The sequence below is a fragment of the Camellia sinensis genome, chromosome 12 (genome assembly GCF_055761805.1).
Source record: "Camellia sinensis isolate YWXY chromosome 12, ASM5576180v1, whole genome shotgun sequence".
Classification (NCBI taxonomy): Eukaryota; Viridiplantae; Streptophyta; class Magnoliopsida; order Ericales; family Theaceae; genus Camellia; species Camellia sinensis.
This window is the reverse complement of record NC_138972.1, coordinates 23155055-23299233: the sequence shown is the minus strand read 5'-3', so window position 1 is coordinate 23299233 and position 144179 is coordinate 23155055. Positions and strand designations below refer to the sequence as shown.

At 37.2% G+C, this 144179-nt stretch overlaps 1 protein-coding gene across 1 annotated transcript; it reads left to right on the top strand.

Moving 5' to 3' along the window:
- The first annotated feature begins 49583 nt into the window (after positions 1-49583).
- Positions 49584-121343, top strand: LOC145803435 (uncharacterized). The gene is made up of 8 exons (XM_082896707.1): positions 49584-49886; positions 55844-55955; positions 57008-57106; positions 112856-114249; positions 114523-114815; positions 114993-115683; positions 121160-121211; positions 121294-121343. Exons 1-8 carry the CDS (start codon positions 49584-49586, stop codon positions 121341-121343), a joined length of 2994 nt encoding a protein of 997 aa, XP_082752833.1.
- Positions 121344-144179: the final 22836 nt, after the last annotated feature.

The following is a 144179-nucleotide window of genomic DNA, read 5'->3' as shown; positions in this document are numbered from 1 at the left end:
GGCCAGCAATATATGCAAGAGAGGGAGAGAAGACCCTAGGCCAAAGTGGAGTGAATTGAGGCCTTGGCTCCCCCACAAAATATCCCCACAAAATATCCCCCGGATATAGATATTTTCTGGGGGAAACAGCTGTACAGCTGTAAAGTACACACAGTGAGGAAGCAGGCCGGCCAGGTATTTTTGTTGCAGGTGGCCGGCCGGCCACCTCCCCTAGCCGGCCGGCCAAGGGTCAAAAAGGCCAAGTGGCTTTAGTGGCCGGCCACCACATGTTGGTGGCCTCCCAGGTCTCCTCTTCACAACCCTGTGGTTCGAATTTGGAAACTCTAAAACAGGAGAAAGAACAAGCCACTTCTAGGGGGGGTCAAAAGGGTCAGGTGACATTAGTGGCCGGCCACCAACTTTTAGGATCCTCCCAAGTGTGTACATCACAAATATGTGGTCCAAAGTTCAAGAAAGTGGCCCCAAGGTGTTCAACATTGGCTCGGAAGGAGGGGTTCAAAAGGGTCAAGAGACATTAGTGGCCGGCCATGAACTTTTAGGGTCCTCCCATGTGTGTACATCACAAATATGTGGTTTGGGTTTGAAGAAAATGGCTCTAAGGTGTTCAACATTGGCCCGGAAGTGCGAAAAACGGGTGTCGAAGGGCGAAAATGGAACATAACTGGTTGCCAAGATAATTGCTGGCCTCCCACCCTCCAGTGACCTTCCTGGTGATAAAACAGAGGTACCTGCCAAAAATGAACAAAAACCGATACAAAACGGATGCTCGGGGGCCAAAACACGCAGTTCGGGGTCCCGAAAATGGGCTGTTAAGCACCGAAAGTGGCATTCGGCCACGAAGTGGGTTTCTGAGACCCCAGTGTCCCTCAAAAGGGAGAAAACAAGATGTATGCCAAAAACTGGAGCAAACGGAGACGGTTAGGCGGTCCCGAACTGAGGCATACGGCCAACGGTCCCAAAAAAACGGAACCGGGCTCCGAAATGGGCAAAATGGCCTACGACCACGAAATGTAGCCCACGGCCTCTGAGAGATGGTCTACGGGACCTCTCCCTCCCCTCAGGAAAAGAAACAGAGAAAATCGAGTCTGGTTCGCGAACCGAGGCAAGGTACAAAAGAATCCGGAAGTCCGGAGGCAAGGCTCGCAGCCGAGACTCTGAAACTTCTGAACGAGCACAATATGCAACATCACCGAGCGCTTAATCGGTGACGTCTGAGTCTTAAGGTCGGTCAAAAATGGGGTGTCTACAGTTGCCCCTCTTTGACAGAACTCGAAAGTCACACGTGACGGGAGTGAATGTCAAAGCCCAGAGACGACCCATTTTTGACAAGGCCGAAGACTTAGACAAACAGGTAAGATAAATGGAGATGCGCCCGCAGGCATGCCCGCAGGCAGGGGGGGCAAAATACAACTGGTAATGCAAGACGCCGAAGGTGACTCAATGATCATGCAAATGCAGCAAGCTGTAATGAAGCACATATTCACAATAGATGCAACAGTTTTAAGCAAAAATGCAAAGCAACAACTACATTTCATGCAGTTAAGAATGTAAGAAAATTATGCAATTCTCACTGCGTCTCACGCGGAGAAGGCTAAAAGCGACTACTGAGAATACCCGGAGTCTTACACACAACATCTCTCTGCGTATCACACATAGGAGAGGAAGAAGGTAAACCTCTCAGCGTATCACACGCAAGAGAGGAAAGGTAAACTTCTCAGCGTATCACACGCGAGAGAAGAAAGGCAAATTCCTCAGCGTATCACACGCAAGAGAAAACCTCTCAGCATATCACACGCAAGAGAGGAAAGATAAATTTCTCAGCGTATCACACGCAAGAGAAAACCTCTCAGCATATCACATGCAAGAGAGGAAAGGCAAATTTCTCAGCGTATCACACACAAGATAAAACCTCTCAGCATATCACATGCAAGGAAGGAAAGATAAATTCCTCAACGTATCACACGCAAGAGAAAAACCTCTCAGCATATCACATGCAAGGGAGGAAAGATAAATTTCTCAGCGTATCACACGCAAGAGAAAACCTCTCAGCATGTCACATGCAAGAGAGAAAAGGAAAATTTCTCAGCGTATCACACGCAAGAGAAAACCTCTCAGCATATCACATGCAAGAGAGAAAAGGAAAATTTCTCAGCGTATCACACGCAAGAGAAAACCTCTCAGCATATCACATGCAAGAGAGAAAAGGAAAATTTCTCAGCGTATCACACGCAAGAGAAAACCTCTCAGCATATCACATGCAAGAGAGAAAAGGAAAATTTCTCAGCGTATCACACGTAAGAGAAAAACCTCTCAGCATATCACATGCGAGAGAGAAAAGGAATGAATGAACACCGGAACTCATCCGAATGTTCGAAACCAAAGATGCCCTAACGCATCGCATGCGAGAGGAGAAAAGACGACAATTGCAAGTGAAAAGGTGCATAACGATGTAGGTGAAGTGTACGTAACAATGCAAATAATGAGCATAACAATGCTAGATAGATGTGCATAACAATGCAAGGAATGAGCATAACAATGCTAGATAGATGTGCACAACAATGCAACGAATGAGCATAACAATGCTAGATAGATGTGCATGACAATGCAACGAATGAGCATAACAATGCCAGATAGGTGTGCATAACAATGCAACGAATGAGCATAACAATACCAGTGGAACGCGCGTGACAAAACAACAAAAAAAAACTGAATAAGGGAATACAAGCCTTAAGTAGACCAAGTCCCAAACGCAACCTCCGATTTACCTCTCGGAGGGGTCACGATACATTCCAAAAAGGATACACCTCGTGCATGCCGACTGACGATGAGCTACACATCGAAGACATGAGTTGAAAATTCCGCAGAAACATTTTGAGCTGAGAAGAGTGGGTTCTCCTTGCACTTTCTTGATTGGTACTTCCAAACCGCAGTTACTACCTTTCCTTCCTTGCTATGTTCACAACTTTCCCTATTCTCCAACGGGGTGACAGACTAGGTTGATTCAGTATCCAGAATCGAGGCGCATTCACATGCTATCTCAATCTATGGGGCTGCCATACAGATTTCAAGCCGAGGATAGACCCCTGGGTATTTAAACCAGACTTTAGTCTCGGAAATTCCGAACCTTTGCGTTCTAGGCAATAGTCGTCCGAACTCTAGTTTCCACCGTCGCAGTTGGTCTCCTAGGAACTCATTGCAAACACAGCCAAGATGCATCTGGCAGGGGCTGGTTTTCTGAGGGAGCACTTCGATTGCCATTTTGGCTTGAAGCAGACTTGATCTTGAGCTTGAGGTAGAGGCACACTCATACTTCGGAGCTTTGGCAAGACTTGAAGAGGTACACACAGAATGTAGTCTCGGAACTTACTGAAGTTGAAACAAACTCAGATACCCGACATTTTCCTCTTTTGCTTTTGCTTTGTAGTCTTGAACCCATATAGCTTCAAATAGGTCCTAGTTCTATTGTTCTGATGTGACCTGGGTTGAATCCTGAGATTTTATGAAAGAACGAACCTTGTTTTGCACAGATGTGGAGAACGGCATGGCACTCGGAGCGCAAAACGATTTTATTTTGAAATTGATAAATGAGTTCTCGACCAGGTATTGAGCCTACGACTGAACACAGCAAGACAACTCAACAAGGAAATAAAAGGCACGCAACCTAGACACATCGAGTAACACTCGAAACGACTCAAAACAAGAATCGAGATAAAACAAAAAGACACGACACTCAGACGTGCACAGGGAGCCTGTTTCACCGGGTAGTGTTTCCCACCCTTTCTCATTTGTGATTCTCACATCACTCTGGCACTCAATCTCTTGTTTTCTGAAAAAGCCCTTTTCTCACTTTTTCTCTCATCGTACATCTCTCTATTCTTCAATCTCTCGTTTTTCATCCCTCCCCTGGGTGGTTGATGGACGAATAGCAAATTGTGGGCTCGCGCCCCTAGCGTTCTGCTAGCTTCTCTTTCTTCTGCCCATAGCAGTGAGTTCCTCTCTCAGAGGGGTTGCGCTGCAACAGGATGTGTAGCAAATCGGCAGCTAACATCGGTTGATGATGCTCTGCTGGGGAGTTCGGACGTGATCAGATCTGTCCAGATAAGGGAGTGGAATATCTTGTCCCATTCCGGTTCGTGCTTCGCACTTGGCTTGATACCTCGTTGCTTGGAGGATGAGAGAGCTTTCAGCCCTTTGTTGTTAACTTCAGTTGTGCCCTATTCTGGCAGGTAGAGTGCCCTTCTTGGCAAGTATGTTGACAATGGGAAAGACAGGAAGCCTGACTCAACTGTGCCCCTAGTTCATCATTTTGACCATTTTTAGTTTTCGCCTAAAAATTTTGACCAAAATGAGAGTTAGATGAACATGCTTGTTCAATTTTCTGATTTAAAATCATGCGAGTTAGGCTGTGAGCACTGAAAATTTTCTTCTTTTGGGTCCAAGAAATGGTCCAGTTTTGAAAATGGGATACTTTTCGAGAAGATTTAGTCAACCCTAGTAAAAATTTTCAAAAACTATTTTTGCGAACGACCACTGCTCAACGATCACGGAACCTACTCTTGAGATGCACAATCTCAGATCCATAGCAATGGAAAATTGCCCCTTGTCTGAAGGACACTGCATGGCAACGGAAAGTTGCCCCTTGTTTGAAATGACACTGCGGCGTTCTGAATGGCAACGGAAAGTTGCCCCTTGTCTGGATAGCACCGCAGCGCATTGAATGGCAACGGAAAGTTGCCCCTTGTTTGAATGACACCGCGGTGCATTGAATGGCAACGGAAAGTTGCCCCTTGTTTGAATGGCACCGCAGCGCATTGTAGGCAGTCCTCAGAGCGACGAACACAACCAAACTCTCGGATACAGAGAAAGCGAAGATGATCAGAACCATCGCATGGACACAATCGAATTGTTTTACGGCTGGACTTCAGAATGAAGTTGCCTACGTATCCCAAAGATGGGAATCAAGCCTCACGTAGTTCGGGGTTAAGGTGCACTCGGGGATTAACCTCTCCTTTTTAGGCTCTAACTTTTGCCAAGGCGCCTGTTGCGGGTTTTCGACCTTGCGAGCTTTGTTCTTCTTTCTTTTCAATTCTTTTCATTTCTTTTCCCTCTTTTTTTGATTTTCTTTTTTGTTCTTTTCTTTGCATATTTCTTTCTGCTTTTTTTTTGTATTTTTCTCTTGCTCTAACTTTTGCCTGGGTCACCCTTCTGGGTTTTCAGCCCAGCGAGCCTCTCAAGGGTAAAAGTGTAGCTTTGTCCATGTCAAATGGTTTTGAGATCCTGAAGTCATCTGAATCCAGGGGAATGGCTGCTGTTTTGCTTTGTAAGCTTCTTCTGATGAGATCTGATCTTCTTAACCTGACTTTCCTGGCCTCTTGTTCGAGGGCTGCTTCAAATCCAGCCGCACAGGCCTCACATCATAGTTGACCGTTGAACCTTCTGAATTCAAGTTTCAAGGTTTGGAAGCAAAGGGGTTGAGTCTCGAGGCTGAGAGCGATCCTAGGCTGCACAATCTCAGGAGTGATTCCACACAGGTCTTCGCAAGGCCGCGCAAAACATTTTGTTTTTGAAAATTTTTAAGAAAGCGACAAATCGCTCGCGCTGAAGATAGTGTAGAACCAATCTGGATCAAGCCAGGGTCCTTCTCAGTACTCACGCTAACAAGCATGATTCCATTCGTTAAAGGCTTAGCACGCCTCTCTTTCTCTCAAATGATCAAATTTTTGCAAAACCTGAGGAATTACTTCCTCTTCGTTTTCACCGCAGTGTTCAAAAAGTTTTAAAAAACTTAGGTCAATGCAATGATTTTGGGGTGCAGAAGAGTAGGCGAAAAGTACCGCCGTTTCATTCAAACTTTCTGGCACAATTGGCACACGGCCGAGGCAAACACAAGAGCGTGAAAAACCACTGCTGTTTCATTCAGAATCTGTTGGCACAACTGGCTCCCTGACAGAAACAGACTCAAAACAAAACGAAAAGACAAACACAAAACAAAATGGTGATGCCCGAGGCAACACCCCCTGGAATCACCTGACTCCTATACAACAGGACTGACTCGATACAACAAGACAGACCCAAAACAAAAGAGACTGACTCAAAACAAAACGACAAGACTGACTCAATACCCAAGTCAGAATGTAGCATTCGCCAACTACTCAAAACGGTGCGTGCCATACGCCATATTTGGAGTAAACTGAGCGCCGCCCGCAGGTGGTTCATCCCTCGATCACATCACGTTATCTCCCAAGTTCACTGATCAAGTGCCGATAGACTTCGCAGGACCTGGTGCGGGGATGACCCCGTTGTCGATCAGATCTTGTATTTCGTGGCGGAGACGAAAGCACATGTCAATGTCATGGCCAGCTCGCTGATGGAAGGCACAGTAGTCGGCTGGGTTGTGCGTGAGAGGGAGGTTCTTTGGTAATGGCTGCGGCTCCAGGGGCTTCAGATGCCCTTTCTTGATCAAAGCCCCTAGAGCCTTTGACAAAGGCATATAAAGTGGGGTGAAAACCTTCTTGGCTTGGGGTGGATATTTGGTTCCTTGTGGGCTACTTCCGGATGCACCGGTGAATGGGGTGGTTGTTTTTGGTGCGGTGGCGGTGACCATGCCCACTTCGGAAGATCTTGCAGCTGCGTCACCGCTGGTGGTCGCATTCGAACTGCGGGTAAACGCCCTCCTGGGCTGCTCCTTCTCCTGGTCAAAAAGGCCCTGCTTCATAGCGTCCTCGATCTGTACTCCCATCTCATGCAAATCTGAAAAGGTAGGGAAGGGGATCACAATCATTTTCTGCATTAGCTTGGGCTGGAGATTGCGCACAATCATCCGAATTTGGTCCTTATCCGTGGGCCTTAGAGTCATCATTGAGGCTTTGGCTCTCCAGCGGGTCACGAATTCTGAGAAACTCTCCTTCGGCTCCTGCCTCATCGTCTCAAGATCACGGGTCGTAATCTCGATTTGGGTATTGTATGACTATTGTGCGACGAAGGCCTCGGCCATCTCCTCCCAGCTTTGTTTCACTGAATCCTCCAATTTGGCATACCAGGTGACTGCAATACCCGACAGGGTCCTACCAAAAAGGGAGAGCTTCTGTAATCTTGTCAAGCTCATCGGGCGCAAAACATCTGAAAACAAGCTCAAGTGGACCATGGGATCTCCTGACCCATCAAAACGGTCGATGTGAGGCATCTTGAACCTGTCCGGCAGAGTTACAGCTACGTCGGTGTACCCGTTCTCAATGTCCGGGATAGACTTTACCCCCTGGGATTTCTTGAACAGCTTTTCGAGCTTGCTCAACTTCAACGCTGTGGGGTCGACCTCGAACTCAGAGGGAGAGTCCGGTAGATTGGTAGGTGTTTTGGATAGTTGAGGTAAAATTGGGGGCGGAGCCGGCCCGCCTGGAATGTCCGTATCATCCTGGACGTTTGGCGTCTCCCCAGGTGCTAGAGCTCCTGCTGGGGGAGGAACTTGTTGTGAAGCGGACGCACCGCTTTGCTGTTGTAGCTTGGTGATGAGCTCGACCTGCTGGGCCATGACCGCAGCCTGCTGTTTGGCGAATTCAGCTTGGCGGACAGCATCTTGCTGCATGAGTTTCATACTTTCTTGCATCTGGCGCATCATTGCCTTCATCTCTGATGTGTTCTGCTGATCCATCTAACTGACTGGTATCTATCCCTGCAGTAGAAATTGAGACCTCAGCCTGACTGTTCACTGGTGGGGTGGATAAGGGCCGCTGACCTGGTAACTGCTAAACCGGTGATTTGTGCCCGACTAGCCCTTTTTACCCTGTCTCTAGCGGAGGAACACTGATTTGCCTTTGAACTGAATCTCTGACCTGACAAAGTCTATCAGCACAAGTCCGATGAACCTCGGGGAATATCGGAGCCTTCTGAAGCTATGGTTCCCAGACTACCCCTGCAAAAGAGAAAACAGACAGCATCTCAGCCTGATTCCATCTGAACAGATACGAGCATAGTTGAATGAGTGTGCCCTCTACTGAATTCTGTCCCAAAATTCTGCCCCAAATCTGAGTCTGATACCCACAGGTAAAGCTGACTCCCAAATACTGATAGTAATGCCCGCAGGCCTGATGCCCAAACTCATATACTGATACATGCATTCCTGTAGAGACGCACTCTAAAGCACATAGCAGATAAGTGAGAGCCAAAACACCCCTATGTTGGGGTAGGGTTTCCCTGTCCTATTTTGTCAGGAGCTAGGGTTTCACTACGCACACAGCGGTTTCAAACAACCTATAAACGGGTAAGCAACCTGTCCTAGTTTGGAATGGTCACTATGGATCCAAATATGCACTAGGTCGAATGGTCAAAAAGGGTGCCCCGGTAAAACCGGGGTTTGTGTTCCCATACTGGCAGAGCCCACAACCGGTCAGCCTTATGGTCATGCCTTGACAAGACAAACCTCCGGCAAACTGTTCAGGAATAGCAGATGGCAAACACGGTGTCCTAGGCGCACCAATGCAAATGCAATGCAAAGAAACACGTAAGTGTAGTCAAAAACAGATATCATGAGTTCGAGTCAAGTTCTCTAAATCCCTAGCGGAGTCGCCAGAAACTGTAACAAGCCCGCGGGGGACCTCGCTACAGCTCGGACTCGATTTGTAGTCACGGTTCTAAGTCTGAACCAAAGAGTCCAAATCCGGCAAATCGTTTTGAGAAAACAGATTTTTTGAAAGAAGTGCCAAACATGGACTGCTTTGCCCGATACAGAGTCGCCACCTAAATGTTTTTTTTTAATGGGAAATTTAGGAAACCCTGACTCGGTGCCAAAGGCCACGTGTCCGTCATCACCAAAGTTGCCTCGGCTCGGGAACTTGGGTACGATTGGGGAAGGTTACTTCGTGAGCACCCCCGCTCGCCCGGTCAGAGACCGGCCTCTACTAACCATGATATCTATTTTTGAAAACTTTGTGTGTCCTTATTCCGGTTATTAGCCTAGGTTACTATGTGATGCACACAGCATATAAGTATAGACTGGGTCGCCCGAATTGGAACAAAACATTTCATGTTTGTTTTTTTGAAAGATGGTTTGCTACTCGCAAGTAGGCTTAAAATGCAAATTTTGCCACCCTCGGGTGGGCTTAGTAAAGATAGTTTTGCCACTATCTAGTGGGCTTAAAACACACATTTGATGATTTATTCCAATCCAGATAACCCAACCTTCACCCACAGGCATACGGTCCTTGTTAAATCGGGCTATGGGCCTAAGTAACACAAGTCCCTTGTGCTGGAGGACTCTAAACTTTCGCAGTACTAAGTGTAATAGGATACGGTCCTTTCTTGAAAGATTACTATGTTAAATCGGGCTACGGGCCTAAGTAACACCAGTCCCTTGTGCTGGAGGACTATAAACTTTCGCAGTACCTTTGACTAAACGATTACGGATCGTACAGCCCTTGATACTTGAGATTCTTGATTGATGAATACGGTTCATCCCTTGCTTCGCCAATGTTGTAATACTTGATTGATGAATACGGTTCATCCCTTACTTCGCCGATGTTGTAATACTCGATTGATGAATACGGTTCATCCCTTGCTTCGCCGATGTTGTAATACTTGATTGATGAATACGGTTCATCCCTTGTTTCGCCAATGTTGTAATACTTGACTGATGAATACGGTTCATCCCCTGTTTTGCCGATGTCAGTAAGCATCCCCTGAGACTTGTAAGATTTAACAGATGAATACGGTTCATCCCTTGTTCGATAAAGTTTTGACGAGTTTTGTTTTGAAAGACTTCGGCTATATTCATGCAAAACCTTTATTTCTAGTACCATTCACTGAGTATCCAAGCTCACCCTCTCTATATATATGTAGGTGATGAGCAGGACGTCGGCGACGCCTAGACTGTTTTGAAAGCTTGTTTTGGATCCGTGCTTATGTCGGCTTTATTTTGTATTCATGTCGGCGAGTCTTGAAAATCATGCTTCTTGGCTTGTAATTGTTGTATTTTGTATATGTCGGCTCAAGAAGCCTTTTGATCAAGATGTAATACGTATTTTGTTTGGTTGTATTCAAGTTGTAAAGTGAATGACATTTCATTTGATCTATGCACAGCTCTTATGGACCACTTGTATTTGATTTATTGCTTCCGCATTTGTGAGCCCCCTATATCCATACTCTGATTGTGTTTAGTTTTTGTAGTTGGCCTTCGGTAATTACGGATTACTGGCCATCATGGCACCAAACTACTAGGGGCGGTTTGGGGTCGTGACATTCATGCTCCTGTTCTTCATGTTTATCAAGAGGGAAACCCAGATTTTCCCGACTTCGCTTTTGATAGTGGCCATCAAGGCTGCACCTCGGCGAGGAGGTGTGGGACCTTGGCCTAGACCTGGTAGTTGCCCAGTGTGTTTTTCCAAAGATAAGGAACTATGCTTTGATTCGATTTAACTTAGTTTTTGAAGAATGTCGAGGTCATTTGCATGTGTACTGGACTTGTTTTGAGTAGTTTATTCAATAGACTTTGCCATGTGTTGTAGGACTTGGGATTGCCTTGACCCCGACGTTTGAAGAACTAAGTGAGTGGTATTTCTGATAAAGTTATGTTATCAATGTTTTGAAGAACTTTGCTTTGCTTGTCCTGAAAGATATTTGTTAAGCATGAATGATTGTCCTTAGTTTCGTATCTCGTACCATGTTTGTTTGAATGACCTTCTCGGAAAGTCCCTCGTGCTGGAGGACTCTAAACTTTCGTAGCACATCTTGTTTTGAAAGTCCCTTGTGCTGGAGGACTCTAAACTTTCGCAGTACCCTTGATTTGTACTCTAGTGTTAGAAGGCTACGGGCCTTTGTAACATAGGTCCCTCGTGCTGGAGGACTCTAAACTTTCGTAGCACATCTTGTCTTGAAAGTCCCTTGTGCCAGAGGACTCTAAACTTTTGTAGCACCCTCGTTTGAAATGCCTATCTTGCTTTGTCTTGCTTTGCCACGGACGGTTTACCGCATGGATATGTTTGCCAGAATGTTATTGGTTGTAATATGTGATGCTAGTAAGTATCCCTTGAAACTTTGAAGATTTGTTAGATGGACGAGGTCCATTCCTTGTATGTATGTATAGAGTTTGTCTTGTATTATTTCGAAAGGATTTCGGCCATTATTCATGTAAACCCCTTTATTATTTATACCATTCACTGAGTATCCAAGCTTACCCTCTCTATATATATGTAGGTGATGAACAAGAAGGCGGTGACGCCTAGATGTGATTCTGGAGCTTGTTTTGGGTTTTAATTATGTCGGCTTAACCTGCATTCATATCGGCAATCTTGAAATCATGCTTCTCAACTTGTAATATTTTTGCTTCGAACACGTCGGCTGAGAAGCCTTTTGATCAAGATGTATGTTTTTGTATGATTGTTATGTCGGCAAGGAAGATGTCAGCAACCTGACAGATTGTATTCTTAGATCTGTAATTTGTACAGTTTGTTTATGTCGGCTTGTAGAGCCCTTTGCTAATACGAAAAAATGTAACTTGCACTTTGCTTTGTTTGTAATTAAATTATAACCCTTATGCAAATGGTTGCTATCTCATTTGACTTAAGCACAGCTCTTATGGACCACTTGTGTTTTAAATTTTGCTTCCGCACTTGTGAGCCCCATATATTTATACTCTGAATGCGTGTGTGCATCTTGTAAGTTGGCCTTCGGTAATCTCGGATTACTAGCCATCACGGCACCAAACTACTAGGGGCTGTTTGGGGTCGTGACATAATTTATATAGAATTTATTAGGAATTCACTGAGTAATTTATTGGGAATTTACTAAGTAATTTTCTGAGAATTTACTGGAAATTTATTGAGTAATTCACTAAGAATTTACAGGTAATTTACAGAGTAATTTACTGGGAATTTTCTGAGTAATGTATTGAGACTTTACTGGGAATTTACTGAAGAATTTACTAAGAATTTAGTGATAATTTACTGGAAATTTGTTGAGTAATTTACAGAGAATTTAGAGGGAATTTACTGAGTAATTTAATGAGAATTTACTTGGAATTTATTGTGTAATTTATAGAGAATTAACAACGAATTTACTGAGTAATTTACTGAAAATTAACTAGGAATTTACTGAGTAATTTACTAAGAATTTACAGGGAATTTACTATGTAATTTATTGGTAATTTATTAGGAATTTACTGAGTAATTTTCTAAAAATTTACAAGAAATTTATTGAGAATTTACTAAGTAATTTACTGAGAATGTATTTGGAATTTACTGAGTAATTTACTAAAAATTTGCTAAAAATTTACTGGAGTATACTGAGCAATTTACGGAATTTAGTAAGTAGTTTACTGAGAATTTAAACAAAATTTACTAAGTAATTTATTTTAAAATTAGTGGAAATTTACTGGAATTTCTTAGTAATTTATTTAGATTCTATCGGGAATTTATTGAGTAATTTGCTTGGAATTTAGTGAGTAATTTAATAGGAATTTATTGGGAATTTACTTAGTAATTTACTGAGAATTTAAAGGGAATTTACTGAGAACATATTGAGTAATTTACTGAGAATTTATTGAATAATTTACTGGGAATTTGCTGAGTAATTTACTGAGAATTTATTAAGTAATTTACTAAGAATTTACTGTGAATTTACTGAGTAATTTATTGAGAATTTGCTTAGTTATTTGTTTAGAATTTACTGGTAATTTACTGAGAATTTACCTAGATTTTACTGAGTAATTTACTGGAAATTTAATTGTAATTTGCTGAGTAATTTACTAAAAATTTACTGAGTGATTTACTGCAAATTTACTAAGTACTTTACACAGAATTTACGGGGAATTTACTAAGAAATTTATTGGAAATTTACTGAGAATTTATAGAGAATTTACTGTGTAATTTATTGAGAATTTACAGGGAATTTACTAAGTAAATTAATGAGAATTTACTTGGAATTTACTGAGTAATTTCCAGGGAATTAACAAGGAATTTGCTGAGTAAATTTCTGAAAATTAACTAAGAATTTACAAAGTAATTTACTGAGAATTTACAGGTAATTTACTAAGTAATTTACAGGGAATTTAATAAGAATTTACTCAGTAATTTTATGAGAATTTATTGGGAATTTACTGACAAATTTACTGGGAATTTTTTAAGTAATTTATTGGGAATTTACTCAGAATTTAATGAGATTCTACAGGGAATTTACTGTGCAATTTACTGGAAATTTACTGACTAATTTGCGGAGATTTTACTGGGAATTTACTGAGTAATTTAACAGGAATTTACTGAGAATTTAATGAGTTATATACTGGGAATATACTGAGTAATTTACTGAGAATTTATTAGGAATTTTCTGAGAATTTACAGGGAATTTACTGCGAATTTACTGAGTAATTTACTGAAAATTCACAAGGAATTTACTAGGTAATGTACTGAGAATTTACTAGAATTGATTGAGTAAATCATGGTGAATTTACTGAAAATTTACTGAGTATTTTACCGAGAATTTTCAAGGAATTTACTAAGCAATTTACTTTGAATTTATAGGGAATTTACTGAGAATTTACGAGGAATTTACAGAGTAATTTACTGAGTAATTTACTAGGAATTTGCTGAGAATTTACTAAGATTTTATTGAAAATTTACTAGGAATTTTCTGAGTAATTTTCTGAGAATTTACTTAGAATTTACTCGGAATTTACTGAGTAATTTACTGCGAATTTACTGAGTAATTTACGGAGAATTTACTGGCTAGTTACTGAGTAATTTTTTGAGAATTTTCTGGGAATTTACTGAGTAATTTATCGAGAATTTACTGGGATTTTACTGAGAACTTACTAGGAATTTACTGATTAATTTGCTGAGAATTTATAGGGACTTTACTGAGTATCTTCAAGAGAATTTACTGAGTAATTTTCTGAGAATTTTATAAGTAATTTACTGGGAATTTACAGAGTAATTTACGGAGAATTTAATGGGAATTTACTGAGTAATGTACTGGGAATTTGCTGAGTAATTTACGAAGAATTTACTAGGAATTTACTTAGTAGTTTACTGAGAATTTACAAAGAATTTACTAACTTTGAATTTGATTGGAATTTATAAAGAATTTACTGGAAATTAATGAGTAATTTATTGAGAATTTACAGAGTAATTTAATGAGAATTTACTAGTAATTTACTGAGCAATTTACTAAGTAATTTACTTAGAATTTAATGGTAATTTATTGAGTAATTTGCTGAGAATTTACAGGGAATTTATTGAGTAATTTATTGGGAATTTATTGAGTAATTTACTGAGTATTTACTAAGTAATTTACGGAGAATTTATTGGCAATTTACTATGTAATTTATTGGGAATTTACTGAGTTATTTACTAATAATTTACTGGAATTTACTGAGTGATTTACTGTGAATTTACTGGAAATTTACATTGTAATTTATTGGGAATTTATAGAGTAATTTACTGAGATTTTACTGAGAAATTTGCTGAGAATTTACGGGAATTTACTGAGTAGTTTACTAACAATTTAATGGCAATTTACTAAGTAATTTTTTGAGAATTTACTGGAAATTTACTGAGTAATTTACTAGAAATATCCTGAGTAATTTACTGAAAATTTAATGAGTAATTTACTGAGAATTTACCTGGAACTTACTGAGTAATTTATTGAAAATTTACTGGGAATTTAGTGAGTAATTTACTGAGAATTTACTAAATAATTTACTGGGAATTTACTAATTAATTTGCCGAGAATTTACAGGGAATTTACTGAGTAATTTACTGATTAACTTACTGAGTAATTTACTGGGAATTTACGGAGAATTTACTGCAAATTTATTGAGTAATTTATGGAGTATTTAACGGGAATTTACTGAGTAATGTATTAGGAATTTACTGAGAATTTACTGAGTGATTTATTGAGAATTTACAAAGAATTTATTGAGAATTTACTTGGAATTACTAAGTAATTTACTGGGAATTTACTGAGTAATTTACTCGAAATTTACTAAGTAATTTACTGAGAATTTAACAAGTAATTTATTGAGATTTTACCTGAAATTTACTGCGTAATTTACTGAGAATTTAGAGGGAATTTACTGAGTAATTTATAGAGAATTTACTTAGAATTTCTGGATTAATTTACTGAGAAATTTCTGGGAATTTACTAATTAATTTGCTGAGAATTTAAAAAGAATTTACTGAGTAATTTACTGAGAATTTACTGGCAATTTACTGAGTAATTTATTAAGAATTTACTGGAAATTTATTGAGTAATTTACAGAGAATTTACTGGGAATTTTCGAAGTAATTTACTCGGTATTTACTGAGTAATTTACTGAGAATTTACTGCAAATTTACTGAGTAATTCACTTAGTTTTTACAGGTAATTTACTGAGTCATTTACTTTGAATTTACAGGGAATTTTTCGAGTAATATATTCAGAATCTATTTGGAATTTACTGAGTAATTTACTGGGAATTTGCTGGGTAATTTAATTAGAATTTACAGGGAATTTACTAAGTAATTTACTGACAATTTACTTTGAATTTACTAGGTAATTTACTGAGAATTTATGGGAAATTCACTAGGAATTTACTGATTAATTTACTGAGAATTTACTGAGTAATTTACTCGAAATTTACTGAGAATTTACTAAGAATTTTCTGAGATTTTATTGAAAATTTACTAGGAATTTTCTTAGTAATTTTCTGAGAATTTACTTTGAATTTACTCGAAATTTACTGAGTAATTTGCTGTGAATTTACTGAGTAATTTACGGAGAATTTACTGGCTAGTTACTGAGTAATTTATTGATAATTTACTAGGAATTTACTGAGTAATTTACTAAGAATTTACTAGGAATTTATTGAGTAATTTACTGACAATTTACAGAGAATTTACTGAGTAATTTACAGAGAATTTACTGAAAATTTACGGAGTAATTTATTGAGAATTGACTGGGAATTTACTAATAAATTACTGAGAATTTACAGAGTAATATATTGAGAATTTACTGAGTAATTTACTTGGAATTTACTGAATAATTTTCTGAGAATTTATAGGGAATTGACGGAGTAGTTTAATTACAATTTACTGGGAATTTACTAAAGCCTCGTTTGGGAACAGGCTAATTTAGTAACTTTTTGGCTATTTGGCTAAAAAAGTAGGTAAAAAAAACTTGTATGTTTGGGATGACTTTTTGGCTAATTACGAAAAGATGTGCAAAAAGTAGAGAGAAAAGAGAATCTTTGACTTTTTGGTATGGGTTGTTGATTTTTTGGCTAATTTAGTAACTTTTTGGCTAATTGGCTAAAATAGCCTCTTGCCAAACGAGGCCTAAGTAATTTACAGAGAATTAACTAAGAATTTACTTAGCATTTTACTGAAAGTTAACTGGAAATAAACTAAGAATTTACATGAAATTTACTAAGTAATTTACTAAGAATTTATTTGGAATTTATCGGGAATTTACTGAGTAATTTATTGAAAATGCACAACTAATTTACTAAGAATTACTAGGAATTTACGAAGTAATTTTCTGAGAATTTGATGGGAATTTACTAAGTAATTTACTAAGATTTAACTGAAATTTACTGAGTAATTTGCGGAGAATTTACTGGCAATTTATAGGAAATTTACTGATTAATTTTCTTTGAATTTTTTGGGAATTTACTTTGAATTTATTAGGAACTTACTAAAAATTTACTGAGTAATTTACTGTGAATTTAGTGAGTAATTTTCTATGATTTTACTGAGTAATTTACTCAAAATTTAATAAGTAATTTGCTAAAAATTACTAGGAATTTATTAAGTAATTCACTGGGAATTTACTGAGTATTTTACTAAGAATTTACTTAGTGAGTAATTTACTGAGAATTTACTAAGCAATTTACTAAGAATTTACTGCGAAATTTACTGAGAATTTACAGGCAATTTACCGAGTAATTTATTGAGAATTTAATGGGAATTTACTGAATAATTTACTGAGAATTTACTAGAAATTTACTTAGTAATTTACTGAGAATTTACTGGGAATTTACCGAGTAATTTACTAAGAATTTAATTGGTAATTTATTGAGAATTTACTGAGTAATTTACTGGGATTTTATTTATTGGGTAATTTCCTGAGAGTTTGCTGGGAATTTACTGATTAATTTACTGAGTAATTTGCTTAGAGTTTACAGGAAATTTATTGAGTAATTTACTGAGAATTTAATGGCAATTTACTGAGTAATTTATTGAAAATTTAATGGGAATTTAGTGAGTAATTTAATGAGAATTTACTGGGAATTTACTAACTAATTCACTGGGAAATTAGTCGGAAATTACGGAGTAATTTACTTACAATATACTGAGAATTTACTCTAAATTTATTGAGTAATTTACATAGAATTTACTTAGGATTTACGGTGAATTTACTAAGTAATTTGCTGAGAATTTACTGGCAATTTACTGAATAATTTATTGAGAATTTACTGAGAATTTTGCTAGGAATTTAATAGTTAATTTACAGTTAATTTACTAAAAATTTACTGATTTACGGAGAATTTTCAAGAAATTTACTAACTAATTTACTTAGAATTTACTGTGTAATTTACTGAGAATTTACCGAGTAATATGCTGAGAATTACTAGGAATTTACTAAGTATTTTACTAAGAATATACTGAATAATTTTTTGAGAATTTACAGGGAATTTACTAAGTAATTTAATGAGAATTTACTGGGAATTTACTAAGTAATTTACAGAGAATTAACTGGGAATTTACTGAGTATTTTAATGAAAATTAATTGAAAATTTACTGAGAATTTACCACAAATTTACTATATAATTTACTGAGAATTTACTTAAAATTCACAGGGGATTTACTGAGAATTTACTGGAAATTTAAGTAGTAATTTTATGAGAATTTACTGAATAATTTACGGGGAATTTACAGAGTAGTTTACTGAGAATTTACAGAGAATTTACTGAGTAATTTTCTTTGAATTTACTGGGAATTTACTGATTAATTTTCTAAGAATTTACTGAGTAATTTACTGAGGATTAATTGGGAATTTGCTGAGTAGTTTAATGGAAATTTACTGAGTAATTTACTGAGGATTAACTGGGAATTTACTAAGTAGTTTAATGAAAATTTACTGAGTATTTACTGAGAATTTACGGAGTAATTTACTGAGAATTTACTGAATATTTTATTGGGAATTTACTGAATAATTTACTAGTTATTTAATGAGTAATTAACTGAGAATTTACTGAGTAATTTACTGTGAATTTACTAAGTAATTTAGTGGGAATTTACTGCGAATTTACTGAGTAATTTACAGGAAATTTACTGAGTAATTTAATAAGAAGTTACTGGAAATTTATTGAGTAATATACTGAGTAATTTACAGAGAATTTCCAGATAATTTACTGGGAATTTACTGAGTAATTTACAGAGAATTTACTTGGAATTTGCTGAGTAATTTATAGAGAATTTACTGGGAATTTACTGAGTAACTTATTGAGAATTTGCTGGGAATTTGCTGAGAATTTACTGAAAATTTATTGGGAGTTTACCGAGTAATTTTCTGACAATTTATTGGAAATTTAATAGTAATTTACTGAGTAATTTACTGAGAATTTTCTGGAAATTTACTGAGTAATTCACTGAGAATTTACTTTGAATTCACTAAGTAATTTTCTGAGATTTTACAGCGAATTTATTGAGTAATTTAATTAGAATCTATTGAGTAATTTACAGAGAATTGACAAGGAATTTACTAAAAATTAACTAAGAATTTACTGAGTAATTTATTGAGAATTTACAGGGAATTTACTAAGTAAGTTACTTTGCATTTGTTGTGAATTTACCATGAATTTTCTGAGTAATTTACAGAAAATTTATAGGGAATTTATTGAGAATTTACTGAGTAATTTACTAGGAATTTACTGAGAATTTATTGGAGTTTACTAAGTAATTTACTGAGAATTTACTAAGAATTTACTGTTTAGTTTACTGAGAATTTAAATGAAATTTACTGAGTAATTTACTTTGCAATTACTGGGAATTTATTAGAAATTTACTGAGTAATTTACTGGGAATTTAATGAGTAATTTAATTAGAATTTACTGGGAATTTGCTGAGTAATTTACTAGGAATTTACTTGGAATTTAGTCATTAATTTATTGAGAATTTAATAGGAATTTACTGGGAATTCACTTAGAATTTACTAAGTAATTTACTAAGAATTTACTAAGTAATTTGCTAGGAATTTATTGAGTAATTTATTGAGAACTTACTAAGTAATTTGCTGAAAATTTACTAGAAATTTACTAGGAATTTACAGAGAATTGAGTATATAATTTACTTGTAATTTACACACAATTTACAGGGAATTTAATTGGTAATTTGCAGGAAATTTACTGAGTGATTTACAGAGAATTTACTGAGAAATTTACTTTGAATTTATTGGAAATTTACTGAGAATTTACTTGGAATTTATAGAATAATTTTCTGAGAATTTAATGGGAATTTACTAAGTAATTTATTGAGAATTTACTTGCAATTTACCGACTAATTTACTAGGAATTTACTGAGTAATCTACTAAGAATTTATTGAAAATTTAATGAGTAATTTACGAAGATTTTACTGGGAATTTAATAAGAATTTACTGATAATTTAATTTGTAATTTACTGAGAATTTACTAGGAACTTACTGAGAAATTTATTGAGAATTTACACGGAATTTACTAAGTAATTTATTGAAAATTCACAGGGAATTTACAGAGAATTTCATGGGAATTAGCTGAGTAATTTAAAGGAATTTACTGTGTAATTTACGGACAATTTACTAGGAATTAACTAAGTAGTTTACTGAGAATTTATAGGGAATTTACTGAGTAATTTATTTTGAATTTAATGAGAATTTTTTGGGAATTACTGAGCAATTTACTGGGAATTTACGGAGTAATTTACTAAGAATTTACTGAGTAATTTACTGAGAATTTACTAGGAATTTACTAAGTAATTTTCTGGGAATTTATTGAATAATTTACCGAGAATTTACTGGAATTTTACTGAGAACTTACTAGGAATTTACTGATTAATTTGCTGAGAATTTATAGGGACTTTACTAAGTATCTTCAAGAGAATTTACTGAGTAATTTTTTGAGAATTTTATGAGTAATTTACTGGGAATTTACCGAGTAATTTACGGAGAATTTAATGGGAATTTACTGAGTAATGTACTGGGAATTTGCTGAGTAATTTACGAAGAATTTACTGAGAAGTTTACTGAGAATTTACAAGGAATTTACTGACTTTGAATTTGATTGGAATTTATAAAGAATTTACTGGAAATTAGTGAGTAATTTATTGAGAATTTACAGAGTAATTTAATGAGAATTTACTGGTAATTTACTGAGCAATTTACTGAGAATTTAATGGTAATTTATTGAGTAATTTGCTGAGAATTTACAGGGAATTTACTGAGTAATTTATTGAGAATTTACTGGAAATTTTTTTGAGTAATTTACTGAGAATTTTTTGAGTAATTTACTGAAACTTTTTTGAGTAATTTACTGAGTATTTACTAAGTAATTTACGGAGAATTTATTGGCAATTTACTATGTAATTTATTGAGAATTTACTGAGTTATTTACTAATAATTTACTGGAATTTACTGAGTGATTTACTGGGAATTTACTGAGTAATTTATTGGGAATTTATAGAGTAATTTACTAAGATTTTACTGAGAAATTTGCTGAGAATTTACGGGAATTTACTGAGTAGTTTACTAACAATTTAATGGCAATTTACTAAATAATTTTTTGAGAATTTACTGGAAATTTACTGAATAATTTACTGAAAATTTAATGAGTAATTTACTGAGAATTTACCTGGAACTTACTGAGTAATTTATTGAAAATTTACTGGGAATTTAGTGAGTAATACTGAGAATTTACTAGGAATTTACTAAATAATTTACTAAGAATTTACTGGGAATTTACTAATTAATTTTCCGAGAATTTACAGGGAATTTACTAAGTAATTTACTGATTAACTTACTGAGTAATTTACTGGGAATTTACGGAGAATTTACTGCGAATTTATTGAGTAATTTACGGAGTATTTAACGGGAATTTACTGAGTGGTTTATTGAGAATTGACAAAAAATTTACTGAGAATTTACTTGGAATTACTAAGTAATTTACTGGGAATTTACTGAGTAATTTACTAAGTAATTTACTGAGAATTTAATGAGTAATTTATTGAGATTTTACCTGGAATTTACTGCGTAATTTACTGAGAATTTAGAGGGAATTTACTGAGTAATTTGTAAAAAATTTACTTAGAATTTCTGAATTAATTTACAGAGAATTTTCTGCTAATTTACTAATTAATTGGCTGAGAATTTAAAAAGAATTTACTGAGTAATTTACTAAGAATTTACAGGGAATTTACTGAGTAATTTATTGAGAATTTACTGGCAATTTACTGAGTAATTTATTAAGAATTTACTGGGAATTTATTGAGTAATTTACAGAGAATTTACTGGGAATTTTCAAAATAATTTACTCGGTATTTACTGAGTAATTTACTAAGAATTTACTGCAAATTTACTGAGTAATTCACTTAGTTTTTACAGGTAATTTACTAAGTCATTTACTTTGAATTTACAGGGAATTTTTCGAGTAATATATTGAGAATCTATTTGGAATTTACTGAGTAATTTATTGGGAATTTGCTGGTGTAACAACCCTCATCTTACTCTTGTCATACTTGCATACATTCATGCATGATCTTGCCTTGATATGTTGATTGGAAGGATTTGTTTGCCTTATTTTGTTTGTGTTACTTGCGTAGTTTTGTTCCTTGTTTGGTGTGTGTGTGGCCGAGGTCACCTTGAGCTTAGTTCGCCTTTGAACCTTTGTGCTTAGAACTGTTTTGAGATCTTGGTCAACCCCCACCTTCACCTCGGACATTCATTGCCGAGATGTCTTGCACTTAGTGAACCTTGTCCGCAGGCAGGTATGGCCTAGGCCGAGATGTGGCACACCCCGGCCAAGGTGTGGCACAGCTTAGTCAAGCGTCGTCCTCCCTAGCCGATGTCTTTGTTATCTTGTTGTCGGATCCTTGATTTGAGCCGATGTCATTTCTTGCCGACGTGTCTTACCCGAGCTTGCTGCATACGTTCTGTCAGAGACTTGTCTTATCAATCAATCACCTTTTTGAGCTGAACCAACCCGATAGCGCCACGTGTCCGGGCTGATTGTTAAAACAGCCGGCAAACCTTGAAACAAATCATTTTCTTGTCTCAAATCTTTGTTTTAGAGAGAGAAGCTCTAGAGAGGAGAAAGAGAAGTTCTTGAGTGAGAATAGATTTTTCCAAGCTTGATCTTCGTGGTTTGAGCCGTTAGATTCGAGCTTTGGGGTAAGAATCTTGACCTACTTTGGTTGTTGACATTGATTATCTGGCTGCATTGCTTTAAAGTTGGTTTTGGGAAGAGAAAATGGTTTTTCATATGTTCTTGAAGAAAGTCTCGTTTTGATCCGAAAGTTTGGAACGAAAACCATGTTTTTATGTTTGTTCTTGCATGACCTTCTTGTATGGGTACCCAGGTCCATGTTTTGAACTCATGGTATGTAATCTCTGATTTTGTAACAAGTTAAGATCTTTGCATTCGTCTTCTTCTTAATCATGTTTTTCATGTTCTTCAAAGGGAAACCCAGGTTTTCCCGACTTTGCTTTTGAATGAGGCCAGCGGGACCACACCTCGGCAAGGATGTGTGGGACCTCGGCAAAGACCTGGCTGGTACCCAGTGTGTTTTCGTGGGACGAGAGCAATGCTTAAACTCCCAGCATGTTTTGCTTTGATATTTACTTGGATCTGGTGAGAATGCCGAGATCATTTGCATGCACATAAAGCTTGTTTTAAGAATGTGATTTGCCATGTGATTGTAGGTCCTTGATATTTGCTTTGAGCCTACACCCGTGGAAAACTATGTGAGTGGTATTATTGATAAAGCTATGTTATACTTGTTTTGATAAATCTTGCTTTGCTTTGTTTTGACGAAAGTATTTGTTAAGCATGAATGAATAGCTCTATTTTGATGTATCCAGTATAAGCTTCGTTTGACGTTAACCTTGGAAAGTCCCTTGTACTGGAGGACTATAAACTTTCGCAGTACCTTTGACTAAACGATTACGGATCGTACAGCCCTCGTTTTGATGAGCTTGATGTGTTTTGCCGATGTCAGTAAGCATCCCTTGTGACTGATACTTGATTGATGAATACGGTTCATCCCTTGCTTCGCCGATGTTGTGATATTTGATTGATGAACACGGTTCATCCCTCGTCTTGATAAAGTTTGATGCGTTTGTTTTGAAAGACTTCGGCTACATTCATGCAAAACCTTTATTTCTAGTACCATTCACTGAGTATCCAAGCTCACCCTCTCTATATATATGTAGGTGATGAGCAGGACGTCGGCGACGCCTAGACTGTTTTGAGAGCTTATTTGGACTCTTGCTTGTGTCGGCTTTGTTTTGTATTTACGTCGGCAATGTCGTTTATCTTTATGTCGGCAATTCTTGAAAATCATGCTTCTTGGCTTGTATTAACTGTATTTTGTATATGTCGGCTCAAGAAGCCTTTTGATCAAGATGTAATCCGTCTTTTACTTTGCTGTATTCAAGTTGTTAAGTTAATTGGAAATGTATGGCATTGCACTTGATCTATGCACAGCTCTTATGGACCACTCGCATTTGATTTATTTCTTCCGCATTGTGAGCCCCTATATCCATACTCTGATTGTGTTAAGTTTTTGAAAGTTGGCCTTCGGTAATTACGGATTACTGGCCATCACGGCACCAAACTACTAGGGGCAGTTTGGGGTCGTGACAGCTGGGTAATTTACTTAGAATTTACAGGGAATTTACTGAGTAATTTACTGACAATTTACTTTGAATTTACTATGTAATTTACTGAGAATTTATGGGAAATTTACTAGGAATTTACTGATTAATTTACTAAAAATTTACAGGCAATTTACTGAGAATTTACTTAGTAGTTTACTATGAATTTACTGAGTAGTTTACTGAGAAATTAAAGGGAATTTATTGGGAATTTAATGAGTAATGTACTTAGAATTTATAGGGAATTTACTGTGTAATTTACTGGGAATTTAGTGAGTAGTTTAGTAGGAATTTATTGTGAATTTAACGAGTAATTTACTTGGAATTTACTAAGTAATTTATTGAGAATTTACTGAGAATTAATTGAGTAATTTACTGAGAATTTACTTGGAATTTACTGAGTAATTTGCACATAATTTACAGGGAATTTACTGAGTAATTTACTGAGAATTTAATTTGAATTTACTGAGTAATTTATATAGAATTTATCGGAAATTTACTGGTAATTTACTGAATAATTTACTGGGAATATAATGAGTAATTTACTGAGAATTTAATGAGATTTTACAGTACTGAGTAATTTACTGTTAATTTACGGAGAATTTATTGAGAATTTATTGGGAATTTACTGAGTAATTTACTGAGAATTTATTGGGAATTTACTGAGAATTTAATGAGTAATATACTGGGAATTTACTAAGTAATTTTCTGAGAATTTACTAGGAATTTACTGAGAAATTTACGGAGAATTTAAAGGGAATTTACTAAGTAATTTATTGAGAATTTACCGAGAATTTACTAAGTAATTTACTAAAAATTCACAGGGAATTTACCGAGAATTTAATGAGAATTTACAGAGTAATGTATAGGGAATTTACTTAGTAATTTAATGGAATTTATTGCGTAATTTATGGAGAATTTGCTTGAAATTTACTGAGTAGTTTATTGAGAATTTACAAGGAATTTCCTGAGTAATTTATTTTGAATTTAAAGGGAATTTGCTGAGAATTTACTGAGTAATTTACTGAGAATTTACTAAGTAATTTACTGAGTAATTTACTGAGAATTTAATGAGTAATTTACTAAGAATTTACTTATAATTTACTTAGTAATTTAATGAAAAATTACTTAGAATTTTTTGAGTAATTTATAGGGAATTTTTTGAGTAATTTACTTAGAATTTTATGGGACTTTACTGAGTAATTTAATGAAAAATTACTTAGAATTTTCTGAGTAATTTATTGGGAATTTACTAGGTATTTACTAATTAATTTGCTGAGAATTTATGGAGAATTTTCTGAGTAATTTACTTAGAATTTTATGGGACTTTACTAAGTAATTTACTTAGAATTTTTTGAAAATTTACTAAGAATTTACTACGAATTTGTTGAGTAATTTATGGAGAATTTATTAAGTAATTTACTTAGAATTTACTAAAAATTTACTAAGAAATTTATTGACAATTTACTGAGAATTTTTTGAATAATTTAATGAGAATTTACTAGAAATTTACTGCTAATTTACTGAGAATTTACAAGTTATTTACTAAGTAATTTACTGAGAATTTAGTGGGAATTTACTGAGAAATTTACTGAGAATCTACTGCGAATTTACTGAGTAGTTTATAGGGAATTTATTTAGTAATTTACTTAGAATTTACTTGGAATTTACTAAGTAATTTACTTAGGATTTGCTATGTAATTTATTGAGAATTTACAGGGAATTTACTGCGTAATTTAATGAGAATTTACTTAGAATTTACTAAGTAATTTACAGAGAATTAACAAGGAATATACTGACTAAATTACTAAAAATTAACTAGGAATTTATTGAGAATTTACAGGGAATTTACTAAGTAATTTACTAAGATTTTACTGAGAATTTACTGAGTAATTTATTTAAAATTTGCAGGGAATTTACTGATAATTTACTAAGTAATTTACTGAGAATTTATTGGGAATTCACTAAGTAATTTACTGGGAACTTACTAAGTAATTTACTGAGAATTTACTGAAAATTTACTGGGAACTGTCTGAGTAGTTCACTGAGAATTTAAAGGGAATTTACTGAGTAATTTATTTTGAATTTACAGGAAATTTTTCGAGTACTATATTGAGAATCTATTTGGAATTTACTGAGTAATTTATTGGGAATTTGCTGAGTAATTTACTGAGAATTTACAGGGAATTTACTGAGTAATTTAATTAGAATTTACTTGGAATTTACTGAGTAATTTATTGAAAATTAACTTGGAATTTACTGAGTAATTTACTGACAATTTACAGAGAATTTACTACGTAATTTACTGAGAATTTATGGGGAATTTACTAATTAATTTACTGAGAATTTACAGGTAATTTATTGAGAATTTACTTAGTAGTTTACTGTGAATTTACTGAGTAATTTACTGGGAATTTACTAAGTAGTTTACTAAGAAATTAAAGGGAATTTACTTTGTAATTTATTTTCAAAATTACTGGGAATTTACTGCGAATTTAATGAGTAATTTACTTAGAATTTATAGGGAATTTACTGTGTAATTTACTGGGAATTTACTGAGTAGTTTAGTAGGAATTTATTGTGAATTTAATGAGTAATTTACTAGGAATTTACTGAGTAATTTACTGAGTAATTTACTTGGAATTTACTGAGTAATTTGCACAGAATTTGCAGGGAATTTACCAAGTAATTTACTGAGTAATTTACTGACTAATTTACTGGGAATATAATGAGTAATTTACTGAGAATTTAATGAGATTTTACAGGGAATTTACTTAGTAATTTACTGTTAATTTATAGAGAATTTACTGAGAATTTAATGAGTAATATACTAGGAATTTACTAAGTAATTTTCTGAGAATTTACTAGGAATTTACTGAGAATTTAAAGGGAATTTACTAAGTAATTTATTTAGAATTTACCGAGAATTTACTAAATAATTTACCGAAAATTCACAGGGAATTTATCGAGAATTTAATGGGAATTTACAGAGTAATGTACAGGGAATTTACTGAGTAATTTAATGGAATTTATTGCATAATTTATGGAGAATTTACTTGAAATTTACTGAGAATTTATAAAGAATTTACTGAGTAATTTATTTTGAATTTAAAGGGAATTTACTGAGAATGTACTGAGTAATTTACTAAGAATTTACTAAGTAATTTATTGAGTAATTTACTGAGAATTTGATGAGTAATTTACTAAGAATTTACTTGTAATTTACTTAGTAATTTAATGAAAAATTACTTAGAATTTTCTGAGTAATTTATTGGGAATTTACTGGGTATTTACTAATTAATTTGCTGAGAATTTATAGGGAATTTTCTGAGTAATTTACTTAGAATTTTATGGGACTTTACTGAGTAATTTACTTAGAATTTACTGAAAATTTACGGAGTAATTTACTGAGAATTTACTACGAATTTGCTGAGTAATTTATGGAGAATTTACTAACAATTTACTGAGTAATTTATTGAGAATTTGCTGGGAATTTACTGAATAATTTACTTAGAATTTACTGAGAATTTTTTGAATAATTTAATGAGAATTACAATGAATTTACTGAGAATTTACTAGAAATTTACCAGTAATTTACTGAGAATTTACAGGTTATTTACTGGGTAATTTACTAAGAATTTAGTGGGAATTTACTGAGTATTTACTGAGAATTTACTGAGTACTTTATAGGGAATTTATTGAGTAATTTACTTAGAATTTACTTGGAATTTACTAAGTAATTTACTTAGGATTTGCTATGTAATTTACTGAGAATTTACAGGGAATTTACTGCGTAATTTAATGAGAATTTACTTGGAATTTACTGAGTAATTTACAGAGAATTAACAAGGAATATGCTGACTAAATTACTGAAAATTAACTAGGATTTTACTGAATAATTTACTGAGAATTTACAGGGAATTTATTAAGTAATTTACTGAGAATTTACTGATAATTTACTAAGTAATTTACTGAGAATTTATTGGGAATTCACTAAGTAAGTTACTGGAAACTTACTAAGTAATTTACTGAGAATTTACTGGGAACTGACTGAGTAGTTCACTGAGAATTTAAAGGGAATTTACTAAGTAATTTACTTTGAATTTACAGGGAATTTTTCGAGTAATATATTGAGAATCTATTTGGAATTTACTGAGTAATTTATTTAGAATTTACTTGGAATTTACTGAGCAATTTCTTGAAAATTAACTTGGAATTTACTGAGTAATTTACTGACAATTTACAGAGAATTTACTATGTAATTTATTGAGAATTTATGGGAAATTTACTAGGAATTTACTGATTAATTTACTGAAAATTTACAAGCAATTTACTGAGAATTTACTTAGTAGTTTACTGTGAATTTATTGAGTAATTTACTGGGAATTTATCGAGTAGTTTACTAAGAAATTAAAGGGAATTTACTTTATAATTTATTTTCAAAATTACTGGGAATTTACTGCGAATTTAATGAGTAATTTACTTGGAATTTACAGGAAATTTACTGTGTAATTTACTGGGAATTTACTTGGAATTTAGTGAGTAGTTTAGTAGGAATTTATTGTGAATTTAATGAGTAATTCACTGAGAATTTACTGATTGATTTACTTGGAATTTACTGAGTAATTTGCACAGAATTTACAGGGAATTTACCAAGTAATTTACTGAGAATTTAATTTGAATTTACTGAGTAATTTACATAGAATTTATAGGGAATTTACTGGTAATTTACTGACTAATTTACTGGGAATATAATGAGTAATTTACTAAGAATTTAATGAGATTTTACAGGGAATTTACTGAGTAATTTACTGTTAATTTATAGAGAATTTACTGGGAATTTACTGAGAATTTAATGAGTAATATAATGGGAATTTACTAAGTAATTTTCTGAGAATTTAGTAGGAATTTACTGAGAATTTACTAAGTAATTTATTTAGAATTTACCGAGAATTTACTAAGTAATTTACTGAAAATTCACAGGGAATTTACCGAGAATTTAATGGGAATTTACAGAGTAATGTACAAGAAATTTACTATGTAATTTAATGAAATTTATTGCGTAATTTATGGAGAATTTACTTGAAATTTACTGAGTAGTTTACTGAGAATTTACAAGGAATTTACGGAGTAATTTATTTTGAATTTAAAGGGAATTTGCTAAGAATTTACTGAGTAATTTACTGAGAATTTAATGAGTAATTTACTAAGAATTTACTTGTAATTTACTTAGTAATTTAATGAAAAATTACTTAGAATTTTCTGAGTAATTTATTGGGAATTTACTGGGTATTTACTAAATAATTTGCTGAGAATTTATAGGGAATTCTCTGAGTAATTTACTTAGAATTTTATGGGACTTTACTGAGTAATTTACTTAGAATTTACTGAAAATTTACGGAGTAATTTACTGAGAATTTACTACGAATTTCCTAAGTAATTTGTGGAGAATTTACTAATAATTTACTGAGTAATTTATTGAGAATTTGCTGGGAATTTACTGCGTAATTTACTTAGAATTTATTGAGAATTTTTTGAATAATTTAATGAGAATTACAATGAATTTACTGAGAATTTACTAGAAATTTACTGGTAATTTACTCAGAATTTACAGGTTCTTTACTGGGTAATTTACTAAGAATTTAGTGGGAATTTACTGAGTAACTTATTGAGAAATTTACTGAGAATTTACTGAGTATTTTATAGGGAATTTATTGAGTAATTTACTTAGAATTTACTTGAAATTTACTAAGTAATATACTTAGGATTTGCTGTGTAATTTACTGAGAATTTATAGGGAATTTATTCCGTAATTTAATGAGAATTTACTTGGAATTTACTGAGTAATTTATAGAGAATTAACAAGGAATATACTGACTAAATTACTAAAAATTAACTAGGAATTTACTGAATAATTTACTAAGAATTTACAGGGAATTTACTAAGTAATTTACTGAGATTTTACTGAGTAATTTATTTAAAATTTACAGGGAATTTACTGATAATTTACTGAGTAATTTACTGAGAATTTATTGGGAATTCACTAAGTAATTTACTGGAAACTTACTAAGTAATTTACTGAGAATTTACTGAGTAGTTCACTGAGAATTTAAAGGGAATTTGCTGAGTAATTTACTTTGAATTTACCGGGAATTTTTTGAGTAATATATTGAGAATCTATTTGGAATTTACTGAGTAATTTACTGGAAATTTGCTGAGTAATTTACTTAGAATTTACAGGGAATTTACTGAGTAATTTAATTAGAATTTACTTGGAATTTACTGAGTAATTTCTTGAAAATTAACTTGGAATTTACTAAGTAATTTACTGACAATTTACAGAGAATTTTCTATGTAATTTACTGAGAATTTATGGGGAATTTACTTAGTAGTTTACTGTGAATTTACTGAGTAATTTACTGGGAATTTACTGAGTAGTTTACTAAGAAATTAAAGGGAATTTACTTTGTAATTTATTTTCAAAATTACTGGGAGTTTACTGCGAATTTAATGAGTAATTTACTTAGAATTTATAGGGAATTTACTGTGTAATTTACTGGGAATTTAGTAGGAATTTATTGTGAATTGAATGAGTAATTTATTGTGAATTTACTGAGAATTTACTGAGTAATTTACTGAGAATTTACTGGGAATTTACTGAGTGATTTACTTGGAATTTACTGAGTAATTTGCACAGAATTTACAGGGAATTTACCAAGTAATTTACTAAAAATTTACTGAGAATTTAATTTGAATTTACTGAGTAATTTACATAGAATTTATAAGGAATTTACTGGTAATTTACTGACTAATTTACTGGGAATATAATGAGTAATTTACTGAGTAATTTACTGTTAATTTATAGAGAATTTACTGAGAATTTATTGGGAATTTACTGAGAATTTAATAAGTAATATACTGGAAATTTACTAAGTAATTTTCTGAGAATTTACTAGGAATTTACTGAGAAATTTACTGAGCATTTAAAGGGAATTTACTAAGTAATTTATTTAGAATTTATCGAGAATTTACTAAGTAATTTACTGAAAATTCACAGGGAATTTACTGAAAATTTAATGGGAATTTACAGAGTAATGTACAGGGAATTTACTGAGTAATTTAATGGAATTTATTGCATAATTTATGGAGAATTACTTGAAATTTACTGAGTAGTTTACTGAGAATTTATAAGAAATTTACTGAGCAATTTATTTTGAATTTAAAGGGAATTTGCTGAGAATTTACTGAGTAATTTACTGAGAATTTACTAAGTAATTTACTGAGAATTTAATGAGTAATTTACTAAGAATTTACTTGTAATTTACTTAGTAATTTAATGAAAAATTACTTAGAATTTTCTAAGTAATTTATTGGGAATTTACTGGGTATTTACTAATTAATTTGCTGAGAATTTATAGGGAATTTTCTGAGTAATTTACTTAGAATTTTATGGGACTTTACTGAGTAATTTAATGAAAAATTACTTAAAATTTTCTGAGTATTTACTAATTAATTTGCTGAGAATTTATATGGAATTTTCTGAGTAATTTACTTAGAATTTTATGGGACTTTACTGAGTAATTTACTTAGAATTTACTGAAAATTTACGGAGTAATTTATTGAGAATTTACTGCGAATTTGCTGAGTAATTTATGGAGAATTTACTAACAATTTACTGAGTAATTTATTGAGAATTTGCTGGGAATTTACTAAGTAATTTACTTAGAATTTACTGAGAATTTTTTGAATAATTTAATGAGAATTACAATGAATTTACTGAGAATTTACTAGAAATTTACCGGTAATTTACTGAGAATTTACAGGTTATTTACTGGGTAATTTACTAAGAATTTAGTGGGAATTTACTGAGTAACTTACTGAGAAATTTACTGCGAATTTACTAAGTGATTTATAGGGAATTTATTGAGTAATTTACTTAGAATTTACTTGAAATTTACTAAGTAATATACTTAGGATTTGCTATGTAATTTACTGAGAATTTATAGGGAATTTATTGCGTAATTTAATGAGAATTTACTTGGAATTTACTGAGTAATTTATAGAGAATTAACAAGGAATATACTAACTAAATTACGGAAAATTAACTAGGAATTTACTGAATAATTTACAGGGAATTTACTAAGTAATTTACTGAGATTTTACTGAGAATTTACTAAGTAATTTATTTAATATTTACAGGGAATTTACTGATAATTTACTAAGTAATTTACTGAGAATTTATTGGGAATTCACTAAGTAATTTACTGGGAACTTACTAAGTAATTTACTGAGTAATTTTCTTACGACCCCATCCCGCCCCTAGTGGAATGGTGCCGTGATGGCCAGTAATCCGAGATTACCAAAGGCCAACTTGCAAAGATTCACACACAATCAGAGTATACATATAGGGCCTACATGTGCGGAAGCAAATTTAAATCTAAGTAGTCCATAAGAGCTGTGCATAGATCAAATGAAATGACATATATTTGAACATAGCTTTACAACTTGGGTACAAATAAAATAAAGTACAAATATTACATCTTGATCAAAAGGCTTCTTAAGCCGACATATACAACAGAATGAGCTACAAAACCAAGAAGCATAATCTTCAAGATGCCACAAAAATATAAATCCAAAACAAGTTGCAATAATCATCTAGGCATCACTGCCTTCTTACTCGTCACCTACATATATATAAAGAGAGGGTGAGCTTGGATACTCAGTGAATGATATTAGAAATAAAGGTTTGCATGACTGATATTCAAGATCTTTATCAAAACAATACATAACATATCTTATACAAAATCAAAGGATGAACCAAGTTCATCTATCAAATCTTTCAAAGCTTCTTGGATGTTAATAACATCTACATAATACCAAACGATGACATTCCGGACAAACAAACCCATGCGAAAAACCGTCTGTGGCAAAACAAGGGTACTAGTTGCATTATAATCCCCTAGCACTAAGGACTTTCAAAACAAGGGTACTGGTTGCATTATAGTCCCCTAACACTAAGGACTTTCAAAACAAGAGTACTAGTTGCATTATAGTCCCCTAGCACTAAGGACTTCCCAAGAATGTCATCAAAATAAATATAATACTTGTACAGACTAGGAATAATTGTTCATGGTTGATCAAATACTTTTCCAAAACGAAGCAAAGCTTTATCAAAACTTTATAACATAACTTTATTAAAAATACCACTCATATAGCTCTTCGGGTGTGGGGATTAAAAGCAAGGATCCAAGGCCTACAAGCACATAATAAATCTCATTGAATGCTACTCAAGAAGACAAAGAGTGATGCTCAAAGATGGATATGAAATGCATTCTCAAATCAAACTTTACATGAGTGCAAATGGTCTCGGCATCTCTTTCAAAACTAAGCCAAGACAAAGTAAAACATGCTGGGAGTTAAAACACTGTCTTTTCATCTCGAGAAAACATGCTGGGTACCAACCAGGTCTAAGCCGAGGTCCCACGCCTCTGGGTCGAGGTGTGGTCCCGACAACCACATTTAGGGAAATGAAGTCGGGAAAATCTGGGTTCCCCTTCCAAGAACATGAAGAATATGAATATGAAGAACATGAATGCTAAAATCATAACTTCTTTATTCAAAATCTGAAATTTCATGGCATGAGTTCAAAAACATGGACCTGGGTACCCATACTTGAAGATCTCATGAAAACAAACAGAAAAACGTGGATCTTGATACAAACTTTCGGATCAAAACATGGTTTTATCTAGGGCTGGGCATAGGGTCATCCGACCCGCCCAAACCGCCCTACCCAAACCGAACTGCACGCATGTGGGCGATTTCACAAACACATTAGGGTAGGGTGCGGTTTGGATTTTATATAAATTTCGAGTTGCGGGTTTGAACCGCACCCGCCCAACCCGCCTGCATTAAATAATTTTTTTTTTCCAATCAAATCTAACCGTCCATCTCTTCTCTCACTCACCAACTCACTCATAACAAACAAAACAAAAGAAAAAAAAAACCCTAATAATCTAATCGGCTCCTCACTCACTCTTTCTCAGTCTCATCTCACTATCTCTCTTTCTCACTCTTTTCTTGTTTCTGCACACACTGATCACTCTCTTTCTCATCTCATCGCACCGATCATCATCGCACAGCCGATCTACTTCATTCACAGGTGAACTCTCTCTCTCAATCTCTGTCTCTCTCTCTCTCTCCCGATCGTTGATTTGTTGTGGATGAACAACATAACTGATTTTTTTCATCTCTGATTTTTTTCATCTCCGATCTACTTCACAGGTGATCTCGCAGGTGATCTCTGATTTTTTTCATCATCGCACAGCCAATTTTTTTCATCTCACAGCCAATCACTCTCTTTCTCATCTCATCACACCGATCATCATCGCACAGCCGATCTGCTTCACAGGTGAACTCTCTCTCTCAATCTCTGTCTCTCTCTCTCTCTCTCCCGATCGTTGATTTTTTGTGGATGAACAACATAACTGATTTTTTTCATCTCTGATTTTTTTCATCTCCGATCTACTTCACAGGTGATCTCGCAGGTGATCTCTGATTTTTTTCATCATCGCACAGCCGATTTTTTTCATCGCACAGCCAATCACTCTCTTTCTCATCTCATCACACCGATCATCATCGCACAGCCGATCTGCTTCACAGGTGAACTCTCTCTCTCAATCTCTGTCTCTCTCTCTCTCTCCCGATCGTTGATTTTTTGTGGATGAACAACATAACTGATTTTTTTCATCTCCGATCTACTTCACAGGCTACTTCGCAGGTGATCTCTGATTTTTTTCATCATCGCGCAGTCGATTTTTTTCATCGCACAGCCGATCTACTTCACAGGTGATCTCTCATCTTTGATTTTTTGTGGACCAAAACAGATCTGATTTTTGTTGTGGACCAACAGATTTGATTTTAGTTGTGCCTTAGTTGAATCTGTTTTGATCTTAGTTTATTAATCTGTTGAATCTGTTTGAATCTGTTTGTTTTATTTAATTTTTGGAATTCAGATTATTTAATTGAATCTGTTTGTTTGAATCTGTCTGTTTGAATCTGTTTGTTTATTTAATTTTTGGAATTCAGATTATTTAATTGAATCTATTTGTTTTATTTAATCTGTCTGTGTCTTAGTTGAATCTGTTTGTTTTATTTAATCAATCAGTAGAATCTGTTTATTTAATGGAGGATAGTATTTTTGTAATCCTCTCTTAGTCTGTCTGTCTGTAAAATTGATTATAGAATCTGTTTGTTCTATCTGTTTATTTAATCTGTCTGTAAAATTGATTCTGTGATTGTATTTTTGTAATCCAGTTTAAATGGAGGATAGTATTCATTCTCCCGTAATCAATCTTATACCTTCGGAATCCTCTAATTCTCAAATGAATCCTCTCTTAGTCGAACCCGAACCTGAACTTGAACCTAAGCCTCCCAGAGCCCCAAAGAGAATGTGTCACGACCCCAAACAGCCCCTAGTAGTTTGGTGCCGTGATGGCCAGTAATCCGAGATTACTGAAGGCCAACTTACAAGATTCACACACACATTCAGAGTATAAATATATGGGGCTCACAAGTGCGGAAGCAAAATTTAAAATACAAGTGGTCCATAAAAGCTGTGCTTAAGTCAAATGAGATAGCAACCATTTACATATGGGTTATAACTTAATTACAACAAAGCAAAATGCAAGTTACATTTTTCGTATTAGCAAAGGGCTCCACAAGTCGACATAAACAAATTGTACGAATTACAGGTCTAAGAACACAGTTTGCCAGGTTGACGACATCTTCTTTGCCGACATAACAATCATACAAAAACATACATCTTGATCAAAAGGCTTCTCAGCCGACTTGTTCGAAGTACAAATATTACAAGTCGAGAAGCATAATTTTCAAGACTGCCGACATAAATACAGGTTAAGCCGACATAATCAAAACCCAAAACAAGCTCCAGAAATCATATCTAGGCGTCACCGCCTTCTTGTTCATCACCTACATATATATAGAGAGGGTGAGCTTGGATACTCAGTGAATGGTATAAATAATAAAGGGGTTTGCATGAATAATAACCGAAATCCTTTCAAATTAATACAAGACCAACTCTATATATAACAAGGAATGGACCTCGTCCATCTAACAAATCTTCAAAGTTTCAAGGGATACTTACTAGCATCACATATTACAAACAATAACTTTCCGGCAAACATATCCACGCGGTAAACCGTCCGTGGCAAAGCAAGACAAAGCAAGATAGGCATCTCAAACGAGGGTGCTACAAAAGTTTAGAGTCCTCTAGTACAAGGGACTTTCAAGACAAGATGTGCTGCGAAAGTTTAGAGTCCTCCAGCACGAGGGACCTATGTTACAAAGGCCCGTAGCCCTCTAACACTAAAGTACAAATCAAAGGTACTGCGAAAGTTTAGAGTCCTCCAGCACGAGGGACTTTCAAAACAAGATGTGCTGCGAAAGTTTAGAGTCCTCCAGCACAAGGGACTTTCCGAGAAGATCATTCAAACAAATATGATACGAGATACGAAACTAAGGACAATCATTCATGCTTAACAAATATCTTTCAAGACAAGCAAAGCAAAGTTCTTCAAAACATTGATAACATAACTTTATCAGAAATACCACTCACCTAGTTCTTCAAACGTCGGGGTCAAGGCCAGTCCAAGTCCTACAACACATGGCAAAGTCTATTGAATGCACTACCCAAAACAAGTCTAGCTTACATGCAAATGACCTCGGCATTCTTCAAAACTAAGTCAATCAAATTGAAACACAGTTTCTTATCTCTGGAACAACACGCTGGGCAACTACCAGGTCTAGGCCGAGGTCCCACACCTCCTTGCCGAGGTGTAGCCTCGATGGCCACATTCAAAAGTGAAGTTGGGAAAAATCTGGGTTTCCCTCTTGATAACATGAGGAACAGGAGCATGAAAAACTTGAAGAACATGAACATGGGGGAGGTGAATGCAAAGATCGAAACTTGCTATCACAACAGCTGAGACTTCATGCTATGAATTCGAAAACATGGACCTGGGTACCCACACTCAAGGATCTTAGCAAAACAAACACAAAAACACGAGCTTTAATGCAAACTTGCGGATCAAACGAGGCTTTTCCTCAAAGATACATGAAAACCGTTTTTCTCTTTCTAAAACCAACTTTAAATCGATGAATGGTGTGCGGAACAGGTTTGATCGTGCAATGTAGCTAGATGATGAATAAGAACAGCAAGAATAGGTTAAGATTCTAATCTCAAAACTCGAATCTAACGGCTCAAGCTCTAACGATCAAGCTTGGAAGTCACCTTCTCTAGCTCAAACTTCTCCTCCTTCTCACTAGAGCTTCTCTCTCTAAAAAGGTAAGATTGATACAAAATGATCTGCCTCACATGCCAAACACTGACTTAATCCCTCTGTCGAGACACGTGGCAGTGGCTGATTCGCTCAACTCAAAAAGGTGACTGACTTGACAAGACAAGACCAAGACAAAGTGTACTCAACAAGCTAGGCGGCACGAACACACCGGCAAGTAACGACATCGGCTAACAACAAGACTCCGAAAATCAAAGGGCAAGGACATAGGCTTGGAAGGACAACACTTGACTAAACTGTGCCACACCTTGGCCTAGATGTGCCACACCTCGGTCTAGGTCATCCCATTCCAGGAACAAAATCACACACGCAAGGATCAAGGATCTTGAACGCCTAGATATTAACATCTTGGCCCAGATGATGCACATCTCGGCCTAGGCTACGCGCACCTCGGCCCAGATGATGCACATCTCGGCCAATATGCCAAGGTGAAGATAGGGGGTCGACCAAAGGGATTCCAAGATAGTTCTAAGTGATAAAGGTTTCAAAGGTGTCAGGCTTAAGACGACCTCGGCAACACACCAGGCAAGAACAAAGTATGTAAGCAATCATTCAAGCCAAACAAGACAAGATTTGCAAATGTTCATATTAAAACAAGATCATCCACAGATGTATGCAAGTATGACTAAGTCAAAATGAGGGTTGTTACATCCTACTCCCCTTAAAGAAGTTTGGTCCCCAAACTTGAGTTACCTTGTTCCAAAAACAATTCTGGATGTCGGACTTTCATTTCCTCTTCCATTTCCCATGTAGCATCCTCCCCATAATGCTCCTTCCATTCAACTTTCACCATTGGTATCGTCTTGTTTCTCAACTGCCTCACCTGCCTATCGACAATCCGTATCGGCTTCTCTTCGTAGCCCAAATCTTCATTAATCATAATTCCGAAATAGTCAATCGCATGTAGCGGATCTCGAATATATTTCCTCAACATCGAAACATGAAATACATTATGGACTTGGCTCAATCTTGGCGGCAAAGCAAGTCTGTAGGCTGCGAGGTTAATCTTCTCAAGGATTTCAAAAGGTCCGATGTAACGGGGTGCTAACTTACCCTTCTTCCCAAATCTTGTAACTCCTTTCATCGGCGAAATCTTTAGGAACACGTGGTCCCCGACTTCAAATTCTAACTCCCTTCTTCTTTGGTCGGCATAACTCTTCTGTCGACTCTGAGCAGTTTTGATTCTTTGCTGAATGAGCTTAATCTTCTCGGTTGTTACTTGAATTAACTCAGGACCAAGCAGAGCTTTGTCTCCCGTCTTGGTCCAACATATCGGTGACCTGCACTTTCTGCCGTACAGTGCCTCATACGGTGCCATGCCAATGCTAGCTTGGTAGCTGTTGTTGTAGGTAAATTCCACCAAAGGCAAATGTACTCCCCAACTTCCTTGGAGATCCAATACAGATAGTCTAAGCATATCTTCAAGTGTCTGAATCGTCCTCTCCGTTTGCCCATCAGTCTGGGGATGAAAAGCTGTGCTAAACCTCAACTCGGCTCTGAAAGCTCTTTGTAGACTCTGCCAAAATCTGGAAACCAACTTCGGATCTCGGTCTGACACGATTGACATCGGCACTCCATGAAGTCTAACAATCTCATTCACATACAACGAAGCAAGTTTATCGGTGTTGAAGGTGGTCTTAACAGGCAAGAAGTGCGCTGACTTAGTTAGTCTATCCACAATAACCCAAATCGAATCCATACCCTTTTGTGTCTTTGGCAACCCAACCACAAAGTCCATGGAGATGTGCTCCCATTTCCACTCAGGAATCGGTAAAGGTTGAAGAAGTCCTGCTGGCCTTTGATGTTCTGCTTTCACTTGTTGACAATACAGTCACTGTGACACGAACTCGGCTATCTCTCCTTTCATGTTCGGCCACCAAAACATCTGCTTCACATCCTTATACATCTTGGTGTTTCCGGGGTGAACAGCAAACTTAGAACCATGAGCTTCCTGCAAAATTTTTCTTTTCAAATCTGGGATGTCGGCTACACACAATCTTCCTTCAAACTTGAGCACTTGATTTTCTATGGTGTACCTTGATCTCGGCTTTGTGATAATCTCATCGGCTACCTTCTTCAAGAATTCATCCTCCATCTGTCTTGTCTTTATTTCCTCAACAATAGTCGGCTCCACTAAGATTGCGGTTAGACATGCCAAATTTTCAACCATCTTTCTGCTCAAAGCGTCGGCCACGGTGTTAGCTTTACCTGGATGATATTGAATCTGCATATCGTAATCTTTCAACAACTCAAGCCATCTTCTCTGCCTCATATTCAATTCCTTTTGAGTGAACAAGTACTTCAAGCTTTTATGATCTGTGAAAACCTGACAAGAAGCTCCATACAAATAATGGCGCCAAATCTTCAAAGAAAACACTACGGCGTCTAATTCCAAATCATGGGTGGGATAATTCTTTTCATGTGGCTTCAATTGGCGAGAGGCATATGCTATAACCCTATCTTTTTGCATTAATACACAACCCAGACCTTTATGCGAGGCATCACTGTAGACATGGAACTCTTCATTACCTGATGGTAGTACAAGGATTGGTGCTGCGACTAACCTCGTCTTCAACTCCTGGAAGGCTGCTTCTCTATCCTTAGTCCAATCGTAAGCCACTCCCTTCTTAGTCAATTCTGTCAACGGAATTGCAATCCTTGAGAAATCTTTTACGAATTTTCTGTAATAACCAGCCAGTCCCGAAAAACTACGAACCTCGGACACATTAGTCGGCCTCGACCAATTCACCACGGCTTCAATTTTACTAGGATCGACCGAAATACCCTCTTTATCAATTACATGACCCAAATATGAAACAGTGGAAAGCCAAAACTCACACTTGTTAAATTTAGCATACAATTTCCGATCCCTCAAGGTTTGCAAGGTAAGTCTCAAATGCTCCTCGTGTTTGGCTTTACTCTTAGAGTAGATCAATATGTCATCGATGAAGACAACCACAAACTCATCTAGATATGGCTTAAAGACTCTATTCATCAAATCCATAAATGCTGCAGGGGCATTGGTCACTCCAAAAGGCATTACTAAAAACTCGTAGTGGCCATACCTTGTCCGAAAAGCGGTCTTCTCAACATCCTCGGCTCTGACCTTAAGCTGATGATAACCTGACCTAAGGTCAATTTTGGAAAAGACTCGTGCTCCTTGCAACTGGTCTAACAAATCGTCTATCCTCGACAACGGGTACTTATTCTTAATGGTTACCTTATTCAGTTCCCGGTAATCAATACAAAGATGAAGTGTGCCATCCTTCTTCTTAACAAACAAGACGGGTGCTCCCCAGGGTGAAGTGCTCGGCCTAATAAAACCCTTATCTAGCAACTCTTATAGTTGAAGTTTTAATTCCTTAAGCTCGGCGGGGGCCATCCTATAGGGTGTTTTAGAGATGGGCTGGGTTCCCGGCATGATGTCAACCGTAAACTCTACCTCTCTATCAACTAAGTGACCAGGCAAATCATTTGGAAAGACGTCGGGGAATTCACTAACCACTGGAACGTCGGCTAACTCAACGCTTCCATTCAAATCACTTATTATGCTACACAGATAACCTCGACACCCTTTTTAGATCAATTTATAGGCTTTCATGGATGAAATTAAGTAAGGTGGGGTGTAGACACCCCATTTTTGACCGACCTTGAGACTCAGACGTCACCAGTTGAGCGCTTGGTGATATTGCATAATGTGCTCGTTCAGAAGTTTCAGAGTCTTGGCCGTGAGCCCTGCCTCCGGACTTCCGAACCCTCTTCCGTGCCTTGCCTTGGTTTGCGAACCAGACTCGGTTTTCTCTGTTTCTTTTCCTGAGGGGAGGGAGAGGTCCCGTGGACCATCTCTCAGTGGCTGTGGGCTACGTTTTGTTGCTGTAGGCCATTTTGCCCATTTCGGAGCCCGGTTCTCAGTTTTCGGAGCCGTCAGGCCGTGTGCCTGGGTTCGGGACCGCTTAACCATCTCCTATTGCTCCGGTTTTTGGCATGCATCTTATTTACTCCCTTTTGAGGGACACTGAGGTCTGAGAGACCCACTTCATGGTCGAATGCCACTTTCGGTGCTTAACAGGCAGTTTTCGAGACCCCGAACTGCGTGTTTTGGCCCCGAGCATTCGTTTTGCATCGATTTTCGTTCATTTTTGGCAGGTACCTCTGTTTTATCACCAGGAAGGTCACTGGAGGGTGGGAGGCCAGCAATTATCTTGGCAACCAGTTATATTCCATTTTCGCCCTCCGGCACCCGTTTTTCTCGCTTCCGAGCCAATGTTGAACACCTTAGGGCCACTTTCTTCAACCCCAAACCACATATTTGTGTTGTAAACACATGGGAGGATCCTAATATCATATGGCCAGCCAGAAATTCCATTTGACCCTTTTGAACCCCTCTTAAAAATGGCTTGTTCTCTCTCCTGTTTCACTGTTTCCAATTTTGAATCACAGGGTTGTGTTGAGGGCACCTGGAAGGACACCAATGTGAAGCTGCCGGCCACTAATTCAACTTGGCCCTTTTGACCCTTGGCCGGCCGGCTAGGGAAGGTGGCCGGCCGGCCACCTGCAGCTCCAGAAGGTGGCCGGCCATAATCCCTAGGTTGTGCACTTTACAGCTGTATACTTCTTTCCCCAAAAAGATCTGTATCCGGGGGAAACAGCCTTTGGGGGAAAACTTGGCTCCTTTTCCCCCACCCTTTCCCTCCATGCTCCCCCTCTCCTTGGTCCATATAACCAGCTACCAACATTGGTTTTAAGGGTTGGAAAAAATTGCCTTCAAGCTTGCATACAAACCTCCCTCCATCTACCTCTTTCAAGCAAAAACCTCCAAATCCTACCACCTTTTCTTCATCACCACCAAGCACCACCACCACTCCTCCACTCCAGCAGTTTGAGAGTGTTCTCCTAGGCCTAAGGGTGCTTCAAACTCAAGCCAAGAAGCATCCAAGACTTGTCTTCAAAGGTAAGTCCTATTTCCCCTCTTTTGAGCTTAATTTTGCAACATTTCTTAGCCATACATGCTTATTGTTTTGAGCTCCGGCCAAAGCTGAAAGTGGCCTTCTTTTGAGCTCTTTTTCACTTTTGTTTAAGGGACTTTTGTCATTTGAGGACCCTATCTTGCACTTCCTTCATTACCCCTCTTAAATGCCATTATCTTGCATGTTATTTTTGGCCTATATGTGATCTGTTTTGGAGCATGATGTGAACTGTAAATAGGCTTATTTTGAGCCCCTCTTCAACATTGAAGAAGGAATCAACACTGTTTGGGACTTCCATGCTATACTTGCCTTTATATTCTCATTTGAGTCCCATTTTTGCATGCCTTGGCAGCCCTTGATGTTGCTGTTTTTGGACTTTGGTCCGAACTAAAAACAGCCATATTTAGACCCCCTTGTCATGTTTCATTAAGGGTCTCTGGCTGTTTGATGAATGTTTTGTATACTTGCTTCTTTGGCCACCTTTTGGCCTATTTTCTTGCATAAGAGCTTAGCCATATCTATGTTTGTTTTTGGGGTTTTTAAAGTTCTGTAAATATGCATATTTTTGGTCCCTCTTCAATGTTGTAGAAGGGAATTTTTCAGTTTGGGCTTTGCATATACCACTTGCTTCTTTGGCCACCTTTTGGCCCATTTTCTTGCATAAGAGCTTAGCCATATCTACGTTTGTTTTTGGGGTTTTTACAGTTCTGTAAAGTGGCTTATTTTGGGCCCCTCTTCAATGTTGTTGAAGGGCCCTAACCTGTTTGGAGTTAGCAGCTGTGAGTTGCTTCATAATCTCATATTTAGGGCCATTTTTTTTGCATACTAGTTTTGCCCTATTTATGTTTGCTGTTTGGCCATGCTTTGAACTGGAAAAATGCTTATTTTGGGGCTGCCTTGCTACTGTCTATTCATTGCATGTCCATATTGTGCATGTTTGGTATAGCTATAGGCCATTTCGGGTGCCAAAATTCATGTTTCGGGACTATTCCATGCATCAGGTGTACTTTCGCCTCATTTCGGGGCTGTTCTCCCCCACATTTCAGTGCTGAAATTCCATTAGCATGTTTGCATATCATTTTCCATGCCATTGCATTGCATATGCCATTGCCTCGATTTGCGTGCCCGTGTGCACGCATTTCGAGGCGCTTCATTTTCATCCATTGGCCTCCTATGTGAGTGTGGCTGAGGCTCTCTCATGTTGGTGTAAGCCCATTATTGCATTGCGTATGCCATTTCATCCATAGCATTGTGTATGCTCGGTTGTGTATTACCTCGTGCAGCGTGTATGCCATTCCATGACATTGTGCATGTTAGGATTGTATCTTAGTTGCATTTCATGCATATCATGCATATTGCATCGTGTTCAGGATAGGAGTTAGCTCGGGCACGGGAAACGAGGTGCGTTTCGTACTCCAAGTGACGGAACGTATCTCAATTCCCAGTCACCGACACTCCGGATTACCCATGATGGAGTTAGGTTCTTGTTGTGTTTACACGTGCATTCATTCCATATTGAGCTGCATATTTCGACTCCTCTGCCATCATGCATCGATATGCGTGATTGGTGGCACGAGGATCGAGGCGTGCATATATCTGTGAAAATACATTGCCATGCCCCTTTCCTACTCTCTGTTGCAGCAAAATGAAGAATCAGCAACTTTTTGGAGTTTGGCGCGCATTTCAAGAAAAGGTGTAAACAGAGGCTAATTGGGGCATCCTAGTGGATTTCCGCGCAAGGCAGCCCAGACATGCATCATTCATCAGGAGCAAGGCAGTCCCTGGCTTGCACGCCAGTTTTACAGCTTTCTTAGTTAATTTGATTAATTAATTAGGAATTTGTACATTATTTGGACTGTATTATTTGGACTGTAATATTCTTTTATTCGGGACTGTATATTTATTCGGACCCTCTGTGCGAGGGCATAATTGTAATAAGTGTGCGTGTGTGTGTTGTATGTCTTCCAACCCCACGTCTTTCTTCCCTTTTATTTATCCCCTTATGATGGTTAGATTAGGGCATATTTTAATTAGCATACAGTATGATAGCATGTTTGCATTCATTCATCTGTTTTACATGCACCGGGCTCGGCGCATCATACTAACTGCATTGTATTTTCAATTCCAAGATTGAATACATGTTAGCTGTAGCATTCCATATGCTATGTTTAGAATAGCCGAGCCTGCTATAGTTTGCATTTTTGCATGTGTTGCATTAGGCATTTCTGTATACTTAGGATTCATGCATGATTTCTAATGAGTTTTTGTTTTGGCTTGGAGTACCCGGTGAGCTTTATGCTTTAGCATCCTTGCATGCGTGTGAGTGAATGCCATGATAGCATGCTTACCATGAGGCAATATGCTCATGTGATATAACTGCCTGAATGCCTGTGGGTGAAGGTTGGGTTGTTTAAATTGGAACAAATCATTGACTGTGAGTTTTAAGCCCACTAGATAGTGGCAAAACCATCTTTTCCTAAGCCCACCTGAGGGTGGCAAAATCTGCATTTTAAGCCTACTTGCGAGTAGCAAACCATCTTTCAAAAAACGAACATGAAATGTTTTGTTCCAATTCAGGCGATCCAGTCTATACTTGTATGCTGTACGCATCACATAGTAACCTAGGCTAATAACCGGAATAAGAACACACAAAGTTTTCAAAAATAGATATCATGGTTAGTAGAGGCCGATCTTTGATCGGGCGAGCGGGGGTGCTCACGAAGTGACCTTCCCCAATCGTACCCAAGTTCCCGAGCCGAGGCAACTTTGGTGATGACGGACACGTGGCCTTTGGCACCGAGTTAGGGTTTCCTAAATTTCCCATTAAAAAAACATTTAGGTGGCGACTCTGTATCTGGCAAAGCAGTCCATGTTTGGCACTTCTTTCAAAAAATCTGTTTTCTCAAAACGATTTGCCGGATTTGGACTCTTTGGTTCAGACTTAGAACCGTGACAATTTGAGAGTCCTGAGCTGTAGTGACCCCAAAATGAACGGAACGGGAGCTCGTTCCTCCCGGGGCGTTCGGGGACGTCTTCATGGGGATACTACCCCTTTTCCTTGAAACGTGACCTCGGCTAGGTTCGGGGGTTTTAACGTGACACTCTTTGAAACACAATTTATGGACGCGTGATTTGTCACTAACCAATCCATCCCCAATATAACATCAAAATGGGTTATGTCCAATGGCATTAAGTCGGCTAACAGTTCAACATTCCCAATCACAACAACACATGCTCGATAGATGGATGCAACATTCATAGATCTCCCAGATGGAGTAGATACAGATAATACATAATCAAGGGGTTCTAGTTTCCTATTAATCTTCTCGGCCAACTTAGCAGAAATGAATGAATGCATAGAACCCGAATCAATCAATACATATGCACTTTGAGAGCAAATTGAAAGCATACCTGACACCACTGTCTCAGCATTTTGAGTGTCCCCCGGTACCAGTGCAAAAACTCTGCCTTGTCTCATCGGTCCTTTTCCAGCGTTACCCTTCTGCACGGAGCCCGAAGTGTTCTCATCTTTCTTACTTTCCCCAGCCTTCGTTTTTGGACAGTCCGTCACAAAATGACCTACTTCACCACATTCGTAACAAGCCCCAGACGCTCGACGACAGACCCCGAAATGTGGCTTCCCACAACTGGAACATATCGGCTTAGTACCACTCTCTTGCCTTGGGTTGCTTGAACTGCCGACGTTCGCTTTCTTCTTGGTACCAAACTGTGCTCGGCGGTTGTCATAACTCTGCCTCTTCCTCTGGTTCTCTCCCGAACCCTGGTATCTGTTCAAGTTAGCTTCGGCCAGAATAGCTTTGTCCAGCACTTCGGCATAAGTTGGCATGTTGAGCATGTTAACCCGGTCTTGTATCGGTCCACGGAGTCCACTTTCGAACTTCCTAGCCTTCATATATTCATCATTGACAATGTGGGGTGCGTACCTTGCCAATTCGGTAAAGGCACGGTCATATTCAGCTACTGTCCTACTGCCTTGCGTCAACGTCTGAAACTCGGTGGCCTTGCGATTCCGAACACTTAAGGGAAAATGCTTGGTGTAGAACAATTCTAAAAATCGGGTCCAGGTCAAGTCTGGATTGCTTTCTCGAACCATCATCCACCATCTGCGGGCGTCATCATCTAGTGTGAAAGCTGCTAATGTCACCTTCTGGGTGTCGGTGCTGGGAAAGATCTCGAATAGCTTTTCCATTTCCAAGACCCAGGCTTCGGCTTTCATCGGTTATATTCCTCCTTGAAATCTCGGCGGTTTCATTTTCTTAAACTCTCTAATCAAAGCTATCGTGCCATCCCCATACAAAGCTGGCTGTGGGGGCACTTGCGGTAGTGGAGGGGGTGGAGGTGGGACTGCATTTCGGCCGTTTGTCTGCTTGCCCTGAGTCGATGTAGCACTAGCATACTACTGTCTTGTCTACCTTAACTCGCGGACCAAACCTTCAACTAGCCTCTCCAGTCTGTCTATTCTATCCTCCGACTGATCTCGGCCAACTGGAGGTCTACCTCTCCTCATGATGCTAGTCGTATGCAAAAATGCGGCTTTAAAACAAAATGAGCAAATAATCACGTAGGCAAGTAACAGTTAAGCATGCCGAGACAATGTACACCTTGTTCATATAACAAGCAATATGATGCAATTCTAACTTCCTTCTAAGGGGAAATCCTATGCTCTTTAGGACTCAAAGTGTGTGAATAACGTACACCAAGGAACTTGTGCTCTGATACCATTCTGTCACGACCCCAAACAGCCCCTAGTAGTTTGGTGCCGTGATGGCCAGTAATCCGAGATTACCGAAGGCCAACTTACAAGATTCACACACACATTCAGAGTATAAATATATGGGGCTCACAAGTGCGGAAGCAAAATTTAAAATACAAGTGGTCCATAAGAGCTGTGCTTAAGTCAAATGAGATAGCAACCATTTACATATGGGTTATAACTTAATTACAACAAAGCAAAATGCAAGTTACATTTTTCGTATTAGCAAAGGGCTCCACAAGTCGACATAAACAAATTGTACGAATTACAGGTCTAAGAACACAGTCTGCCAGGTTGACGACATCTTCTTTGCCGACATAACAATCATACAAAAACATACATCTTGATCAAAAGGCTTCTTAGCCGACGTGTTCGAAGTACAAATATTACAAGTCGAGAAGCATAATTTTCAAGACTGCCGACATAAATGCAGGTTAAGCCGACATAATCAAAACCCAAAACAAGCTCCAGAAATCACATCTAGGCGTCACCGCCTTCTTGTTCATCACCTACATATATATAGAGAGGGTGAGCTTGGATACTCAGTGAATGGTATAAATAATAAAGGGGTTTGCATGAATAATAGCCGAAATCCTTTCAAATTAATACAAGACCAACTCTATATATAACAAGGAATGGACCTCGTCCATCTAACAAATCTTCAAAGTTTCAAGGGATACTTACTAGCATCACATATTACAAACAATAACTTTCCGGCAAACATATCCACGCGGTAAACCGTCCGTGGCAAAGCAAGACAAAGCAAGATAGGCATCTCAAACGAGGGTGCTACAAAAGTTTAGAGTCCTCTAGCACAAGGGACTTTCAAGACAAGATGTGCTGCGAAAGTTTAGAGTCCTCCAGCACGAGGGACCTATGTTACAAAGGCCCGTAGCCCTCTACCACTAAAGTACAAATCAAGGGTACTGCGAAAGTTTAGAGTCCTCTAGCACGAGGGACTTTCAAAACAAGATGTGCTGCGAAAGTTTAGAGTCTTCCAGCACAAGGGACTTTCAAAACAAGATGTGCTGCGAAAGTTTAGAGTCCTCCAGCACAAGGGACTTTCCGAGAAGATCATTCAAACAAATATGATACGAGATACGAAACTAAGGACAATCATTCATGCTTAACAAATATCTTTCAAGACAAGCAAAGCAAAGTTCTTCAAAACATTGATAACATAACTTTATCAGAAATACCACTCACCTAGTTCTTCAAACGTCGGGGTCAAGGCCAGTCCAAGTCCTACAACACATGGCAAAGTCTATTGAATGCACTACCCAAAACAAGTCTAGCTTACATGCAAATGACCTCGGCATTCTTCAAAACTAAGGCAATCAAATTGAAACACAGTTTCTTATCTCTGGAACAACACGATGGGCAACTACCAGGTCTAGGCCGAGGTCCCACACCTCCTTGCCGAGGTGTAGCCTCGATGGCCACATTCAAAAGTGAAGTCGGGAAAAATCTGGGTTTCCCTCTTGATAACATGAAGAACAGGAGCATGAAAAACTTGAAGAACATGAACATGGGGGAGGTGAATGCAAAGATCGAAACTTGCTATCACAACAGCTGAGACTTCATGCTATGAATTCGAAAACATGGACCTGGGTACCCACACTCAAGGATCTTAGCAAAACAAACACAAAAACATGAGCTTTAATGCAAACTTTCGGATCAAACGAGGCTTTTCCTCAAAGATACATGAAAACCATTTTTCTCTTTCTAAAACCAACTTTAAATCGATGAATGGTGTGCGGAACAGGTTTGATCGTGCAATGCAGCTAGATGATGAATAAGAACAGCAAGAATAGGTTAAGATTCTAACCTCAAAACTCGAATCTAACGGCTCAAGCTCTAACGATCAAGCTTGGAAGTCACCCTCTCTAGCTCAAACTTCTCCTCCTTCTCACTAGAGCTTCTCTCTCTAAAAAGGTAAGATTGATACAAAATGATTTGCCTCACACGCTAAACACTGACTTAATCCCTCTGTCGGGACACGTGGCAGTGGCTGATTCGCTCAACTCAAAAAGGTGACTGACTTGACAAGACAAGACCAAGACAAAGTGTACTCAACAAGCTAGGCAGCACGAACACACCGGCAAGTAACGACATCGGCTAACAACAAGACTCCGGAAATCAAAGGGCAAGGACATCGGCTTGGAAGGACAACACTTGACTAAACTGTGCCACACCTTGGCCTAGATGTGCCACACCTTGGTCTAGGTCATCCCATTCTAGGAACAAAATCACACACACAAGGATCAAGGATCTTGAACGCCTAGATATTAACATCTCGGCCCAGATGATGCACATCTTGGCCTAGGCTACGCGCACCTCGGCCCAGATGATGCACATCTCGGCCAATATGCCAAGGTGAAGATGGGGGGTCGACCAAAGGAATTCCAAGATAGTTCTAAGTGATAAAGGTTTCAAAGGTGTCAGGCTTAAGACGACCTCGGCAACACACCAGGCAAGAACAAAGTATGTAAGCAATCATTCAAGCTAAACAAGACAAGATTTGCAAATGTTCATATTAAAACAAGATCATCCACAGATGTATGCAAGTATGACTAAGTCAAAATGAGGGTTGTTACAGAATGAGTGAGAGTGGAGGGGGGAGAGCACCATCCACAGTTTGGGATCATTTTGACAAGGTTGTAGGGACCGATGGGAATCGTAGAGCCGTATGTAAATATTGTAAGAAAGAGTATATGGCTGACTCTAGAACTCATGGGACTAGTAATTTGAGGAGTCATACACCCAATTGTAAAGAATATCCAAATAGGGATGCAGATGGTCAACAAATACTAAATCTTAAACCGAAGCAAAATGAAGAGGGTGTTGAGGTTGTAGCAACAATTTTTAATTTTGATACTTGTAAAAGGGCTCTTAAGGAGATGGTAATTAACCTACAAGCTAATTAAATATTACAGACCAATTAATTAATTAACAAATTGACTAATCTAATGAAAGCAGTAAACAGCCTCGGGAAGAGGGCCCAATGCAATGCGCGCTCGGCTTCGCTCAGAAAGTCGCTGCCATGCACAAGTTGCCTCTGCTTTGACTGTTCTACTTCTCTAAAAATTGCACAACTCCCAAGGTTGCTTCTCTGAGTGTTGTGGAACACCACCGGTTAAGTGGGATCATCACCGGCCATTTTGAAGTGGTCATCGGCTAAACATTATGCTCTCGGCTAAACATTCTTTGCCGGTCGGCACTCAACACTGCCGGCCGGCCAAATCTTCCTGCTGAATCTATTTTTGACAGCAGCAGAGGGCAAAACATAGCATGGCAATGCATTTCAAGCAATATATGCACCAATCACACACCTTATCATATTCATAACTCAAAGGGATATGATTCTCGATTCTCGGACCACCAATCGCGCATTTCCATGCATGATGACCCAAAGAATCAAGTGTGCATTTTGATTTCAAATGAAATGCAATGCACATAAACAAACCAAGGGGCTTTCAACCTCTATCATGGCTTGATCAAGAGGTGAAGCATGCATGTCAATGCAATGCAATCCTAAGCATGTGAGCCTAAGTGTGCAATATGGGCATGCAAGCAAGCAATGCAAAGATACAACTAACCAAGCATGCAAAGTGTAACAACAACATGCACACATGCAAGGTGCAATATGGACAACATGTTGGATACAAAGCATGCCAAATGCAACAACACAAAAGTGTGCAACAATGTGTCATGAGCCAAGTATCTACATATATAAGCATGCATGCAAACGTGGCTTAAAACTTTAAACATCAAAAAGTAACTCTCAAGCACACTTAAAGGATGCAATCATGGACAAATGGCATGCACCTTAAGCTTTGAAATTGCATAGAAAAGAGGTGCTAAACAACTAATCAAAGCAAGCAAAGCATGTAATTGATCCAAGGACCTAAAGCATGATCATACGACACATGAAGCAAATGACCAAAATAGATCAAAACAGTCCTAAATCATGTTAAGGAAAGTCCTAAAAACCACCTAGATGGCATCTAAATGATCTACACATGGAGGCATGCACAAATGCTTAAACATGGAGCATACAACACAGCCTCTTAAAACATCAAAGGAGCATTAAATGCAAGCATGCAAGCATGCAAGCATGTTATAAGGACTGAAATAACATGGTAAGTGGTTTCAAACCACTAAAACACTACAAGTAATGCAGGCTACACACTCACACGGCCAAGGCTAACAAGCCAAAATGCAAGGTGGCTATACTAAGCATGTGATGGTCGACCAAAACAACCAAAAACAGAGCTTAAGCATGCTAAAACAAACACAAAAGCTTCACAAAGCTTGGCCAAAATCATGCTAGAACAAGGATCAAAACCTAAAGCATGTTAAGACCTAAACATGGCATTACAAGGCATGTATGCTAAGCAAGCATGGTGTACCAAAACCAACTAAAAACAGAGCTATATCATGACATAATAAGCATAAATATCAGTCAAGGCATGGCCAACATGAACCTAAACATGATGCTCACTAAAGAGGCAAAAATGGCCCTTTTCAAGGACAACAAGGAGAGGGGGTGGCCCTCTCCTTCCTAGGACCTCAAGGCACCATCCTCATCACTGAAATCCCTCAAGATTTCAGTGGTGAGGAGGCCCAAACACAATGGTCCCGGAGCTCAACCAAAATGGCACAAAATGGAGCCTTTCAAGACTTGAGAGGGGTCAAACCACCCCAAAGCTTAAAGCAGCCTTAACCAACTATTTAGAGCACTAAAAAATAGAACTTTTATATGTTATACACAAAGCTCAAAAACAGGTGCAAGGTAGGCGAAAATGCAACGAAAAAATGGGGAATAAAGGGACAAGTTTCTTACCCTTGTAGACCCTCTTCACCAATGGTGAACCAGCAAGTTCTTCAAGCTCAAACCAGCTCCACAACTCCAAAAACAACCCTCAAGGGCCTCAGCTCCAACAAAAGGTGTGATGGTGAGTGTTTGTGTGTAAAACTAAGGCTAAATACACACACAAGACACAAAAGGAAGAGAGATATAGATATAGGATAGATACAAATCCTAACCTAAGACCAGAGCTCTCTAACAATGTTGTCTAAGTTGTCTAACCTCTAAAAGAGGGAGAGGAGGCCTCCTCTTATAGAGCTTCAACCTTGTAAGCTTACAAGACAAGCTAGCTAAGAGGGAAATCCCTCCATACACGTGTATGGAGGGGAGCCAAGTGCATGCCAGCTGCATGAAAATATCTGCAAAAGCAGATGCACAGTAGTCGGCCGGCCAAAAATGCAATTGACCAAAAAAAGATAGCCGGCCGGCCAAGAATTTGGCCGGTGGCAACAAAACACAACCGGTGGCCTCAAGCCATGGCCGGTGGAGTGTGGGGATGGCTCACAAGCCATTCCCTACCCCTCCAAGGCAAAACACAAGTGTTTGGTGCAAAACCAAACACAAAACAGTCGAGCCGAGAGATCCTAAGGCAAGGCACGTAGCCGAGACCTCCGGGAACTCAAGACGAACACAAACATGGATGATCACCGAGTGTTCAAGCGGTGACGTCCAAATCTTGAGGACGGTCAAAAATGGGGTGTCTACAGTTGCCCCTCTTTGACAGAACTCGAAAGTCATAACAATGACGGAAGTGAATGTCAAAGTCCAGAGACGACCCATTTTTGACAAGGCCGAAGACTTAGACAAACATGCAAGACAATAAAGATATGCGCCCGAAGGCAGGGGCAAAATGCAAGACAATGCACAAAGCCGAACATAGCTTATGATCATGCAAAGGAAGCTGTAACGAAGCATAATAATGCAACAGTTTTAAGCTAGCATACACCAAACTACACTACAATGCAGAAAGGATGTAAGAGAATTATGCAATTCTCGATACGTCTTACTCGGAGAATACAGTACCTGTCCGGTTCGTCTGGTTGCACCAGCCTCAAATGAACCGTACATACAATATCGTTCCTGAAAAGAAAGCGAACTTAACAGGTACAATATTGTTAGCAACATGCATAACATGCAAAATGGATGTAAAATGATATGTGATATATACAAAACTACGTATAAACAATGCAAATGAAAATGCAATGTAATTGAAACAATGCAAACGATATGCAATGCAATTGAATCATGATCCAATCATGAGCGGTTCAAAACCACACAAATGTCAAATAGATTGATGGAGGTGACAGGTCCGTCTAACATAGAAAAGGTCATACAGAACTATGAGTGTATAGACGGACCACGAGAACAAGTAATTGGGTGGAATGACATAAGTGGGGAAATGATCCACTAACGAAAGAGCATGATCCTAATGCAGGATGCAAAAATTACACTACAATGTAATATGTATGGTGGATATGGCGTGCAGCCAAACCAAATCTTGCCTAGGAAAGGCATGGACACAAACAAACCACGCCTAACATAGAACGGTCATACAGAACTATGAGTGTATAGACGTGAAAAGTATAGGCACACACCAGACCAAGCTCAACAAGGAAAGGCGTAAACCCTAGATGGAGATGACGCAATGAATGCATGCAAGCTATAATGCAATATCTACAATATGCAATGGAATGGACACAGTGGGTTAAGGCCTACGGCCAAACCGTATCTTGCCTGAGAAAGGCATGGACACAAACAAACCACGTCTAACATAGAATGGTCATACAGAACTATGAGTGTATAGTCGTGAAAAGTATGGGCACATACCAGTCCAAGCTCAACAAGGAAAGGCGTAAACCCTAGATGGAGGTGATGCAATGAATGCATGCAAGCTATAATGCAATATCTACGATATGCAATGGAATGGAATAGTGGGATGCATGACATATGCAATATATTACAATGAAATGCATGACATATGCAATATATACAATGTAATGCATGGCATATGCACTATTTACGATGCAATGCATGACATATGCACTATATTACAATGAAATGCATGACATATGCATGTTGTTTTTTGTTGTTTTTATTTTGGTTTTGTTTAAAATGCAAATGATGCATGTTGATGCATGCTGATGTAAACACGTGACAATGCACGTCTTGTGATATGCATGACAATGCAAATGATCTTGAATGTGCGACCACGCGTGTCGCTCGAAATGCTTATGAACTCGAATGCGCGATGACGCGCATCGCTTGAAATGCATGATGATGCATGTGAACTTGAATTTGCGACGACGCGAGTCGCTTGAAATACATGTACAATGCAACTTACCAAAAGTCGTTCGGGCACGACAAACACCAAAGGACTTGCACCTTCAGAAGATTTAAGGTCTCCTAGACCGAGCGTATTTAAGGTCTCGCCAGACCATTGAAAATGCATAACAATGCAAGCATAATGACGTATAACTCAACACATGTTCGCAAAACAATGCGTGTGGGGCAACTTTCGAATCTTAAAAGAGACAAAAGGATACAAAAAGGATACACCTTGCACATATTCGAGTGCCACGCACGGAAGACACGGTCCGAGGTCAAAACGGAGGCCGGTTGAGCTTCGAAAATGCCATTTCTTGCACTATCTTGAGCAATAAATACCTCAAACTATACATCTAACCCAAAAAAGGTTGTTGGAGGCTCACCGGCCATCAGGGGAGGTCACCGGCCATCCACCGGCCATCAAAACATATCACCGGCCAAATATTTGGCCGACCGGCCAAAAATGTAGCCGACCGGACAAATGTTGCTGAGTCGGGACAATTTGGTCTTTTTGCCTCGGGTCTTTTAAAATAGGGCTTCAAATCCTATTTTTCTCATTTCCTCTCAGCCGAAATTTCTCCCTCTCTCTCTCTAGAGTATTTCCCGAGCCTCCATTCTCCGTTTTCCTCGATTTTAGGGCCCATTTCGTTGTTTGATTCGTGAAGTTCATCGTGTTTTGAACACTTTCATCTGATCGAAACTTCGTTTCGGTGTAGTTTTTTCGATTTCCGCCTCTTGGGGTTTGTCTCCCCCAAGTTTTCCTTGATTTCATCACATTTTCCACATTTCGGCTTTTCCAGCCATTTTTCACCCTCCCGGGGTTGACTTTTTAGTTGACCTTTCGCATTCTCATCTGGTTTCCACTTTCCCGGTCATTTTCACACCACCTCTGACATGGCGGATGATATTCCACGGGGCGGGACTCCTCCGGATCACGAGGTGGACCTGGAGGCCGAGCTCCTCCCCTTGAGCATCCACCCGTTCGACCCGGCGACCTACCGGCCAGCGATTCACGTGCTTCCTCCCGACGGACTTCGCCAGTGCCGGGATTTTGCGAGAGGTGTGCCACCAGAGCTTCTTTTGCGTGAGCTTGAGATGCACTTTTCATACGGCGCTTCCGAAGGTATATTCTCCTCCGTTTCATTTTCTGTAATGTAGAACACTTAACTACCATAGTTGATTCTGCTTTTTAATTGCTTAGCCCGGATAAACCAATACACTATATGTTGTAGTTGACTGTGAATACACTTGCACGTGCACACACACTACATTTTCCTTGAACCACTCAAACACACTGGTATATCACATGTTGTAGTTCACTGCGAGCATACCGGCACTCGGTACCTATTTGAATCTGAACACGTGCACACACGCTATATCTGTACTGAACCACTCAAACACACTGGCACATCACTTGTTGTAGTTTACTGTGAGCATATCGGCACTCGGTACCTATTTGAATCTGAACACGTGCACACACGCTATATCTGTACTGAACCACTCAAACACACTGACACATCATATGCTGTAGTTCCCTGCTAGCACACCGGCATCCGATGTTTGTTTGAACCTGAAAACGTGCACACACGCTATATTGCCACCAATTCTGAATACTCTTCAAAACTGTACATTTTATATTCTTCGCAACTATTTGCTTTTGAACAGGGAGATTCCCATACTGTCCACAGGTATGGAAATGTTGCCGCCAGGGATTGGTACGCTGAGCTACCCGACGCAGTTCGCCATATCGTGGATCAGGCCGGCTTCGGCGCATTCTGTAGGGGACTCTCCCGGCTTACTACGAGCAGGCCCCTCCTTGTCGCTCTAGTGGAGAGGTGGTGGGACACCATCGACTCTTTCCACTTTTCTGCTACGGGAGACATGACGATGACTCCCTATGATTTCTCGATGCTCACCGGCATCGGGGTAGGGGGTGATCCGATCCCTTTCGACACAGACATGGACGAGTGGGAGGCCACTCAGATCTACTTGCTTGGCGAGGTGCCGCCTCTCGTGCGTCCTGGCTTCGTCAGGTATTCATGGTTCGAGGTCCAGTTTAGAGTCCAGCCAGCCTTAGTCGAGGAGGCTCCGATGACTCAGGAGGCGGTGGAGCGATACGCACGCGGCTTTCTCATGTTCCTGCTAGGGACGACTATTTTCGCCGATCGGGGGAACACTGTGCCCCTCTGCCTGCTTAGCGCTCTCGTGGACGTCACCCGGATCTTGCGCTATGACTGGGGTGGTGCTGCCTTGGCCACTCTGTACGGGTACATGAGCTCAGCCTCCCGTTGCAGCGGACAGCTGCTCGGGGGCTACTGGCGAGCTTGGGAGGTACGTTTCCTTTTTCTTCGTAACATTTCATTTCTGCTTTCTATTATCTGTACTCTGTACACTGCACACACTGTGGTCTGCTTTACACTGACTGTATACTGTACACGGCACACACATACTCTGCTTTACACTGATTGTACACTGCTCACACTGTACACTCTGCTCAATACACTGCACACGGCTCTGCTATCTCTGTTTTATTCCGTATTCTGTTTTATCTGATATGCATACTGGTATTTATTCTGCAGTTGTGGGTCTACGCCTACTTTCCGAGACTCGCCCCTATGCCAGACGTGGAGACCCCTCTCGTCGTCCCGTTCTCGCGCCGCTTTGACGTGAGGTGCGTGCGGAGGCCCCGGGAGACGTTTATCTTTTTCCGCCGCTACTTTGACACTATTACCCCCGTAGAGGTATGTTCAACTTTTAGAGTTTTATTTAAGCTTCACTTTACACTGTATTTTCAATATCAATAGATAACAAACTGCATGTCATTTATAGATCGCTTGGCAGCCTTGGGCACCATTGTCTGCGACGATTCGAGATCGATTTGCTGGTGTAGAGGAGACTGCACGTTTCAGGATTTTGCTGGAGGGCCCGGTCTGTCGGGCTTGGTACCTGGGTGAGCATTTCCTACGCCAGACCCTAGGCTTGCCAGAGCAGATAGTTTCGGGTCCGCCTCCTACCCACATGAGGGACACCGAGAGATGCACTACCGAGGAGATGGCCGATTACACGATCGGCTGGGACGCGGAGGGCTTTAGGGGCGAGGGCGACTACTCAGAGTATGTTCGGACGTACATTATGCGGCCTTTGAGTAGTGGCCACCGAGCTGAGAGAGGGGGACCTGCGGCGCCAGTAGCTGGAGCAGGAGCGGGGACTGGGGCAGGAGCATCGAGGAGAGCTCGGGTCCGCGGCAGGGGTGGAGTTCAGAGAGGGTGGGGGGGTGGCTGGCCTGCACTGCCCACTTCACTAACATACAGAGGGCAGGGTGGGGCGACCTACCAGATCCCCTTTGCTCCTCCTCCGGCTGACCACGTGTTGGTCGGTTTCCATGACTTGCCTCCGGTATGTATTACTACATTTTATGCATCTTGTATTGGCATTTCATTTCAGTTTATTTGATATTCCGCAGAATACTGATGCATTTGACACTTTTGCAGGCTTCTTCCGAGTATACCCGGCAGTCCTTGGAGCTGAATGCCTCCATGATGGGGATGTTGTAGCGGACTTTCGACCTCCTGGCCCTCTATAGTATCCCGGTATGTTCTTCTGATCACGGTCTCAAACCATACACATAAGCTGCTTCACATAATCTGGTGCACAACACAACACTTGATAAACTGCTCACGGTATTCGCACACTGTACTCATACACTGCATTCTGCACTGATAAACTGCTCACGGCATTCGCACATTGTACTCATACACTGCATTCTGCACTGATAAACTGCTCACGGCGTACTGATACGCTTGCCTCTTATACTTTTCAGCCTCCTTTCTAGATTCCCACTGTGGGAGGTGTTCCAGCCAGGCCTTCTGTTCCTGCCGGAGGAGATGGAGAGGGCAGAGTATTCCCCCGCACCAAGGCGGGGCGCACTCACGTCGGGAGTAGCTCACGGGCTCCAATCCCTGATAACGATGACGAGGAGTTGAAGGCGGAGGCGGAGGTAGAGTCGTCGTCGTCGGAGACTAGAGACGGCTCGGACTCGGGCTCAGATGACAGCACTGATGATGCTCCTGGACCTTCATCCAGGAAGAGGACTAGGATGGACTCCCAGGCCTGAGATCCTTTGTCATTGATCCAGATTTTTGCTGTTTTTCTTTTTCTTTTTCTTTTGTACCTTTTGCTGGTAGCTAGAGTACCTTGTACTGCCGCAGGCAGATTTTTATTTCTGAAACCATGTACTTGAAAAAGATGATGAAATGAAACAAACTTTTTGTCTGAAAAAGTGTTGCATTTGTACATTTCATATATTGCATCGCATTGCATCATGTTGTACCTCAATGTAAATGAAATTGATTTGTTGTTTGAAAATTGAACACTTGCATTGTAATAATCAGATAACGAACCAGCCAACAGCAAAACAAACCATACCAACCTCTGCACATTCTGAACACTCGGCTCATACTCTACTGGGGATTAATTTGCATACAGCTCATAACACAGCGCTTGGTTCATTTTGCACACAGCGGATCCTGAACAAACAGCCCAAATCTGACAAGACGGACCATGAAGGTTGAATCTACTGAAGTTGAAGCACACTCAGATGCGATCTGAAACCTAGAAGCTTCAAAGAGGCCCAGGTTTTCCTGTTCACACTTATCGGGGGTGGACCCTGCAGTTGTATGAAAGAACCAAATCATGTTTTTGCACAAATGTGGAGAATGGCACAGCATTCTGAGCACAAAACGATTAATTTTTGAAATTGAAGAAAGGTTTTTTTTTTTAAAACCGGGGTAGTGAGCCTACAACTGGACATAGCGAGAATGACTCAACAGTGAAGACAAGAAAAAGGTAAACAACCTAAACACAACGAGACACACTCGGAAAAGACTCAAAACAAAGGTTGAAGTAAACAAGACAAAAGACACGACACACGGACGCGTTAAAAAAAAAATGAGAGACCTCAAATCACGAGGAGCCAGTTCCTCTGGGTATGTTTCCCACCCTTTCTGATTTGTGTGATTCTCACATCACTCGGCCCTCAGGCTCAGTTTTTCTCTCAAGACCCTTTGGCTCGACTTTTCTATCAACTTACACCTCTCTATTCTTTATTCTCTCATTTTTATCCCTCCCTAGGGTGTTCAATGGATAAATACGGAGTTGTGGGTTCACGCCCGACATGGTTAGCTCACGGTTGTGCCTTCCGGCGGCGCTTGGTCGATGCCCCAGGTAAGGGAACGGAGTACCTTGATCCCTTCAGATTCGTGCTTCACACTTGGTTCGATACCTCGTTGCTCGGAGGTTGAGAGAGCTTTCAGCCCTTTAATGACAGCTTGAGTTGTGCCCTTCTTGGCAAGTATGTTGGCGATGGGGAAAAGATAGGAAGCCCAACTCAACTGTGCCCCTAGTTCATTATTTTGACCATTTTTGTTTTGGGTTTTCTACTAAAACAGTCTTGACCAAGATGAGAGTTAGATCAACATACTTGTTCAATTTCTGATTTGAAAATTATGCAAGTCAGGCCATGAGCACTGAAAATTTTCCTTTTTTGGGTCCAAAAGTGGTCCCGTTTTGAAAAATGAAATAATTTTCGAGAAAATAGTCAACCTCAGTAAAAATTTTCAAAAACTATTTTTGCAAACGGTCAATGCTCAACGAGCACGGAACTTACTCTTGAGATGTGCAACCTCGGATTGGAGGCAATGGAAAATTGCCCCTTGCTTGAAAGAGCCGCACGGCAACGGAAAGTTGCCCCTGGTTTGAATGGCGACTTATGGCAATGCATGGCAACGGAAAGTTGCCCCTTGTTTGGATGATGCCGCGGCATTTTGTAGACAGTGTTCATTAGCGATGATCGCAGCCGAACTTTCGGATACAGGGAAGGCGAAGATGGTCAAAACCAATATATGGACACAGTAACTTTGAAGGTGTTGGGGGCTGGACTTCGGGATGAAGTTGCCTACGTATCCGGTTGTCACAACCGAACTATCGAATTCGGGGAGGGCAAGAATAATCAAAACCATTACATGGACTGAGGCGCTATGAAAGCGTTGGGGGTTGGACTTCAGGATGAAGTTGCCTACGTATCCCAAACATGGGAATCAAGCCTTACGTAGTTCCGGTTAAGGTACACTCGGGTATTTTAACCTTCACCTTTTGGGCTCTAACTTTTGCCAAGGCGCCCAATGCGGGTTTTCGACCTTGCGAGCTTTTCTTTCCTTTTTCTTTCTTCCCTTTCTTTTTTCAATCTTTTGTATATTATTATCTTTTCTTTTTGTATTTTTCTCTTTTTTGCATATTTTTTCTCCTTTTTTTCTCTCTTTTGTATATTTTTTTTTTCTCTTTTTTTTGTATATATTTTCTTTTGCTCTAACTTTTGCCTGGGTCGCCCTTTCGAGTTTTCGGCCCAGCGAGCCGCTCAAAGGGTAAAAGTGTAACAAGTCCATGCCAAATGGTTTTAGGGTTTTGAAGCCATCCGTATCCAGGAGAGTGACTGTTGCATTGACTTACTGAAGGACCCATCTTCGGCTCTTTGAACAAATCGGACATTTTTGCCCCTAGTTTGGAGGGGTGCTTCCGTTCTAGCTTTACAGGCTTCTTCTGATGAGATCTGATCTTCATGATCTGACTTTGGTGCCTCTTGTTTGAGGACTGCTTCCAATCTGGCCACACAGGCCTCTCTTGATGGTCGATCGTTGGACACTCCGAATTGTGGTTCAAGGCTTTAAAACAAGGGCTCGAGTCTTGAGGCTGAGAGCGATCCTAAGCTGCACAATCTCAAGAGTGATCCCACACAGGTCTTCGCAGGACCGCGCAAAACATTTTGTTTTTGAAAGTTTTTAAAGAAGCGACAAATCGCTCGCGCTGAAGATAGTGTGGAACCAGTTTGGATCAAGCCAGGGTCCTTCTCAGTACTCACGCTGACAAGCATGATTTCAATCATTAAGGGCTTAGCACGCCTCTCTTTCTCTCAATTTGATCAAAGTTTGCAAAACCCGAGGAATTCCTTCCTCTTTGTTTTCACCGCAGTGTTCAAAAAGTTTTAAAAAACTTAGGTTAATGCAATGATTTTCAGGGCACAAGAGAGCAGGTGGAATGTATTACTGTTCCATTCAAGTCCCCTGGCACAAATAATTCAGAATAGTAGTAAACATGGAAACATGATAGCTGCAGCTGTTTCATTCAGATTCCCTGGTTGCAACTGGCTCCACGACAGAGACAGACTCAAAAGAAAGCAAAAGGGTAATTACAAAATAAAACGGTGTTCGAGGCAACAGCTCCAGAATCACCTGACATTCTATACAAAGGGGACTGACTCGCTACAACAAGACAGACCCATAAGCAAAAGGACTGACTCAAGACAATGAGACAGACTCAAAACAAAACAAAAGACTGACTCGACACCCAAGCCAGAATTTACAAAACTAGCATTCGCAGATGCTCCAAAAATGCGTGCCAAACGCCACATCCAAAATACGCCGAGCGCCGCCCGCAGGTGGTTCACTTCCTAATTACATACTCGCAGTATCAGTATCCTCAAAATCCAATAACTGGGTAGTAACGAACTTGGCTGAGGTGGGTGGGAGGATAACTTCGTTGTCGATCAAGTCTTGCACCTTATGACGGAGGCGAAAACAATTGTCGGTAGCATGACCGGTTTGCTGGTGGTACACACAGTACAAGGCAGCATCATGTGTAGTAGGGAGATTCTTTGGGAGAGGCCGAGGCTCCAAGGGTTTAAGATGCCCCCTTTCGGCAAGGATTTGAAGTGCCTTTGACAGCGGCATATAGAGGGCGTGAAAGACCCTGCGCCCTCGGGGCAGGTACTTTGAAGGTTGAGTATTCTTGCTAGATGCACTAGCGAAAGGGTCAGCAGGCGCCACCTTGGCTTTCTGATCTTTCCCAGGTGCAGGGTTGGGAGTGGAAGGAACTGTTCTGGCATGACAGGGACTATCCCGATTTTCTAACTGGCTTGTACTGCCATCGGTTGGAGTAGGGAAAACATCATCCACAGCCTTAGCTACGACTGCGAATACCTGTTGTTTACTCATCCCCTCGGCTTTCAAAGCCTTGACTACCCACAGTAGTTGTTCAATGGGATCGGCATCTGCCTTCATTTTGTTCTTGCCTCTGGCCTCGTCCTGATCGATGGTTTTGGTTAATGTTGATACGTCATTGTTATAGTTGGAGGCCACCTCGGGTTGGCTAAGTTCGATCACAATCCGTCCCAACAGTGGGGGCTCCTGTGGTACAAAATTCCCGGCCTACGATGCGGCTGGTGGCGAAGCTGACATTCCGTAAGTGAGATCCGCCACGGACCTCTGGAGGTCACCTATCATTCCCATCAATTCAAATGTGGTGGGCTCACGAGCCTGATACAACTGGGGGGTCCAGACTGGGTGTGCGACAGGCGACCTGGATGGATACGGTACATCGACATTGGTCTCGCTTTGCAGAGTGATTCCTTGATCTAATGCGGCCGTCATAACCACAATCTCCTCTGAATTCTGCGTCATGATAAGTTCGCTGTACTGCACGGTGACTAACGAATCAGATATCTATCTTGCCTCAGCAAGGGGGAACACTAGTTATTCTGTATCAACTCTCTGAACTGAAAGGAAAAACAAGCAGCGTTTCAGCCCAAATGGATCAAACACAGATGTAGCCGAACAACTGTACTCTACTGCTGGCCATTGTTGCCCAAAATCACTGCCCCCAAAATACTGAATCGAATACCCACAGATATAACTGATTCTCATAAACTGATACTGGTGCCCTCAGGCCTGATACTCGAACTTGCAAATTGATATGTACGTTCCCTATAGAGATGCACTCTAAAAGTACATAGCAAGTAAAGAGAGCCAAAACACCCCTATGGAGGGGTAGGGTTTCCCTGTCCTATTTTTGTTAGGAGCTAGGGTTTCACTATGCACGCAGCAGTTTTCAAACAACCTAACATCGGGTAAGCAACCTGTCCTAGTTTGGAATAGTCACTATGGATTTCGATATGTACTAGGTTGAATGGTCGAAAAGGGTGCCCTGGTAAAAACGGGGTTTGTGTTCCCATACTGTCAGAGCCCACAACCGATCAGCCTTATGGCATGCTTTGACAAAGTTAAGCCTCCGGCAAACCGTTCAGGAATGGCAGATGGCAAACACGGTGTCCTAGGCGCACCAATGCACATGCAATGCAAAGAGACACATAAATGAAATCAAAACAGGATATCACGAGTTCGAGTCAAGCTCTCTAAATCCCCAGCAGAGTCTCCAGAAACTGTAGACGTCCCCGAACGCCCCGGGAGGACAAGTCCCGTTCTGTTCATTTTGGGCTCACTACAGTTCGGACTCTCCAATTGTCACGGTTCTTAATCTGAACCAAAGAGTCCAAATCCGGCAAATCGTTTTGAGAAACAGATTTTTGAAAAGAAGTGCCAAGCATGGACTGCTTTGCCAGATATAGAGTCGCCACCTAAATATTTTTTATGGGGAATTTAGGAAACCTTGACTCGGTGCCAAAGGCCACGTGTCCGTCATCACCAAAGTTGCCTCGGCTCGGGAACTTGGGTACGATTAGGGAAGGTCAGCTATGAGCACCCCCTCTCGCCCGATCCGAAGATCGGCCTCTACTAACCGTGATATCCATTTTTGAAAACGTTATGCATTCTTACTCCGGTTATTAGCCTAGAATTACTATGTTATGCGCACAGCAAACAAGTATAGACCAAATCGCCTAAATTGGAACAAAACATTGCATATCCATTTGTTTGGAAAACGCTTTGGAATTTGCTACTCACAAGTAGGCTAAAATACAGATTTCAACGAGTTATCCCAACTCAAACAATCCAACCTTCACCCACAAGCATTCAAGCAGTTCATCAAATAAGCATCTAGCCTCATGGTAATCATGCTATCATGTTAACGTTCACACTCATGTGAGATGCTAAAGCATAAAGAGCTCACCTAGTACTCCGTGCCAAAACAAGAACATGTTAGCAATCATGCATGATCCAAGTCCATGTTTAAATGCCTAATGCAACGCATACGAAATGTCACTAGAGTAGGCTCGGCTAGTCTATAAATGACATGTGAAGATGCACAAGTAGCATGTATTCAAGTTAGATTTGAAATACTTATGCAGTTAGTATGATGCGCAGAGCCTGCTGCATGCAATACTGATGAATGATGCGCGCATGCATAGCATAAGGTATGCTAAAGTAAACATGTCCTAATACTAACCATCAAAAGCAGGTAAGTAAAAGGGAGAAAGAAGTAGGGGTTGGAAGACACGCACACACGCACCCACACTTATTACAGATTTGCCCTCGCTCGGAGGGACCGAAAGAATAATACAAGTTAATTAACCTACAAGCTAATTAAATATTACAGACCAATTAATTAATTAACAAATTGACTAATCTAATGAAAGCAGTAAACAGCCTCGGGAAGAGGGCCCAATGCAATGCGCGCTCGACTCTGCTCGGAAAGTCACTGCCATGCACAAGTTGCCTCTACTTTGACTGTTCTGCTTCTCTGAAAATTGCACAACTCCCAAGGTTGCTTCTCTGAGTGTTGTGGAACACCATCGGCTGAGTGGGATCATCACCGGCCATTTTGAAGTGGTCATCGGCTAAACATTCTTTGCCGGTTGGCACTCAACACTGCCGGCCGGCCAAATCTTCCTGCTGAATCTGTTTTTGACAGCAGCAAAGGGCAAAACATGCTGGCAATGCATTTCAAGCAATGTATACACCAATCACACCCCTTATCATATTCATGACTCAAAGGGATATGATTCTCGATTCTCAGACCACCAATCGCGCATTTCCATGCATGATGGCCCAAAGAATCAAGTGTGCATTTCGATTTCAAATGAAATGCAATGCACATAAACAAACCAAGGGGCTTTCAACCTCTAGGCTTGATCAAGAGGTGAAGCATGCATGCCAATGCAATGCAATCCTAAGCATGTGAGCCTAAGTGTGCAATATGGGCATGCAAGCAAGCAATGCAAAGATGCAACTAACCAAGCATGCAAAGTGTAACAACAACATGCACACATGCAAGGTGCAATATGGACAACATGTTGGATACAAAGCATGCCAAATGCAACAACACAAAAGTGTGCAACAATGTGTCATGAGCCAAGTATCTACATATATAAGCATGCATGCAAACGTGGCTTAAAACTTTAAACATCAAAAAGTAACTCTTAAGCACACTTAAGAGGATGCAATCATGGACAAATGGCATGCACCTTAAGCTTTGAAATTGCATAGAAAAGAGGTGCTAAACAACTAATCAAAGCAAGCAAAGCATGTAATTGATCCAAGGACCTAAAGCATGATCATACGACACATGAAGCAAATGACCAAAATAGATCAAAACAGTCCTAAATCATGTTAAGGCAAGTCCTAAAAACCACCTAGATGGCATCTAAATGATCTACACATGGAGGCATGCACAAATGCTTAAACAAGGAGCATACAACACAACCTCTTAAAGCATCAAAGAAGCATTAAATGCAAGCATGCAAGCATGTTATAAGGATTGAAATAACATGGTAAGTGGTTCCAAACCACTGAAACACTGCAAGTAATGCATGCTACACACTCACACGCCCAAGGCTAACAAGCCAAAATGCAAGGTGGCTATACTAAGCATGTGATGGTCGACCAAAACAACCAAAAATAGAGCTTGAGCATGCTAAAACAAACACAAAAGCTTCACAAAGCTTGGCCAAAATCATGCTAGAACAAGGATCAAAACCTAAAGTATGTTAAGACCTAAACATGGCATTACAAGGCATGTATGCTAAGCAAGCATGATAGAGCTATATCATGACATAATAAGAATAAATATCAGTCAAGGCATGGCCAACATGAACCTAAACATGATGCTCACTAAAGAGGCAAAAAATGGCCCTTTTCAAGGACAACAAAGAGAGGGGGTGGCCCTCTCCTTCCTAGGACCTCAAGGCACCATCCTCATCACTGAAATCCCTCAAGATTTTAGTGGTGAGGAGGCCCAAACACAATGGTCCCAGAGCTCAACCAAAATGGCACAAAATGGAGCCTTTCAAGGGTTGAGAGGGGTCAAACCACCCCAAAGCTTAAAGCAGCCTTAACCAACTATTTAGAGCACTAAAAAATAGAAATTTTATATGTTATACACAAAGCTCAAAAACAGGTGCAAGGTAGGCGAAAATACAATGCAAAAATGGGGAATAAAGGGACAAGTTTCTTACCCTTGTAGACCCTCTTCACCAATGGTGAACCAGCTGGTTCTTCAACCTCAAACTTGCTCCACAACTCCAAAAATAACCCTCAAGGGCCTCAACTCCAAGAAAAGGTGTGATGGTGAGTGTTTGTGTGTAAAACTAAGGCTAAATACACACACAAGACACAAAAGGAAGAGAGATATAGATATAGGTTAGATACAAATCCTAACCTAAAACCAGAGCTCTCTAACAATGTTGTCTAAGTTGTCTAACCTCTAAAAGAGGGAGAGGAGGCCTGCTCTTATAGAGCTTCAATCTTGTAAGCTTACAAGACAAGCTAGCTAAGAGGGAAATCCCTCCATACACGTGTATGGAGGGGAGCCAAGTGCATGCCAGCTGCATGAAAATATCTGCAAAAGCAGATGCATAGTAGTCGGCCGGCCAAAAATGCAATTGACCAAAAAAAGATAGCCGGCCGGCCATCTATAGTGCCGGCCGGCCAAGAATTTGGCCGGTGGCAACAAAACACAACCGGTGGCCTCAAGCCATGGCCGGTGGAGTGTGGGGATGGCTCACAAGCCATTCCCTGCCCCTCCAAGGCAAAACACAAGTGTTTAGTGCAAAACCAGACACAAAACAGTCGAGTCGAGAGATCCTGAGGCAAGGCGCGTTGTCGAGACCTCCGGGAACTCAAGACGAACACAAACATGGATGACCACCGAGTGTTCAAGTGGTGACGTCCAAGTCTTGAGGACGGTCAAAAATGGGGTGTCTACAGGTCCCCGCTCGAGCGTGGACTTCCCCGCTCGAGTGGACCCTTAAGGTCTGCAAAAGTGCTGGATATGTTATTTTTACGCTCGAGCGTGAACTCGGACGCTCAAGCGGAAGTTCATCCTACATAGCTCCCCGCTCGAGCGGACACCATGCCTACAAAATATGCTGGGAGCACGTGTTCCCTGCTCGAGCGTCGGTTTCCCCGCTCGAGCGGACACCATGAATTCTGGGTTTTCCAGCAGTGTTCTTGAGCTCAAATTTGACACTCCATCCAACATTGCTTGCATGCAATAGCTCAAACTTCAAATACACTTGTGCTAACACGATACAAACACCAAATTACATCATCATGAGGCTCAATTTCATGAATCAAACACATGAATGACCCAATTTACACCAAACTTGCTATTATGATAACAATTCCATGTATTTCAAACTCATATCTCATAAATTGTACATGCATGTGGGATATCACTCCCATTTCAAATTACACGGTGCAAATGGTGATTACAAACATGAGCTTTAGCCAACATTCTACATGGATCATGTATTTTGTGTTCAAACATGCAAATTTCAAAGCAATTACACACATGCATGCATACATTGTCCTTCAATCCAACATTATCAACCCAATTTCATGTCAAACTTACTCTTGATTACCCAACTAGCTTAATTACACAATTTACAAACTAAAACCCATGAAATACTCACCTAGGAGCTTTAATCTTCCAAACTTAAGCTTAATTCTTGAGTTGGTCTTCAAATTATCAAGTTTCAAGATCAAACTTCAACTCTCTCCCTCTCTCCCTCTCTCTAGCTGACTCTCACTCTCCTTCCTTAGAGCAAGTTTGGCTCAAATGAACAAGAAAGAGGAATTGAGTGTGTTGTGCCCCTCTTTAAGTCCCACTAGTCACAATTATTTTAATATAAAACATTTGGGCACTTAATTCATTAATTTTATCCAATTTATTTGATCCAAATCAATTTCCAATTAAATTTCACCGTAGGCTCTAAAAATTATGCCAATCACAATGGCGTAATCAATTTCGATTTCTGTGGCCGATAAGGCCTTCAATTTAATTTCCAAAGCAGATAATCAAACAGATATTCTTACGGTGAACAGATAGAAATTCAAAACCACATATTTTCACATAATGGCACACAAAATCATATTAAACACATAATCACATTCATGTTAAGGACCAATTAACATATTACGGAACAGGGATATCACAGGGAATTTACTGGGAATTCACTTGGTAATTTACTGAGAATTTGTTAAGTAATTATTGGGAATTTACTAAGTAATTTTCTGAGAATTTACTGAGAAATTTACTTTGAAGGTACTGAGTAATTTACTTGGAATTTACAGGGAATTTACTGAGTAATTTAATGAGAATTTATTTGGAATTTAGTGAGTAATTTACTGCGATTTTACTGGGTACTTTATTGGCAATTTACTAAATAATTTACTGCGAGTTTACTGTGTAATTTACTTAGAGTTTACTACAAATTTACTGATAATTTACTAAGTAAATTACTGGGAATTTACTAAATAATTTACAGAGAATTTAATGAGTAATTTACTGAGAATTTAATGGAAATTTACTGAGAATTTAATGGAAATTTACTGAGAATTTATTGAGTAATTTACTGAGAATTTAATGCAAATTTATTGAGTAATTTACTGAGAATTTGCAGAGAATTTACTAGGAATTTACACAGTAATTCACTGGGATTTACTGAGTATTTTACTGAGAATTTACAGGAAATTTACTAAGTAATTTACTAAGATTTTTCTTGGAATTTACTAAGTAATTTACTTAGAATTTATTAGGAATTTGCTGAGAATTTACTAAAAATTTACTGAGTAATTTAATTGAAATTTACTGAGTAATTTTCTGAGAATTTACTCGGAATTTATTGAGCATTTACTGGGAATTTACTGAGAATTTACTGCGAATTTATTGTGTAATTTAATGAGAATTTGCTTGGAATTTAGTGGGTAATTTACTGGGAATTTACAGGGAATTTACTGAGAATTTACGGGAAATTTACTAAGTAATTTAATGAGAATTTATTGGGAATTTACTAAGTAATTTTCTGAGAATTTACTGAGTACTTTACTGAGGTTTTACTGTGATTTAACTAATAATTTCTGAGTAATTTTCGAAGAATTTACTGTGTAATTTACTAGGAATTTACTAACTACTTTACTGGGAATTTATTGAGTAATTAACACGAAATTTACTAAGTAATTATAAGAATTTATTGCGTAATTTACTAAGAATTTATTGAGTAATTTACTGAGATTTTATTGGGAACTTACTTAGTAATTTACTGATTAATTTATTTGGAATTTACTGAGAATTTACTCGGAATTTACTGATTAATTTACTGAGAATTTACTAGGAATTTGTTTGTTAATTTAATTGGAATTTACTGAGTTATTTATTAAGAATTTATTGGGAATTTTCTAACTAATTTTCTGAGAATTTACTCAGAATTTACTGAGTAATTTACTGAGAATTTACTGGGAATTTACATAGTAATTTACTAAGAATTTACTTGAAATTTACTGAGTAATTTACATGGAATTTACTAAGTAATTTACTAAGAATTTACAGGAAATTTACTTAGAATTTACTGGGAATTTACATAGTAATTTACTGAGAATTTACTGGGAATTTATTGTATAATTTAGTGAGAATTTACACATAATTTACTGAGACTTTACTGGGATTTTACTTTGAATTTACTAAGTAATTTACTGGAAATTTGCAGAGAATTTACTGGGAATTTACTGAGTAATTTGTAGAGAATTTATTGGGAATTTACTGAGTAATTTACTGAGAAATTACAGGAAATTTACTGATAATTTATTGAGAATTTACGGAGTAATTTGCTGAGAATTTAATGGTAATTTACTAAGAATTTAATTAGTAATTTGCTGAGAATTTATTGAGAATTTAATGGGAATTTACTTTGAATTTTATGATAATTTACTGAGAATTTACTCATTAATTTACAGAGAATTTTCTGTGAATTTACTAAGTAGTTTACTAAGAATTTACTGGGAATTTACTCAGTAATTTATGAGAATTTACTGAGCAATTTACTGAGTGATTTATTAAGAATTTAATGGGAATTTACTTTGAATTTTATGATAATTTATTAAGTAATTTACTGAGAATTTACTCATTAATTTACAGAGAATTTTCTGAGTAGTTTACTTAAAAATTTCTGGGAATTTACTCAGTAATTTATGAGAATTTACTGAGTAATTTACTTATAATTTATTAAGAATTCACTGAAAATTTACTGGGAATATACCGAGTACTTTTCTGAGTGATTTATTGAGAATTTAATGGGAATTTAATGAGTAATTTACTGGGAATTTACTTAGTAATTTATTTAGAATTTATTTTGAATTTACTAAGTAATTTACTGGGATTTTAGTGAATAATTTATTGGGAATTTACTAAGTAGTTTACTGGAAATTTATTGCAAATTACTAATAATTTACTAAGTAATTTACTATGAATTTATTAGGAATTTACTGGGAATTTACTGAGTAATTTACTGAGAATTTAATGAGAATTTATTGGGAATTTACTGAGTAATTTACTTTGAATTTACTGGGAATGTACACGGAATTTTCTGAGTAATTTATTGAGAATTTATAGAGAATTTACTGGGAATTTATACTATAATTTACTGAAAATTTACTGAGAATTTACAACAACTTTACTTAATAATTTACTGGGAATTTACTCATTAATTTATTGAGAATTTTTTGAGAATTTCCTAAGTAATTTACTTAGAATTTACTGAGAATTTGCTAGAAATTTACTGGGAATTTACTGAGTAATTTCCTAAGAACTTACTCGGAATTTACTGGGAATTTATTGTGAATTTTTTGAGTAATTTATTAGGAATTTACAGAAGATTTACTGCGAATTTGCTGATAATTTACTGAGTAATTTCCTAGGAATTTACTGAGTAATTTACTAAGAATTTACTTAGTAATATACTGAGATTTCACTGTGAATTTATTGAATAATTTACTTAGAATTTACAGGGAATTTACTCCGTAATTTACTTTGAATTTACTAGGAATTTAATGTGAATTTTTAAAAAATTTACTTAGAATTTAATGAGAATTTACGGAATACTTCATGGCAATTTATTGCGAATTTACAGGAAATTTACTGAGTAATTTATTGAGAATTTTTTGAGTAATTTAATAAGAATTTACTCATAATTTATTATGAATTTACTAAGTAATTTACTGTGAAATTAATGAGTAGTTTACTGGGAATATACTAAGAAATTTTTTGGGAATTTACTGAGTAATTTACTGAGAATTTATTGGGAATTTAATGAGAATTTACTTGGAAGTTACTAAGTAATTTACTGAGAAATTTACTGAGAATTCACTCAAAATTTCCTGAGTAATTTACTAGAAATTTACAGAGTAATTTACTGAGAATTTATTGAGTATTTTACTGGTAATTTAATGAGTATTTTATTGAAAATTAAGTGAGTAATTTACTGAGAATTTACTGAGTAATTTACTGACAATTTATTGAGAATATACAGGTAATTTACTAAGTCACTTACTGAGATTTTTTTGAGAATTTACTGGAAATTTACTAAGTAATTTAATGAGAATTTACTGAGAATTTACCCGAAATTTGCTAAGTAATTTACTTAGTAATTTGCTGAGAATTTCCTGAATAATTTACTAAGAATTTACAGAGAATTTAGTGTGTAATTTAATGAGAATTTACTTGGAATTTACTGAGTAATTTACAGAGAATTAAAAAGGAATTTACTGAGTAATTTACTGAAAATTAACTGCGAATTTACAGGGAATTTACTAAGTAATTTGTTGAGAATTTGCTGGGAATTTACTGAGTAATTTACTAAAAATTTACTGAAAATTTACTGAGTAATTCTCCGAAAATTTAATTGAAACTCACTGATAATTTACTGAGAATTTATAGAGAATTTACTCTGAATTTACTGGGTGGTTTACTAAGAATTTACAAGGAATTTACTGAGTAATTTACTTTGAATTTATTAAGAATTTTTTGAGAATTTATTGGGAATTTATTGCAAATTGACAGAGTAATTTACTGATTATTTACTAGAAATTTACTGAGAATTTTACTAAAAATTTACTGGGAATTTACAGGGAATTTACTGAATAATTTACTAAAAACTTACAGTGAATTTACTGAGAATTTACTGGAAATTTTTTGAGTAATTTTCAAATTTGCTAGGAATTTACTGATAATTTACTGAGTAATTTACTGGGAATTTGCTCAAATTTACTGAGTAATTTACGAAGAATTTACTCAGAATTTACTGAGGAATTTACTTTGAATTTCCTAGGAATTTACTGAGAATTCACTGAGTAATTTATTGGGAATTTACAAAGTAATTTACTGAGAATTTACAGGGAATTTGCTAAGCAATTTACTTGGAATTTAGTAAGTAATTTACTGAGAATTTACTAGGAATTTATTGAGAATTTACACGGAATTTATTGTTGAATTTACTTTGAATTTGCTGAGAATTTACTGAGAATTACTATGAATTTACTGAGTAATTTACTGGGAATTTACAGAGTAATTTACTAAGAATTTACTGAGAATTTATTGAGAATTTACTAAGCAATTTTCTGGAAATTTACTAAGAATTTACTGAGTAATTTACTGAGAATTTACTGAGTAATTTATAGAGAATTTACTGAGTAATTTACTTAGAATTTAATAAGTAATTTACTGAGAAATTTACTGACAATTTACGGGGATTTTACTGATTAATTTACTGGCAATTTACTGAGTAATTTACTAAGAATTTGCTAGGAATTTACTGGGAATTTTTTGAGAATTTATTTGGAATTTATTGGGAATTTGCTCAGTAATTTACTGAGAATTTACATGAAATTTGCTGAGTAATTTAATGAGAATTTACTTGGAATTTATTGAGAATTTATAGAGTAATTTTTTGAGAATTTACTGAGTAATTTACAGACAATTCACAAGGAAATTTACTGAAAATTAACTTAAAATTTACTTAGTAATTTACTGAGAATTTACAGTAAACTTACTAAGTAATTTACTGGGAATTTACTGACTAATTTGCTGAAAATTCATAGGGAATTTACTGATAATTTAATGGGAATTTACTGAGTAATTTATGGGGAATTTACTGAATAGTTTACTGAGTATTTACAGGAAATTTGTTGAGTAATTTACTTTGAATTTAATGGGAATTTACTGAGAATTTTTTGGGAATTTGCAGAGTAATTTACTGGGAATTTACTAAGTAATTTACTGAGAATTTACTAAGAATTTACCGAGTAATATACTGAGTAATGTACTAGCAATTTACTCAGTAATTTACTGAGAATTTACTGAATAATTTTCTGAGAATTTACTGGGAATTTACTTGTAATTTACTAAAAATTTACAAGGAATTTACTTGCAAATTACTGACTAATTTACTGAGAGTTTACTGAGAAATTACTGAGTAGTTTACTGGGAATTGAATGAGTAATTTACTGAGAATTTACTGGTAATTTACTGTGTAATTGACTGGGACTTTACTGAGAATTTATTGGGAATTAACTAAGTAATTTACTGAGAATTCACTGGAAATTTACTGAGTAATTTTCTGGCAATTTATTGAGAATATGCTCAGAATTTACTGAGAATTTACTTATTAATTTATTGAGAATTTATTACAATTTTACTGAGTAATTTACTGAGAATTTAATGAGTAATTTACTGGGAATTTACTGGTAATTTACTGACATTTAACTGAAATTTACGGAGAATTTACTATGAATTTGCTGAGAATTTGCTATGAAATTACTGAGTAATTTAATGGGAATTTAATGAGTAATTTACTAATAATTTACTGAGCAATTGACTGGGAATTTACTGGGTAATTGACTGAAAATTTACGGGGAATTTACTGAGTAATTTACTGAGAATTTACTAAGAAATTACTAATATACTGAGTAATGTACTTGGAATTTACTAAATAATTTACTGAGAATTTACTGGGAATTTACTGAAAATTTGCAGGGAATTTACTGTGATTTCACTTGGAAATTACTGAGTAATTTATTAAGAATTTATTAGGAAATTACTGAGTAATTTACTAGGAATTTAATGAGTAATTTACTGAGAATTTACAGAGTAATTAACTGAGAATTTACTGAGTAATTTACTGGCAATTTATTGAGAATATACTGGGAATTTACTGAGAATTTATTGGGAATTTACTTATTAATCTACAAAGAATTTATTGCGATTTTACTGAATAATTTAATGAGAATTTACTGAGTAATTTACAGGTAATTTACTGAGTAATTTACTGAGTAATTTATTTAGTATTTACTGTGTAATTTACCGGGAATTTACTGGGAATTTACTGGGAATTTACTGAGTAATTTACTAGAAATATACTGAGTAATTTATTGAGAAGTTACTGGAAATTTACTGAAAATTTTCTGAGAATTTACTGGGATTTTACTTAGAATTTACTGGTAATTTACTGAGTAATTTCTTGGAAATTTGCTTAGTAATTTACTGAAAATTTACTGGGAATTTAATGAGTAATTTACTGAGAATTTACTGGAAATTTACTGAGAATTTAATGTGTATTTTACTGAGAATTTATTGAGAATTTACTAAGTAATTTACTGGGAATCTACTGAGCAATTTACTGGGAATCTACTGATAATTTACTTAGAATTTACTAAGTAATTTATTGAGAATTTACTGGGAATTTACGGAGAATTTACTCGGAATTTACTAAGTAATTTACTGGCAATTTACTGAGTAATTTATTGATAATTTACTGGGAATTTACTGAGTAATTTACTGAGAATATACTGGGAATTTACTAAGAATTTACTTGAAATTTACTGCGTAATTCACTGAAAATTTACTTGGAATTTACTAAGTAATTTACTGGGAATTTATACGAAATTTATTAAATAATTTACTAAGAATTTACTTAAAATTTACAGGCAATTAACTGAGAATTTATTTGGAATTTACTGAGTAATTTACTGGGAATTTACTAAGAATTTACTGGAGTTTACTTAGTAATTTACTGAGAATTTACTAAGTAGTTTACTGAAAATTTAAAGGGGATTTACTGAATAATTTATTTTGAAATTATTGGGAATTTACTTAGAATTTACTGGAAATTTACTGAGTAATTTAATTAGAATTTACTAGGAATTTACTTAGTAATTTACTGGGAATTTAGTGAGTAATTTACAGAGAATTTATTAGGAATTTACTGATAATTTACTGAGTGATTTACTGAGAATTTATTGAGTAATTTACTAGGAATTTATTGAGTAAGTTACTGAGAATTTACAGTGAATTTACTGAGTAATTTATTGAGAATTTCCTGGAAATTTACTGAGAATTTGTTAGGATTTTACTAAGTAATTTACTGAGAATTTACAGGGAATTTACTGAAAATTTGATAGGGCTGAGCAAGGAATCCGTGAAATCCGTAATTCGATCCAGTCCAGTCCAATCCGATAGGTTTGGATTGGTTTTTTGAATCCGCGGTTCCGTTCTGGATTGAAGAATTAAAAATCCATAGTCCACGAATTGGTTTCGGATTGAAACCCACGGTTTCGGATTGGAACCGATTTGGACCGTATACAAATAGTCTGTATTTTATTATACATCCTCCCCCATAGTATCTTCTCTTATTCTATAGAAAATCTAAACTCAAACCTAAAACCGTATATATCTTCTTTTATTACTTTTGTTTGTTAGTTTTTAGTTTTAATTTGTAATTGTCTAAATACTTATGGTGAAACCCGTTTTCTTATGTTTGTTTAAATTCTAGAACAGTATATCACTATGTTTATATTTTTATGAAATTAAAGTGTTATATATACATATATATATTTGTTATTTAATTATGTGAATCTATGGTCCTAAACCGATCCAATCCGTATTTAAATGGATTGGTTTGGATTGGTTCCATGATTTAAACGGATTGGATTGGTTCCAATTTTTCAGGAACCGTAGATAATGGATTGATCCTGATTTTATCCCAATCCGGTCCAATCCGGACCATGCTCACCCCTAGAATTTAATGAGTAATTTACACAGAATTAGAGTGAATTTACTAAGTAATTTGTTGGAAATTTACTGAGTAATTTACTGAGAATTTTCTGAGTAATTTATTGAGAATTTACAAAGAATTTACTGAGTAATTTACTTTCAATTTATTGGGAATTTACTGAATAATTTACTTAGAATTTACTGGGAATTTACTAAGTAATTTACTGACAGTTTATTGAGAATTTAATAAGATTTTACTAGGAATTTACTGAGTAATTACGAAGATTTTAATGGAATGTTTGGAGAAATTTACTCAGAAATTACTAAGAATTTACTGAGAATTTAATGGGAATTTAATGAGTAATTTACTGGGAATTTATAGAGTAATTTATTGAGAATTTAAGGAGTAATATACTGGGAATTTAGTGAGAATTTACTAAGTAATTTAATTAAGTAATTTATTGGGAATTTATTGAGGGGTTGTTTGGGAACTTAGTTTTTTGTTTTGTTTTGTTTTGTTTTTTTTTTCACTACAAGGCAAAAGTTTTACAAAAAAAAAAAAAAAAAAAAAAAAAAAAAATTCAAACAAAATATCACATCAAACCCCATAATCATTTTACTTCTTTTCTCACAAACCGTACATTCAACCAAAAAAAAACCCAACTATCTTCCCAAACACAAAAAAAAATTTCTCCAATAATGTCCGACAACTAAAAAACCTACATAAAAACCTACTTCCCAAACACCCACTCAGTAATTCACTGAAAATTTACTGGGAATTTACTAAGTAATTTTCTGAGAATATGTTGGAAATTTAAGGATAATTTACTGAGTAATTTAATAGGAATTTACTGAGAATTTGCAGGAATTTACTGAGTATTTTACTGGAAATTTATTAGGAATTTAGTAAGTAATTTATTGGGAATTTATTGAGTAATTTATTGAGAATTTTCAGGGAATTTATTAAGAATTTGCTGGAAATTTTCTGAGTAATTTACAGGAAATTTATATCAAATTTACTGATTAATTTACTGGGAATTAACTGGGAATTTACTAGGAATTTAGTGATTATTTACTAGCAATTTACTGTGTAATTGTTAAGAATTTACTAGGAATTTGCAAAGTAATTTGGTGAGAATTTACAGGAAATTTACTGAGAGTTTGCTCGGAATTTACTGAGTACTTTACTGAGTATTTACTGAGAATTTATTGAGTAATTTACTAAGAATTTACTTGGAATTTTCTGGGAATTTACTTACTAATTTGCTGAGAATTTACAGGGAATTTACTAAGTAATTTTTTGAGAATTTACTAGGAATTTACGGAGAATTTACTAGGTAATTTACTGGAAATTTATCGGAATTTACTGAGAATTTACTAAGTAATTTACAGAAAATTTACAGGGAATTTACTAAGTAATTTACTGAGTAATTTACAGGGAATTTACAGAATAATTTACTTGGAATTTACTAGGAATTTACTAAGTAATTTACTCAGAATTTACTGAGTAGTTTACTGAGAATTTGTTGGGAATTTACTGAGAATTTACTGGGAATTACAGGGAATTTAATGAGAATTTAATGAATAATTTACAGAGAATTTACTGGGAATTTACTGAGTAATTTACTGAGAATTTAATGGGAATTTACTGAGAATTTACTGAGTAATTTACTGGGAATTTACTAAGTAATTTACTCAGAATTTACTGAGTAGTTTACTGAGAATTACTGAGGAATTTATAGAGAATTTACTGAGAAGTTATTGGCAATTTAATGAGAATTTACTAGCAATTTACTAAGTAATTTACTGAGAATTTACTGGCAATTTACAAAGTAATTTACTGTGAATTTACTGTGAATTTAATGAAAATTTACGGGGAATTTATTGAGTAATTTACTGAGAAATTACTAGGAATTTACTAAGTAATTTAATGAGAATTTATTGGGAATTTATTCGAAATTTATTGAGAATTTACTGAATAATTTACAAAGAATTTACTAAGAATTTACTGAGAATTTACTGAGAGATTTAATGAGAATTTACAGAGAATTTACTAGTAATTTTACTTATTAATTTACTGAGAATTTATTGAGATTTTACTGAGTAATTTCCTGAGAATGTACATGCAATTTACTGAGTAATTTATTGAGAATTTACTAAGTGATTTACAGAGAATTTACTAAGTAATTTACAGAGAATTTACTGAGTAATTTACTGAGAATTTACTAAGTAATTAACTTTGAATTTGTCGGGAATTTACTGAGAATATGCCGAGAATTTATTGGGAATTTACTAAGTAATTTATTGATAATTTAATGGGAATTTACTGAAAATTTAATGGGAATTTACTGAATAATTTACTGAGTAATTTCCTAAGAATTTACAGAGAATTTACTGGGAATTTACTGAGTAATTTACTGAGAAATTACTAATATTTTACTAGGAATTTTCTGAGTAATTAATTTACTGATTAATTTACTGAGAATTTACCAAGAATTTGTTGAGAATTTACTCGGAATTTACTTAGTAATTTAATCAGAATTTACGGGAATTTATTGTGTAATTTACTGGGAATTTATTTGGAATTTTCTTACTAATTTACTGAGAATTTATTCAAAATTTACTAAGAATTTACTGGGTAATTTACTGAAAATTTACTGGGAATTTAATGAGTAATTTACTGCGAATTTACCAAGTAATTTACTGGGTAATTTACTGAGACTTTTCTGGTAATTTACTGACTAATTTACTGAGAATTTGCAAAGAATTTACAAAGTAATTTACTGGGAATTTACTATGTAATTACCGAGAATTTACTGGGAATTTACTCAGTAATTTATTAGGAATTTATTGGGAATTTACAGGATAATTTAAAGAGAATTTAATGGGAATTTACTGAGTAATTTTTTGGGAATTTACTGAGTAATTTACTAAGAATTTATTGAGAATTTAATGGGAATTTATTTTGAATTTGCTAATAATTTTCTGAGTAATTTACTGGAAATTTGCTTAGTAATTTACAGAGAATTTACTGAGTAATTTACTGGGAATTCACTAGGAATTTACTGGGAATTCACTGAGTAATTTACTGGGAATTTATTGAGTAATTATTGGGAATTTACTAAGTAATTTTCTTGGAATTTACTGAGAAATTTACTGAGAATTTACTGGGAATGTACTGAGTAATTTACTGAGTGATTTAATGAGAATTTATTGGGAATTTAATGAGTAATTTACTTAGAATTTACTTGAAATTTACTGAGTAATTTATTGAGAATTTATTTGAAATTTACTGAGTAATTTACGACGACTTTACTAGGTAATTTATTGGGAATTTATTGAGTAATTTACTTGAAATTTACTGTGTAATTTATTGAGAGTTTACTGCGAATTTATTGATAATTTACTGAGTAATTTACTAAGAATTTAATGGAAATTTACTGAGAATTTAATGGTAATTTACTGAGAATTTGTAGAGAATTTACTGAGTATTTTACACGGAATTTACTGGGAATTTACTAAGTAATTTACTTAGAATTTACAAGTAATTTACTGAGTAATTTTCTGAGAATTTACTCGGAATTTACTAAGCATTTACTGAGAATTTACTGGGAATTTAATGAGAATATGTTTGGAATTTATTGGGTAATTTACTGAGAATTTACTGGGAATTTATTGAGAATTTACTGGGAATTTACTAAGTAATTTACTAAGAATTTATGGGAAATTTACTGAGTAATTTAATGAGATTTTACAGGGAATTTACTGAGGATTTACTATGATTTAACTAATAATTTACTGAGTAATTTACGAAGAATTTATTGAGAATTTACTGGGAATTTACTGACTACTTTACTGGGAATTTACTGAGTAATTAACAAGGAATTTACTGAGTAATTTATTAAAATTTATTGAGTAATTTACTGATTAATTTACTTTGAATTTACTGAGTAATTTACTGAGAATTTACTGGGAATTTATTTAGTAATTTAATCAGAATTTTCTGGGAATTTACTAAGTAATTAACTAAGAGTTTATTGGGAATTTTCTGACTAATTTACTGAGTAATTTACTAAGAATTTACTTGGAATTTACTGAGTAATTTATATGGAATTTACTGAGAATTTACAAGGAATTTACTTAGAATTTGCTGGGAATTTACAAAGTAATTTACTCAGAATTTACTATGTAATTTATTGAGAATTTACACGTAATTTACTGAGACTTTACCGGGACTTTTCTTGGAATTTACTGAGTAATTTATTGGAAATTTACTAGGAATTTACTGAGAATTTGCAGAGAATTTAGTAAGTAATTTACTGGGAATTTACTGTGTAATTTACTAAACATTTAGTGAGTAATTTACTGTGAATTTACTGGGAATTTAATGTGTAATTTACTGAGAATTTATTGGGAATTTACAGAGTACTTTACTGAGAATTTAATTAATAATTTACTGAGAATTTATTCTTTAGTTTACAGAGAATTTTCTGGGAATTTACTGAATAGTTTACTAAGAATTTACTGAGAATTAACTCAGTAATTTATGAGAATTTACTGTGTAATTTACTGATAATTTACTAAGTAATTTACTAAAAATTTACTAAGTAGTTTTCTGAGTGATTTACTGAGAATTTACTGGGAATTTAATGAGTAATTTACTGGGAATTTACTAAGTAATTTATTTAGAATTTATTTGGAATTTACTTAGTAATTTACTGGGATTTTAGTGAGTAGTTTATTGAGAATTTACTGAGTACCTTACTGGGAATTTACTGAGTAGTTTACTGAGAATTTATTGCAAATTTACTGATAATTTACTGAGTAATTTACCATGAATTTAGTAGGAATTTACAAGGAATTTACTAACTAATTTACTGAGAATTTACTAAGTAATTTACTAAAAATTTACTGAGAATTTAATGAGAATTTATTGGAAATTTACTGAGAATTTACAGGGAATTTACTGAGTAATTTACTAAGAATTTATAGAGAATTTACTGGGAATTTACACTGTAATTTATTGGGAATTTACTGAGAATTTACGGCGAATTTACTTAGTAATTTACTCGAAATTTACTGAGTAATTTATTGAGAATTTTTTAGGAATTTCCTAAGTAATTTACTTAGAATTTACTGGGAATTTACTGAGTAATTTCCTGAGAATTTACTCGGAATTTACTGAGGATTTACTAAAAATTTATTGATAATTTACAGAGTAATTTACTAAGTAATTTACTAAGAATTTACTTAGTAATATACTAAGATTTTATTGTGAATTTATTGAATAATTTACTGAGAATTTATAGGGAATTTACTCAGTAATTTATTTTGAATTTACGGGGAATTTACTGGGAATTTTTTTAAAAATTACTTAGAATTTACTGAGAATTTACGGAATACTTAATGGCAATTTACTGATAATTTACTGAGTAATTTACTAGGAATTTACTGAGTAATTTTTAGAGAATATACTGTGCAATTTACTGAAATTTACAGGGAATTTACTGAGTAATTTACTGAGAATTTACTTAGTAATTTATTATGAATTTACTGAATAATTTATTGGGAATTTACTGAGAATTTACTGATTAATTTACTGAGAATGTACTTGGAAGTTACTAAGTAATTTACTGGCAATTTACTGAGTAGTTTATTGAAAATTTACTAGGAATTTACTGAATAATTTACTGAGAATTTACTCGAAATTTACTAAGTAATTTACTTTGAATTTAAAGAGTAATTTGCTGAGAATTTATTGAGTATTTTGCTGGTAATTTAATGAGTAATTTACTGGGAATTAACTAAGTAATTTACTAAGAATTTACTAAGTAAGTTATTGGCAATTTATTGAGAATATACTAATAATTTACTGAGTAACTTACTGAGAATTTACTAGGAAATTTCTGAGAATTTACTAGAAATTTACTAAGTAATTTAATGAGAATTTACAGTGAATTTACTAAGCATTTACTCAGTAATTTACTGAGAATTTACAGGGAATTTACTGAGTAATTTAATGAGAATTTATTTGAAATTTATTGAGTAATTTGTCGAGAATTAAAAAGGAATTTACTGAGTAATTTACTGAAAATTAACTGCAAATTTATTGAGAATTTTAGGGGAATTTACGAAGTAATTTACTGAGAATTTACAGAGTAATTTACTAAAAATTTACAAGGAATTTACTAAGTAATTCTCTGAAAATTTAATGGGAATTTATTGATAATTTACTGAGTAATTTACTGAGAATTTATGGAGAATTTACTCAGAATTTACTGAGTGGTTTACTAAGAATTTACATGGAATTTACTGAGTAATTTACTTTGAATTTACTAGGAATTTTCTGAGAATTTATTAGGAATTTACTGAGTAATTTACTTTGAATTTTCTAGGAATTTTCTAAGAATTTATTAGGAATTTACTGAGTAATTTATTTGGGAATTGACAGAATAATTTACTGAGAATTTACTAGCAATTTGCTAGGAATTTCTAAGTAATTTACTAAAAACTTACAGTGAATTTACTGAGAATTTACTGGGAATTTTTTAAGTAATTTTTTGATAATTTACTGAGTTATTTACTGAGCAATTTACGGAGAATTTACTCAGAATTTACTTAGTGGTTTACTGAGAATTTACTAGGAACTTATTAATTAATTTACTTTGAATTTCCTGGAATTTACAGAGAATTTACTAAGTAATTTATTGGGAATGTACAAAGTAATTTATAGAGAATTTACTAGAAATTTAGTGAGTAATTTACTGCGAATTTACTGAGTAGTTCACTGAGAATTTACAAGGATTTTATTGTGTTATTTTCTTTGAATTTACTGGAAATTTACTGAGTAATTTACTGAAAATTTACAGAGTAATTTACTAAGATTTTACTGAGAATTTACTGAGTAATTTATTAAAAATTTACTGAGAATTTACTAATAAATTTACTGGGAAGTTATTGAGTAATTTACTTCAAATTTACTGGAAATTTACTGAGAATTTACTACCAATTTACTAATTAATTTACTGGCAATTTACTGAGTAATTTACTAAGAATTTGCTGGGAATTTACAGTGTAATTTGCTGAGAATTTAGTGGCAATTCACTGAGTAATTTTCTGAGAATATGCTGGGAATTTACTGATAATTTACTGAGTGATTTTACTGGAAATTTACTGAGTAATTTACTGGGAATTTACTTAGAATTTACTAGGAATTTACAGAATAATTTATTGAGAATTTTTTGAGAATTTATAGAGTAATTTACTGAGAATTTACAGGGAATTTACAGAGTAATTTACTGAGAACTTACTGGGAATTTACTGAGTAATTTTATGGAATTTACTGAGTAATTTACAAGGAATTTATTTCGAATTTACTTATTAATTAAATGGGAATCGATTGACAATTTACTTGGAATTTACGGATTAATTTCTTGAGAATTTACTAAGTAATTTATTGGGAATTTAGTGATTAATTGACTGGGAATTTAGTGATTAATTTACTATGTAATTGTTGAGAATTTAGTAGGAATTTACACAGTAATTTAGTGAGAATTTACGGGAAATTTACTGAGAATTTACTCGGAATTTACTGAGTAATTTGCTAGGAATTTACTGAGTAATATACTAAGAATTTATTGAGTAATTTGCTGAGAATTTACTTGGAATTTACTGAGAATTTATTTAGTAATTTGCTGAGAATTTACAGGGAATTTACTGAGTAATTTTTTGAGAATTTACTGTAAATTTACTGAGAATATACTAAGAATTTACTAGGTAATTTACTAGGAATTTACTAGGAATTCATTGAGAATTTACTAGGAATTTACTGAGTAATTTACAAGGAATTGACTAAGTAATTTACAGGAAATTTACTGAGTAATTTACTTAGTAATTTACTTGGAATTTATTGAGTAATTTACTGAGAATTTACAGAGAATTTACTATGTAATTTACTTTAAATTTATTAGGAATTTACTGGGAATTACAGGGAATTTACTAAGAATTTAATGTGTAATTTACTGAAAATTTACTTGGAATTTACTGAGAATTTAACGAGAATTTACTGAGTATTTTGTTGAGAATTTACTGAGTAATTTACTGAAAATTTACTGAGTAATTTACTTAAAATTTATTGGGGAATTTACACAGAATTTACTGGGAATTTTTTGAAAAATTTACTGAGAAGTTACTAGCAATTTAAGGAGAATTTACTGGCAATTTGCTGAGTAATTTACTGAGAATTTACTGGCAATTTATAAAGTAATTTATTGAGAATTTATTAGGAATTTACTGAATAATTTATTGAGTATTTACTGAGTAATTTAATAAGAATTTACTGGGATTTACTGAGTATTTTACTGAGAATTTACCGAGTACTTTATTGAGAGTTTACTGAGTAATTTACTGAGAATTTGCTACCAATTTACTAAATAATTTATTGAAAATTTACAGGGAATTTAATGAGTAATTTATCGAGAAATTACTGAGAATTTACTGAGAATTTACTAGAAATTTACTAAGTAATTTAATGAGAATTTACTGGGAATTTTCTCGAAATTTACTGAGAAATTTAATGGGAATTTACTAAGTAATTTACTTAGAATTTATAGGGAATTTACTGAGTAATTAGTGAGAATTTACTAAGAATTTGCTGAGTATTTTAATGAGAATTAACTACGAATTTACTGAGTAATTTACTACAAATTTATAAGGAATTTACTAAGTAATTTACAGAGAATTTATTGTGAATTTACTGGGCAATTTACTGAAAATTCACATGGAATTTATTGAGAACTTAGTGAGTAATTTTCTGAGAATTTAATGATAATTTACTGGGAACTTACAAAGCAATTTTCTTCAATTTACTGAGTAATTTACGGAGACTTTAATGGTAATTTACTGAGTAGTTTACTCAGAATTTACAGGAAATTTACTGAGTAATTTACTTTGAGTTTAATGGGAATTTACTAAGAATTTATTAGGAATTTACAGAGTAATTTACCGAGAATTTATTGAGAATTTACTAAGAATTTACTTTGAATTTTTTGAGAATTTACTGAGTAATTTACTGGGAATTTACTGTGTAATTTACTTTGAATTGACTAAATAATTTACTGAGAATTTAATGAGAATTTACGGGGAATTTACTAAGTAATTTTACTGAGAAATTATTGGGAATTTACTGAGAATTTACTAAGCAATTTACTGAATAATTTATAGAGAATTTACAGGGAATTTACTAAGTAATTTACTTAGAATTTACTGAGAATTTATAGGGAATTTCTTAAGTAATTTACTTTGAATTTATTAGGAATTTTCTAAGAATTTACTGGGAATTACAAGGAATTTACTGAGAATTTAATGAGTAATTTATTGAGAATTTATTGAGAATTTACTGGGAATTTGCTGAGTAATTTACTGAGAATTTAATGAAAATTTACTGAGTATTTTACTTGGAATTTACTGAGTAATTTACTGAGGAATTTATAGAGAATTTACTGGGAATTTTTTGAAAAATTCACTGAGAAGTTACTGGTAATTTAATGAGAACTTACTGGCAATTTACGAAGTAATTTATTGAGAATTTATTGGCAATTTATTGAGAATTTACTGAGTAATTTACTGAGAAATTCCTAGGAATTTACTGAATAATTTAATTAGAATTTACTAAGAATTTATTCGAAATTTACTCAGTGATTTGCTGAGAATTTACTGAGTAATTTACAAAGAATTTACTGGAAATTTATTGAGAAATTTAATGGGTATTTACTGAGTAATTTACTAAGAATTTACAGGGAATTTTTCTGAGTAATTTAGTGAGAATTTACTGGAAATTTACTAAGTACTTTACAAAGAATTAACTAGGAATTTACTGAGTAAGTTACTGCGAATTTATAAGGAATTTACTAAGTAATTTACTGTGAATTTTCTAAGCAATTTACTGAAAATTCACATGGAATTTACTGGGAATTTAGTGAGTAATTTTCTGAGTATTTACTAGGAATTTACGGAGTAATTTACTTTAATTTACTGAGTAATTTTCGGAGACTTGAATGGGAATTTACTGAGTAGTTTACTTAGAATTTATAGGGAATTTACTGAGTAATTTACTTTGAATTTACTGGGAATTTACAATGTAATTTAATGGGAATTTATTTAGAATTTACTGAGTAATTTACTGTTTAATTTACTTAGAATTGCCTGAGTAATTTACTAAGAGTTTAATGAGAATTTAAGGGGAATTTACTGAGTAATTTACTGGGAATTTATGGAGTAATTTGGTGGAAATTTATGGGGAATTTACTGCGTAATTTTCTGAGAATATGCTGGGAATTTACTGATAATTTACTAAGTAATTTACTGAAAATTTACTAAGTAATTTACTGGGAATTTACTTAGAATTTACTGAATAATTTGTTGAGTGATTAATTGAGAATTTTCTGAGTAATTTACTGAAATTTACTTGGAATTTATTGAGTAATTTATAGAGAATTTATTTCGAATTTACTTATTAATTTAATAGGAATTGACTGACAATTTACTGGGAATTTACTGAGTAATTTACAGGGAATTTATTTCGAATTTACTAATTAATTTACAGGGAATTGACTGAGAAATTACTGGAAATTTGGTGATTAATTTACTGAGATTTTACTGGCAATTTACTGTGTAATGGTCGAGAATTTAGAAGGAATTTACACAGTAATTTAATGAGAATTTACAGGGAATTTACTGAGAATTTACTCGGAATTTACTAAGTAATTTACTTGGAATTTATTGAGTAATTTACTGAGAATTTAGTGAGAATTTACATATTAATTTGCTGAGAATTTTAGGCTCAATAATTTTTTGAGAATTTACTGGGAATTTACAGAGAATATACTACGAATTTACTGGGAATTTACTGAGATTTTGTTGAGAATTTACTGGAAATTTACTAGGTAATTTACAGAGAATTTACAACGAATTGACTGAGTAATTTTGTCACGACCCCAAACCGCCCCTAGTAGTTTGGTGCCGTGATGGCCAGTAATCCGTAATTACCGAAGGCCAGCTTTCAAAAAACTTAACACAATCAGAGTATAATAATCGGGGCTAACCAATGCGGAAGCAATAATCTAAAATACGAGCGGTCCATAAGAGCTGTGCGTAGATCAAATGCAATGCCAAACATTTCCAATTAACTTTACAACTTGAATACAACAAAGTAAAATACATGTTACATCTTGATCAAAAGGCTTCTCGAGCCGACATATACAAAATACAGCTAATACAAGTCAAGAAGCATGGTTTTCAAGATTTGCCGACATGCAATGAAGGGCATCGCCGACGTAATTACAAAAGCAAAGCCGACATAAGCACGAATCCAAAACAAGCATCCAAAACGATCTAGGCGTCGCCGCCGTCCTGCTCATCACCTACATATATATAGAGGGGTGAGTACAAATACTCAGTGAATGGTACTAATAATAAAGGTTTTACATGAATATAGCCAAGGTCCTTCAAAACGAAACACATCAAACTTTATCAAGACGAGGGATGAACCGTATTCATCGTTCAAATATTACAATATCGGCGAGGCAAGGGATGAACCGTATTCATCGTTCAAATATTACAACATCGGCGAGGCAAGGGATGAACCGTATTCATCAATCAAATATTACAACATCGGCGAGGCAAGGGATGAACCGTATTCATCAATCAAATATTACAACATCGGCGAGGCAAGGGATGAACCGTATTCATCAATCAAGTATTTCAAGTATCAAGGGCTGTACGATCCGTAATCGTTTAGTCAAAGGTACTGCGAAAGTTTATAGTCCTCCAGCACAAGGGACTTGTGTTACTTAGGCCCGTAGCCCGATTTAACAAGGGCCGTATCCTTTTATGCTTAGTACTGCGAAAGTTTAGAGTCCTTCAGTGCAAGGGACTTTCCAAGAGAGGACCGTATCCTTTTATGCTCAGTACTGCGAAAGTTTAGAGTCCTCCAGCACAAGGGACTTGTGTTACTTAGGCCCGTAGCCCGATTTAACAAGGACCGTATCCTTTTATGCTTAGTACTGCGAAAGTTTAGAGTCCTTCAGTGCAAGGGACTTTCCAAGAGAGGACCGTATCCTTTTATGCTTAGTACTGCGAAAGTTTAGAGTCCTCCAGCACAAGGGACTTGTGTTGCTTAGGCCCGTAGCCCGATTTAACAAGGACCGTATCCTTTTATGCTTAGTACTGCGAAAGTTTAGAGTCCTTCAGTACGAGGGACTTTCCAAGAGAGGACCGTATCCTTTTCAAAGATGGCATCAAAACAAGGATTATACTTGTCATATCAAAACAAGAGCTATTCATTCATGCTTAACAAAACACTTTTGTCAAAACAAAGCAAGCAAGATTTATCAAAACGAGTATAACATAGCTTTATCAATAATACCACTCACCTAGTTCTTCAGGTGTAGACTCAAAGCAAATATCAAGGACCTACAATCACATGGCAAGTCACATTCTCAAAGCAAGCTCTATATACATGCAAATGATCTCGGCATTCTTGCCAGATCCAAGTCAAAGACAAAGCAAAACAAGCTGGAAGCTCAAACACTGCTCCCGTCTTATGAAAACACACTGGGTACCATCCAGATCTTTGCCGAGGTCCCACACATCCTTGCCGAGGTGTGGTCCCGCTGGCCTTAACCAAAAGCAAAGTCGGGAAAAACCAGGGTTTCCCTTTGAATAACATGAAGAATATGACGAATATGATCGTGAGAAAGATGAATGCAAGATCAAAACTTGTTACAAAATCTGAGATTTCGTGCCATGAGTTCAAAACATGGACCTGGGTACCCATACAAGAAGGTTATGCAAGAATAAACACAAAACATGATTTTCGTTCCAAGCTTTTCGATCAAAACGAGACTTTCTTCAAAAACACATGAAAACCATTTTCTCTTTCCAAAACTAACTTCAAAACGATGCATGACATGCAAAACAGATCCGATCATGCAATGCAGCTAGATAGTCCATAACAACATTCAAAGTAGATCAAGAATCTTACCCCAAATCTTGAATCCAACGGTTCAAACCACGAAGATTAAGCTTGGAAGACTCACTCTCACTCAAGAACTCCTCTTCCTTCTCTCTAGAGCTTCTCTCTCTAAAACAAAGATTGAGACCAAGAATGATTTGTTCCTAGGTCTGCCGGCTGTCTTAACAATCAGCTCGGACACGTGGCGCTACCGGGTTGGTTCAGCTCAAAAAGGCGATTGATTGATAAGACAAGTCTCTGACAAAGCGTATGCAGCAAGCTCGGTAAAACACATCAGCAATAATTGACATCGGCTCAAATCAAGGATCCGACAACAGGATAACAAAACATCGGCTAGGGAGGACGACACTTGACTAAGCTGTACCACACCTTGGCCGGGGTGTGCCACATCTCGGCCTAGGCCATACCTGCCTGCGGACAAGGTTCGCTGGGTGCAAAACATCTCGGCAATAAATGCCCGAGGTGAAGGTGGGGGTCGACCAAGGTCTCAAAACAGTTCTAAGTGCAAAGGTTCAAAGGCAAACTAAGCTCAAGGCGACCTCGGCCACACACACACTAAGCAAAGAACAAAAACATGCAAGCAACTGTAAGCAAATCAAGGCAAGACAAAACCTTCAAATTAATCATAACAAAGCAAGATCATGCAAGAATGTATGCAAGCATGACAAGAGTAAGGTGAGGGTTGTTACATCTTACCCCCCTTAAAGAAGTTTGGTCCCCAAACTTAGATTACCTTGCTCAGAAAACAACTCTGGATAATGGATTCTCACATCCTCTTCCCTTTCCCACGTGGCTTCTGTGCCATAATGTTCCTTCCATTCGACCTTTACCATTGGTATCGATTTGTTTCTCAACTGTCTCACTTGTCTGTCAATACTCCTTATTGGCTTCTCCTCGTAGCCCAAATCCTCATTAACCGTGATCTCGGAATGATTAATTACATGTAGTGGATCTCGGATGTACTTCCTCAACATCGAAACATGAAACACATTGTGGACTTGACTCAAATCCGACGGCAAGGCAAGTCTGTAGGCAACGGGGTTAATTCTTTCAAGAATTTCAAATGGCCCAATATAACGCGGTGCTAATTTACCTTTCTTTCCAAATCTGGATACTCCCTTCATCGGTGAAACTTTCAGGAATACATGATTCCCAACTTCGAACTCTATCTCATTCCTTCTCTGGTCGGCGTAGCTCTTTTGTCGGCTCTGGGCAGTTTTAATCCTCTATTGGATAAGTTTAATCTTTTCTGTTGTCACTTGAATCAATTCGGGACCAAGCAGAGCTCTGTCTCCAACTTCGGTCCAACATATCGGCGACCTACATTTTCTTCCGTACAAGGCTTCATATGGCGCCATGCCAATACTAGTTTGATAACTGTTGTTGTAAGCGAATTCCACTAAGGGCAAATGCGTTCCCCAACTTCCTTGGAAGTCCAATACACAAAGTCTAAGCATATCTTCAAGCGTCTGAATTGTCCTCTCAGTCTGCCCATCTGTCTGGGGATGAAAAGCTGTACTAAATCTCAGCTCGGCTCCAAAAGCCCTCTGTAAACTCTGCCAAAATCTAGAAACAAATTTAGGATCTCGGTCTGACACAATTGATATTGGTACTCCATGAAGTTTGACAATCTCGTTCACATACAGCAAGGCAAGTTGATTGGCATTGAATGTAGTCTTAACAGGTAGAAAGTGTGCTGACTTAGTTAATCTGTCAATAACAACCCAAATCGAATCCATACCTTTCGGTGTCTTCGGCAAACCAGTCACAAAATCCATGGAGATATGTTCCCATTTCCACTCAGGAATCGGCAAAGGTTGAAGAAGTCCTGCCGGTCTTTGATGTTCTGCTTTCACTTGCTGACAATGTAAACACTGGGACACGAATTCTGCTATCTCCCTTTTCATATTTGGCCACCAGAAGATCCGCTTCACATCTTGATACATTTTGGTGTTCCCTGGATGGACAGCAAACTTAGAACCGTGAGCTTCCTGCAAAATCTTCCTCTTCAATTCTGGGATGTCGGCCACGCATAACCTTCCCTCAAACTTGAGCACTTGATTTTCGATGGTATACCCTGATCTCGGCTTTGTGACAATCTCCTCGGATACTTTCCTAAAGAAGTTATCCTCCATCTGCCTTGTTTTTACCTCATTAACAATAGTCGGCTCCACTGTTATCATGGTCAAACACGCCAAACTTCCATCTGACTTCCTGCTCAGGGCGTCGGCTACACTGTTAGCTTTACCTGTGTGATATTGAATTCGCATATCGTAGTCTTTCAACAACTCAAGCCACCTTCTTTGTCTCAAATTCAATTCCTTCTGTGTGAATAGGTACTTTAGACTCTTATGATCTATAAAAATCTGACAAGTAGCTCCATACAAATAGTGGCGCCAAATCTTCAAAGCAAATACCACGGCCGCTAATTCTAAATCGTGGGTAGGATAGTTTTTCTCATGAGGTTTCAACTGACGAGATGCATATGCTATAACCTTGCCCTTTTGCATTAATACGCAACCCAAACCCTTATGCGATGCATCACTATAGACATGAAATTCTTCATTACCTGATGGTAGTACAAGTACTGGTGCTGTAACCAACCTCGTCTTTAGTTCCTGGAAAGCTGACTCCCGATCTTCGGTCCATTCGTACAGCGTTCCCTTCTTAGTCAGTTGCGTCAATGGAATTGCAATCCTTGAGAAATCTCTCACAAACTTTCTGTAATAACCTGCCAAACCCAGAAAACTACGAATCTCGGACACATTAGTCGGTCTCGGCCAATTTACTACGGCTTCAATTTTGCTAGGATCAACTGAGATACCCTCTTCGTTAATCACATGACCCAAGAATGAGATAGTAGAAAGCCAAAACTCACACTTGTTAAACTTAGCATACAATTTCCATGTTCTCAAAATCTGTAAGGCAAGTCTCAAGTGATTTTCATGTTCAACATCACTCTTGGAATAGATCAATATATCATCAATGAAAACAACTACAAACTCATCTAAATATGGCTTGAAGACTCTGTTCATTAAATCCATAAATGCGGCAGGGGCATTGGTCACTCCAAAAGGCATTACTAAAAACTCGTAGTGGCCATACCTTGTTCGAAAAGCAGTCTTCTCAACATCTTCGGCTTTAACTTTAAGCTGATGGTAACCAGACCTAAGGTCGATCTTAGAAAAGACTCGTGCTCCTTGTAATTGGTCAAGTAGATCATCAATCCTAGGTAATGGGTACTTGTTCTTGATGGTGACCTTATTAAGTTCTCTATAGTCAATACAAAGACGGAGTGTGCCATCCTTCTTCTTAACAAATAAAACAGGTGCTCCCCATGGTGAAGTGCTCGGCCTAATAAATCCCTTATCTGACAACTCTTGCAATTGCAGTTTCAATTCTCTAAGTTCAGCGGGGGCCATCCTATAAGGTGTTTTGGAGATCGGCTGTGTTCCCGATATAATGTCGACAGTAAACTCTATTTCTCTATCGGTCAAGTGGCTAGGCAATTCGTCTGGGAAGACGTCGGGGAATTCATTAACGATCGGGATGTCGGCTAGGTTAACATTTCCATTCTGATCACTCAATATACTACACAAGTAGCCTCGGCACCCCTTCTGAATTAACTTACAGGCCTTAATGGACGAAATCAAGTAAGGTGGGGGCACTACCCTTTTACCCTGGAAAATAACCTCGGCTAGGTTTGGGGGTCTCAAGGTGACACTTTTCGAAACACAATTAATAGATGCATCGTTTGCGACTAACCAGTCCATTCCCAGTATAATATCAAAATGAGCTAGGTCTAGAGGCATTAGATCTACTAACAACTCAACATTCTTAATCACAACAACACAAGCCCTGTAAATGGATGCAACAATCATAGGTCTCCCAGATGGAGTAGATACAGACAACACATAATCAAGGGGCTCTAGTTCTCTATTAATCTTCTCGGCAAACTTAGTAGATATAAATGAATGGGTAGAACCCGAATCAATCAACACATAAGCATCTTGGGAGCAAATTGGAAGTGTACCTGACACCACTGCCTCAGCATTCTGAGTGTCTCCTGGTACTAACGCAAATACTCTGCCCTGCCTCATCTGTCCTTTCCCAGTGTTTCCCTTCTGAGCGGAACCCGAGGTATTCTCACCCTTCTTGTTGTTATCAGCTTTTGCCTTAGGGCAATCTCTTACATAATGGTCCATCTCGCCACATTCATAGCAGGCTCCAGACGTCCGTCGACAGATCCCGAAATGCTGTTTCCCACAATCCGAACACATCGGTTTAGCACTCCCTTCCTGTCTTAGGTTACTAGTACCGCCCATGTTCGTTCTCTTCTTGGTGCCCAGCTGTCCCCGGCGATTGTCATAGTTCTGCCTTTTTCGCTGGTTCTCTCCCGAGCTCTGGTATCGATTCAAATTAGCTTCGGCCTGAATGGCTTTGTCCAATACTTCGGCAAAAGTCGGCATATCGAGCAAATTAACCCAGTTTTGAATCAGTCCACGAAGCCCACACTCGAACTTCCTGGCCTTCATATATTCATCGTTGGTCATGTGAGGTACAAACCTTACCAATTCAGTGAAAGCGCGGTCATATTCCGCCACTGTTCTGTTGCCTTGCGTCAGAGTATGAAATTCGGTAGCTTTGCGGTTTCGAACACTTAGGGGAAAATGTTTCTTGTAGAACAACTCTAGGAATCGGGTCCAGGTCAAATCTGGATTGCTCCCTCTAACCATCATCCACCACCTGCGGGCGTCATCATCCAATGTGAATGCTGCCAACGTCACTTTCTGGGCGTCAGTGCTAGGGAAGATCTCGAACAACTTCTCCATTTCTAAAACCCATGCCTCAGCCTTCATCGGCTCTATACCCCTAGAGAATCTCGGTGGTCTCATTTTCTTGAATTCCCTGATCAAAGCTATCGTGCCATCCCCGTATAAGGCTGGTTGCGGGGGAACCTGCGGCACTGGAGGAGGTGGAGCTACATTTCGGCCGTTGGTCTGCTTGGCCTGAGTCGACGTAGCACTAGCGAACTGCTGCCTGGTTTGCTTCAACTCGCGAGCCAAACCTTCAACTAATCTCTCCAATCTGTCCATTCTATCTTCGGGCTGATCTCGGCCAATTGGAGGTCTCCCTCTCCTCATAATGCTATGAGCGTGCAAAGTATGACTTTAAAACAAATAAGCAAATAACCACATAGGCAAGCAACAAATGGGTATATCAAGACAATGCACACTTCACTCAAACAACAAATACCATGATGCAACCCTAACATCTTTCTAAGGGAAATCCTATGCTCTTTAGGACTCAAAGTGTGTGAATAGCGTATACCGAGGAACTTGTGCTCTGATACCATTCTGTCACAACCCCAAACCGCCCCTAGTAGTTTGGTGCCGTGATGGCCAGTAATCCGTAATTACCGAAGGCCAGCTTTCAAAAAACTTAACACAATCAGAGTATAATAATCGGGGCTAACCAATGCGGAAGCAATAATCTAAAATACGAGCGGTCCATAAGAGCTGTGCGTAGATCAAATGCAATGCCAAACATTTCCAATTAACTTTACAACTTGAATACAACAAAGTAAAATACATGTTACATCTTGATCAAAAGGCTTCTCGAGCCGACATATACAAAATACAGCTAATACAAGTCAAGAAGCATGATTTTCAAGATTTGCCGACATGCAATGAAGGGCATCGCCGACGTAATTACAAAAGCAAAGTCGACATAAGCACGAATCCAAAACAAGCATCCAAAACGATCTAGGCGTTGCCGCCGTCCTGCTCATCACCTACATATATATAGAGGGGTGAGTACAAATACTCAGTGAATGGTACTAATAATAAAGGTTTTACATGAATATAGCCGAGGTCCTTCAAAACGAAACACATCAAACTTTATCAAGACGAGGGATGAACTGTATTCATCGTTCAAATATTACAACATCGGCGAGGCAAGGGATGAACCGTATTCATCGTTCAAATATTACAACATCGGCGAGGCAAGGGATGAACCGTATTCATCAATCAAATATTACAACATCGGCGAGGCAAGGGATGAACCGTATTCATCAATCAAATATTACAACATCGGCGAGGCAAGGGATGAACCGTATTCATCAATCAAGTATTTCAAGTATCAAGGGCTGTACGATCCGTAATCGTTTAGTCAAAGGTACTGCGAAAGTTTATAGTCCTCCAGCACAAGGGACTTGTGTTACTTAGGCCCGTAGCCCGATTTAACAAGGACCGTATCCTTTTATGCTTAGTATTGCGAAAGTTTAGAGTCCTTCAGTGCAAGGGACTTTCCAAGAGAGGACCGTATCCTTTTATGCTTAGTACTGCGAAAGTTTAGAGTCCTCCAGCACAAGGGACTTGTGTTGCTTAGGCCCGTAGCCCGATTTAACAAGGACCGTATCCTTTTATGCTTAGTACTGCGAAAGTTTAGAGTCCTTCAGTACGAGGGACTTTCCAAGAGAGGACCGTATCCTTTTCAAAGATGGCATCAAAACAAGGATTATACTTGTCATATCAAAACAAGAGCTATTCATTCATGCTTAACAAAACACTTTTGTCAAAACAAAGCAAGCAAGATTTATCAAAACGAGTATAACATAGCTTTATCAATAATACCACTCACCTAGTTCTTCAGGTGTAGACTCAAAGCAAATATCAAGGACCTACAATCACATGGCAAGTCACATTCTCAAAGCAAGCTCTATATACATGCAAATGATCTCGGCATTCTTGCCAGATCCAAGTCAAAGACAAAGCAAAACAAGCTGGAAGCTCAAACACTGCTCCCGTCTTATGAAAACACACTGGGTACCATCCAGATCTTTGCCGAGGTCCCACACATCCTTGCCGAGGTGTGGTCCCGCTGGCCTTAACCAAAAGCAAAGTCGGGAAAAACCAGGGTTTCCCTTTGAATAACATGAAGAATATGACGAATATGATCGTGAGAAAGATGAATGCAAGATCAAAACTTGTTACAAAATCTGAGATTTCGTGCCATGAGTTCAAAACATGGACCTGGGTACCCATACAAGAAGGTTATGCAAGAATAAACACAAAACATGATTTTCGTTCCAAGCTTTTCGATCAAAACGAGACTTTCTTCAAAAACACATGAAAACCATTTTCTCTTTCCAAAACTAACTTCAAAACGATGCATGACATGCAAAACAGATCCGATCATGCAATGCAGCTAGATAGTCCATAACAACATTCAAAGTAGATCAAGAATCTTACCCCAAATCTTGAATCCAACGGTTCAAACCACGAAGATTAAGCTTGGAAGACTCACTCTCACTCAAGAACTCCTCTTCCTTCTCTCTAGAGCTTCTCTCTCTAAAACAAAGATTGAGACCAAGAATGATTTGTTCCTAGGTCTGCCGGCTGTCTTAACAATCAGCTCGGACACGTGGCGCTACCGGGTTGGTTCAGCTCAAAAAGGCGATTGATTGATAAGACAAGTCTCTGACAAAGCGTATGCAGCAAGCTCGGTAAAACACATCGGCAATAATTGACATCGGCTCAAATCAAGGATCCGGCAACAGGATAACAAAACATCGGCTAGGGAGGACGACACTTGACTAAGCTGTACCACACCTTGGCCGGGGTGTGCCATATCTCGGCCTAGGCCATACCTGCCTGCGGACAAGGTTCGCTGGGTGCAAAACATCTCGGCAATAAATGCCCGAGGTGAAGGTGGGGGTCGACCAAGGTCTCAAAACAGTTCTAAGTGCAAAGGTTCAAAGGCGAACTAAGCTCAAGGCGACCTCGGCCACACACACACTAAGCAAAGAACAAAAACATGCAAGCAACTGTAAGCAAATCAAGGCAAGACAAAACCTTCAAATTAATCATAACAAAGCAAGATCATGCAAGAATGTATGCAAGTATGACAAGAGTAAGGTGAGGGTTGTTACAAATTTACAGGGAGTTTACTGAATAATTTGCTTTGTAATTATTTGGAATTTACTGAGTAATTACGGAGAATTTATAGAGAATTTACTGTGTAATTTACTTTAAATTTATTAGGAATTTACTTAGAATTTACTAGGAATTACTGAGAATTTAATGGGAATTTACTGAGTATTTTACTATGAATTTAATGAGAATTTACTAGGAATTTACTGAGTATTTACTGAGTAATTTACTAAGAATTTATTGAGTAATTTGTTGAGAATTTACCGAGTACTTTATTGAGAATTTACTGAGAATTCACTACCAATTTACTGAGTAATTTGTTGAGAATTTACTGAGTAATTTACTGAGTAATTTACTGAGAAATTACTGGGAATTTACTAAGAATTTACTAGAAATTTAATGAGAATTTACTAGGTATTTACTCGAAATTTACTGAGTGATTTGCTGAGAATTTACTGAGTAATTTACAAAGAATTTACTGGGAATTTACTAAGAAATTTAATAAGAATTTACTAAGTAATTTACTGAGAATTTACAGGAAATTTACTGAGTAATTAGTGAGAATTTACTTGGAATTTACTGAGTACTTTACAGAGAATTAACTACGAATTTATAGGGAATTTACTAAGTAATTTATAGAGAATTTACTGTGAATTTAATGAGTAATTTACTGAAAATTCACATGGAATTTTCTGGAAATTTAATGAGTAATTTTCTGAGAATTTAATGATAATTTACTGGGAATTTACTTGAATTTACTGAGTAATTTACGGAGACTTTAATGGTAATTTACTGAGTTGTTTACTCAGAATTTACATGAAATTTACTGAGTAATTTACTTTAAATTTAATGGGAATTTAGTAAGAATTTACTGGGAATTTACTGAGTAATTTACTGAAAATTTATTGAGAATTTACTGAGTAATTTACTGGGAATTTACTGAGTAATTTACTGTGTAATTTACTTAAAATTGACTAAGTAATTTACTGAGAATTTAATGAGAATTTACGGAGAATTTAATGCGGAATTTTACTAAGAAATTACTTGGAATTTACAGAGAATTTACTAGGCAATTTACTAGGAATATACTGAGTAATTTATAGAGAATTTACAAGGAATTTATTGAATAATTTACTGAGTAATTTACTAAGTAATTTACTTTCAATTTGTTGGGAATTTTCTGAGAATTTACTGGGAATTACAAGGAATTTACTGAAAATTTTCTGAGTAATTTTCTGAGAATTTAATGGTAATGTACTGAATATTTTACTGAGAATTTACTAAGAATTTACTGAGTAATTTATTGAGGAATTTACTGAGAATTTATTGGGAATTTTCTAAAAATTTTACTTAGAAGTTACTGGCAATTTAATGAGAATTTTCAGGCAATTTACTGGCAATTTATAGAGTAATTTATTGAGAATTTACTGGGAATTTACTGAATAATTTACTAAGAACTTACTGAGTATTTACTGAGTAATTTACTGACAATTTAATGAGAATTTACTGAGAATTTACTGAATAATATACTCAGAATTTACCGGGTACTTTATTTAGAATTTACTGAAAATTTACTGAGTAATTTACATAGAATTCACTACCAGTTTACTTAGTAATTTATTGAGAATTTACTGAAAATTTACTAAGTAATTTACTGAGAAATTACTGGGAATTTATTGAGAATTTATTGAAAAGTTACTCGAAATTTACTTAGTGATTTACTGAGAATTTATTGAGTAATTTACAAAGAATTTAATAAGAATTTACTAGGAATTTACTGAGAAATTTACAGGAAATTTACTAAGTAGTTTACTGAGAATTTGCTGGGAATTTATTGATTACCTTACAGAGAATTAATTAGGAATTTACTGAGTAATTTACTGCGAATTTACAGGGAATTTACTGTGAATTTACTGAGCAATTTACTGAAAATTCACATGGAATTTACTAGGAATTTAGTGAGTAATTTTCTGAGAATTTACTAGGAATTTACGGAGTAATTTACTTGAATTTACTGAGTAATTTACAGAGACTTTAATTGGAATTTACTAAGTAGTTTACTCATAATTTAAAGAGAATTTACTGAGTAATTTACTTTGAATTTATTGGGAATTTACTAAGAATTTACTGAAAATTTATTGAGAATTTATTGAGAATTTCCTGAGATTTTACGAAGTAATTTACTGAGAATTCACTGGGAATTTATTGAGTAATTTACTTAGAATTGACTGAGTAATTTACTGAGAATTTAATGAGAATTTACGGGGAATTGACTGAGAATTTGCTAGAAATTTACTGAGTAATTTAATGAGAATTTACTGGGAATTTACTCGAAATTTACTGAGTGATTTGCTGAGAATTTACTGAGTAATTTATAAAGAATTTTTTGAGAAATTTAATGGGAATTTACTGAGAGTTTACAGAGCAATTTAGTGAGAATTTATTGGGAATTTACTGAGTACTTTACAAAGAATTAACTAACAATTTACTGAGTAATTTATTGCGAATTTATAGGGAATTTACTAGTAATTTACTGCGAATTAAATGAGCAATTTACTGAAAATGCACATGGAATTTACTGGGAATTTAGTGAGTAATTTTCTGAGAATTTACTGGGAATTTACGGAGGAATTTACTTGAATTTACGGAGACTTTAATAGGAATTTACTGAGTAGTTTACTCAGAATTTACAGGGAATTTACTGAGTAATTTATTTTGAATTTTTTGGGAATTTACTAAGAATTTACTGGGAATTTATAGAGTAATTTATCGGGAATTTATTGAGAATTTACTGAGTAATTTACTTAGAATTTACTGGGAATTTTTTGAGAATTTACTGAGTAATTTACTGAGTATTTACTAGGAATTTACTGTGTAATTTACTTAGAATTGACTGAGTAATTTACTAAGAAATTAATGAGAATTTATGAGGAATTTGCTGAGTAATTTACAGAGAACTAATAAGGAATTTACTGAGTAAGTTACTGGAAATTAACTAGTAATTTACTAAGTAATTTACGGAGAATTTACGGGGAATTTACTAAGTAATTTACTGATAATTTACTGGGAATTTACTGAGTAATTTGTTGAAAATTTACAGGGAATTTACTGAAAATTTACAGAGTAATTTTCTGAGAATATGCTGGGAATTTACTGAGTAATTTACTTGGAATTTACTGAGTAATTTAGTGGGAATTTACTGGGAATTTACTGAATAATTTACTGAGTAATTTATTGAGAATTTTCTGAGAATTTACATAGTACTTTATTGAGAATTTACAGAGTAGTTTACTGAGTACTTACTGGGAATTTACTGAGTAATTTGTAGTGAATTTATTTCGAATTTACTTATTAATTTAATGGGAATTGACTGACAATTTACTGGGAAGTTACGGATTAATTTACTGAGAATTTACTAAGTAATTTACTGGGAATTTACTGAGTAAGAAATAGGGAATTTATTTCGAATTTACTGATTAATTTACTGGGAATTGAATGAGAATTTTACTGGAATTTAGTGATTAATTTACTGAGAATTTACGAGCAATTCACTATGTAATTGTTGAGAATTTCCTAGTAATTTACACAATAATTTAGTGAGTAATTTATTGAGAATTCATTGAGTAATTTATTGAGAATTTACATGAAATTTACTGAGAATTTATTTAGTAATTTGCTGACAATTTACAGGGAATTTACTGAGTAATTTTTTTAGAATTTACTGAGAATTTACTAGGTAATTTACTGGAAATTTACTGAGAATTTACAGAGAATTTACTAAGCAATTTAATGGGAATTTACTGAGTAATTTACAGAGCAATTTATAAGAAATTTACTGAGTAATTTACTTTGAATTTATTGGGAATTTACTAAGAATTTCTGGGAATTACAGGGAATTTACTGAGAATTTAATGAGTAATTTACTGAGAATTTACTGAGTAATTTACTGAGAATTTAATGGGAATTTACTGAGTATTTTGCTGAGAATTTATTGGGAATTTACTTAGAATTTACAGAGAAAAGAATTTACTGGGAATTTTCTGAAAATTTTATTGAGAAGTTACTGGCAATTTAATGAGAATTTACTGGCAATTTACAGTGTAATTTACTGAGAATTTACTGGCAATTTATAGAGTAATTTATTGAGAATTTACTGGGAATTTACTGAGAATTTACTAAGTATTTACTGAGAATTTACTAAGTAATTTAATGAGAATTTATTTGAAATTTACTGAGAATTTACCAGGTACTCTATTGAGAATTTTCTGAGTAATTTATTGAGAATTTACTGGGAATTTACTGAGATATTATTGAGAATTTACTGAGTAATTTAATGAGAATTTACTGAGAATTTACTCGAAATTTACTGAGTGATTTGCTTAGAATTTACTGAGTAATTTAGAAAAAATTTACTAAGAAATTTAATGGGAATTTACTGAGTAATTTGCTGAGAATTTACAGGGAATTTATTGAGTAATTTAGTAAGAATTTACTGAGTACTTACAGAGAATTAACTAGGAATTTATTGAGTAATTTACTGTGAATTTACTGAGCAATTTACTGAAAATTCACATGCAATTTACTGGGAATTTAGTGAGTAATTTTCTGAGAATTTTTTGAGAATTTACTGAAAATTTACGGAGCAATTTTTTAGAATTTACTAAATAATTTACAGAGACTTGAATGGGAATTTACTGAGTAGTTTACTCAAAATTTACTGGGAAATTGCTAAGAATTTACTGTGAATTTATTGTGAATTTACTGAGTAATTTATTAGGAATTTACTATGTAATTTACTTAGAATTGACTGAGTAATTTACTGAGAATTTAATGAGAATTTACGGGGAATTTACTGAGTAATTTACTGGAAATTAACTAGTAATTTACTGAGTAATTTATGGAGAATTTACTGCGTAATTTATAGAGAATTTACTAGGAATTTAGTGAGTAATTTGCTGAAAATTTACAGGAAATTTACTAAGAATTTACTATTTTCTGAGAATATGCTGGGAATTTACTGATAATTTACTGAGTAATTTACTGGGAATTTACTGAGTAATTTACTAGGATTTTACTTAGAATTTATTGGGAATTTACTAAATATTTTACTGGTAAATTACTGAGTAATTTATTTAGAATTTTCTGAGAATTTTTTGAATAATTTACAGAGAATTTACAAGAAATTTACAAAGTAATTTACTAAGAACTTACTGGGAATTTACTGAGTAATTTACTGGAATTTACTGAGTAATTTATAGGGAATTTATTTCAAATTTACTTATTAATTTAATGGGAATTGAGTGATAATTCACTGGGAATTTACGGATTAATTTACTGAGAATTTACTAGGAATTTACAGAGTAATTTACAGAGATTTTACTAAGAATTTACTGGCAATTTACTGTGTGATTATTGAGAATTAATTAGAAATTTACATAGCAATTTACTGATTATTTACTCAGAAATTTACTGAGTAATTTACTAGAAATTTTCTGAGAAATTAGTAAGTAATTTACTGACAATTTATTCAGTAATTTACTAGGAATTTACTAGCTAATTTACTGAGAATTTATTAGGAATTTATTTAGTAATTTACTGAGAATTTACTGGGAATTTATTAAGAATTTACTAGGAATTTACTAAGTAATTTATTGGAAATTTACTGTGGAATTTATTGGTAATTTATAGAGAATTTACAGGGAATTTTTTAAGTAATTTACTGGGAATTTACTAAGTAATTTACTTAGAATTTACTGAGTAATTTACTGAGAATTTACAGGGAATTTACTGAGTAATTTACTTTGAATTTATTTGGAATTTACAAGGAATTTACTAGGAATTACAGTGAATTTACTGAGAATATAATGAGTAATTTACTGAGAATTTATTGGGAATTTACTGAGTAATTTACTGAGAATTTACTAACTAATTTATTGAGAATTTACTGAGGAATTTACTGGGAATTTTCTGAAAAATTTACTAAGAAGTTACTGGCAATTTACTAAGTAATTTACTTAGAATTTAACGGGAACTTACTAAGTAATTTACTGAGAATTTAGTGATAATTTACAGACTAATTTCCTAAGAATTTACTGAGAATTTACTGAGAATTTTTTGAAAAATTTACTAAGAAGTTACTAGCAATTTACTTGGAATTTTGCTAAGTAATTTACTGGAAATTTACTGGGAATTTACTAGCAATTTACAGAGTAATTTACTGAGAATTTGCTGAGAATTTAAAGAATAATTTACGGAGTAATTTACTGGAAATTTACTGAGTAATTTAATGAGAATATACTTGAAATTTACTGAGAATTTATTGAGTAATTTACTGAGAATTTACTAGGAATTTACTGAGTAATTTACTGAAATTTATAGGGAATTAATTGAGTAATTTGCTGGGAATTTACTGAGTAATTTACAGAGAATTTACTGGAAATTTATTAAGTTATTTACTGAGTAATTTATTTGAAATTTAATGAGTAATTTACTAATAATTTAAGGGAAATTTATTGAGAATTTACTAGGGATTTACTGATTAATTTGCTGTGAATTTACTCGGAATTTACTGAGTAATTTACTAAGAATTTACTGGGAATTTACTGAGAATTTACTGGGAATTTAATGACTAATTTACTGAGAATTTACTGGGAATTTACTAAGTAATTTACTGGCAATTTACTGGGAATTTATTGACAATTTACTGGTAATTTACTCAGAATTTACTGGGAATATACTGAGAATTTATTGAGTAATTTGTTAATTATTTACTGGGAATTTACTGAATAATTTACTAAGAATTTACTAGGAATTTACTGAGTAACTTACTAACAATTTACTGGAATTTACTGTGTAATATACTTGGAATTTACGGAGAATTTACTAATTAATTTACTATGAATTTACTTGGAATATACTGTGTAATTTACAGAGTAATTTGTTAATTGTTTACTGGGAACTTACTGAATAATTTACTGAGAATTTACTGACAATTTAATGGGAATTTACTGTGTTATTTCCTGAGAATTTACGGGGAATTTACTGTGTAATTTACTTGGAATATACTGAGTAATTTATTGGGAATTTACTCAGCAATTTACTGAGAATTTACTGGTAATTTACTAAGTAATTTACTCAGAATTTATTGTGAATTTACTGAGTAATTTACTGAGAATTTTCTAGGAATTTACTAAGTAATTTACTCAGAATTTACTGAGTAATTTATAGAGAATTTACAGAGAATTTAATGAGAATTTACTAGGAATTTACTAACTAATTTACAGAGAATTAACTTTGAATTTACTGAGTATTTTACTAAAAATTAACTTGGAATTTAGTAAGTAATTTACTGAGAATTTACAGGAAATTTACTAAGTAATTTACTCAGAATTTACTCGGAATTTACTGAGAATTTATTGAGAATTTATGGAGTAATTTTCTGAGAATATACTGGGAATATACTGATAATTTACTAAGAATTTATTTAGTAATTTACGTAGAATTTACTAAGTAGTTTACTCTGAATTTGCAGGGGAATTTACTGAGTAATTTTCTTTGAAATTACAGGTAATTAACTGAGAATTTATAAGGAATTTACAGATATTTTATTGAGTAATTTATTGATATTTAATGAGAATTTACTGAGTAATTTACAGGGAATTTAATGAGTAACTTACTGAGAATTTACTGAGTAATTTATTGATAATTTACTTGAAATTTTCTGAGTAATTTACTGGGAATTTACTAGAAATTATAGGGATTCACTAAGAATTTATTCTGGGAATTTACTGAGACTTTATTGGGAACTTACTGAGTAATTTTTTGAGAATTTACTGCCTAATTTACAGGTAATTTACTGAGTAATTTACTAGGAATTTTCTGAAAAATTTTCTGAGAAGTTACTAGCAATTTATTGAGTAATTTACTGGCAATTTGCTGAGTAATTTATTAAGAATTTACTGAGAATTTATTGGAAATTTACTGAGTAATTTATTAAGAATTTGATTAGGATTTACGGTGAATTTACTGAGTATTCTACTAAGAATTTACTGGGAATTTACTGATTAATTTGCTGAGAATTTACTAGGAGTTTACTAAGAATTTATAGGGAATTTACTGAGTAATTTATTGGGAATTTATTGAGTAATTTACTGAGAATTTACTGAGTAATTTATTCAGTACTTTACTGGGAATTTAATGAGTAATTTACTGAGAACTAACTTTGAATTTACAGAGTAATTTATTAGGAATTTATTGGAAATTTACTGAGTAATTTACTGAGAATTTTCAGGGAACTCATTAGGAATTTACTGATTAATTTACTGGGAATTTACTAAGTAATTTACTAAAAATTTAATGGGAGTTTATTGAGTAATTTATCGAGAATTTTCTGGCAATTTATTGAGTATTTATTAGGAATTTACTGAATAATTTATTGAGAATTTACAGAGTAATTTACTCAGAATTTACGGGAAATTTTCTGAGTAATTTACTAAGTAATATACTGAGAATTTAATGACTAATTTACTGAGAATTTACTGATTAATTTGTTGAGAATTTACAGGTAATTTACTCAGAATTTGTTGGGAATTTACTGGGTAATTTGTTGAGAATTTATTGAGTAATTTACTGAGAATTTACTGGAAATTTACTGAGTAATTTAATGAGAATTTACTAGGAATTTACTGATTAATTTGCCTAGAATTTACAGGGAACTTACTAAGCAATTTAGTGGGAATTCACTAGGTAAATATATTGAGAATTTACTGAGTAATTTACTGAGAATTTAATAAATAATTTATTGGGAATTTACTGAGTAATTTACATAGAATTAACAAGGAATTTATTGAAAATTAACTAGTAATTTACTAAGAATTTGTTGGGAATTTACTAAAAATTTACAAGAATTTACTGGGAATTTACTGAGTAATTTTTTGAGGATATGCTTAGAATTTACTGAAGAATTTACTGGGAGTTTACTGAGTAATTTACTCGGAATTTACTGAATAATTTACTGAGAAGTTACTGGCAATTTACCGAGTAATTTGTTGGAATTTATTGAGAATTTACTGAGTAATTTACTGAGAATTTATTGGGAATTTACCGAGTAATTTACAGGGAATTTATTAGTAATTTACTGTGAATTGACTGAGAATTTACTAGGAATTTACTAATTAACTTACTGAGAATTTAGTGGAAGTTTATTAGAATTTACTGACAATTGACTGAGTAATTTACTGTGTAATTATTAAGAATTTACTGTGTAATTATTGAGAATTTACTGAGTAATTTACTGAGAATTTATTGGGAATTTACTGGGTAATTTACTGAGTAATTTACTTAGAATTTACTAGGAATTTACTGAGTAATTTACTAAGAATTTATTGAGTAATTTACTGAGAATTTACTCGATAATTTACTGAGAATTTATTGGGAATTCACTTTGAAATTTACCGAGAATTTACAGGGAATTTACTAAGTAATTTATTGAGAATTTACTAGGGATTTACTGAGTAATTTACTGAGAATTTACAAAGAATTTACTAAGCAATTTATGGGAATTTGTCAAGTAATTTACAGAAAATTTACAAGGAATTTACAGAGTAATTTAATGGGACTTTACTGAGAATTTACAGAGAATCTACAGATAATTTATTGAGTAATTTACTTTGAATTTATTAGGACTTTACTGAGAATTTACTGGCAATTACAAGGAATTTACTGAGAATTTATTGCTAATTTACTGAGAATTTAATGGGAATTTTCTAAGTAATTTACTGAGAATTACTGGAATTTACTAATTAATTTATTGAGAATTTACTGAGAATTTTCTCGAAATTTTCTGAGAAGTTACAAGCAATTTACTAAATAATTTACTGAGAATTTAATGACAATTTACCGAGTAATTTATTGAGAATTTACTGAGAATTTACTGGGTATTTACTGATTAATTTACTGAGTGATTTACAGGAAATTTATAGAAAATTTACTGTGTAATTTATTGAGAATTTATGGGGAATTTACTGGGTAATTTACTAGGAATTTACTAAGTAATTTATTGGGAATTTACTGAGTAATTTACTGCCAATTTACTGGGAATTTACTAAGTAATTTACTGAAAATTTACTGACATATTTTCTGAGAATTTACTGAGTAATTTACAGAGAATTTACAAGGAATTTACTGATTAATTTAATGAGAATTTACTAAGTAATTTATAGAGAATTAACTAGGAATTTACTAAGTAATTTACAGAGAATTTACTGGGAATTTTCTGAAAAATTTACTGAGAAGTTACTGGCAATTTAATGAGAATTTACTGGCAATTTACTGAGTAATTTACTGACAATTTACAGAGTAATTTACTGAATAATTTACTTAGAATTTATTGAATATTTGCTGAGTAATTCACTGAGAATTTACTGAGTAATTCACTGAGAATTTACTGAGTAATTTACTGAGAATTTATTGGGTACTTTATTAAGAATTTACGGAGAATTTACTGAGAATTCACTACTGTGGGGGCCGAATATTGGGAGTCGTAAACAGGCTGAATAATGGGACCTGGAAAGTTAAATATTTACATCGCATTCGGCCTCGTCTTATACATTTGAATCCTGACTTATTCGACCAAATAGCCGGTTGAGTAAGGGGTCGAGTGGAGAGGTTTGCAGCAAAAGGAGTCGAGTAAATAGTTATACGGCGAATCGAAAGTGGGCCTAGCCTCGAGGCCCAAGAAAGAAAAGATATAAATAGAAGAACATCAGCCATGAAGAGGCATGTGAGAACTAGTATGCTTAACTTAAGATACAAACAATTAAGAGAATATACACTGACTTATCTGTCGGAGTGCTAATTCCGGTACCCCCGATCGGAGTGTTCATTCCTTTTCAGGTGACTAGATGAGGATCACGGGCATCCCCCAAGATCTGAAGACTATTTCCAAACCACTTCCCCACAATTGGCACTGTCTGTGGGAATACTCAAATACATCCATGGCGGGCGTAACAGAAGACCCTCCGATAGTCACTGACGAAACCACACAGAGAGACGACCTCACTCCAACAAACATGCTTGGACTGGAGACTATCGCCGCAAGACGCGCCTTGAACTTCCCCTCGCCCTCAACTTCAGCGCCTGAGACAATGCAAGCGATCATAGAACAAGCAAAGCAAAAAGAATAGAGGTTGGAGAACATGATTGCTGAGAATGAACGTCTCCGTCAGGATTTGGCCTTGGAAGTGGCGAAGTCCAAACAAGCTGTACACCAAGATCCGGAATGACCTCTGAGGCTAGGTGATCGACGACCTCGAGCCCGACAACAAGACATTGATAGCGACTTCGACTCATTATCCCCGAAGCCCAAGAAGAAAGGACGACCCGAAACTACCAGTTCCTCTGAAGAGAGTCCATGTATAAGGCATAAGCGAAGAAGAAACAGTTCAGACAAAGAACACCAGTACGATCCCTTTGTACGACGGATTGCAAGGGCAGTGCTATCTAAGAAATTCAAAGCACCGTCATTCACCTTGTACGACGGTAAATCAGACCCCACCGATCACATCCGTTATTATAAACAAGCCATGACATTGCATGCAGACGACGAGGCTCTCATGTGCAGAATATTTCTGAGCAGTTTGGGACCACTGGCTGTTAGGTGGTATTATAAACTGGAGCCGGCTTCGATCAAAAGCTTCCACCAACTCCAAAAATCCTTTAGGGCAAGGTTTATCACTAATGAGGTCCAGCCAAAGCAAGCCGATTCCCTCTGGGCAATGCAGATTCAACCGAGGGAAACCCTTCGTACGTATTCGGCGCGGTATTGGGAGTGTTTTAATCTGGTAGATGATGCTTGCAATGACTCCATGGCCATTACCGCCTTCAAGATGGGGTTACATCCCGATAGTGCCCTCCGCAGCTCTTTGACCAGACGGCCCCCAAAAACAGTCTGGTCGTTGATGAAGAAAGTTGAGGAATACTGTAAAGTGGAAGATGACGCCTTGCGGGTTAAAGCCGAAAATGTGGCCAATAAGACAGCTCCTTCTGAAATTGCTCAGCCGTTAAATTATGTACCACCTTAGAGCCCTGAACCATGGCATCCGGCTAAACGAGATAAGAGACAGGATTCTCGCCGATCAAGCGACCAATGCTCCCACTGAGCAAATGAACAACTGCAAGTTGATAGCAGGCGCACAAGGCGCGCCGACAAGAAATATATGGAGTTGTCAGAGCCGATCAGTGCGGTTATGTCCAAAATCCAACACCTTCCATTCTTCAAATGGCTGTCGAAAATGGTGGGACCTCTTGACACGCGAAGACGGGATAGGCGGTGCGAGTATCACAAGGATCATGGCCATGATACTGAGAGTTGTTACGCATTGAAGGATCACCTGGAGGAATTGGTACAAGATGGTCAGCTACAATAGTACGTCCAAAAAGGAAACCCAACTAAAGTAATAGCCTTAAGACAGGATTCACCTCCGCTTGGCGTGATCCACATGATATACAGCCTGCCAATGTCATCCGCGGTGCATACGATTCAGTCGAATCCCGACCCTCAAAATCAACTCACTCCAGCTAAACGGCCCCATGAAACTGCGAGCATTGCTTTTGATGATTCAGATTTGGCCGGAGTGACATTTCCCCCACATTGATTCCTTGGTAATTGAGTTATGTGTAAACTGATTCACCGTTGAGCGCGTACTCATTGACCCAGGGAGTACATCGGAAGTTATGTATTACAAGACATTCACTGTAATAACCCGACCCTCGTACATGTTCCTTGTTATATTTTCGGATCCTATTTGGTGATTTTGGATGCTTACTGTGTAATTCCATGAGAAATTAGGGATAAGAAAGTTAACTCCATGTTTAAAGCATATGTTTAAGGATGTCTATCTGTTCAACAAGAAAAATATCTGTTACATTAGAAGGTTTGAATCGAAATTGGAGGCCTTCAAGGCTTAATTATCTTTAGATATGTAATCAGCATAATTTTTAGGTAATATTAAGCATTTTTGGGAAATTTCAATTTCGGATGTTTAAACGATTGACTTTTGTCTTATTAGCTCTTATATATATATGTGTGTTCTTGGAGCCTTGGACCTAGTTCAACACATTTCATGGAAGAGGATACAGAGAGTAAGAATAGAGAGAAATGAGAAGGGAGTTTCAATAAAGGCTAGAGATTGAATAACCTAGAGAGACTTTGGGAGATCTCAACTCAAGGTAAGTTTGTCTAACTTTTATAATTCCTCTCTTGAATTTGAGGGTGATACAACCATGATAATTGAACCCAAGGTGAAATTGGATCATGTTTTATCCATTGGATGAGTTTGAACTAAGTTGCTTATGTATGTATGTGGAGAAATTAGCTTTGATTGCTTACTTTCTCATGAAAGATCATGAAGAACTTGCCTTATATATATATATGTGATGGTATATGTGATGTTGATGAAAAAGGAAATTTGATTATAGTTAAGGATTCAAGAATTAGTGTTTATCTAGTTTAATGTATGTATTTGAAGCCTTTGTAACATGAATTTTAGGCTAGGTATTGTCAACTAAAAATGTTAAAATGAGCCTTGTGAGGATGTACCAAAAGATTGGGATTTTGTAAGAATTTCGGACAATTTTGAGCAGAATCGCCGCACATGCAGGGGTCATGGCCGCACGTGCGGGAGGTGCTGCCGCACGTGCGGGAGTCATGGCCGCACGTGCGGGAAATGGTGAAAAACAGGGGCTCGGCCACTGTCTAAAAGGCACGTGCAGGACATTTTGCCGCACGTGCGGGAGAGCTTGCTGCACGTGCGGGGCTCACAGCCGCACGTGCGGCCCATGCTGAAAAACATGGATCGCTCCGTTTTGCGTGTAGAACCCTCTAATGTTGTCGGAATATGTCTTTGATGCCTTTTAATATGTATAAATTCCTTCGAAGTAAAACGAAACAGAAAGTGATTTGATATGAAAAGGGAACTAAATTGTAAAGGTTGAATGTGTGCAGGGCACACTCCGGGAGGAGCAAGCACATCATCGCAACACTGTGAGTAGTAACATCATTATCTGCTTTACATAGGGCTAATGCTCTTCATTAGCATTTCGTTTACGCAACTATGTTAATGTTTCAAGTATGTATGTTAATGTTCAAGTATGTTCCAAGTATGTAAGAAAGAAATGGGAAAAATAAAATACCTTCATGCTATAAGACTCTGGGCCTACGGCCATCCAATATAAGTTATTATGATATGAAACAAAGTGCTACACGGAACTAAGTGCTACGACGTGAGCCACCTCTAGAATCCGTGTGAGACACCTCTTGAGTTCGTATAAGCATATTCATGGGCTTAGTGCCCAATTATCTAAGGGCGTCATGCCACCATGTTTAAGGGCGTCATGCCATCATGTTTAAGGGCCTTGTGCCACCATGTTTAAGGGCACTTTGCCACCATGTTCAAGGGCATTATGCCAACATGCTCAAGGGCTTCAAGCCATTATGAATTAAGAATGTGATATGTCAAGCTGTTTTGTTCAAGATTGGGCCTAAGGCCATTATAAGATGAATACAGAATCAGGCTAACTTTGTAATCTCTGCACTTCCATATGTATTGATAAATGTCATGTTTCAAGTTGAGCATTGTTTCATTCATGTATTACTATTCACTGAGCCCGGCTCACTATCTGTTATGTCTGTTTCTGTAGGCAACCAACCAGGTGGTCAATCCTAAACCATGACGCCCGGTTTCTTTTGTCAACCTTCGCGTAGCCAAGCACTTTTGAGGCCACTTATTTTGTGAAGTTTATTAAGATAATTAGCTTACTTCTGGGATATCCTTCCAAGGTTAAATGCAATGACTTCAACAGTTTTTTTTGTTACATGCCCGACTATAGGGCTGGGTCTGTATATGTGTTTGTATATATATATATACTGCTAAGGAATATTTTTGGACTCTGTCAACCTTTTATGGTGCATGTGATGTATGAGATCCTGGCATGTTAGAAATAGCTCAATGGAGTTTGTTGGTTTGGTATTCTTCTAATATTTTGTGCTTCCGTCAAGGCCCCATATGCTATATATACCAGGTTATATGTCTGTGTTTGAATGGGTCATGCCCGAACTTTTAGGGGCAAGTTTAGGGTGTGACAAGTGGTATCAGAGCACGAGTTGCTATCTCACACACGGATCCATTGAGCTTTAGGGTGTCTAGAAAAGCTTTAGGCATCTTGCATGACATCCTGAAAGTATATGAAAGAGCGATGGCAACGTTAAGTCTACTCTGATAATGCTAACACTTTTGAAATATGTCTATTATGTATAAATGATTATTGTGTAGGCAATGGTGAGGACAAGGACAAAAGATACAGAAGATGCTACTTCTGCACGGCTGGATAGAATGGAGAGAATGATTATGGAAATGGCGGAGACCCTACGGCAACAACAGCAACAGCCACAACAACCACCTCCACCATTGGTACCCCCACCGGCAGTACAAGATTTCCATGCTGAAGACCGGACTATCACCCTTACCAAGGAGTTTAAAAAGATGAAGCCGCCATCCTTCAAAGGAGGAATAGAACCAATGAGAGCTGAAGCATGGGTGCTGGGAATAGAGAAGTTATTTGAAGTCTTTCCCTGCACAGAAGCTCAAAAGGTGCAATTGGCTGCCTTTACTCTTGAGGATGAGGCACGCAGATGGTGGATGCTTACGAGAACTGTACACCAAGGGTTGACATGGGACAAATTCTTGGAATTGTTTTATGACAAGTACTTCCCTCAAAGCATGCGAGATAAGAAGGTAACGGAATTCGAAACTCTCAGGCAAGGGAACAAAACCGTCGCTGAATACGAAGCCCAATTTGCAGAATTAGCTCGGTTTGCACCCCATATGGTGGATACAAATTATAAGAAGGCGCGCAAATTTGAAGGAGGATTACGGAGCGCTATCCTGGATAAGGTCAACATGTTGAAGTTACCTACTTACGTTGATGTGTTGGAAAGAGCCGTTATAGCGGAAGGGAATCTCACTACTCAGAGTCGAATTTCGGAATGGAAAGGGAAGAGGCAAAATACTCAATGGTCGAAGGGATCACCTACTCCACCAAACAAAAAGCAGACTTTAGGGAGTTCAAATACTTCTACCCCTAGTCAGGATTCAATACCGACTTGTCCGGAATGTGGGAAGAAGCATCGTGGAACGTGCTATCGGAAGTCTGGAGCCTGTTTTCAGTGTGGCAAGACGGGTCATTTGATCAAGGATTGCCCTCAAAAAAATCAACAAAGCAATAATAGAACCACTACAAGTTCAACGGGGTCTGCACCAACTTCCAACACCAAGACAACTATTAAACCTACTAATAATAAAGACACTGCGAGACAAGGCAGGGTGTTCGCATTGGTTCCGGGAGATGTGCAAAATGCGGCAACGGTGGTATCAGGTACATTTATCGTTCACGGTCATTTCGCTCATGTATTATTTGATTCTGGCTCCACCCACTCTTTTGTGTCGAAACTATTTGCTCATAATTTAGATAAAACTGAAGAAAAACTGTCTTATATGTTGTGTGTGTCTTCACCTTTGGGAGGCCCTATGATTTGTACTTCTATCTATGCTGCTTGTGAACTCCAATTTGGGGATATCCGGGTATATGCCAATCTGTTGCCTCTTGATATGGCCTATTTTGATATTATTCTGGGAATGGACTGGTTAGGTGAATATGGTGCAACTATAGATTGTTTGACTAAACAAATTAGTTTCCACCCTCCGGGACAATCAGGGTCTACCTTTCAGGGACATGGAGTGACTTCGGCACCTTATTTAATTTCCGCAGCAAGGGCTTGTAAATTAATTCAGAAAGGGTGTCAGGGGTACTTATGCAGTGTTCTAGAGGGGCAAGTGGTGAATGGGAATACCGACATGATCCCAGTTGTCTGTGAATTTCCAGATGTTTTTCCAGAAGAATTACCAGGACAGTTAATAGATCGTGAAATTGAGTTTACAATTGAAGTAGCACTGGGAACTCAACCCATTTCTAAGACTCCGTATAGAATGTCGCCAGTTGAGATGAAAGAATTGAAAATGCAGTTGCAAGATTTATTGGACAAAGGATTTATCCGCCCGAGTGTATCTCCGTGGGGTGCGCCAGTTTTGTTTGTAAAGAAGAAGGATGGAACACTCCGGCTTTGTATCGATTACAGAGAACTTAACAAAGTCACAATCAAGAATAAGTATCCGTTGCCAAGAATCGATGACCTATTTGATCAGCTTCAAGGGGCACAGGTCTTTTCTAAGATTGATCTACGGTCTGGATACCATCAATTAAAAGTCAAGGTTGATGATGTTGAGAAGACAGCTTTTCGAACTCGGTACGGTCATTACGAATTTTTGGTTATGCCCTTTGGAGTTACTAATGCCCCAACAGCCTTTATGGATTTGATGAACCGCGTTTTTAAGTCCTATTTGGATGAATTTGTGGTGGTCTTTATTGACGATATCCTCATTTATTCAAAGAATGTGGAAGCTCATGAGACCCATCTTCGCTTAATTCTTCAAACCCTCTGGGAAAGGAAATTGTATGCAAAGCTTAAGAAATGTGAATTTTGGCTATTCAAGGTGGCATTTCTGGGGCATATTATCACAAAGGAAGGAGTTTCTGTTGATCCACACAAAATTGAGGCGATTGTGAAATGGCCGACTCCTACCAATGTGACCGATGTGCGTAGCTTTATGGGATTAGCTGGCTATTACAGGAGATTCGTTCAAGATTTTTCTAAAATTGCTGGGCCACTTACACAGTTGACTCGAAAGGGAGTTGCATTTGAATGGTCAAAAGAGCGGGAATCTGCTTTCCAGGAATTAAAGATGAAATTAACCATAGCTCCAGTTTTGGCTTTACCATCTGGCACCGAAGGGTTTGTAATTTACATTGATGCGTCCCATAAAGGATTAGGGTGTGTGCTTATGCAAGGTGGAAGGGTTATTGCCTATGCTTCACGACAGCTTAAACCCCATGAAAAGAATTATCCCACGCATGATCTTGAGCTCGCGGCGGTGGTTTTTGCTCTAAAGATATGGCGGCACTATTTGTATGGTACTACCTGTGAAGTTTACACCGACCACAAAAGCCTTAAGTACCTTTTTACCCAGAAGGAATTGAACATGCGGCAGCGTCGGTGGTTAGAGTTAATTAAAGACTATGATTTACAGATCCATTATCATCTTGGTAAGGCCAACACGGTTGCGGATGCTCTTAGTCGGAAAGATATGGGAGATTTGGCCAACCTGTTAACGGAGCAAAGGGAATTGGTAGATGAATTGGATAAAATGAGGGTGGAATTTAAGATACCTGGACAGGAAACAGTACTAGCAGCAGTAATGGCTCAACCGACTTTACTTGAAGAGATCAAGTCACATCAAATGGAGGATGACATTCTAAAGAAGGTATGTGATGATTTAGAGACAAAGCCACAATCGGGGTTCAGTTTAGTGGATTCGGTACTCAAATTTCAAACCGAGTATGTGTCCCCAATGTGTTGGAACTTAAACGGAAATTGATGGAAGAAGCACATGCCTCAAGATTTTCTATGCATCCGGGAAGTACTAAAATGTACCGAGATTTGAAACAAAATTTCTGGTGGCCAAGCATGAAAAAGGAGATTGTAGACTTCGTCTCTAAGTGTTTGCAGTGTCAGCAAGTGAAAGCGGAGCATCAAAGACCAGCAGGGTTATTACAACCCCTTCCAATCCCGGAATGGAAGTGGGAACATCTAACCATGGATTTCGTTGTGGGATTACCACGGACACCTCGGGGTATGAATTCTATATGGGTCATTGTCGACCGATTGACTAAGTCTGCCCACTTTCTACCAGTGAAGACTCAGTACAATGCAGATAAACTGGCGGTCATTTATGTGAATGAAATTGTAAGACTGCATGGTGTACCGGTCTCGATTATATCGGATAGGGATCCGAAGTTCGTTTCCAGATTCTGGCAAAGTTTACAAGAAGCCATGGGTACAGAATTAAGGTTCAGCACAACTTTTCATCCTCAAACTGACGGTCAATCCGAGAGAACAATACAAACTCTGGAAGATATGCTCCGGATGTGTGTGCTAGAGTTTCAAGAAAGTTGGGAAACCCATTTACCGCTGGTAGAGTTCGCATACAACAATAGTTACCACTCAAGTATTGCAATGGCACCCTATGAAGCTTTGTACGGAAGACCGTGTCGTTCTCCCGTATGTTGGGCTGAAGTTGGAGATAAATCCTTGCTAGGGCCTGAAATTGTTCAGTTAACCACTGAAAAAGTTAAAATTATTCGGGAAAGATTAAAGACGGCTCAAAGTAGACAAAAAAGTTATGCGGATAACCGACGGAGAGATTTGGAATTTGAAGTGGGCAGTCACGTCTTTATAAAAGTTACTTCGATGAAAGGCCATCCAAGATTCGGGAAAAGGGGTAAGCTAACGCCCCGCTACGTTGGTCCCTTTCAAATTTTGGAAAGGGTGGGTCTGGTAGCTTACCGGGTTGCCCTTTCGCCATATATGAGCCAAGTACATAATGTGTTTCATGTCTCTATGCTTCGGGGGTACCTTGCGGATCCGTCTCATGTTATTGATTATCACCAGATTGAACTAGATGATAAATTAACTTATGAGGAAAAACCAATCCGCATTTTGGATCGGCAAGTGAAACAATTACGCAGCCGAGAAATTCCAATGGTAAAAGTGGAATGGCAGGAACATTACGGAACCGACGCAACTTGGGAAAAAGAGGAGGACATGCAACATCAGTATCCGCATCTGTTTCTACCCTAAGGTAACACAAGTTTGGGGACCAAACTTATTTAAGGGGGGGAGAGTGCAATAACTCGACCCTCGTACATGTTCCTTGTTATATTTTCGGATCCTATTTGGTGATTTTGGATGCTTACTGTGTAATTCCATGAGAAATTAGGGATAGGAAAGTTAACTCCATGTTTAAAGCATATGTTTAAGGATGTCTATCTGTTCAACAAGAAAAATATCTGTTACATTAGAAGGTTTGAATCGAAATTGGAGGCCTTCAAGGCTTAATTATCTGAAATTGATTTTAGATATGTAATCAGCATAATTTTTAGGTAATATTAAGCATTTTTGGGAAATTTCAATTTCGGATGTTTAAACGATTGACTTTTGTCTTATTAGCTCTTATATATATATGTGTGTTCTTGGAGCCTTGGACCTAGTTCAACACATTTCATGGAAGAGGATACAGAGAGTAAGAATAGAGAGAAATGAGAAGGGAGTTTCAATAAAGGCTAGAGATTGAATAACCTAGAGAGACTTTGGGAGATCTCAACTCAAGGTAAGTTTGTCTAACTTTTATAATTCCTCTCTTGAATTTGAGGGTGATACAACCATGATAATTGAACCCAAGGTGAAATTGGATCATGTTTTATCCATTGGATGAGTTTGAACTAAGTTGCTTATGTATGTATGTGGAGAAATTAGCTTTGATTGCTTACTTTCTCATGAAAGATCATGAAGAACTTACCTTATATATATATATGTGATGTTGATGAAAAAGGAAATTTGATTATAGTTAAGGATTCAAGAATTAGTGTTTATCTAGTTTAATGTATGTATTTGAAGCCTTTGTAACATGAATTTTAGGCTAGGTATTGTCAACTAAAAATGTTAAAATGAGCCTTGTGAGGATGTACCAAAAGATTGGGATTTTGTAAGAATTTCGGACAATTTTGAGCAGAATCGCCGCACGTGCGGGGGTCATGGCCGCACGTGCGGGAGGTGCTGCCGCACGTGCGGGAGTCATGGCCGCACGTGCGGGAAATGGTGAAAAACAGGGGCTCGGCCACTGTCTAAAAGGCACGTGCAGGACATTTTGCCGCACGTGCGGGACAGCTTGCCGCACGTGCGGGGCTCACAGCCGCACGTGCGGCCCATGCTGAAAAACATGGATCGCTCCGTTTTACGTGTAGAACCCTCTAATGTTGTCGAAATATGTCTTTGATGCTTTTAATATGTATAAATTCCTTCGAAGTAAAACGAAACAGAAAGTGATTTGATATGAAAAGGGAACTAAATTGTAAAGGTTGAATGTGTGCAGGGCACACTCCGGGAGGAACAAGCACATCATCGCAACACTGTGAGTAGTAACATCATTATCTGCTTTACATAGGGCTAATGCTCTTCATTAGCATTTCGTTTATGCAACTATGTTAATGTTTCAAGTATGTATGTTAATGTTCAAGTATGTTCCAAGTATGTAAGAAAGAAATGGGAAAAATAAAATACCTTCATGCTATAAGACTCTGGGCCTACGGCCATCCAATATAAGTTATTATGATACGAAACAAAGTGCTACACGGAACTAAGTGCTACGACGTGAGCCACCTCTAGAATCCGTGTGAGACACCTCTTGAGTTCGTATAAGCATATTCATGGGCTTAGTGCCCAATTATCTAAGGGCGTCATGCCACCATGTTTAAGGGCGTCATGCCATCATGTTTAAGGGCCTTGTGCCACCATGTTTAAGGGCACTTTGCCACCATGTTCAAGGGCATTATGCCAACATGCTCAAGGGCTTCAAGTCATTATGAATTAAGAATATGATATGTCAAGCTGTTTTGTTCAAGATTGGGCCTAAGGCCATTATAAGATGAATACAGAATCAGGCTAACTTTGTAATCTCTGCACTTCCATATGTATTGATAAATGTCATGTTTCAAGTTGAGCATTGTTTCATTCATGTATTACTATTCACTGAGCCCGGCTCACTATCTGTTATGTCTGTTTCTGTAGGCAACCAACCAGGTGGTCAATCCTAAACCATGACGCCCGGTTTCTTTTGTCAACCTTCGCGTAGCCAAGCACTTTTGAGGCCACTTATTTTGTGAAGTTTATTAAGATAATTAGCTTACTTCTGGGATATCCTTCCAAGGTTAAATGCAATGACTTCAACAGTTTTTTTTGTTACATGCCCGACTATAGGGCTGGGTTTGTATATGTGTTTGTATATATATATATACTGCTAAGGAATATTTTTGGACTCTGTCAGCCTTTTATTGTAATAACCCGACCCTCGTACATGTTTTCTGATATATTTCTAGTCCCTGTTTTGTGCTCTTGAATGCTTATTGTGAAATCCTATGAGAAATTACGGTTAAGAGAGTGAACTTCATGTTTAAAGATGCCTATCTGTTTGATAAGAAATGTATCTGTTGCAACTATAAAGTTTGAATCAGAAATTGGAAGCCTTGGGGGCCTGTTTATCTGAAATTGATTTTATATATGTGATCAACATAATTTTTAGGTAATATTAAGCGTTTCTGTGGAATTTGAATTTCAGAGGTTTAAACGATTGATTTTCGTCTTTATTCACCCTTTATATATGTATGTCTATAAGAGCCTCTATGAACTCAAGACTTAGGAACTTTCTTATAACATACTCCTTGGAGAAAAGTGAAGAAAGGATAAGAACAAGGGAGAGTTGAGAGAAATTGAAGCTAAGGTAAGTTTAATTTCCCTAATCCAATCTTCTTCCTCAATTTGAAATAGGAAGCTCTTGATGTGTATGATCTATAGTGGAATGAAAGTCCTAGATGTGTGTGTTGAAGACTTGGTATGATAATCCTCTCATTTGTGCATTTTGGATCCAATTCAAGTTATCTAGTGAGAGCATACATTTTGTCTCTTCTCTTTACTTCTCAAATTGGTATTCATGTTCATGCCATGCCTTTGTGTATCTATGTTATGTGTGTGTAAAGTTAAGAGCCTCAAGAATGGAATTATATTGATGAGCTTCAACTTTTGTTCAAACCAATTGAATTGTGTTCATGGGTTTAATTCAAGTTAGATTATGGTATGTTGTACCTTGAATTACATGTTTTTGAACCATGATTTAGTAATGAAAGGATCCATTTTAGAGCCTTGAGAACATCCTCCAAAGGATGAGAATTTGTTGCAAATTTCGGACCAAAACAGGGCAATCGCCGCACGTGCGGGAGTCACTGCCGCACGTGCGGCAAATGCTGAAATTTTGTGGTTTGGTTCTGCCTAAAAGGCACGTGCGGGACCTCAAGGCCGCACGTGCGGGGCCAACTGCCGCACGTGCGGGGCTCACAGCCGCACGTGCGGCTCATACTGAAAAATAATGTTTGCTCCGTTTTGCGTGTAGAATCCTCTAATATTATCAGAATATGTATTCAAGGCCTTTTGATAATGATACATTCCTTCGAAGTGAAATGAAACAGAAAGTAAAATGATAAGCAAAATGAACTAATGAGCAAGTTTTGAACGTGTGCAGGACACACCCTGGGAGGAAGTAAAACGTCATCTCGACACTGTGAGTAGTAGTACTGTCGTAGTATGCTTTATTTACAGCTAATGGTCACCATGAACACTCTGTTAATTGCAGGTTAACTATGTTAACGCACACGAACGATGATGAAATAAATGTGTATGCTTCTGATTAATAGTTAATATTAATAGTCTATCCTCTGTAAGTGAACTATGTCGTGCTTAATGAATAAAAAGGAACTTAGGATCATTCTTGAACAACGATTTCGATGTGAACATTGAAAGATTTTGGCGTACATCGGTACGACTCTGAACCTACCTTGCATTTTGGTTAAGGTCCATGATCATCGTCGATGTATCAACTTGTAAGTTACCCATGATTCCGTATAAGAATTGCATATACACCCTTAACACTGTGAAGTTGGTTGTTCTGACCTATTAATGTAATGATATCTTTGTCTTCGGGTCATCGTTAAAATGAACGTTCTGCTAATTGCAAGACAAGTATGTCGATTTGCAATGAACCAATGAACCATGAGGAAATCTAAACGCATCATTAGGTCATACGTTGTTTACTGTTAATAGTTAATGTTAACATTCTGTTATCTGCGAGTTAGCAGTATTGGTTCATGACAAGAAAATGGAATGTAGGTGCACTATGGTATAATGGTAATCTGAAGAACTGAGAATGCCCTGTTTCTATTTATCTGTTCTATTTCTGCTATGTTATGACATGATATGAGTGATTCAGGGAAACAGTGTGAAGCTATGGAAACATCAAAAGAATTGGTGAAGCTATGAATCTATGTGAATGTGTGAATGTGTGAACCCATCAGGCCAAGGGCCACTCTGTGAATGTGTGAACCTATCGAGTATGGAACAAAGTGCTGTACGGAACAAAGTGTTGCCATGCGAGTCACCTCTAGAATCCGTACGAGCCACCTCTTGAGTCCATCATACATATGTGAACTAGGCTTAAAGCCGATGTGAAAGTCATGAGGCCTATGGCCGTTCTATGAAAGTTGTGAAGCTTATAGCTGTTCTGTAACATTTGTGAGGCCTATGGCCAATTTGTGATATCCGGGTCTATGGCCATTCTGTATGATTCGTTAGTATGAAACAAAGTGCTGTACGGAACTAAGTGCTGCCATGCGAGTCACCTCTAGAATCCGTGCGAGCCACCTCTTGAGTTCATACATACATGATAAGGGCTTTACGCCATTCTGTTAAGGGCTTTACGCCATTCTGTTAAGGGCTTTATGCCATTCTGTTAAGGGCTTTATGCCATTCTGATAAGGGCTTTATGCCACTCTGTTCAAGGGCTTGAAACCATTCTATTTAAAGTTAACATTGGAAATAATTACAGGATAAGTTAACTATATGCTCTCTGCACTTATACATGTCCATTGCCATTCATGTTAAATGTTAAATTGTTTATGTAATACTATTCACTGAGCTTGGCTCACTTTATGCTATGTCTGTTTCTGTAGGCCCTCCACCTGGAGGTTAGTCTTAACCCATGGCTTCCATTCCTCCTTGGTCAACCTCAGAGTGTCCAGGCACCAAAATGAAGGCAGTTCATTTTACAGAGTTTTGTTAAGCGTTTAGTTTTGTACCCTGATGGTCTGTTTAAGGTTAAAGTGTATATAATTCTTTTACCCTTCAATGTTTCTGTTATACACCAATCTTGAGGGCTGGGTCTGTATATGCATGTGTACATAGCTAAATTCTTCGAGGCATGTCTCTGTATGTCTATTTGCCATGTGTTCTGTTTGTGATCCTGGCATAGTAGCGATGGCTCAATGGATGATTTGTACGTTGTTATATAAGATTAAATGCTTCCGTTCGGGCCCCATATCTCATATACACCGAGTTAGGTGTCCGTTTTTGAAGTGGTCATGCCCGAACTTTTAGGGGCTGGTTCGGGGTGTGACATTTATGGTGCATGTGATGTATGAGATCCTGGCATGTTAGAAATAGCTCAATGGAGTTTGTTGGTTTGGTATTCTTCTAATATTTTGTGCTTCCGTCAAGGCCCCATATGCTATATATACCAGGTTATATGTCTGTGTTTGAATGGGTCATGCCCGAACTTTTAGGGGCAAGTTTAGGGTGTGACATTTACCAAACTTGGCTTCTCCGAATCGGACCTTTCTCCGGCTCCTTATCCACTATTCGGCTTCAACGCCAATCCAGAATTCCTGTTGGGGAAAATCACACTACCCGTTCGAGTGGGCTCCCGAACAGTGGATGTGGAATTCTTGGTCGTCAAGCTGCCATTGCTGTATAATCTCATCATGGGGCGATCTTGGTTGCATACTATGCAGGCCGGCCTAAGCACCTATCATCAGCTGCTACGCTTCCCGACAGAACGCGACATTGAGCAAATCCATGGCTTCCAGAAATCGGCACATGCATGTTATCTCCTTGCTGAAAAGATGCCAAAGGAGTTGCAAGTAAACTCTATTGAGGTAATGAATCGGGAGAGCCTCGACGATGTTGGGCGGCTCCCAAGTGAAAAAGTCACGGAAGCCCTAGACCGAGTTGAAATTGACGGAAACCCAGACAGGTTCTTCATGGTCGGCGCTTCCCTGAATCAAGCCGACAAGCAACATCTGATTTCCTTCCTGCTCGGCAACCTCGATGTATTTGCGTGGACTCCATATGAGATGTCGGGTGTAGATCCGTCTGTTTTGTAGCACCGTTTAAATGTTGACCCTAAATGCAAGCCGATTATTCAGAAAAGCCAGCGGTCAGCCGCAGAGCACACTGTCGCCGTAGTTGAAGAGGTTGACCGGTTGCTTGATGCCGGGGTAATCAGGGAAGTGACCTACCCTTCATGGCTCTCTAATACTGTGGTTGTGAAGAAGAAAAATGGGACTTGGCGAGTGTGCGTTGATTTCACGAACCTCAACAAAGCCTGCCCCAAAGATTGTTTTCCTTTCCCCAGAATAGACCAACTTGTAGATGTGAGGACACGCCATCAGCGTATGAGCTTCTTCGATGCTTACAGAGGCTACCATCAAATTGCCTTGCTTCTGGAGGACCAAGACAAGACTGCATTCCTCACCCCAAGAGGAACCTATTGCTATAAGGTTATGCCTTTTGGGCTGAAAAATGCAGGGGCAACTTACCAAAGATTAGTCACTGCCATGTTCAAGGAGCAGCTCGGCCACGCTATGGAAGTGTACATCGACGATATGGTGGTCAAGTCCAAAGAAGAGCAAACTCATCTAGCCGACCTGGAAGAGACATTTGGCATTTTATGCAAATACAAAATGAAGCTGAACGCTTCCAAGTGTGCGTTTGGGATCGGCTCTGGCAAATTCTTGGGTTATATTGTCAACCACCAAGGAATCGAAGCCAACCCGAGGCAAATCACAGCAATCTTGGAGCTCGGCTCCCCTCGTTCAATGAAAGAGGTTCGAAAGCTGATGGAGATGGCCGCTGCATTCAACAGGTTCATCAGTCGGTCCACAGATCGCTGCCGACAATTCTTTCACACTCTATGGTAGGGCAAGGCTTTCGAATGGACCTTCGAGTGCGAAGCCGCTTTCAACGGCCTTAAGACCTACCTCCGATCAGTTCCACTCTTGACAACACCTTCGCTAGGCGACCCGCTCATTTTGTATCTGGCTGTTTCCGACCGGGCCGTCAGCGCCGTACTGATAAAGGAGGAGATGGGGAAGCAGCGGCTAGTGTATTATGTGAGCAAGGCAATGGTTGACGCCGAAACAGGCTACCTTCCATTAGAAAAACTCATTTTGGCCCTCGTCATGGCAGCAAGAAAGCTGATGCATTACTTTCAGGGGCATACGATCGGGGTACTAACGGATCACCCCCTCCGGTCGGTACTCCGTAGTGCAGAAGCATCAGGGCTCGTTTCAAAGTGGGCTCTTGAACTTGGCTAGTACGATATCCAGTTTCTTCCTAGAACCTCAATCAAGGGACAAATGCTTGCTGACTTTGTGGCCGAATTCACCGGGGGTCTTACCGACTTCAAGTCTGATGAAATTCAACCTAAGCCGAACTGGAGAATTTATGTTGGGGACATTTGGCAGTTGTACTGTGATGGATCGTCTAATCAACGCAGCAGCGGGGCTGGAGTAGTGATAATGGCTCCCGACGGGGTAATAATTGAGCAGGCTGTCAAACTCAGCTTCGAAGCATCAAATAACGAGGCCAAATACGAGGCCCTGCTAACCGGCTTGCGGAATACACATCTCCTGGGTGCTCGGTGTCTGCTTATATTTTGTGATTCAAAATTGGTGATCAATCAGCTAAAGGGGGAGTACGCAGCAAGAAACGACCGTATGGCCGCTTACATGAAAATGACAAATTCCTTGCTGGCAAAATTTGACCATCATGAATTGAACCAAATCACCTGTGACCAAAATACACATGCAGATGCCCTAGCTTGCCTAGCCTCCGCCATCAACTCAGAGATTAAACGGACCATTGAAGTTGGTTTCATCCTAGAGCCGAGCATTGGCCCTTCTGAGGAAGTCTAGGTCAATGTCATAGAGTCAGGACCGAGTTGGATGGACTCTATTGCTGCATTCCTGTCTTCCGAACAGCTCCCAGCGGACAAGAAAGAAGCGCACAAGCTACGAAACAAAGCCCTACGATACTACTTGGATCCGTAAGGAAGGCTTTATAAAAAATCCCTTTCTGGTCCATACCTGGAATGCGTTCATCTGGATAAAGTCGAGGAACTCCTGACTGAAATTCATGAAGGTAGCTGTGGTGCCCATTCTGGCAAGCGCTCTTTGGCCCATCGAGCTATAACACAGGGGTATTATTGGCCGACAATGAAAGCTGATGTCGAATGTTATGTGAAAAAATGTGAACAGTGCCAGAAGTTCTCCCCGTTAACCCATCTGCCTACTGAAGAGTTAAGCTCTATCACCAGTCCTTGGTCGTTCGCCCAGTGGGGACTTGATGTCGTCGGACCATTGCCGAGGGCCCTAGGAAACAAGCGATACTTCATCATCGCGACATATTACTTCACAAAATGGGTCGAAGCGGAGGCACTAACGCACGTTCGGGATGCTGATGTTAAGCGCTTTGTATGGAGAAATATCATAACACGATTCGGCATTCCAAGAGCACTTATCTCAGACAACAACACCCAGTTTGATTGTGGCGTCTACCGAGATCTGTGCAGCAAGTATGGTATCCGGTCTTACTTTTTCACGCCGGCTTACCCACAAAGCAATGGTCAAGCTGAAGCCTTTAACAAATCCATCTTGGACGGCATCAAGAAGAGGCTGGAGAAAGCTAAAGGCAAATGGGTCGAAGAATTGCCGAGTGTGTTGTGGGCTCATCGAACTACGCCGAGGCGATGCACTGGGAAAACACCATTTGCTTTATGCTTTAGAACCCAGGCAATCATACCCCTGGAGATCGGCTTCCCAACCTTGAAATCGAAAGTTTTTGATATGGGCCCAAACGACATGATGCTGGCCTTGGATTTGATTCTGATTGAAGAACGAAGAGACCGTGTCCTTGCATCCATGGCACGGTATCAGCAGCAGCTCGCTAAGTCGTATAATCAACGTGTTCAGTTGCACCGCTACACTCCAGGAGAGTTGGTCCTGAAGAAAGTACTCCTAGCTACCAGGAAACCGACTGATGGAAAATTGGGTCCTAACTGGGACGACCCATATCAGGTCGATTTGATCGCGGGAATAGGGACATATCAGCTCAAAGACATGTCTGGAAGGAGTCTGTTGCGGCCTTGGAATTTAACGCACTTGCGTAAATTTTATCATTAAACCCGACCTGTGGGGAATGATACTAGTTTTGAACGGTTCACCATGTACATATTTCACTCTTGCAATACAAAGTTTCCCATTTCCTTATTGCATAATTTAGTTCAAAAGCCTCCGGATTCGGAGCGCCCTTCGTGGATATCACGATTGGCCAAATAAAGTCTTCAGATTCGGAGCCCCATCGGTGCATGACACCTTTGGGCCGATTAAGCCTCCGGATTCGGAGCGCCCTTCGTGGATGTCATGATTAGCCAAATAAAGTCTCCGAATTCGGAGCCCCATCAGTGCATGACACCTTTGGGCCGATTAAGCCTCCGGATTCAGAGTGCCCTTCGTGGATGTCATGATTGGCCAAATAAAGTCTCCGGATTCGGAGCCCTATCGGTACATGACACCTTTGGGCCGATTAAGCCTCCGAATTCGAAGCGCCCTTCGTGGATGTCACGATTGGCCAAATAAAGTCTCCGGATTTGGAGCCCCATCGGTGCATGACACCTTTGAGCCGATTAAGCCTCCGGATTCGGAGCGCCCTTCGTGGATGTCACGATTTGTGATAACCCTGCTCCGTATTATGCTAATTAATCTTAATTGCGAATGTGATTATGTGTTTGATATGATTTTGAGTGCCATTTGTACGAATATATGTGATTTTGAATTTCTATCTGTTCACCATAGGAAAATCTGTTTGATTATTTGCTTTAGAATTTAAATTGAAGGCCCTATCGGCCACAGAAACCGAAATTGATTACGCCATTGTGATTAGCTTAATTTTTAGAGCCTACGGTGAAATTTGATTGAAAATTGATTCGAATCAGATTAAATAGATTAAATTGATGGTATAGTGCTCAATTATTTAATATTAATGAAATGTTTTTGAGAGAGAGCTTATATAAGGGGCTCTATTACACTTTTATTCATTTGTTTGAGCTCAAATTGAAGTCATACTCTAGAGGGAGAGAGAGAAGCCGGCTCTAGAGAGAGAAAGAGGGAGAATTGTGTATCTTAGCTCAAGTTTGGGAATTTGGAAGCTTAACTTCAAGAATTGACCATAAATTGGGAAGATTGAGCTTCTAGGTGAGTAATTGGTTATGAATAAATAAGTTTAATATTGTAATTTTGTGAATTCAAGGCTTGATGGTGATCAAGAACATGACTTGAGTTGAATGTGAAGTTAGAATGTGCATGCATGCATAGAACTATCATGAATTGGCAAGAATTGTATAATCTAACATGTAGCTTGTTAATTATGAAAATTTGAGTTGTTGGATCATACATGCAAGCATGATTTGGATGAGTTTTATGTGTAAGCATCACTTGAGCCATTTGAAATGGAATTGGAGTTAAAAGATTACATGCATGCTTGATTAATGAAGACATGGAGTTACTATGAAGTTGAATACATATGTTTTGAAACTATGAAGAGAAATGTTGGTTAATTTGAGAATTTGATCATGGTTTTGAACAATTGGTCCCAAACCTCCTACACTTTCATGCTATGTATGCATTTCTCATGTTTTTGGTACCTAAATTCGAGCTTTGGGGCCTTTGAATATCAAGTTTGAGCCTCAAGAACAATTTTGGATTTTTTAGAATTTGGCATGTCTGCTTGAGCGGGAAAAGCGCCGCTCGAGGGTGAAATGCAAGCTCCCAGAACTTTTTACAGACATGGATGTCCGCTCAAGTGGGGAGATTCATGCTCGAGCGGGGAGCCATGTAGTGTGACCTTCAGCTTGAGCATTCGAATTCAAGCTCGAGCATAAAAATGAGGCAACCAGTACTTTTGCAGACCATGAGGGTCCGCTCGAGCGGCGGAACCCACGCTTGAGCAGGGACCCCTGTTTCAGAAATTTTGTAAAGGTGTTTTGTGTTCCGTTTTCTGTTCTCTTTCATTTCTAAGCACTCTTAGGCTTGCATTGAGCATCATAAATGAGTTAAAAGGATAAGAAAGAAGCCTAAGAGGGATGTATGAATTAAGGACGGATTGAATCGTTTGTGACCCATATGTGTTATGTAATGTGTAGGGTCGAGCTCAAGGGTGAATCCACCGGCAGAACACTGTGAGTAATATCTTAAAGATATCTAAAATATGTTATTTGTCTAATTGCTTACTTCTATATAAGTCTTATAAGTTTGTTACATTGAATTGGGGACAAATATTCGTATGACATGAATGAATGGGCCAGAGGCCGTATGACACGAATGGATGGGCCAGAGGCCGTATGACATGAATGAATGGGCCAGAGGCCGTATGACATGAATGAATAGGCCAGGGGCTGTATGACACGAATGAATGGGCCAGAGGCCGTATGACATGAATGAATGGGCCAGAGGCCGTACAACACGAATGAATGGGCCAGAGGCCGTATGCCATGAATGAATGATAGTCTGACATGAATAATAGACTGACATATGAATGATTGGGCCAAAGGCCGTCTGACATGAATGATAGTTTGACACGAATGAGAGTTTGACATATGAATGATTGGGCCAAAGGCAATCTAACATGAATGATAGTCTGACATATGAATTATTGGGCCAAAGGCCGTTTGACATAAATGATAGTTTGATATGAATGATTGGGCCGAAGGCCGTCGGGTATGAGTTAATTGGGCCCGAGGCCGTTTGATACGTCTAGAACTTTAGTCGATTGATATATTAAATAGAAACATGAATTGGGCCCAAGGCCATCTAATGTAACTGTTTCAAAGATTGTTTATGTATTTTCCTTAGTTGATATTATTCACTGGGCTTTCGCTCATGCTCATTCATGTCTATGTAGGTAAGCCAAGGGACGTCCAAACCCAGCCTTGGTGAAACATGTGAGAAACAATTAAGGTTTTAGGGAGTCAGCCCAAACGTCTCACGCACGAGGCTTGTCTTCGCCTCTTTTGTTCTTTTGATCTACTTTTGTTATGTTGGCGAAAACATCAGATTACTTTTGTATATAAACTTTGGGTTTGACCGACGTAGCCTTAATGATCCTGTATGTACAGAACTTTGTGTTGTTACTTATTCTGACGTGAGTTATTAACATGTATGTATATGGATTGTTATGATGTGCCATGTAAGCACAGCTCTATGGACAATTTGTAAGTTTGCTTCTGTTTGGCCCCTTTACTCTGATGAGTTATGTCTGGTTTGGTTTGAGGCTGTAGGTAATCCCTTGATTACTGGCCGGTTATGTCCTTAACCCATAGGGGCAGGTTCGGGTCATGACAGAGTGGTATCAGAGCACGAGTTAATAGCTCACACACTTGTCCAAATGAGCAATAAGCGTCTAGAAAAGATCTAGGATGCATTCATGTGATAAGTATGAATCTGAAAGCATCGAGAATACACTTAAATGTTTTAATGTGAACGATTATGTGTTATAAGTTGTGATTTGCTTGCATTGCAAATTATTTGAATATGTGTGCTCTTTAGTATATGCATACCTGCGAATCTTTTGTATAAAGTATAATGCAAGTCTAATAAGATGGTGAGAACAAGAGGTGATGAGATAGAGGAGTCCTCTACTGCCAGAATGGATAGGATGGAAAGATTGATTCAGGAAATGGTTGAAACATTGAGGCAACAACAACAGTGGCAGCAACCACATCCTCCACCTCCACCTCCATCTCCATCTCCACCTTCGGCACCTCCTGTGCCAGACTTACAGAATGATGACCGAATAATAGCTCTCACCAAAGAGTTTAAGAAAATGAAACCGCCACAGTTTCATGGGGGATTAGATCCATTAAAGGCCAAAGCATGGGTTCTTGGCATTGAAAAGCTGTTTGAGGTGTTTCCTTGCTCAGAGACACAGAAAGTACTTTTTGCCACCTTTATGCTAGAAGATGAAGCAAGAAGATGGTGGATGTTAATGCGTGAGAATCATAAAGACATTGGTTGGGAAAAATTCCTGGAAGTCTTCCATGATAAGTACTTCCCTCAGTATGTCCGTGACAGGAAAGTATCAGAGTTCATGGAAATTAAACAAGACAGCATGACAGTAATTGAGTATGAGGCCAAATTCACTGAGTTGGCCAGGTTTGCACCACATGTGATCAATACTGACTACAAGAAAGCGAGACATTTTGAAGGTGGGCTTCGAAGAGATATTCTAGAAAGGGTAAATGTCCTGAAGCTGGAAACCTAAATTGGGGTGCTAGACCGGGCCATAATGTCAGAAGCTAACATAGCTAGACAGACTAAACCAACGACAGACTAGAAAGGTAGTAAGAGACAAGGTTTCTTTTCGAAGAAGAAATTTTTGAAGAAGCAGAATACGGGCTCCTCGAGTACTTCTCATTCTTCCCGAGATACATCCCCAATGTGTAATATTTGTAGTAAAAGGCATCGTGGGGTTTGTTACCATGTGTTAGGAGCCTGTTTTAAATGTGGTAAACAAGGGCATATAGCTAAAGATTGTAATCAGAACAGTGGGAAATTAGCTGCTAGCTCAACGGCGTCAATCCCAAAACTAGGAAATACTATGAGATCTATTACCACCGGAGATACCGTAAGGCAAGGGAGAGTTTTCGCGCTTGTTCCGGGCGACACACGGAATGCTAACGCAGTTGTCTCAGGTACTATATCTATATGTAATCAGGATGCTTTTGTGTTAATTGACTCCGGATCAACACACTCTTTCGTAACATGTGCATTTGCATCTAGACTGAGTAGACCTCTAGAATTATTGCCATATCTGCTATGTGTATCTGCTCTATCAGGGGAATCTGTATTGTGTGAATCTACATATCGTTTTTATGACATGCGAATTGGGAATGCTATTTTGTATGTGGATTTATTGCCCTTGAATTTTAGGCACTTTGATATAATTCTGGGCATGGATTGGTTAACTAAATATTGTGCCACCATTGATTGTGTAACAAAACGGGTTGTGTTTAAACCACCGGAACAGGAAGAAATTGTGTTTGTGGGTAACGGGGTAGTGCCTCCACCTTATTTGATATCTGCAATGAAAGCATGTAAATTAATCAGGAAGGGTGCCAGGGTTATTTGTGTTATGTGCTATCTGAATAATCTGTGAATGTTGAATTGAACAGTATCCCTATTGTTAGAGAATTTCCAGATGTGTTTCCAAATGAATTACCAGGGAAATTGATGGACAGGGAGATAGAGTTTACCATTGAAATTGTGCCAGGCACTCAGCCTATTTCTAAAACTCCCTACAGAATGGCTACTGCTGAAATGAAAGAATTGAAAGAATAGTTACAGGACCTACTGGACAAAGGGTTTATCCGACCTAGTACTTCACTATGGGGTGCACCGGTGTTATTTGTGAAAAAGAAAGATGGGACCTTGCGCCTGTGTGTTGACTATCGAGAACTGAACAAGGTGACAATAAAGAATAAATACCCTTTACCTCGTATTGATGACTTGTTTGACCAGTTGTAGGGATCACATGTGTTTTCCAAAATTGATTTGAGATCCGGGTACCACCAGTTGAAAGTAAAGGCAGAAGATGTTGAGAAAACAACATTTAGAACGAGGTATGGTCATTATGAATTTCTAGTTATGCCATTTGGAGTGATTAATGCACCTGTAGCATTTATGGACCTAATGTATCGTATTTTTAAGACCTAGACAAATTTGTTGTGGTTTTTATTGATGACATTTTAATATACTCCAAGAATAGACTTGAACATGAACATCATTTGAGAACTGTCCTGCAAACACTTACAAAAAGAAATTATTTGCTAAACTAAAGAAGTGTGAGTTTTGGTTGGATGAAGTTATTTTCTTAGGGCATGTTATCAACAAAGAGGGGATTTCAGTGGACCCACAGAAAATAGAGGCAATTGTGAATTGGCCTACATCGACAAATGTAACAGAGGTCCGCAGTTTCATGGGCTTAGCCGGGTATTACAGGAGGTTTGTGAAAGACTTTTCGAAAATAGCTGTGCCTCTTACCCAACTGACATATAAAGGGCAGCCATTTGAATGGAATGACGAAAGGGAAACTGCCTTTCAGAAACTAAAAACGAGATTGACTACTGCACCAGTGTTGACATTGCCATCAGGTACATAAAACTTTGTAATTTTCAGTGATGCACTTATAAAGGTTTGGGTTGTGTGTTAATGCAGAATGGGCGAGCGATTGCTTATGCCTCCCGACAGTTGAGACCACACGAGAAAAACTACCTAACACATGATTTAGAGTTAGCCGCAGTTGTATTTGCTTTGAAAATCTGGCGGCATTATTTGTATGGGGCAAAGTGTGAAGTCTACACGGATCATAAAAGTCTGAAATACTTCTTTACACAGAAAGAGCTAAATATGCGGTAGAGGAGATGGCTTGAACTGATAAAGGATTATGATCTTGAAATCCAATATCACCCCGGGAAAGCTAATACAGTTGTTGATGCCTTAAGCAGAAAGTTGATGGGGAGTGTGGCTTGTTTGCTTACTGAACAGAAAGAGATCTTGCAAGATTTTGAGAAGTCTGAAATTAGAGTGGTATTGTGTGAACAGGCCGGATTGATAGCCACTATTTTAGCCGAACCGACAATCATTGATGAGATTAAACAGAAACAAAAAGAGGATGAATTCCTCAAGAAAGTGATTGATGAATTTGAGACAAGTCCGAAAGTAGAGTTCAGCATTGAAGGCGAAGTGTTGAGATTTCGAAACTGAATGTGTGTCCCAGATATTCTAGAGCTAAAGAAAAGAGTTCTAGATGAAGCTCACAAGTCAGTATTTGCTATGCATCCGGGCAATAACAAAATGTATCGAGATTTGAAACAAAGCTATTGGTGGCCTAAAATAAAGAAAGAAATTGCAGAATATGTGTTTAAATGTCTTCAATGTCAGCAAGTTAAAGCTGAACATCAGAAACCTGGCGGTCTACTTCAACCTCTCCCTATTCCTGAATGGAAATGAGAGCATGTAACTATGGATTTCGTTGTTGGTCTACCTCAGACTCCTCGAGGTATGGATTTTATTCGGGTTGTAGTTGATGGACTGACTAAATCTGCACATTTTCTACCTGTTAGAACTACATTTGATGCTTATAGACTGGCTACTATATATGTTGATGAGATTGTTCATTTACACGGAGTTCCGGTATCTATTGTCTCGGATAGAGATTCGAAATCAGTGTCTAGATTGTGGAAAAGTTTGCAAAGGGCTATGGGGACAGAATTGAGGTTTAGTACCGCATTCCACCCACAGACAGATAGACAATCAGAACGGACAATACAGACTTTGGAAGATATGGTAAGGATGTGTGCCTTGGATTTTCAAGGGAGTTGGGAAGATTATTTGCCACTCGCAGAGTTTGCGAACAATAACAGCTTCCACTCCAGCATCAGTATGGCACCATATGAGGCTTTGTATGGTAGAAGGTGTAGATCACCAATTTGTTGGACAAAAGTCAAGGATAGAGCTCTTCTTGGGCCTGACATTGTGTAAGACACTTTTAAGAAGATCAAAATTATTCAGCAAAGGCTCAAAACAACTCAAGACCGACAAAAGAATTATGCAGATGTTCGAAGAAGACCTCTCGAGTATGAGGTTGGTGACCATGTATTTATCCATGTGACTTCGATGAAAGGCCAAGCCAGGTTTGGAAAAAAGGGTAAGTTGTCGCCCCGTTACATTGGGTCGTTTCAAATTTTGGAAAGGCTTGGTCCAGTTGCTTATCGAGTCGCTTTGCCACCGGGATTCGAACAAATCCATAATGTGTTTCATGTATCGATGTTGAGGGGTTATCTTCGAGATCCGTTTCATGTGATTGACTACCACTGGGTACCTCTTGATGAAAATATGGAGTATGCTGAATGGGCAGAACGAATCATTGACCGGCAAGTGAAACAATTGAGAAACAAGCCCATCCCAATGGTGAAAGTGGAATGGAAAGAACACTATGGGACGGATGCCACATGGGAAAAAGAGGATGAGATACGACTATGCTATCCACATTTGTTTCTCGACGAAGGTAAAATAAGTTTGGAGGACCAAACTTCCTAAAAGGGGGAAAACTGTGATAACCCTGCTCCATATTATGCTAATTAATCTTAATTACGAATGTGATTATGTGTTTGATATGATTTTGAATGCCATTTGTATGAATATATGTGGTTTTGAATTTCTATCTGTTCACCGTAGGAAAATCTGTTTGATTATCTACTTTAGAATTTAAATTGAAGGCCTTATTGGCCACAGAAACTGAAATTGATTACGCCATTGTGAGTAGCGTAATTTTTAGAGCCCACGGTGAAATTTGATTGAAAATTGATTCGGATCAGATTAAATAGATTAAATTGATGGTATAATGCTCAATTATTTAATATTAATGAAATGTGTTTGCGAGAGAGCTTATATAAGGGGCTCTATTACACTTTTATTCATTTGTTTGAGCTCAAATTGAAGTCATACTCTAGAGGGAGAGAGAGAAGCCGGCTCTAGAGAGAGAAAGAGGGAGAATTATGTATCTTAGCTCCTCAAGTTTGGGAATTTGGAAGCTTAGCTTCAAGAATTGACCATAAATTGGGAAGATTGAGCTTCTAGGTGAGTAATTGGTTATGAATTCATAAGTCTTATAAGTCTCATAAGTTTGTTACATTGAATTGGGGACAAATATTCGTATGACATGAATGAATGGGCCAGAGGCCGTATGACATGAATGGATGGGCCAGAGGCCGTATGACATGAATGAATGAGCTAGAGGCCATATGTCACGAATGAATGGGCCAGAGGCCGTGTCACGACCCCAAACCGCCCCTAGTAGTTTGATACCGTGATGGCCAGTAATCCGTAATTACCGAAGGCCAACTTCCAAAATCCACACACGATCAGAGTATTTATATAGGGGGCTCACAAATGCGGAAGCAATAATTCAAAATACAAGTGGTCTATAAGAGCTGTGCATAAGTCAAATGGAATGGCATACATCTTTACATAGCTTTACAACTTGAATACAAAAGTACATATTACATCTTGGCAAAAGGCTTCTCAAGCCGACATAAATATAATCACATGGAATACAAATCAAGAATACATAAATCTTTGGATTGCCGACATCCTCAAGCCGACATAACATGCATACAAAACACACATCTCGGCGAAGCCGACTTCATGCTTGTTACCTACATATATACATAGGGAGGGTGAGCTTAGATACTCAGTGAATGGTACAAGTAATAAAGGGGTTAAATGAATGATTCCCGAGGTCCTTGTCAAAACAATACATATATATCTTTGTCAAAACCATACTTATCATAGCTTGTACAAAACATGAGATAAATCTTGTTCATCAAACTTGATCTTGCAAAACTTACATACTTAACATGCGTCAAATCTTATAACATAACCTCGGCATAACCTTCCAGCACGAGGGACTTGTGTTACTTAGGCCCGTAGCCCGCTTTAACATCATGGAGCTCGTGTTACTTAGGCTCGTAGCCCGCTTTAACACTAAGGAGCTCGTGTTACTTAGGCCCGTAGCCCGCTTTAACACTAAGGAGCTCGTGTTACTTAGGCCCGTAGCCCGCTTTAACACGATAGTCTTTCTAAGAAAGGACCGTATCCTTTTATACTTAGTGCTGCGAAAGTTTAGAGTCCTCCAGCACAAGGGACTTTCCGAGAAGGTCATCAAAACAAAGCTTACTTGATAACTTGTCATTCAAAACAAAGCTTATACTTGATACATAAAATAGGGATATCATTCATGCTTAACAAATACTTTTATCAAAACAAGGCAAAGCTTTATCAAAACCTTAAGAACATAACTTTATTAAAAATACCACTCACATTAGTTCTTGGGACATCGGGGTCAAGGCAAAGGTCCAAGTCCTACAAACACATGGCAAGCATACTGAACATACTTCTCAAAACAAGTCTCACATGCATGCAAATGATCTCGAGAAGACATGCTAGAAGTCAAAACACTGTTTTACATGTCAGGAAGACATGGTGGGTACCAACCAGGTCTAAGCCGAGGTCCTACACCTCCTTGCCGAGGTGTGGTCCCGATGGCCTCATTCAAAAGCAAAGTCGGGAAAACCTGGGTTTCCCTTTGAAGAACATGAAGAACATGATGAACATGATCATGAGAAAGATGAATGCAAGATCATAACTTGTTACAAAAATCTGAGATTTCATGCCATGAGTTCCAAAACATGGACCTGGGTACCCATACTTGAAAATCATGCAAGAACAAACACAAAACATGGATTTAGGCATGAGCCTTCGGATCAAAACATGACTTTTCGTGAAGAACACATGAATGCTATTTTCTCTTTCTAAAATCGAACTTCAAAGCAATGCATGGCTTACAAATCATATTCAATCATGCAATGTAATAACATGAACATAAAGGATGACAAGAGCGGATCAAGAATCTAACCTTAGAACACGAATCTAACGGTTCGATCTCTAGGGATCAAGCTTGGAAATCCACTGTCTCTCAAGAACTCTTCTTCCTCTCCTAGAGCTTCTCTCTCCTGTTCAAAACAAGGATACAACAAAATGATAGGTTCTCTCTCTATCGGCTGACTTAACCCTCAGCTCGGACACGTAGCGACGGCTGGTTGGTTCTCTTCAAAAAGGTGATAGATTGACAAGACAAGGCAATGACAAAGCGTATCTAACAAGCTACTCGGAATGGCACTCCGGCAAGTGGTGACATCGGCTAAGGACAAAGCTTCGGCAACTAAGGTGACAATGACCTCGGCTAGGAAGGACGACACTTGACTAAGCTGTGCCACACCTTGGCCTAGATGTGCCACACCTCGGTCTAGGTCATACCACTCCAGGACAAGATCACTCAGGTGCAAAGGTAACATCTCGGCCTAGATAATACACATCTCGGCCTTGGTGATTCACACCTCGGCCTAGATAATGACATCCCAGCCAATATGTCAAAGCAAAGGTGGAGGTCAAACGAAGGGGTTCCAAGATACTTCTAGACTGAGGATGACCTCGGCTTGGAATGATCTAGGCATAACGTAACCTAGGCTTGGCATAACTTCGGCTAAACATAACTTAGGCTTGGCGTGACCTAGGCTTCACATCAAGGAAGGAGCAAAGCATGCAGCAACACTTAGACAGATCACATAGGCATCAAAACAAGGCAAGACAAGATTCATGGATGCAAACTTAGCAAGACAAAGTTGTGTAAGTGAACATGATCATGACTATAACACGAATATGGATTGTTGCAGCAACTTAACATGGCAAAACATATAAATGCATGCAACATGACTAGGACATGAAATGTGGGTTGCTACAGGTCGTATGACATGAATGAATGGGCCAGAGGCTATATGACACGAATGAATGGGCCAGAGGCCGTATGCCATGAATGAATTATAATCTGACACGAATGATAGTCTGACATATGAATGATTGGGCCAAAGGCCATCTGACATGAATGATAGTTTGACACGAATGATAGTCTGACATATGAATGATTGGGCCAAAGGCTGTCTGACATGAATGATAGTTTGATATGAATGATGGGGCTGAAGGCCATTGGATCTGAACGATTGGGCCAAAGGCCGTCGGATATGAACGATTGGGCCAAAAGGCCATTAGACATGAATGGATGGGCCAAAGGCCATCGGGTATGAGTTAATTGGCCCCGAGGCCGTTTGATACGTCTAGAACTTTAGTCGATTGATATATTAAATAGAAACATGAATTGGGCCCAAGGCTGTTGGATGTAACTGTTTCAAAGATTGTTCATGTATTTTCCTTATTTGATATTATTCACTAGGCTTTTGCTCACGCTCATTCATGTCTATGTAGGTGAGCCAAGGGACGTCCAAACCCAGCCTTGGTGAAATATGTGAGAAACAGTCAAGGTTTTTGGAGAGTCAGCCCAAACGTCTCACGCATGAGACTTGTCTTCGCTTCTTTTGTTCTTTTGATATAGTTTTGTTATGTTGGCGAAAACATCAGATTATTTTTGTCTATAAACTTTGGGTTTGACTGACTTAGACTTAATGATCCTGTATGTACAGAACTTTGTGTTGTTACTTATTCTGACGTGAGTTATTAACATGTATGTATATGGATTGTTATGATGTGCCATGTAAGCACAGCTCTATGGACAATTTGTAAGTTTGCTTCCGTTTGGCCCCTTTACTCTGATGAGTTACGTCTAGTTTGGTTTGAGACCGTAGGTAATCCCTTGATTACTGGCCGGTTATGTCCTTAACCCATAGGAGCGGGTTCGGGTCATGACACAATTGGCCAAATTAAGTCTCCGGATTTGGAGCCCCATCGGTGCATGACACCTTTGGGCCGATTAAGCCTTCGGATTTGGAGCGCCCTTTGTGGATGTCACGATTGGCCAAATAAAGTCTCCAGATTCGGAGCCCCATCGATGCATGACACCTTTGGGTCGATTAAGCCTCCGGATTCGGAGTGCCCTTCATGGATGTCACGATTGGCCAAATAAAGTCTCCGGATTTGGAGCCCCATCGGTGCATGACACCTTTGGGCCGATTAAGCCTTCGGATTTGGAGCATGCTTCGTGGATGTCACGATTGGCCATATTAAGTCTCCAAATTCAAAGCCCGATCGGTGCATGACACCTTTGGGCTGATTAAGCCTCCGGATTTGGAACGCCCTTCGTGGATTCGGAGGCAGAGCCGTACGTAACACGTTTGAGCCGAATAAGACTCCGGATTCGGAGCGCCCTCCATGAAGAAGGTTAAAGCATACAAATATTGAAAGTGATGCTTCGTTAAGCGGAGCTGGCAAAAGTCGTTTACACTTTAAAGCATACAAATATTCAGTGGAATGCTTCGTTAAGCTGAGCTGGCAAAAGCCGTTTACACTTTAAAGCATACAAACATTAGAAGTGAAATGCTTAATTAAGTTGGGTCAGCGCAACCGTAGACATTAAAATATGCAAAAATTCGAAGCAAGATGCCTAATTAGGCATGTAAACGTTCAAAATGAAACACAAACATTTAAAATAAAATATTTTATTAAATTAGCCAATAGGTACATAGCTGATGCCCAATCTGTGTTGGAGCGTTTACAGTATATATTTCTATTCGGCATCGCCCTCGTCATCGCTCTTCTCAATTTCGAAGGCGTCAAAAGGAAAGTGCTGACGTTCATGTAATGGCGACGCCGACTCAACTCCTGCTCCTTGGAGTACTTCTGAGGCTTGGAGAGCCTTAATCCACCCGTGCCTAAAGCCCCGGTTCTCGCATCGGCAAACCTCCTCCGCGAGTTTCTCTTTGGTCTTGTCTATCCCAACTTTCCAGCCGTCGTGGAAGCCTTTTTCATAACCCATGGTCCTTGTATTTTCTACGGCAAACATGCTTGCCGTATCTCGATTGGCAATCGCGTGACTTAACAGCCGTTGGGTCACTCTCTCCTCCACGATCGGGTTAGATTGACCTACCGCACGCGACTCGGTGGTTTGAGCCTTCTTGAGCTCCCTAAGCTCACGCTCAGCCTTCTCCGCGCGAGCCTCCAAACTTCGAATTCGTTCGTCTTTCTTCTCTATTTCTCGTCAGGCGGCGCGCAGGTGCATGCCGACTTCATAAGCGGCATACAACCCTTTCACCGCCCCATGGATGCCCTCTCGAAATACTTCGAAATCCTGTCGACCAACCATCGACTGCTGGACTTCTGGTGGAAAAATCTGTCGAGCGAACTCGACTGCTACACCTGGGTCGTTAACAATGGAGTCCGCCTCCGTCATTGGTTTATTCCTCACAAAAAATCGCAAAACTCAACGATCACAGCGTTGCGTCGGGCTCATTTCTCGATCACGGTCATGGGGAGCTTCCCCGTTGCTGTTTTTCTTTTCGAGGTGATCTGTTTCGACGACTTGGGGGCTGACGTTTTTCCTATTCCTTGGATGTCCTACCTCCCGTGCATGTGGGGTCGCTGCGGTGATTCATTTCAATGTCTAGCTCAGCCAATGTTCACCATTCTCCTTTACTGTTGAAGAATAGTCTACTTGACGTTTGCGTTAATCTGACCTTCCGCAACAAACTGGTTTCAATCGAGTATAAACACAATAAGTGGAATTATGGGCGCGAAGAACCCACCCCATTTATCCTTAACGCATGCAGCGCCCCCGAGGTGGTCTCATTAATTACTGACGGCTGGACATAGAGCCAATCGATCTGGCCGCAACCACTCCATGAACTCATATTATTCGGCCTTTGGAGTTTATAAATTGGTTGGGCAAGGGCAGATTTATTAATCTGATCGGCTATCCGTCGATGGTAAATTAGTCGCCTGGGCGAAGTGCCGATCGATCGGTGCCGCAGCCACTCCATGAACTCATGGAATTTGGCCTTTGGAGTTCACAAACTGGCTGGGGCAAGGGCAGATTTATCAATCTGATCGGCCAAATATCTAAGCCCGATGCCGATCAATTTATACCGCAGCCACTCCATGAACTAACAGTATTCGACTTTTGGAAATCATGCACTGGCTGGGGCAATGGCAAATTTATTAATCTGATCGGCCAAATATCTAAGCCCGATGCCGATCGATTTATGCCGCAGCCACTCCATGAGCTAACAATATTCGGCTTTTGGAAATCATGCACTGGTTGGGGCAAGGGCAGATTTATTAATCTGATTGGCCAAATATCTAAGCCTGATGCCGATTGATTTATGCCGCAGCCACTCCATGAGCTAACAGTATTCGGCTTTTGGAAATCATGCACTGGCTTTTGGAAACCATGCACTGGTTGGGGCAAGGGCAGATTTATTAATCTGATCGGCCAAATATCTAAGCCCGATGCCGATCGATTTATGCCACAGCCACTCCATGAGCTAACAGTATTCGGCTTTTGGAAATCATGCACTGGCTGGGGCAAGGGCAGATTTATTAATCTGATCGGCCAAATATCTAAGCCCGATGCTGATCGATTTACGCCCCAGCCACTCCATGAGCTAACAGTATTTGGCTTTTGGAGCTTACGCACTGGTTGGGGCAAGGGCAGATTTATCTATCTGATCAGCTATTCGACGGGGGTAAATTACTAAACTACCTAGCTATCTAATCGGCAAGTGTACGTGAATGTTTTATCCAAAGTACAAAGGAAGGAAAAAAATAGGGGAAGAAAGCAGAGCCTCTCTCTCTAGATTCTAGAGATAGAAAGCTCCCCTCGGGGTTGATTCATGGTGGTATGTTTTGGTGCAGTCTCGGCCAGCTTGTTTAGCTCCTCCTCTCAATAATCTGAGTTGGAGTAAGCATGTTTTCAGTGTGAGAGTGTAGTTACACATTATTTTGACTTTTGACTATTGTATTTGAGGATATCTAATCTGGAAGCTCATTTTTAGTGGGTTGTTAGATCGAAGATGATTTTCAATGGCAAGAGGTCGGCGGTTGTTGAGTTATTGGGTGCAGTTCTACGGCGATCTTCCTCGCCGTCATTAAGTATCGAGTGTGCTTCGTGGAGGCAGTCTTGTCACGCCCTAAACTCGCCCCTAGAAGTTTGGGCATGACCACTTCAGTAACGGACACTTGACCTGTTATATATAACATATGGGGCCTTATCGGAAGCACAAAAAAAATAAATAGATAAATAATAATGAACAATTAAACTCCATTGAGCTACTCCTACATGCCAGGATCTCATTCATCACATGCATTATACCAGATAAATAAAGTTCCAGACTATATCCCAGAGTGTGTACATACACATTTACAGTTCCAGCCCTAAAGTCGGGCATATACAAAAAAACAAACATGAAAGGTATATACAACAACCTTGGATGGACACTCATAAGCAAACCAACATCTTGACAGCTTAAGAAATTAAATGACTTAAACAGTGCCTGAACATATGAAGGTTGACTAGAGGAAGCGGCGTCTTGGCTAGGACTGACCGCCTGATTGGTGACCTACAGAAACAGACATAACAGAGGGTGAGTCGGGCTCAGTGAATAGTAATACATAAATAAAATGATGCATAACTTGAACCATAATGCATATCAACGCATATATAGAAATGCAGAGTTTACATAATTAGTCTGATTCTGTGCTAATTTCATAACGGCCTTAGGCCCAGTCTTAAAACATAATAGCTTGAGACATAATAGCTTGATTCATAACGGCTTTAAGCCCTTGAAAATGTCATAGCATTAAACTTTTAAACATGTTGGCATATAGCCCTTGAAACATATGGCATAAAGCCCTTGAACGTGTGGCATAAAGCCCTTGAACATGTGGCACAAAGCCCTTGTAACTTGTAATGGCATAAAGCCCTTGTAACTTGTAATGGCATAAAAGCCTCATAACTTGTAATGGCATAAAGCCCTTGTAAACATATTGGCATTAAAGCCCTTGAAAATGGCATAAAGCCCTTGTAACTTGTAATGGCATAAAGCCCTTGAAAATGGCATAAAGCCCTTGTAAACATATTGGCATTAAAGCCCTTGAAAATGGCATAAAGCCCTTGTAAACATATTGGCATTAAAGCCCTTGAAAATTGTTGGCATTGAAGCCCTTGAAGGTGTATACTTGAAACATACCTGAAACATACGTGAACTCGTAACATACTTGAAACATACGTGAAACACACTTGAACTTGCACATAAGTAAACTTGTAACATACTCAAAGTTATAACATACGTGAACTTGTAACATGCTTATACTTGTAATATACTGGGAACCATACTTGAAACATGTTTGAAATATACTTGAAACCATACTTGAACTATCCTTGAAATATACTTAAAACCATACTTGAACTTGCAACATGCGTAACTTAGAACATACATGAACTTGTATCATACATAAACTTGTAACATATTTTAGCTTGTATCGTACTTAAACTTGTAACATACTTGAATTTCTAACATACGTAAACTTGTAACATACATGGACTTGTAACATACGTAAAACTCGTAACATACTTTAACTTGCATATACTTGAATTTACCACATAAATAAACCTGTAACGTTCTTGAGCTTATAACATATGTAAACTTGTAACGGACTTAACTTATAAACTTGTATCACAACAAAATAACTTCCAATTCACATGGAGTCACATAGCTTTCCAATTTTCATAATATTCGTAGAACACTTACAAAGAACAGAGCATTAGTGACAATAATTATCAACAATAATTAACATGTACATTTTTTTGTACTACGACTCACAGTGTTTAGATGCTAGGTCCGTCCCTGCAGATAACCCTACACAATTCAATTCAACAACATTTAACACGATTCGACATAATCGACATAACTCCACATAATTATCATTATCCAATATAATCCACACTACTAAACATTATTCAACTCAATACTACCAAATATAATTCCACATAATTCAATTTAAATTGTTAAGACTCAATTCAATATTCCGTAGCCAAGTTTACATCATCCACAAACCCTTCCCTCCAATCTCCTTTCTTATTAAGACATGATTCACAGTGCTCATAACAAAGTTCATTCGCAAATTCTAAACATAATTCCCAAGTATCACCAAATTCCAATTAAACTTGTATATACATAATTCAATACGTCAATTTCATTATTCTACTTTCAATTTGGGTTAAATCGTTGGTTATCATTTTTAATCAACCTAGGGTTTCAAGAAAATATGGAGATTTCAAGAAATAAACAAACTTATTAACCCAACACTTTTTATTCCAACTTTTCCCAATGATTCTACATCTAGGGTTCCCAATCCATCATGTAAACCCACCAATTTAACTCCCAACATCACATACCCTAAAACCCCCAATTCTCATATCACACACTACATGCTCAAAATGGAAATTTGTACATTTATATAATGAAAATACCATAAATCAATCTATCAATATAAGTATAGAAGTGGATTAGAACCCCTACCTCAAGAACTAAGCCAGAAAAGTAAGCTTTGAGAAGAATCCTTCGCAATCCCGAATTCCAATCGG

Coding starts and splice junctions, on each gene's coding strand:
- LOC145803435 (XM_082896707.1), top strand. CDS start 49,584: ATGAGTGAGAGTGGAGGGGGGAGAGCACCATCCACAGTTTGGGATCAT. Junction 49,887..55,843: donor AAAGGGCTCTTAAGGAGATG/GTAATTAACCTA, acceptor GCTTTTGAACAG/GGAGATTCCCATACTGTCCA. Junction 115,684..121,159: donor AGGATGACATTCTAAAGAAG/GTATGTGATGAT, acceptor TCTGCGAGTTAG/CAGTATTGGTTCATGACAAG.